Raw genomic sequence first — 136,548 nt, 5'->3', positions numbered from 1 at the left:
CTCCCCACCACCAGGCGGACTGTAGTGTAGTCATGGTACAACTAGATTACTAATGTAGTTATAAATTAACAAGTGCACTGTTATGTTATAACCAAAGCACTTTAATCCAGTTCTGATATCCCCAGAGAACTGTAATGTAGTAACATTGATATAACCAGGTTGATGTAGTGTAGTTATGTTATAACCAGCTTAATGTGATGTAGTTGTAAAACAACAAGGGTAATGTAGTGTAGTTAAGTTATAGCCAGTGTGATGAAGTGTAGTTTTAGTTATAACCAGGGTGATGTAGTGTAGTTATGATATAACCTGAGAACCATAGTGTGGTTATGGTATAACCAGAGTTTTTGGATGTAGTTATGTTATAACCAGGGTAATAAAGGGTTAAGGGACATTGAGTTGGTAACCGTAGTCACACATCTTAAGGATAATGTCTTAGTAACCAGAATCAATAACTACACATTGACAATACACTGGCTTATTCGATAAACTTGCTTTAAGGAACAGGCTCCCAGATTATCTGCATTTTTTTATTTTGGTAAAAGGGAATGTTAATGTGTCTTTAGGTCACTTCCCTTTGCTTTGAATCATAGATGGTGTTAGGGTACCACCTAGTGCTGACAACAGCACTTTCTATTGGAACTGCACACATCACACACATGCACAAACCCACACAATCACAAACATGCAACAACTTCAAATGGTTTTATTGAAATAACAGATCTACATATCATACATAGAATTCATTCAAATCTTTGTTCTATTTCACATCCAGCAATGCTTCACCAGAATCGGAGCACAGCTAAAAACATGACTGTCAAATCTACAGCATCTCTACAGAACAGGAGGTCACAGACACACAAACTATTCTCATTTAACATTCAAGGAGAAATTGGTAATTCTTAAGTAAACACTTTTAAATAGTTTTCATGTATAAAACTCTTAACATTTATATTACTTTAATAACTACATCACATTACCCTGGTTATAACATAACTACACTACATCATCCTGGTTATATCAATGTTACTACGTTACAGTTCTCGGGGATATCATAACTAAATTTCAGTGCTTTGGTTATAACATAACAGTGCACTTGTTAATTCATAACTACATTAGTAATCTAGTTGTACCATGACTACACTACAGTCCCCCTGGTGGTGGGGAAGACCTGCGACACGTCCCAGGTCATGGCAGGTCACCACGCAGCCACTCAAAGGGCCAACAGACACATGCGTGGGTCTGTGGGACTTCTCTATCGATCAGACCCTCCTCTCTCTGGCAGCCTGTGGGCCTGCCATCGACCAGGCCTCTCAGCTGAGCGGAGGTGTCGAGTGAAGGAAGGTGCTGCTTGAGGGAGTGGAAGAGAAGAGATGGGAGGGAGGGGAGACATGAGGGTGGGGGGGTGGTGGTGGTCTCCTCCCCTGCTGTCCTGTACTGTGGCCTGACGGGCTGACAGGGAGACTGCAGGGGTCTCCGGGGACGACGAATAACCTCTGAACAGGGGGTGTGTGGGGGGGGGGGGGGAGTGAGACTGTTGTGAGATGTTCCTCACTTTTATCCACTGCTGCACTCATAACCCCTCAGCCCCTCTTGTTCCTGCTCTCTGTTCAGCACCCTCTCTCTCCCTCTATCTCTCTATAACTGTCTCTCTCTCTCTTCTTCTTGCAATCCATGTCCCTCTCCTTCTTAGTATCCCTCCTCCCTCTCCCCTCTCTCTCCCTCTCTCTCCCTCTTTCTCCCTCTCTCACTCCACTCCCCCCCCCCTCCCCCTCACCCTGCTTCCCTTGTGTTGAAAGGTAACAGGACGACCCTGAGCAGTCTGGAATATGTAGTTCACCGCAGCTCCAGTGAGGAGGTGAAAGTTGTCACCGTTACAAAGCAGAGTCTGATGTGTTCCGCTTGACATCCAACCATGGAAGGTCGAGCGATCTAAGAAGCCTTGACGGAACCCACAGGGGACAACCCCTCGCTTGTTTCTTTATCCTCTCACCCTCTTCTTCTTCTTCTCTCCCACCCACCAACCCCCCTCCCTGTCCTCCTCCCCTCTGTCGCTCACCCTCCTCCCCCACCTCTCTCTCTCTCTGTCTCTCTCTCACTCTCTCTCTCAGTCTCTCTCTCAGTCTCTCTTTCTCTGTCTCTCTGTCTCTCTCTCTCTCTCTCTTTCGGATTTTGGACTGGAGCATGTGCAGGTGCTAACCTGACTCGACCCGGCACTGCCCTCGTACCTCCACCCCTCGTTTCAGGTTCTGTCACTCTGTTCTTCCCTCTCTCTCTCTCTCTCTCTCTTTCTCTCTCTCTCTGTAGTCTCTGTTTCTCTCCGTCTCAGGTGTTGCGTGGCAAGGTTTGCTGGTGTCCTCTGCTCTGTCGAGGTACTAAAAACCAAACAAAGGAGAAAGATTGATGGATAGACTCCTCTTCTTTTACACGTGTAGATAAAGTGGTGGGAACAAGGTGTGAGTTTCAATGATGAATATCAACAGAGTTGAAGGCACAGGTACTGTATGGTATGTCAAATGGGTGTCCAGAAGACATGTTAGCTTCTCTGTGTGTCTCTTGGTCTGCACCTGATTTGAACTCAAACCATCTAGCATGTTGTACTTAGTCCTTCAGTCCATCAGTCTCTCTCTCTACCTTTCTCACTTACTCTCTCTCTTACACTCACTCACTCACTCACTACCTTTCCCCCCCACTCTCTCTCTCTTCCCCCCACTCTCTCTCTTACCTCTCCCTCTTCCTTCTCTCCCTTTCGCCATTTATGGAAGTCGAGGTAAAAGCATGTAAACACATTCCACCTTATGAATTGAACGTGTGAAAGCAATGATTTGTTCCTCCGTTATTTGGTTTGCTTGTCATCCCTTTATGCAAAATCCCTTTATGCAAAACAAAATAAATATAAATGAATAAATGTAAACTGGTGTTGTGAGCCTGCTATTGACTCCTCTTTCTGGTCCATTAAATTCAATTGTTACCACTGTTACATGGCATTCATTACGATCTCTCTGGGTGTCTGCCTTTGCTTCACTGTCTTCACATAAAACTCGGACACTTGGCATCTACACAAGTTCTCTGATGACTCTGCTGTTGTGGTGTGTGCAGGGGCCTGGTGGAGGACATTGTTGGTTGTTCTGGGAAGAACTACCTGCAGCTCAACATGTCAATGGAGAAGGAAATGGTTGTGAATTTCCAGCCGACTAAGGCCTCCTCCATCCCTGTTTACATCTTGGGGACTGGGTTTGAGACAGTCTGCCTTGTGGATTACGACCTTTGACCACCCTGACTGATGTTTTACCCCCCTCCTTGTACATCACATAAACCATGAACATGGAACCACTCTATACACCTCCTTTCATGCATTTGGGTCTCACCTGTGTTCTGATGGTACCACTATTTACATTCACATTTACATGTATTCATTTAGCAGACGCTTTTATCCAAAGCGACTTCTAAGAGAGAGCTTTACAAAGTGCATAGGTCACTGATAATAACAACAAGATAGCCCCAAAGCATTGCGGGTAGCCAAAACAAGAAGCACACATTGTGAACAACCAAAAAGTAAGTGTCAAAGGGAAGAACCATAAGAGCGTGTAGTTAAGCAAGTTACAATTAAACAACATGAATCTCTAAGTGCAAGTGGACCTGTAGAAAAGCAAGCAACAGTCAAATGAAATAAAAATAAGATTAACTAAAACAGAATACAACAGTTTAAATCAGCTACCACTAACCAGCAAGAGCAACAGTCTCTAAGCAAGAGTCATTGTGCCCATTGAGCACCGTTCCCCCCGACCGATCCTGTCTTATTTGCAAAACTACGTGATTGTTATTTTGACTGCATGATTCAAATAAAGACGGTATTCTGGAATGAAATAGGGACAAGTGTTTGAATCTGTGTGTCTGTGTAAACTTGTGTATTTTATCCTTTGCTGAGAGGAGTGTGGTGAGTGAAATCAACCCATCAGCAGAGTCTTATCTTCTTGCTGCAGGATGAGTCACCATCTATCATGGTGGCTGTAGTCTTGTCATGACAACATCCTTCATTTCAGGTCATTCATTACTAACCTGTTTGGTCAATAACGACTAATGAGCTTAAAGACATGTTCTAACATTTATGAAAAACTGTGTTAACTTTAGCGAAACATTTTAGTCCACAGATGGACATTAGAAACTCATAACACTTTTCCTTCAAAGACTAAATAATCTGTATATTTAATCGGGACATTGTGAAACTCTTTTGCTGTTAATGTTGCTTGGTTGTTGCTCAATTCATGTCAAGATATAAGATACCTCGAAATGATAAACCATAGGCTTGCAGGGAACATTTTGTTGGCTGTTAGCTGTTAGCTGCTCCTAGATTTCTGTAATCCCTGCTCTCCTCTCTCTGTCCCCCCCCCCACACACACATCCCCTGTGGTATGGGGGGTTTGAGCTGTCAGGACCTGCCTGGTCGTCGGTCTACCAACGCTGGACCAGGTCGTCTACCGGAACCAAGTCTCCATGACGGCCAACAGCGAGTTTCCTTTCTAAAGACTTCCCTTTGAAGGTCATCCCATCACTGGAACTCAACCACTCAGGATGGTATTCATGCAATACAGATATAAGCTCTTTATACTATATAGTGCTGGTCTGCCCAGAGTCTACCTCTAGCCTCTACCTCTGAGATACACTGATAAACATATTATACTGGAATCAGAATATTTCAAAATTAAGACCTGGGACGAAAGATACAATGTTTCTCTTAATTTCTCCAAGAGGACAGTAGGGAGCACTGGTGTGTGAGATACACAGGCAGAGGTAACCATACTTTTGCAAGTGAATTATTAGCCAAGACTAACTTAGTCTATCAGGGGGAACCCTCTCTTGGCTCTGTGTTCCATGCAGTGAGAGATGCAGTGGGGAGCTGTGCTGTCGTTGGAACAGTCTGTGCTGGGGTCACTGTCATTCTGAGGAGCTGGAGAAGAGAGCGGGACTCACTGTAGACCCTGAGAGAGAGAGAGAGAGAGAGAGAGAGAGAGAGAGAGAGAGAGAGAGACAGGGAGAGAGAGAGAGAGAGAGAGAGAGATAGAGAGAGAGACAGGGAGAGAGAGAGAGAGAGAGAGAGAGAGAGAGAGAGAGAGAGAGAGAGAGAGAGAGAGAGAGAGAGAGAGAGAGAGAGACAGGGAGGGAGACAGGGAGGGAGGGAGGGAGGGAGGGAGGGAGGGAGGGAGGGAGGGAGGGAGGGAGGGAGGGAGGGAGGGAGGGAGGGAGGGAGGGAGGGAGGGAGGGAGGGAGGGAGGGAGGGAGGGAGGGAGGGAGGGAGGGAGGGAGAAAGGGCCCTATTATGACCCCCATCCTACTATAGGGAAGTGATATATAGGGACCACAATGACCCACAACAAAATGTGTTTACACAATGATATGGAGAAATTACAAATGGATGTCAGAAAATACGTAGTGGCAGCAGTCTACATCAGAAAACTGTAAATAATGCCAGCAGGGTATAACCGTGTTTATTCTAACACACATCCGTTTACAAAAAGTGGTTACATTCTGATTTAATATTGTTGGAAAAATGGAAGCTGTAACACATTTATCCTGTATATCTGTGTTCAGCATTCCTTGTGTATTTAAATAGAGAAGCCTACCCCCAAATCTGAACTTTGGGTAACATGAGGCATATGTAAACAAGGTGACCTGGGCTGATCACTCTCTCTTACTGGAGAGGCCATAAAAGATGTCTGGCCTTATCTGTGTTGGGTGAATCATGTGGTCAAGCTTACAGGGGTCAAAAGGCCCCCCCCCACACACACACACACACACTCAAACACGCACGCACACACGCGCACCAGGTCTATGCAAGGAGCCAATGAAGAAGAGCAATGGAAAATTTGCATGCCTTTGTCTTAACCAATGACTGTAAAGAGCGGTTCTGCTTAAATAGCTAGCTAGCGCAACATGCTAGCAGACAAACTTTGTAGCACAATGGCGTGTGATGTTTTTGTCTCCTTATGGGCCGGCCGCAAGCAACAGACTTTCTTAAACTTGTTCATCGCCTGACAATGTGCAATGCTTGATAGATTAATATTTCTGACAAATATCCAATAGAGTGACCAAAATGTGTTATTAATAATACTTTATTAATCTTTATGTCATATTAAGCACTGGTGAGCAACAAGACATCCCTAAAGAAGGCTTTCCTAGGACAGCTTGTTTTACTAAACTGGTGGATCTCCATACGTTCATAATGAGGTAAAAGGCCAAATTTGAGTTGTTGCAGAAACAAAGAAGTTAACATTCTGGTGGACCTTTCTGCAGCATTCGATACGGTTAACCACCAGATCCTGCTCTACAGAGTCTCTGAGATGGGCATCACTGGCACTGCACTCCAGTGGATCTCATCCTATCTATCCGAAAGATCCTACCAGGTCTCCTGGGGAGGCAAACTGTCAGACCCTCGCCAGCTCTCCACTGGTGTCCCACAGGGCTCCGTCCTTGGACCCCTCCTCTTCTCTCTGTACACCACCTCACTTGGACCAATCATCACCTCCCATGGCTTCTCCTACCACTGCTACACTGACGACACGCAGCTGTACCTGTCGTTCCCCCCGACCGATCCAGGGATCTCAGCTAGGATTGAGGCCTGCCTCACAGACATCTCCGCCTGGATGACCGAGCACCACCTCCAGCTGAACATCGCCAAAACAGAACTTCTCATCATCCCGGCCAAACCCTCCATCTCCCGCGACCTCTCAATATCACCCTGGGATCTGTGATGGTGACCCCCCCATCCTCTGCCAGGAGCCTTGGGGTTACCATGGATGACGAGCTCTCCCTCACGGCCCACATTGCTGCGGTCTCCCGGTCGTGTAGATTTTCACCCTCTACAACATCCGGAAGATCGGGAGATACCTGTCTGAGCACTCCACCCAGCTGCTTGTCCAAGCACTTGTCCTCTCCAAGTTGGACTACTGCAACTCGCTGCTCGCCGGTCTCCCGGCATTCGCAACCCGCCCTCTTCAGAGGATTCAGAACTAATGTAGTGTAGTTATAATATAACCTGAGAACTGTAGTGTGGTTATGGTATAACTACAGTTTTGGGATGCAGTTATGTTATAACCAGGGTAAAAAAGGGTTAAGGGATATTGAGTTGGTAACCGTACTCACACATCATAAGGATGATGTCTTAGTAACCAGAATCAAAAACTAGCTTGTGACATCTTAAAGAATAGTAATTTTCTATTACAAGCTCCACTTGAGAACTAAAAATGACAGCTTGGGTCTGTTCCATGAAGTGAGTTTACCAAATAAGTCAGGCTTATGTCAGTTACTTTCCATGACAATTGACTGGCTTATTCGATAAGCTCGCTTTAAGAAACAAGCCCCCGGATTATCTGAAATTGCTTATTTTGGTAAAAGGGAATGTTTACGTATCTTAAGGGCAATTCTCTTTGCTGTGAATCATAAATGGTGTTAGGTCTCCACCTAGTGCTGACAACAGCACTTTCAATTTGAAATGCACACATCACACACATGCATAAACCCACACAAATCACAAACATAGCTTTCTGACACAACAAGATCTTCAAATGGTTTATTTGAAATAACAGATCTACATATCAAACATAGAATTCATTAAAATCTTTGTACTATTTCACGTCCAGCAATGCTTCAACAGATGCCGAGCACAGCTAAACACATGACTGTCAAATCTACAGAACAGGAAGTCACAGACACACAAACAATTCTCATTTAGCATTACAGAAGAAATGTGTATTTCTAAAGTCAACACTTTAAAAATAGTATTTATGTATAAAACTCTTAACCTTTCTATTAATTTTTAAGACAATTGAAAATGGTCGCTGTTCAATGGATGGAGGTTTATATGTTAACTTCTTTGTTTCGGCAACAACTGTAATTTGGCCTTCTACCTCATTATGAAAGTAAGGAGAGCCACCAGTGGAGTAAAACAAGCTGTACTAGGAAAGCCTTTTCTAGTGATATCTTGTTGCTCACCAGTGCTTCATATTTGAAAGAATGTTGGTCACCCTGTTGGATATTAAATCAGAATATCACTGTTTTTTGTAACCGGATGTGCTTTAGGAAGTCATACCCTGCTGGCATTATTTACTGTGTTCTGATGTATGAAACTGCAACTAGGTATTTTCTACCATCCATTTGTAATTCCTCAATGTCATTTTGGAAATTAATTTTGTTGTGGGTCATTGTGGTCCATATATCTCACTTCCCTAAAGCAGGATGGGGGTCATAATAGGGCCCTTTCTCCCTCCCTGTCTCTCTCTCTCTCTCTCTCTCTTTTCGGGTCTACAGTGAGTTCCGGTCTCTTCTCCAGCTCCTCAGAATGACAGTGACCCCAGCACAGACTGTACCAACGAGAGCACAGCTCCCCACTGCATCTCTCACTGCATGGAACAGAGAGCCAAGAGAGGGTTTCCCCTGATAGACTAAGTTAGTCTTGGCTAAAGATTCACATGTAGAAGTATGGTTACCTCTGTCTGTGTGTCTCAGGCACCAGTACTCCCCACTGTCCCCTTGGGAGAGGTTGGAGATCGTCACAGAGGTGAAACTGAGAGAAACGTTGTATCTCCGGTCCAAGTTCCTCATGGTGATATCATCGTCAAATGTTGAGTCCAGTATGATATATTCATCAGTGTATCTGAACCACACAACAACGCTTGCATCCACTGAGTCTGGGTCACAGCTGAGACTGACCTCTGACCCCTCTGAGAAGAACACAGTGACAGAGGTAGACTCTGGACAGACCAGTAGTCTATATGATACAGCGCTTACATCTGTATTGCATGAATACCTTCCTGAGTGGTTGAACTCCAGTGATGGGATGACCAAGGAGTAGTTGGTGTTCTCTCTTCCATCCATCATGTACATCTCCCCTCTTCTCTGGGGCCTGAGGCTGGAGGTCTGAGGTGGGCTCTTGGATGGAATGTCTGCTTTAATTGTCCCGTAAGGTGTTCTCCAAGAAGTCCCAGCAGGGTCAACAGTGTAACTAACACAAGGCAGTGTGACCCCCTGTCCTTCTGAACGAATGTAGTCGTACTGCTGGTGTTTATAAATTCTCACAATACTGCCACATTTCTGCTCCTCCAGGGCCACACAGACGTAGCGGCCGTCCATTTCAGTGAAGTTGGAGATCAGAAGAGAGTTGTTCTGTGTCACCTGAACTCGGCCCTGAAGGTCTTTCATGCCTGAGTTCAAGGTTTCACTCCCATCCACAAACACTTTCCTCCACTTCTCTCTTGTTAACCTGAACCAGGTGATAGTTGGGTTGAGGCCTGTTTCTGCTGCAATATCACATGGCAGCTCAGCGGTTGACCCATCAACAAACATACTCCATGTCCAATCGCAGACTGTGAGAGTGAGGTTCTTCTGGTATGTCACTTTGCTGCCTGTCCTGCATTCAATCCTGTAACGTCCAGAGTCTGACTGACAAACTTGGATGATGTCTAAATATAAGTCTTTAGAAATGTTCCTCACTCTTAGTCTATCTGTCAGTTCTCCATGCAGAGTAGAGTTGACAGGCGAAGAGTCAGACGTGTTCCACAGGAGCAGTTCTCCATCAGCCATGGATCTGGACACCAAACAGAAGTCTGCATTCTGGGTAAGAGAAAGGACATGTATTTCATACGTGTCTCCTTCAATTTGTAATTTGTGGGTCTCTTGTTCTCCATTGATATTTAGCATGAGAAAAGTCAGCAGAAAGATGAGTTTTGGGGCTGAAGCCATTTCTGGATGGATGTTACACGACTGTTATCCAGCTTTGTCAGAAGTGAAGATGTTCCCTGCAAGCTTGTGGTTTATCATTTTGAGGTATATTATATAACGTGACAAGAATTGCGCAACAACCAAGCAACATTAGCAGCAAAGGAGTTGCATAATGTCTTGATTAAAGATACTGATTGCTTTTTTCTGTAAACAAAGTGTTATGAGTTTCAGATGTCCATCTGTGGATTAAAATGTTTTATTGTTGTTAACACAGTTATTCTTGAATGTTAGGAAATATCTTTAAGGTCATTAGTTGTTTACCAAACAGGTTAGTAATGAATGACCTGGAATGAAGGATGTTGTCAAGACTAGACTACAACCACCATGCTAGATAGAAGCTCATGCTGCACCAAGAAGATAAAATGGCTGATGGGTTGATTTCACTCACCACACTCCTCTCAGCAAAAGATAATATACACAAGTTTACACAGACACACAGATACAAACACGTGATACAAACACATGTTCCTATTTCATTCCAGTTACATCTTCATTTGAATTGTACAGTCAAAATTAAATTACATACTTTTGCAAATATTGGTACTATCAGGACTCAGGTGAGACCCAAATGCATACAAGGAGGTATACATTATGGTTTTATGTTCATGGTTTATTTGAGGTGCAAGGAGGTAAAAGATCAGTCATGGTTAGGGTTAGAGAGTGAACAGCAAAGGGCACACTACCGTCCCCTGGGGAACACCTGTGCTGATCTTCACAAGGTCAGACACACCTCTTCAACCACTCACACTGTGGTCTGCCAGACAGTTGAACACCCAGCAGACCAAGTGGGCTTCCACCTGCCTCTGCCTCATCTTCTCCCCCAGCATCCGAGGCTGAATGCTGTTGTAGACACTGGAGAAGTCAAACCACAGGACTCTCACTGTTCACCCAGCTCCATCCAGGAGGGAGTAGGCCCTTCCGAACAGGTCAATGACAGTGTTGTACACTCCAGTGACTGGCTGGTAATGACAGGGGCCCTTGAAGGCGCTGGCCAGGGGCCTGAGGTGTGAGAGCACTAGCCCTTCCAGAGTCTTCCTGACGTGGGGTGGAGACAGGTAGTAAGGGGGAGATACTATAAGGATATTGAAGATTTATCTGAATCCTCAGGACAGTATCTGTCACATCCTGAGTTCAGTATAATATGTTCATCAGTGTGTTACATCTGTCACATTTGGACGTACATTGTTTTGATTTTAGCAACGTTAGCAGAATTGTTTTGCATCACTCTTCAGAACCCTTCAGGTCCACACAGTATAAACACAAACAAAGATGGAGGTATGGAAACGTTCATCTTTACATGATGTTACAAGGATAATGTGTGTGACAGCCGCTCCTCATGCCGCACAGCAGCATTGACATTGATAACCCCAACACTACTTTAACCTTTCCCAAATGTCACTTCCTGTCATTATTTTGACCCTACGCATTGACGTACATAATGCACGTACACACAAATCAAGTTATGACATGACACAGGCTTAGATCTGTTTCTTTATTTTCTTTGTCTTGCGTGTTTGTTTGTTGGTCTGAGCATGGCACCCTTCCTGGTTTGGATCAAGGGACTAGTGGTGTGAATGGGTGGGCCTAATGAGCAGGGGGAGGGGATGGGAATGTACCAGGCCCCTAAGAAGAGCGGGGGTGGGTTATACTATTTGTTTAATTAGAGAAATGCTTGATACACTTGAAGGGTTTTGACGTTATTCTTCCCTCACGTGTCTGTTTTGGTTGAACCTGTTTCTAAATATATCCTTCCTGGTCTCAGTAGAGGGGTCGGTTCATTCAGTTTGTTTGTGCGTCCAGGCATATGCCTGTTATGGAAGTAATAAAGTGATAATTCTACCCACGTTTCCTCGTGCTTCACTGTTGGCTCCATCACAAGGTGTTTGTACCGGAAACATGTTTTTTTAAACCAGAATACTGTAATGTTGTTATGATATGAGTACTAAGGTAGTTATGTCATAATCAGAGTATTGTAGTGTAGTTGTGATATCACCAAGCACTGTAATTCACTTATGTTATAACCAGAATAATCTAGTGCGGTTATATTATAACTAGAGTACTAATAGCATAGTTATGAAATAACCAGAGAACTGTAGTATCGTTATGGTATAACCAGAGTTTTGTGATGTAGTTATGTTATTACCAGGGTAAAAGTGGTTAGGAGACATTGTGTTTGTAACTTTAGTCACACATCTTAAGGATAATGTGTTAGTAACCAGAATCAATAACCAGCTCAACTTGAGAACTAAACTTGAGAGCTGGGGCCTGTTCCATGAAGTGAGTTTACCAAATAAGCCAGGCTTATGTCAGTTACTTTCCATGACAACAGACTGGCTTATTCGGTAAACTAGATTTAAGGAACAGGCCCCAGGATAATCTGAAGTTGTTTATTTTGGTAAAAGGAAATTATAATTAATCTTTAGGTCACTTCCCTTTGCTTTGAATCATAGATGGTGTTAGGGTACCACCTAGTGCTGACAACAGCACTTTCTATTGGAACTGCACACATCACACACATGCACAAACCCACACAATCACAAACATGCAACAATTTCAAATGGTTTTATTGAAATAACAGATCTACATATCATATATAGAATTAATTCAAATCTTTGTACTATTTCACATCCAGCAATGCTTCACCAGATGCAGAGCACAGCTAAACACATGACTGTCAAATCTGTCAAACAGAACAGGAAGTCACAGACACAGAAACTATTCTCATTTAACATTCAAGGAGAAATTGGTAATTCTAAAATAAACAATTTGAAATAGTTGTTATGTATAAAACTCTTAACATTTCTATTACTTTTATAACTACATCACATTACCCTGGTTATAACATAACTACACTACATCAACCTGGTTATATCAATGTTACTACATTACAGTTCTCTGGGGATATCAGAACTGGATTAAAGTGCTTTGGTTATAACATAACAGTGCACTTGTTAATTCATAACTACATTAGTAATCTAGTTGTACCATGACTACACTACAGTCCCCCTGGTGGTGGGGAGGACCTGCGACACGTCCCAGGTCATGGCAGGTCACCACGCAGCCACTCAAAGGGCCAACAGACACATGCGTGGGTCTGTGGGACTTCTCTATCAATCAGACCCTCCTCTCTCTGGCAGCCTGTGGGCCTGCCATCGACCAGGCCTCTCAGCTGAGCGGAGGTGTCGAGTGAAGGAAGGTGCTGCTTGAGGGAGTGGAAGAGAAGAGATGGGAGGGAGGGGAGACATGAGGGTGGGGGGGTGGTGGTGGTCTCCTCCCCTGCTGTCCTGTACTGTGGCCTGACGGGCTGACAGGGAGACTGCGGGGGTCTCCGGGGACGACGAATAACCTCTGAACAGTGTGTGTGTGTGGGGGGGGGGGGGGGGGAGTGAGACTGTTGTGAGATGTTCCTCACTTTTATCCACTGCTGCACTCATAACCCCTCAGCCCCTCTTGTTCCTGCTCTCTGTTCAGCACCCTCTCTCTCCCTCTATCTCTCTACAACTGTCTCTCTCTCTTCTTTTTGCAATCCATGTCCCTCTTCTTCTCTGTTTCCCTCCTCCCTCTCCCCTCTCTCTCCCTCTTTCTCCCTCTCTCACTCCACTCCCCCCCCTCCCCCTCACCCTGCTTCCCTTGTGTTGAAAGGTAACAGGACGACCCTGAGCAGTCTGGAATATGTAGTTCACCGCAGCTCCAGTGAGGAGATGAAAGTTGTCACCGTTACAAAGAAGATGTTTCTTCTTTCCAGCAGCCAAGCCATATGACTTGTGGTTGAGTGTTGCACGGCTGGCAGTACAAAAGTTGTTTTATAAAGTGTAGTTTTAGCAATTACTGAGAGAACCAAACATGCTGGTCTGTTTAGGTGTTCATTAGAGATCTAACCTGGGGGTAAATAGATGTAAATTGTGGTCGTGGGACGGGGGTAAACTGGACACGTATCGGGACTGTGCTCGGGACGACCACGATTTACAAGGGGGGAATTGTAACGGGGGCAAATGTAATGAACATGTATTTGGGGGTGGGACAGCCTGTCTTTCTGTGGATTGTGTGTGTGCTTGAGACGTCCCCCTGCAGGTGTCCCCGATTGTGTAGCTGATTGGCAGCCTACGGGATTGGTTGCGGCTGCCCATAAAGACCTGAGGTCCGCGACAAACGGGGAGTCTTCCTAGAGCCGCGCCGGACGACGACAACCCGGAGAACGAAAGACCAGAGTTCTGCAACGAACATAGGAGTGATTTCTGGGCGACGACGAGCAGTGACGGGCGCACGAGAGAGAGACATAGACTCGTCAAGCAACGGATCGAGCAACCCACCCTGTAGATCACCGAGGAACGGCCGGGAGGACTACATCCCGTCAAAATCAACGCACGCTTCTTCCACGGCCTAAAGGGAAGTTACCACACACGCATCGAAACATTTGGGCCGCCTCGGAACGGTTTAGTGTGCTCATTCTTACTTCCTTATCTCCAGCCGGGACGGAGGGGCGAGTACACGGAGAATTACGCCGGGACCATAAGCGTGGCCGGACGGAGTGCCTCATCTACCCAACCTCTGGCGGAACTCTGATTGGCTAGGCCGTGGGTTGGTTTAGGAGAACCCTTGACATTGCTGGGCTGCAAGCAGTCCCACTGTTTTTAACTCTTGACATTATAGGTGAGCGACGACTAGACGCCCCACTGGCTGTCGCAGTGCCTCGTTAAAGTGTGCGTTGCATATCCCTGTGCCCAGAGCCCTGAACGCCGCGCTGTAACTTTGTGCGGTGGGGTTCGCCCGCTAATGGATTGGTTGCACTGTTGACACGCAGGACTGAAGTGCCGAATTGATCGCACCTTTTCTCTTTCACATACGATTGAAGTGACTGTCTAGTACTAGTTTTGGCGTTGGTTACGGAGGTTGTGCATGGCTATTTGGTGTACCCTGGCACTTTCTGCAGCTTTCACACATGGTATACCCGGTCTAGCCGTCTTAATTAAAAGTCTCTCCTTGTGTCCCATTTGACGATTATTGGGGTGTGCTTGCCTTCGGCGAGCACAAACCATTGTTATCTCACATATATATTATTTATTTATTGTTTCTTTTCGCCCCCCTAAGGATGCCTCAATATTTGGACTACATAGACAACGGCGATGTCAAAAGGTTTGTCTCGGTAGCGATTGCGTTGGTTGTATTGGGATTTACGTTCCATTGCACGGTTTAAGTAGAAATTCATGACATGAATCATGACATTAGCCTCTGTTGCTTGGGCAACACATACTACAGTGGTCATGATGCATCTGTTTTTAATCGTTGAAATAAACATTCCTCACAAATACGTTTTTGTTGTAGGATTTATTTTGACATTAATAAACGATTTGTTGGTGAAATGACCATTACCTGTGGTTTCATATCAGTGTGGCGGCTCACTGCAACGCTGTAGCCTACCCGAGACACTAATGAGTAGCTAACAAAAACATCTCCACAGCTGTTTAGGAAGTCAAACGGCGACGGAACATGTTCGGCTTTCCCCTTACTCAAAAGTTTTTCAATAGGTGAAAGTATCTGACTACTAACCTGAACTTTATAGCCGCAGCCTAAACTTTGTCAATGTCAAAACTTTGTCTGTTCATGAAAATAATTAATGTCAGCCTGCTTCAGCCTTGCTTTGCTGTAGGATATACATTTCACTAGGTCTTGCAGCGCTGCTTGATTTACTGAAATTATTATGAAATGTTATGTTTTACTAGCCATTTGCCTTCTTAAGCAAATCACAGTATTTCCCACCCCTCATAGTGTAACTGAGACGACCGTAAATAGCCTAAGTCATCTTTCAAGTAATAAGCCCCCGTTGAAGTGTTGAGCAGGAAATTAGCTGGTCTGTAGAGATCTTGGGTTGGTGGTTTTACTGATGCAGATGAGACATAACGCACATAACGTGAAGTAGGCCTAACATTGCATTTTATTTTGTTTGAGTTTTAATAACTTGTCCAGTGCATTGGGGCAAGTAGCACTAGCCTAAATTGATCTTCCAGACTTGCCGTACAAAAAAAATCCACTCTTCCCGGACAAGCCTTAGCTACATGGCTAGACTGTTGACACAGATCAGAATCCATCATATCTTGGACACTCAAAATCAGCAAATCTTGCAGCCAAATCAAGTAGCCTATTGACCTTATTCCGGAAGTCACAATGGGCGCGGCCATCCGCGTATTCTCATTTCCGGTTTAGATACTTTCCACTTTATAACGGTGCTAAAAGACAGTGCCTTAAACAGGCTCTGGTACTCATTTATGGCTAATAGAGATGCCCAGCGTCAACTGCAGTTTGTGGCTGCCATAACAGGTGGAGAAGACGGAATCAGACCCTGTATTATCATTGTTTTGACCATGGAAAGAAGAGGTCCGAGTGTTGTGGGCCGACATAATTTGCATCGACCTCCAACCAAAGTTGAGGATCTGCGTCCCTGGCTGAAGGTGCTGAATAAAAAAAAACCTGAAGTTTCCTTTTGTCTGCTCGTATTAATAAAGGGTGTAAACTAACTATATTTTTGTATGTTTTAGTGTTCTCAATTCATGATATAAGTAGATACATGATTATAACCAAATGTATGGGCATGGCTGTGAGCAAAACAATTGCTGCAGACAGTACATCTAAATTTAATATAAAGCTTTTGAAACAACGCGGCAATCAAATTATTTCATGCGTCTTTCTAATTGCCATTAGATAGGAGGGAAGATACATATCTTGTAAGTTTTAACACGTTGCATATCGTTTGTACCAAAGCCCCTCGAATAAAAGGTTGTTACTTTTTATTATTACAGCACAATTTGTCACTCATACATTTGCAGTTTATGGCTAATAGCAGAGACCTGATGTAAAAACTAGAGCCTCAAGTAGATAAACAAGAAGCTAGCTAACGTTCTACTGCTAACAGTGCTAGCTGGACGGTTTAGAGGGGAAGTCTCAAATACATGTACTGACTGTAAAATTAATCACACGACTGAATTCTAGAGGACCTAAGCTTTCGAACAAAGTATAGCAAATGCATATGCCCTGCAGTGAAATCGTTAGAATATCTTAGCCTATGTTTGTGGCTAATGTGATGCCTGCATATCGCAGCACAGCATAGTGCAGGGCAGCGATCTGACCGGCAAACAACTTATATCAACACTTAAAAGTCGTTTTCAAGCCATCCAGTGAAAGGGTGTATTGTTGACTTGTTGTAGCACACGAACATAGCACATTTTGCACAAATCCACCAAATGATTTAATATTTTAGCAGAGGGACTTCTCGGCAGTTCTCCATTGAATTGAATGATATCCCCGGTAAAGCGGAAGTGCAAATACAACGGAAGTGCGAAAAGATGAAGAAAGTGGGCGGGGCGGAATAAGGTGAATATATATAGGCCTTTATATGGCTACAAACTTCTGGTCGGTTTCTAGCTGGCTACTGGTTACCAAGTTACAACTTTGTTGCAGGGGCATTCTTTGTCTACATTGCGAGCTAACAGTGTCCGGTAATGATGTTGCTATAAATAATGATGTTAAACCGAGACCACTAAGCTCTCAAAGAAAATGTAAGGTCAAAGAAACAAAAGAAAGGTTTGAGGTTACTCTGAAAATTATTAATAAAATAGGCTTCTAATAATAAAACTGCTAAATCCTTCTCTAACTAGGCTCCTCTATCATGCATAATGAAACTTAACGTTTTTTAAGTAATCAATAAGCCTGCGCTTGCCCTCATTACTCAAATGATGCCGTTCAGGGCGTTCAAATTACATAATAGGACGATAATAGGAGGATAATAGGACATAATAGGGCAACCAACAAGTTGTTAATATCTGATTACAATTTAATAAGTTATCTAGCGCTGCATCTTCATGAGCTACATTTGGCCTCCTTCTCTTCCAACCAACCAGTATCACCTCTCCTCCATCTGAGTGATGCATGTCATTTTTACAAACTTATTATCAAGGGAACACAATGGTCAGAACTGTAGTCATACACTTAAATGCTTTTTGAAATATGTAAACACCAGGAGAGTATGGGCAGCTGGGGCAGCCGCAAGCACACCCTCACAATTTCCCCAGAACTTGTATGCTCTCTAGTTACTTTTAAAACGTTTCAATAAAAGACAACTTTTTCTACTATCACGTCTCTGTATTGTTGAGTACCCAAGGGTCGGACATTTGAAACCTGTACGGTTAAATAGATGTGCCAGAATGCGTAACAATCTCATAAATGACAGCCATAGAGAGAGGGAGAAAGAAAGGTAGAGAGAGAAAAGGAGAGAGAGAGAGAGAGAAAGGGACAGAGAGGGAGAGGAGAGAGAGAGTGTAGGGGATAACCATTTGGTTTATTCAGAGCCTGCTTGCTCTCTGCCAGTCAATCTGTCAAAGATGTTTTATTTATACCTCTGCTATCCTCTCCTCCCCATTTCTGTCTCTCTCTCTCCCTACCTCTTTTGTCCTCTCCCTCTCTCTCCCTCCCTCCCCAACTCGGCCCCTCCTTCCCTCCTCTTCACTCTCCACCGCTGTCCCTCACTCTTCCTCTCCCCACCACAACTCCTCCCCACCTCCCCACCACAACTCCCTCCCTCCCTCCCTCCCTCCCTCCCTCCCTCCCTCCCTCCCTCCCTCCCTCCCTCCCTCCCTCCCTCCCTCCCTCCCTCCCTCCCTCCCTCCCTCCCTCCCTCCCTCCCTCCCTCTACTCCAGCCAGCAGTTAGTAGTCTGTTGAGTCACCTGGAAGATAAAGCTTTGATGTTCCAACACCTGAACCAGGTCTGTGCAGTGTCAGTGTATACTTCAAAGAGTACGGCGGTGTCTGTTATTAAACCATTCCCTGTGGTTCTGTGTATGTAGGCTGTGGGTGTGGCAGAATGTGTTTCATGTGTTGTGCACTTCCATGTTGTCTGTCTGGTGGTGTGCCTCAGTGTCCATGTGAATGTGTGTCTCTGTCCCCACTCTCCCAGTGTGTTGTTTGTTTTCTGAGGACTGGAAGAGCGTTTTCGAATCTTTCCAGAGGAATGACACCGCTCCTCTCCAGCACCTCACACACACACACCTCCCCTTCTCCTCAGCGGAATTGAATATTGCTTTTGTGATCTCGCAGATGGCAGGGCCGTGGTCGTGCATTGTGTTTGGACTGCAGTTCCCTGTGCTGATGCAGGTCTGTGTGTGTGTGTGTGTGTGTGTGTGTGTGTGTGTGTGTGTGTGTATTTCTTGCAGCTCGCGGGGTAAAGCCCGGGTCAGGTGAAACTAATAACAGCCAGGTCTGACTGTGGTAGTTCATTCAAATCTGATTACCGCCTCCACTACCGAGCGAAGTGTTTCCATCTCTCTGCCAGAACCCTGGGTGTTCAGGAGGAACGGCACAGTCCAATATCTCCTCAGCCTTCAGACACCTTCACAAGCCTGCGTGTTTGAAGGTCATGAGGCGAGAGAGAGAGAGAGAGAGAGAGAGAGAGAGAGAGAGAGAGAGAGAGAGAGAGAGAGAGAGAGAGAGAGAGAGAGAGAGAGAGAGAGAGAGAGAGAGAGAGAGAGAGAGAGCTTACTCATGACACCATTGGTATTCACCTAGGAGTGAGCCTTCTTAACTCCTGCTCTAATGGGAATATTCAAGACTCTTTTCTTTAATTGTGAAGAACAACGTCAGGGTTGTGAATGACTGTGTGTGCATGTGTGCACATGTGTAGGGATGCAAATCAGCCCCCTAAGGGTCTTTTTAGTTGGTTCCGTTTGGTTGCTATTTCTGCTCGTTTCTCCGAGAGTAATGGCAATGCAGATTTATTGTGAATAATAACTGGTGGATGAGGACATATTCCTGGCTGAAAGGACCTGCCCTCTTCATCCAGGTGTCGAACACACCACAACACAAACAACAGCCTTAGCAAGCCTGCACCCAAAACATTCACTCGCAATGTTTTCTGATGATATGCTATCGATTGGATGAATTTGGCTTTGGTCTGAAATGTGTTTTTCCTGCATTCTTCACAAGCCGTGTTTGATATTCCCTGAAATAGATTGATTTTCTGCTTCTCTATCCCATAAATCTACCGTTCCATCAGCATGTAAATGTGCCCGGGTAGAAGAAAGCTTACAGACCATGTAGATCTTTCTGTTCTTGGCTCTGCCAGTACGAGCCTGCCTGGTCTTCATACTCAGACATTCACACTGATACACACACACACACACAGACACACACACACACACACAAACAAATACACAGACACACACACACCCTTGCAAAAGCTCACGCACCCACACTCCCACCCACACACACATAAAAGCACACAAATCACACACGGAAACATACACCTACAAAGACACACGCACAAAGGCACACACACACAGACACACACACACCCTTGCAAAAGCTCACGCACCAACACTCCCACCCACACACACACACATAAAAGCACACAAATCACACACGGAAACACACACCTACAAAGACACACACACATGCACAAAGGCACACAACTCCTAAAATACACACACACACACAAACACAACTACTGTTTTCCATTTCCCTTTCAACTTGTTCCTCCCCAAGAGACATTTTGATTTGGCAGCTCGTGTTTTTGGAACCACACTTGGGTGAGGTTAGGTGTGTGGGGTGTGTTTGTGTGAGTGTGTGAGAGTCTATGATGTGCGAGATACTGTATTGTCCACACCTCTACCTACATCGAGGCATCGACGACCCGGAGAAAACACGCTGTATAAAAACAAACGTTTCCTCTCTCTTTTAATTTCTTTGAGAACAAAAAGACCAGCGAGTGACAGTGTTGAAAAGACCAGCGAGTGACAGTGGTGAAAAGACCAGCGAGTGACAGCGGTGAAATGAGGGATGGACGGGAGGAGAGCAGAGAGGAAGAAGGAGGAGAAAGGACAGGTGGAGGGATACGGAGCATCCCCCGGGGGGGTGGCGCGGTCCTCCTAGACGTTGAGCAGGCTGCTGATCATGACCTGTAGGTGGCGCTCCAGCTGCCCTCGCAGCTCGGCCACCAGGTGATGCTGGGAGGAGTAGAGGTCGGCAGGCAGGCTGAATACGGCTTCCAGAAAGTCCATGAGCATTTTCTGGTAGGAGAGGACAGCACAGACCCCAATGCTGAGGCCCCACACGTACACTGATAGGAGGAGGGGAGGAGGAGGACAGAGTGGGAGAAAGAGAGCGAGAGAGAGAGCTCCTCACCTTTAGATTCTTCCGGTATGTCTGGCCCCGGGCTTCCTCGGCGTCCCGGGGGAGGACGGCTTCCAGCAGGCCATACAGCTGGGCCATGAACCCTCCTGAAACCTGGGGGGTGGAGGGGGGTGGGGGTGCGGGTGGACGGGGTGAAGGAGAGGCAGTTGGGAGGGGGGCAGGAGCAGGAGGAGAGGACCGTTGGGTCAAACAATAGCATTGACCCCAACGTCCTGACCCACACTGTCTAGAGATCACAATGTCACTGCAACACGGAGATGCCGGGGGGGGGGGGGGGGGGAGGGGGGGGGCACTCACGGTGACGGCTGGCCGGCGACGGCCCTCCTCCATCATGCCCAGCAAGACCAGCTCAAACACCACGTCTATGACGTTCAGGTGACGGATCTGAAAACATTCACCACAACAGTCGCATCGGATCTAGGAAGTCGGAGTCTTAGGACGTCATTCGAGACCCAAGGAGAGGCTTCAAGCCTGTGCTCCGTTTTGACGACAAAGTCAGTCAGACACGTTCTCCTCCCCCTCCCCTCACCTCCTCCAGTGCCAGCTCCTGGGTGATGGAGCTTTGACAAGCGTGCTCTGAGACATAGGCCAACAGTCCGTCGTAACGGAGATACAGCTGCCCCTCCTCCTGGAGAACGACAACAGCGTCACGACACCCGTCTCACAGTGACGTTAAAACAAGCTCACCCCGAGTACCGTCCCACGCGAGCTCACATACGTAGCCCAAAACACTGGAAACGGTCTCCAGTGGAATCGATCGGTCACCTTGTTGGCTGCAGTTGCCAGTCCTCCCAGCAGGAGGCGCCCTGCCTCACAAAGGGAGCTCCTGCTGTCGGGGTTGGAGAGGAGCGTCTGGGGACAAACGGGGAGGAAAACGAGAGGACATCAACATAGCTAGTTAGCCACGTCACACAGAGAACAGAGGTGCCCGGTAACACTGTGAGCTCTAACACCGAGAGGTGTCCACAGTACACTGTCAGGCTAGCTAGCTGAGTTGGTCACTAGCTCGTGGGTACTCACAGTGAAGGCCTGTCTTAGGGCAGTCAGCCTGTAAGGGAGGTCAATGAAGCCTCTGCTAGTGAAGTGGTAGCTGTGGAGAAAGAGATACCTCAGTCAAGTGAATAACCTGGACAGTTCCTGGAGCAATGAGGGAAAGCTCGCTAAAGCACATTCACTTTACACAGAATACAGGATGGTTTGGTGTCAAATGGAACAATTTCAGTTATCCTATCAAGGTCAAGACTAACTTCAGACATGGAATCTCGAGTTCCTCAGCAGTCAAATTGGCCATGCCGTCTTCATCATCGTCATTGTCGACATTGTTGTCATCACTGGCAATATCATCATAATCGCTGCCGACGTCATCCTTATCATTGCCGACATCATCATCATCATTGCTGACATCATCATTGCCAACGTTTGGGTCATCATTGGCGACATCATCATATTCACTGCCGACGCCATTATCATCATTGGCAACATCATCATCATCATTGCTGACATCATTGTTGTCAACGTCATCCTCCTCGTTATCAACGTCATCATAATTGGCAACAACCTCATTGTCATTGCAGATATCATCCTCATCATTGGAGATATCATCCTCATCATTGCAGATATCATCCTCATCATTGGCAACATCCTCATTGTCGACATTGTCCTGGTCCTGGGCCCAGTTTCGGTGGCGGTCCTCATCCCATTCCTCCTCCTCATCTTCATCCTCATCATAGTCATCATCGTCCTCATCATCGTCATCATCAGAGGAGTCGTCGTCCTGGGAGGACTCCTCCCCGCGGGTCCGGGTGTTCTTCGAGATCCAGAAGGTTCTAGCCGTGGTGCGCAGAATGCCGTCTGGACCCACCACCAGGCTGGCCTCCATGCCCGAGACATCAGTTTGCTGGTGGAGAGGAGACACACACACACGCACACACACACGTTCACACGCGCTTCCATTGAAATGAACAAGGACTGAAACACCAGGAGGTTCGCAGTCTTCATATACGCCTGAATCAGCTTCATGAAGAACGTGGAGGTCGTGATCTGTCATCAGCTCTTACCCTGCGCTCAGCGAAAAACGGGATGTCCACATCCGTCTTGGTGCACACGTGAGACTGGAACTGCCTCACCCGGCCGCCAATGAGCTGCAAGGACAGGAGGAGAGACAGGGGAAAGGATGAGCAACAGAGCGCTGAATAACTGATCTGGTCCAGCTTCAAGTGCACCCGGACAGGACTTCCCACTGGTTATCTCACAAGATTCATCTCACCTGAACTCCGCTCACTGCCATAAAGGTGGTAACCACATAAGGGAATCCCTGCAGACCAACACAGGAGAGCACTTTGTCAGACAAACCCTGTGTGTGTGTGTGTGTGTGTGTGTGTGTGTGTGTGTGTATAAGTAGGTGGGCATGTGTTAGCTTACATTTGGAGTGAGCCTGGATTTCTGCTGTGACATGGCCCACCACAGCCTGGTGTCAGTCCCCCTCACCATACAGATGCTGCGCATCTGGATCTCTGTCTTCTGGGGAGGGGGGTGGGTGTGGGGTAGGGCAACCAGGTCAGGTCATGCATACAATAATGATAAGCAATAATAGATAGAATCCACGTGCCATGTGGTTGACACTTGATAGCCTGGCAGCAAACTGTCCGGGATGACCCAGCAAGGGTTGATTAGACCCCGGATGTAGAAGGGTAAATGACGTGCAAGACTTCCCTCAGCCCCTACTCTGTGAAGTGTTTTCTCTGCGCTGGGACAGTTTGTGTAGGTGTTTGTGTGCAGGTTGTCTCAGTTACCTTAGAAGCAGATCCTCTGGTGGAGGTCCAGGAGAACTTGAAGGTGTGGTTTCTCTCAGAGCTCATCAGAGCTTCTCCACAGTAGCTTGTCTAACAACGTCAGGAAGAAAAGGGAGAGAAGGAGTGTTCTACAACCGCTTCAAGACTCGTGGAGCCAAACCCTAACTTGACTTGACTTTACCAATGTTTTATGGGTTAAACTGAGAAAAAAAATTCTGATATAATGTATAATAGCATAATTTATTTTATTCACTTGAAATAACACACTTTGCATGGCTGCCTGACATGCAACTCATAATCATAATTATGAGAGAAGGTAAATGGACTCAAGAACATGGAACACTTATCATGTTCTCAACAGAGGTAAGTAAAACCATAGATATATATCAATGAGTAAAACTACCTTAAATTGAATTAAATTAACCTCTGCACACCACTGTGTTTCCATGGAAACCAACTTATAATAGAACACACCCACTTTACCCCCAGTTTATGACATCATCAACTTATCAAGTCTGAACATTCTGGAATTTTGAGGCAAATTTGCAAAATTGAAACCACAATTCCAGCAAAAATGTCCACCAAGCCTAATAGTGTATTGGATTAAAGATAAACTGTGTGTGTATGTGTGTGTTTATATGTGTGTGAAGTTGTTGCTTTTACCCAGGTCCAAACGGCCACAGGACCACAGTAAAGGGGGCTGTATTCCCAAGGTAGCAAGGGTCCACTGAACACCTGCAACACATAACACACAGAGAACCACAATGACCATGAAGGTCTGTCAAAATGAAGGCTCTCCAAGGGGCCTAGAGAGAGTGTGGGTGGGTTACCTTAGCAGGGTCCAGGGCCTGCACAGCCACAAGCTCCAGATCTGCGTTCAGGATAAAGGAGGCCATGCCCAGCCCTACGCCCAGGCCCAGGCCCAGGCCCAGATCAGAGGCTGGAGAAGAAAGAGTCCCTCTTTCCAGAGTCAACCCTTGGCTCCTATTTCCCTGAAGGGCAGGGGCTGTAAACATGTTTAATCAACATGTGTTTGTCATGCTACCCCTCTGAGGCGACGGTACAGGAGTACCTGGACCAAAACCAACAGGTTTCTGGACAGTTTGTTCCCCCCTAGGGCATGCACCGGTTGAACTATATTGATCTCCACCTAGTCAGACTTGTCCATCCACACTATCCTCTACTACTCAAAATACTTTACATTCGTAACTCAATTGATGTGCATTATTATATTCTTATTCTCTATGTTTTGATTGCGCCTGTTTTTATATTGTTTGACTTTATATTAGAAACTTTACTAAGTTCAAACTAAACTCTTTTCTTCCTTTCTAAAAAGCCCCAAATATCTTGAGATATGTCCCAAGCGCCAACACAAAAAACAACATCCAACAGGACCACCAGAAGTCCCACTCACACACAGTCACACCAAACCTCAATTAAAGTGTATTCTCACCATGTAAGTGGCTGGACTGGCCTCATACATATTCTCCTCCCTACCTTGTAGGTGATTAGAGGGCGTTGGGTCAGACGCCTGGTACCTGTGGTACAGGTAGTACCCAGCGGTCATGGTGGCGAGGCCGACCACTCCTCCGGCCAGGCAGGTGGAGGCCTGCAGCCTGCAGACCCCCGCACGGCTCCCCCACAGAGAGCTCATCTCCCTCAGCTAAGCTAGGTCTTCTTCTTGTCTTTGTTAGATCTCTGTGGTGCTGCTTTCTTCATTCGACGTCCAGCTTCTTCTGAGCTGTACAGCTGTGTTCACCTGCTAGAACACCCTTCGGGGTCACTGTGACATCACGGGGTAACCACGGCGCCGTGATGTCACAATGCGGTGTGCTATTCTTGTGATGTTCCGGTCTTGTTTTTCACTGCGCTGTTGTAATTCCACAATATAACTCTGTGTTTTGATCTATCTAGAACCATCTTCTGGAAACAGGATGTTGCAATCATGTTGTTACTCGATAATTGAATAATATCTAGACCCACCATCAAAGCTATAATGTATTGTAGATCAACATGAAGTTCAATGAATTTTGTATGCCCCATGAACTAAGCAAATGTTGCTCAAGACCCCAGTACACACACTTGGACACAAACGCACACACACTCCCCTTCCCTTCACTCTCCCCTACGCGGTTCTCTCTTTTGCCACGCTCCCCATTTTCCAAGACCAGGAGATGAATGAATGAGCTCCACGACAGCTCTGATGAAGTCTTAATGTACAGTACGACACACATGACTCAAGGGCAGTTATGAAAAAGGGTAGAGGGAGAGAGCTGGAGAGAGGAAGAATGAAAGGAAGCTGGTGAAAAAGGCCATAAAAAGACAATACATGGTGTATGAACCTCCTCATATGAGAGAGGCATTGGAAATTGGATTTCCTGGCTCCTGATGAATTTGTAGCCAGACATTCACAGCCAGACATTCAAGTATGTTACCGCTTTTCCACCAACGCATTTTGGGTACCGGTTCGGAGCCGGTGCCTAATCGCGAACCAGTTCCTTCTCTTTCGACAGACTGGGAACCGGAAAAGTGGTTTGTACGTGTTTCGTACGTGGTTTGCAACGAGCACCACTTCGGAGCTGGTCTAGTTTACAAACCAACAAAGAACCGCTTGGGGCGGGGTTACCGTGACCAACAAAAGGCTTTGGCCGCCATTGCTCTAAGTTTTTATAATTCATATTTCAGCTAAACGGTACTTGTAAATCAGAATCTGAAGGAAAATGTATCGAGAAGTGGGCAGTGTAGTTGCTGAAAATGTGCTTATTTTATTTATGAAACTGCTCATTTGTAAATTTGCGCCGTGTTTGGATGCCGATGTAAGTTTGCAAAACCATGAGCAACAACAGCAACGAAACGTCCAACATTGTTGATGTTGTGTTTGTGTTTGGCGCTACCGCGCTAGCGTTGCTGGGAAATATGAGACGTATACAGTGACGTAATGACGTGGCTCTGTGGTGGCTCTCGCCCGTGGAAAATCAAACCGGTTCTTAGTAAGCTCCGTTCTTGAACCAGCTCCGAACTGGCTCTAGCACCAGCTCCGAACTAGCTCTCGGTTCACTTTGGTGGAAACAGACCCTCTACTGGACCCCCTGCAGTTTGCCTACAGAGCCAACAAGTCTGTGGACGATGCAGTTAACATGGCCCTCCACTTCACCCTACAGCACCTGGACTCCCCAGCATCCTACGCCAGGATCCTGAGTGTGGACTTCAGCTCTGCCTTTAATACCATCATCCCCGCTCTGCTTCAGGACAAGCTCTCCCAGCTGAACTTGCCTGATTCCACCTGTAGGTGGATCACAGACTTCCTGTCTGACAGGAAGCAGTGCGTTAAGCTGGGAACACAAGTCTCTGATTCCCGGTCCATCAGCACTGGATCTCCCCAGGGCTGCGTCCTTTCTCCTCTGCTCTTCTCCCTGTACACCAACAGCTGCACCTCCAGTCATCCGTCCGTCAAACTCCTGAAGTTTGCGGACGACACCACCCTCATTGGGCTCATCTCTGGTGGAGACGAGTCTGACTATAGGTGGGAAGCGGACAACCTGGTGACCTGGTGCAGCCAGAACAACCTAGAGCTCAATGCTCTTAACCCTTTGATACACAAGCTATGCTTACCCCCTCTAATGCACAACATGGGTCTAAAATGACCCGCATTCATTTCCTATGACATTTGTGTATGGCTGAGTGTTTCTTTGCTATATATTTTGAAATCAATTCATTTAATTATTTAATATTCTAATTATTCATTAAGTACCTTGTTTTTGAGTACCACAAATCATCATTTAAATGTTTGTATTTATTACTTTCTGAGCAAAAAAGGTTTTTGTGGTATTACATCAAATTTACAGACATGGGTCTAAAATGAACCATATGGATTCACTATGGAATTTGATAGAAACTTAGGATATTTGCAATTTGGAACATATTTACTGTGGATAACTGTTCACCTGCCACACATTTTACAGCTAAACATGGCTGCATCAGTGGAGAAGCATCGACAAACAGGAATTCATGGCCTCAAACAGTTTGACCCTCCTTGCATGGGAAGACAAGAGCCTAAATGTGGCCTTGCGGGAAAGTTTTTGGATCCAATTGCAAAATCCAATGTTTAAAGCCACAATGGGGCCAAAGAGATTAGAGGATATCCTCGGCTTCATAAAGTTTGATGATAAGAGTTCTTCTTGTGGCTGCGTGGTAGTTGCATTTTGTTTTTACCCCACATCTTTCCATAACCTCTTTAAATACTTTTGGAGCTGTGACTTGGACTTCATGCGCCTTTTATGTGGCATGACAAGGTCCTTGCCTAGCTCCTTGATGAACTGCCCCTTGGGTCACACCACCCATGTAATGAGGGTGTTGGTGTAGAAGTTAGTGTAGGCATTGAGGGTGGCAACATCCAGCACATTGTGCCAGACACCTCTGTGTTCTCCACTTACATGAGTAGTAGTAGTGCAAACTGTCTGATCCATTGTGTCCACTCCTGCTTTTCTTTTATTAGAGTACTGGATCACAACATTGTCATCCACTGCTTTGCCATCATCATGGTGCTCAGAAGGACAACAGCCTTTCCCTTCTTCAGCACATAGCTCACCATAGTCATGTTGTCAATACAAATTGAATGGCAACGTGACCATGAAAAAATTTGGAACTTGGCATGTCCCTTCATTTGGATGTCTTTGTGACTCGTATGTTTGGCTTGTTCTGGTGAAGAGTCCCCGCAATGTTCAGGTTTTTCTAAATAAGCTTTCCAGTCAGAGGGACACTGGAAGGGTAGAGCACTCAGTCTACCACATATGGGACCCTCACATGATCGCACATCCAGAATCATTCCACATGTTGCAGGCTTGCTGGGCATGTATTGCAAACACTGCTTATCTCTGGTGACAAAGTTACTGGGAATGAACCGTCTTCTGCAATTAGCCAGGAAACAGTCACACAAATACCTGAATGCTGCTGAAAATGGCCACATCTAGGCTCTTGTCCTCCCCTGCAAAGAGGGTCAAACTGATAGAGGCCATGATGCCTGTATGATGCTTCTCCACTCTTTCCCTTTTGCTGCTGCAGCTCTTCATCTCAAAGTTGTTGCATTTCAGGACCTCATCAATGATGTCACTTGTGAACATCTCCCAGCCCTAAAAGCAGTTGTGTTGAGTTGTGAAATGTGTGACAGGTGAATAGCTATCCACAGTAAATATGCTCCAAGTTGCAAAAATGAACTAATATCAAAAATCTTATAAAACTCCATAGGAAGACCATGACTGGTAACTGAAGGTAGTAACATAAAAACAATGGTTGTTCATAAAGTAAGAAAAGAAAAAAGAAAATTAAGTATTTGTGGCAATCAAAACAAGATATTTAATGAATACTTGGAATATTAAATTATGAAATAAGTTGATTTCAAAGGACATGGCAAAGAAACTCTCAGCCATACATGAAATATCATAGGAAATGAATGCGGGTCATTTTAGACCCATGTTGTGCATTAGAGGGGTAGTGTTACAAAAATGATTTTTATTCCAAACGTAAGAAAGAAAAAATTAAAATAAAGACTTGTGATGACCAAAAACAAGTTCATTGAGGAATACCTGGAATACTGAACGATTAAATTATTTTTTAGCAAAGATATTGAAAATCTAAACTCTCCTGGGTCACTTTAGACCCATGTTGTGTATCAAAGGGTTAAGACAGTGGAGATGGTTGTGGACTTCAGGAAGAACACAGCCCCTCTCACCCCCATCACCCTGTGTGACTCCCCAGTCAACAATGTGGAGTCCTTCCGCATCCTCAACCCAGGACCTCAAGTGGGAACTGAACATCAGCTCCCTCACCAAGAAAGCACAACAGAGGATGTACTTCCTGCGGCAGCTGAAGAAATTTAACCTGCCAAAGACAATGATGGTGCACTTCTACACAGCCATCATTGAGTCCATCCTCACCTCCTCCATCATCATCTGGTACGCTGCTGCCACTGCCAAGGACAAGAGCAGGCTGCAGCGTATCATCCGCACTGCGGAGAAGGTGATTGGCTGCAATCTGCCTCCCCTCGAGGACCTGCACACCTCGAGGACCCTGAGACGAGCGAAGAAGATTGTGGCGGACTCTTCCCACCCTGGACACTCCCTGTTTCAGTCACTCCCCTCCGGCAGAAGGCTGCGGACCATCAGGACCAAAACCTCACGCCACACAAACACTTTCTTCCCTTCTGCTATTGGTCTCCTCAACAAGGCCAAGAGTTCACTCTGACTTTAATGACTTCATGTCTAAAACTATTTGCATTTTGCATTACATTCAATTCCTGTAATATTTGTATTTTATATTGTAAATTGTCAACTTATATTTTATGGCAACTTATATTTTATTTTATTGTATATTTTATTTTAATTTTATTCCACTTAGTATTGTTAGTTATGTATCCTTAGTAGTAGTTAGACCACATATTTAAATTTAAGATTCCTATATGTTTATTGTATGCACCTTCATGCCAAAGCAAATTTCTTGTCTGTGCAAACTTTCATGGCAAATAAATCCCTTTCTGATTCTGATTCTTTAGGGCAATTCTCTTTGCTGTGAATCATAAATGGTGTTAGGTCGTCACCTAGTGCTGATAACAGCAATTTCAATTTGAAATGCACACATCCCACACATGCATAAACCCACACAATCACAAACATAGCTTTCTGACACACAACAACCTCTTTAAATGGTTTATGTGAAATAACAGATCTACATATCATACAAATAATTCATTCAAATCTTTGTACTATTTCACGTCCAGCAATACTTCACCAGATTCCGAGCACAGCTAAACACATGACTGTCAAATCTACAGCATCTCTACAGAACAGGAAGTCAAAGGCACACAAACAATTCTAATTTACCATTACAGAAGAAATGGGTCTTTCTACGTCAACACTTTAAAATAGTATTTATGTATAAAACTCTTAACCTTTCTATTACTTTTTAAGACACTTTTTTTTTTATGTAGACAAAACTTACAGAAACATTTCTAACCATTCCAGGAAAGTTACACTTACAAGGAAAATTACATACTTTCTCAGTCCAAAAAATGGGAAGTCAATGGAAAATGGTCGCTGTCCAATGGATGGAGGTTTATATGTTAACTTCTTTGTTTCGGCAACGACTGTAATTTGGCCTTCTACCTCATTATGAACATAAGGAGAGCCACCAGTGGAGTAAAACAAGCTGTACTAGGAAAGCCTTTTCTAGTGATCTCTTGTTGCTCACCAGTGCTTCATATTTATTATTATTTATTTACTGTGTTCTGATGTATGAAACTACAACTACATATTTTTTACCATCCATTTGTAATTCCTCAATGTCATTTTGGAAACTCATTTCGTTGTGGGTCATTGTGGTCCATATATCTCACTTCCCTATAGTAGGATGGGGGTCATAATAGGGCCCTTTCTCCCTCCCTTTCTCCCTCCCTTTCTCCCTCCCTCCCTCCCTCCCTCCCTCCCTCCCTCCCTCCCTCCCTCCCTCCCTCCCTCCCTCCCTCCCTCCCTCCCTCCCTCCCTCCCTCCCTCCCTCCCTTCCTGTCTCTCTCTCTCTCTCTCTCTCTCTCTCTCTCTCTCTCTCTCTCTCTCTCTCTCTCTCTCTCTCAGGGTCTACAGTGAGTCCCGCTCTCTTCTCCAGCTCCTCAGAATGACAGTGACCCCAGCACAGACTGTTCCAACGACAGCACAGCTCCCCACTGCATCTCTCACTGCATGGAACACAGAGCCAAGAGAGGGTTTTCCCTGATAGACTAAGTTAGTCTTGGCTAAAGATTTACATGTAAAAGTATGGTTACCTCTGTCTGTGTATCTCAGGCACCAGTACTCCCCACTGTCCCCTTGGGAGAGGTTGGAGATCGTCACAGACGTGAAACTGAGAGATGCGTTGTATCTCCTGTCTAAGTTCCTCATGGTGATATTTCTGTCAATTAATGAGTCCAGTATGACATGTTCATCAGTGTATCTGAACCACACAACAACGCTTGCATCCACTGAGTCTGGGTCACAGCTGAGACTGACCTCTGACCCCTCTGAGAAGAACACAGTGACAGAGGTAGACTCTGGGCAGACCAGTAGTCTATATGATACAGCGCTTACATCTGTATTGCATGAATACCATCCTGAGTGGTTGAGCTCCAGTGATGGGATGACCAAGGAGTAGTTGGTGTTCTCTCTTCCATCCATCATGTACATCTCCCCTCTTCTCTGGGGCCTGGGGCTGGAGGTCTGAGGTGGGCTCTTGGATGGAATGTCTGCTTTAATTGTCCTGTAAGGTGTGCTCCAATAAGTCCCAGCAGGGTCAGCAGTGAAACTGACACAAGGCAGGGTGATCCCCTGTCCTTCTGAATGAAGGTAGTAGTACTGCTGGTGTGTATAACCTCTCACAATACTGCCACATTTCTGCTCCTCCAGGGCCACACAGACGTAGCGGCCGTCCATGTCGGTGAAGTTGGAGATCAGAAGAGAGTTGTTCTGTGTCACCTGAACTCGGCCCTGAAGGTCTTTCATCCCTGAGTTCAGGGTTTCACTCCCACCCACAAACACTTTCCTCCACTTCTCTCTTGTTAACCTGAACCAGGTGATAGTTGGGTTGAGGCCTGTTTCTGCTGCAATATCACATGGCAGCTCAGTTGTCCCGGTAGCAAAGACTCTGAGATATTTCCGATCGCAGACTGTGAGAGTGAGGTTCTTCTGGTATGTCACTTTGCTGCCTGTCCTGCATTCAATCCTGTAACGTCCAGAGTCTGACTGACAAACTTGGATGATGTCTAAATATAAGTCTTTAGAAATGTTCCTCACTCTCAGCCTATCTGTCAGTTCTCCATGCAGAGTAGAGTTGACAGGCGAAGAGTCAGACGTGTTCCACAGGAGCAGTTCTCCATCAGCCATGGATCTGGACACCAAACAGAAGTCTGCATTCTGGGTAAAAGAAAGGACATGTATTTCATACGTGTCTTCTTGAATTTGTAATTTGTGGGTCTCTTGTTCTCCATAGATGTTTTGCATGAGAAAAGTCAGCAGAAAGATGAGTTTTGGGGCTGAAGCCATTTCTGGATGGATGTTACACGACTGTTATCCAGCTTTGTCAGAAGTAAAGATGTTCCCTGCAAGCTTGTGGTTTATCATTTTGAGGTATATTATATAACGTGACAAGAATTGCGCAACAACCAAGCAACATTAGCAGCAAATGAGTTGCATAATGTCTTGATTAAAGATACTGATTGCTTTTGTCTGTAAACAAAGTGTTATGAGTTTCAGATGTCCATCTGTGGATTAAAATGTTTTATTGTTGTTAACACAGTTATTCTTGAATGTTAGGAAATATCTTTAAGCTCATTAGTTGTTAACCAAACAGGTTAGTAATGAATGACCTGGAATGAAGGATGTTGTCATGACAAGACTACAACCACCATGCTAGAAAGTAGCTCATGCTGCACCAAGAAGATAAAATGGCTGATGGGTTGATTTCACTCACCACACTCCTCTCAGAAAAAGATAATATACACAAGTTTACACAGACACACAGATACAAACACGTGATACAAACACATGTCCCTATTTCATTCCAGTTACATCTTCATTTGAATTGTACAGTCAAAATTAAATTACATACTTTTGCAGATATTGGTACTATCAGGACTCAGTTGAGAACCAAATGCATACAAGGAGGTATACATTATGGTTTTATGTTCATGGTTTATTTGAGGTGCAAGGAGGTAAAAGATCAGTCATGGTTAGGGTTAGAGAGTGAACAGCAAAGGGCACACTACCGTCCCCTGGGGAACACCTGTGCTGATCTTCACAAGGTCAGACACACCTCTTCAACCACTCACACTGTGGTCTGCCAGACAGTTGAACACCCAGCAGACCAAGTGGGCTTCCACCTGCCTCTGCCTCATCTTCTCCCCCAGCATCCAAGGCTTTATGCTGTTGAAGACACTGGAGAAGTCAAACCACAGGATTCTCACTGTTCACCCAGCTCTATCCAGGAGGGAGTAGGCCCTCCTGAGCAGGTCACTGTTCACCCAGCTCCATCCAGGAGGGAGTAGGCCCAAATTGAGCAACAACCTACCAACATAAACAGCAAAGGTGTTATATAATGTCTTCATTAAAAACACTGAAAAGATGTGTTACGAGTTTCAGAGTTTCATCTGTGGATTAAATTGTTTTGTTGATGTTAACACTGTTATTCTTAAATATTAGGAAATATCTTTAAGCTCATTAGTTGTTGATGTCCTGTCAATGACCTGGAATGAAGGATGTTGTCATGTAGCTCATGCTGCACCAAGAAGATAGAATGGCTGATGGGTTGATTTCACTCACCACACTCCTCTCAGCAAAAGATAATATACACAAGTTTACACAGAGACACAGATACAAACACATGACCCTATTTCATTTCAGATGTACATCTTTATTTGAATCATCCAGTCATTGTTGGTGGGGGTAGAGGAGATGGGATAGCGAGGACCAAGTTGGGAGGCTTAGACAGCTAGTAAGGGGGATGGGGGGGGGGGCGTAAGGCAACAAATTGATAAAGATTCAAAATCATTTGGAGAAATCCAAAATGTATTGAAGGGAAAAGTGATCCATGTCATTCCAGCATATCTGATTTGAAAATAGATTTGGGAGTTTGTGACATGGTTAAAGCAACCAACCGAAGCCTACTTGCCTCAGTCATCCTTAGACAGTCTGTGATGACTCCCTGAGCTGAACAGATGAGTAGTACTCTGGTTAGTTCTTGTCAATGCTGCCGCAGGCATCGGTCACAGCCAAGGCTGGACCCCTAGTGTTTTCTGTCTCCCTGAGTGTGAGCATTTCTGTCCTCATTCCGTCTCTCTCCCCTGGTTCCTGGTTCCCAGTTCCCTGCACACCTGTGTCTCATTCCAATCACTCAGCTGTTGTTCCGCGTGTTCACCCTGCTCTGTGTCTGCTTCCTCTGTCAGTCTTTTTCTGTCAGTTGATAACTTTTTTTCTTCCCCACGCAAGGCCGTAGCCATGGAGTCAACATCGGGGGGGGGTTTAATCTGCTGGGGAGTCTGAGGGTGCCCCACTGATAACTGTTTAAGTTTAGTAATGAATACGATTACTTGAATGATCATTTCCGGCGTAGCGTAGCACATTCATATTTGTATATCAATATATTGGGGGGGACATTTTGACCAGATTTGAATATTGGGGGTGGGGATGCGTCCCCCCCCAATATGTATTATGACTACGGCCCTGCCCCCACGTGCAAGTGGTCATGATGAGTGGTGGGGTAGGACCCAAACGCAAGGGAGTACGCAGCCATGTCGAAACAAAGGGTTTATTCTTGTGAAGGCTAGGGACACAGAAAGGGTACTCACATAACAGGGGTAAGGACAAGACAAAGACTAGAAACAAAACAGGAACCTAAATGTAATGCATGCTGTCGAGCCTTCAGCTCCTCCAGTAGGTGGCTAGGCAGCAGCTGCTTCTTAGAGACAATCAATGTCAATTAATTAAGGACCCACCCCTTAAAAAGAGGGCATGTTGGCACAGCAAGAGTGGGCATTGGTACTGTGACAAAGTTGAGTGAACAGCGGAGCGATTAATCATTAATATGGACTGGTGAAGTGGCGATCCTTGTCTTATTTGTACCTTTTAAACTTTTGTATTACTTTTAATGGTAGATGTATGGTCAGTGTCTTAAGCAGTGTTGTACGTGTAGTTATCCACACTTAGACCTTTGGCTTGCTGTGTAACCTCACTGCCGTTTGGAGTGCGTGTGCCTGTGTTGTGTGCGTGTGTTAACCTATGTGTCGTGTTAACACGTTGACTGGTGTTTTGCAGTGCTTATTTGACTGTGGTGTATGTGATGATACTTAAGTTTAAGTTTGAAGTTTACACTGAAGTCCCATTCCAGATCGTTAGTTTAGAGCAAGCAATAGAACCATTACATAAATGCAATTAAACAAACAAGACACAGGTGGACACAATGAAACTAACGAGATCTGAACGAGACACAGGTGAAGACAATGAGACAGGGAACTCCTAGGGCAGAGCAAAACCAAAAACAAGGGGGCACGGCCGTGGCATCAGTAGTCCTTTATGTCTCCGGTTTTTGATTTAATAAAAACTTTTATCCTGCCTGCCTGTGTTTTCCCTGCTTTTGGCTCCACCTGCACCCCATTATGACAGATATTGCTATTCATGTTCCTTCAGCTCCACACAATAAACTGAAACACAGATGTAAGTACATTGCTTACATACACAACTGCAGCTTTACTGGCAACTAAAAACAATGCTTGCATACATTTTCAGACATGCTTGCAAAACACAAAGGGTTGCCAGAAGCATGAATGGAGGAAATGAAGCACAGACTTGTATGTTGGTGAAACATTTACTAATGATCCATCTAGAGAGAACAGACCCTCCATGGGACTCCTGACCCTACCTTTCACGTTGCATAACGTGAAAGGCTGCTTAACCCAATACTGACGATGGCACTGAATAGCAAAGCCAAAGCAATCTGAAGTTTCAACAAGACGCTACATTCATCCTGTTTATTAATTTGTTCTGTTTATTAATTTACACCGAAGTGGGAAGCTTTATTAACGTTGAAAACTCAAATTTACCTTCTCATTACATGTGTTTTCTTTGTCATGGGGGTTGTGTTTGTGCCTTCGGGGTCAAGCTGTTTTGAGAGACAAATTTGTCCATAAGCTGCTGACGGTTCTTGTGAAGTACATTGCGTGCGGTGTTTGGGTGATTTGCGTCATGGATAGACAAGCGCACTCGTGTCTGATTAGTCCATAGCCGCATAAACACACCCTTCGTTCCCCTAATCCCGCCCCTTTCCTGTCCGCATGACTGCATGGAACTCATACTGTACGGGTAAACCCAATGTTGGTTGCCGAAAGGGGGGTCGCTTTGGCATGGAAACCTTATATATTTATTTTGAGACCAGAATATTGTCTTTCTTGTTTGATTGTATTGGTTTATTGTAGCGTATATTACAACGGACCAAATAATGTACAAACTAACTTAAAAAGTTTGGACATTAAATAAGATTGTTCTCTATGCTTCCCCCCTAAAGAAACGGAATTTCACCTGTCTGTACAAAATGTCTTAATGTAAATGCCGGTTACTCGCTTAAACGTGGGAAGCCAGATGTGTTGGAGAACAATTTATTTACTGTCGATCAATTTCCCGAATTTGAATGTTGTATAAATCTACGAAGTTATCAGTATCCTAAGCTAGTACGTTGGAACTTCTGTCAGGTTCTTTATTTTTGTACCAGACCCGGAGAACGGAATGTATCCGGCACGCCGGTGTTCGCTTCTTCTTCACCGGGACATGGCAGCGTTGTGTGTCACTTCTCGGAGACTAACCAAGAAGAAAGAAACATTTCGGAGAAACTTTTCTGTCACTGGTGTTCTACAAGGTCACAGCGGCTGTGGAGAAGGCATCAGTCCAAAGCCACAGGTGAAGACCAACGTTACGTCATCATCCACATCGGCCAGCTCGAGACCAGGTAGGCCATAAAGACAATCGCAGAGTATTTTATTCGACTGTCTTAGAGTGGCTTATTCACTGATATATAAGTGTTTCCCTGTGATAGAGGCTGCTGGCCAAATGGGAACAAAGTAGCAAAGAATATCCAGTTTAGACTCGTATATAAAAAATATTTTTTTCTAACATGGCATTCAGCCACAACCTGCGTGTGTGCGTGCCTGTACCCGTCTATAGTGTTACTTTCACTGTACTCAATTGAATACCTACACTGGAGCCTGTTCATCAATCCATTCATCTGCCATATACAGCTCTATGACACCACCTTTACAATGATCTTTGTACTCTTATGACATCACCACAGGTATCAAAAACTATACAGCTGCTGCAGATACGCAGTTATATGCCCATCTCTAGTCCCACTTCCAACCATCCTACTGACTACTGAGGAGCAACCATTAAACAGATCAGAACATCTGTGTTCTCCGAAGACAAGCTAGGCTTTTCCTCTAAAGGAATGGCAACCGGTTTGGAAGTATATCCACTATGTATCTACTACAAACTCCATTAGAGCTGCATAGTATGTTCATTCTCCCTGGATGATTTAACTTATGGCGGGAGGCTGGGGTTGGTTGCTTCCTCGCCTTACGGCCATTAACCGGGACCGGTTTTAACAGGATTAGTGTTGCATAACTAGATTTAATAGAGCAGGTTCCATAAAGAGACTGTCCGCTCAAACTCACACACACTATCTCACACAAACACACACACACACTCATACACGCACACACAGTCATGTACACACACACTCACAGTCCTGGCCTTTGAACCGCATCCAACCAAAAGTGCCTTTCAGTGAACAAGGCCCAGGCCTACAGTAGTCCTATGTTCTCAGGTCATCTCATTATCCAACACTATAAGCCATCATCATCATTACTAGTTTGCCGCAAGATTCACATAATGTGCTGGATTTTTTCCACAAACAAACATGGGTGTGTCTTTCCTATGCCCCTCCCATCTTGTGCTTAATTGGTTAATTGACTAAGTGGTACCATGTGATATCTGATCTGTAAGTGGATGTAATCACAAATCCAAGGAACGGATTAGGTATTTCTGAATGACCTAGCTCAAATTAATAAAACAGCAGTTTCACTTTGTAAACCTAGTCCATTTAGAAGACTATATCCAGTACGGCCAATAACATTAACAGGGATGTTTAGCCCTAACCCTAGTGATTATAACATTTGAATGATTTATTGCAACCTACAGGTGTGCGGTAGCATTTAGCAACGCACAGCTGGATGTCTATCTGTCCAGATCGACCACGTTGTCGCTAAGTACTGTAGTACATGCCCCTCTGATTTTTTGTTCGGTCTATTTTGTTCAGAGAGGTCCATGCCCTGTATGTATATGGAAGCACACACACACACACCGGACGCACGAGTGTGTGTGGTCAATTCAGAGGCGGCTGGATATCTGCAAAGGCCCGTCTGTATGCCCAGCCATGCCTGCAAGCTGCAGCCTAAAAGAGCTTATTGAATCACATTCCCGGCTGGGGAATCTCTCCTTCTCGACAACACAGATTAACTCAGGACACACTGGCATTGCTAATTCAATTTGATCTTTATTTTTTTATTTGTGTGTGTGTGTGTGTGTGAGTTCACAAGTGCCTCATGTGGGCATAAAAGTGTGACTCTCACGGGACAGTTAGAGTGAACTATTGTGTCAGTGGTGGGTGGGGGGGGGGGGGGGGGGGGGGGGGATACACTGGCCTATTCAGGAATGCTTGCTGGCAGAATCCCCTTGCCACACACACACACTCAATCTCTCTCTCGCATGCACACGCACACACATACAAAGGCAGAGAGCTGTCCAGTCACATCAGTGAAGTCAGGAACATTCATTCACATCTCTCAACAAGCGTCGCCTCCCCTAGCCCTCAGAGCAGAACCACTGGCTGGAGAGCGGGAGAGGAGGAGAGGGAGAGTCCCCACCGAGAGAGGGAGAGAGAGCGGGAGAGACACGGAGGGAAGCAGGGAGACAAAGAGAGAGGGGAAAAACACAGAGAAGCCAAAATACTCAAGGAGAACCGGCGCTTTCCGTGGAGGCACGATGAGAGGCGGGATTCGGCGTGGAGTGTGAGATCGGCGGGGGCGGGGGGGGGTGGGGGCAGAGGACTGTGTGTGTGAGATTCCTCTCGTCAAGACGGCTCAACGTGAGTAATTGCCTGTGTGCACGACATGCCAAAGTCAAGTTGTTGGGTTCGAAAAGATTCGAGTCTGAAACGTGCGATGAAGTGCTCATAGGGAATTTCACAAGAAATTCCCGAAACATTCGTGCGTTTTGTGTGACACGATGTTACGTTTCATGCCCGTGTCGGTGGGATATTCAAATGTGCGCGACAAACAACCCATGATCATGCATGGACGAGGTTTATCCAGACGTTTGACATCTTTTTTTCAGGCTGTGTGTGGTTCAATTGGGCCTCACACAACATTGATGGCAAACCCCATGGTCTAGGTATCCTAGGATTGAAACCTTGACACCAGGGTAGCGCAGTTTCTCTGCCTTTGCCACACATCGAATACTGCTTTTTGTAGAATTTTTGGGGCACTGCTTGGCTATATGCCTTGTTAATCTATCTGTTTATCCATTTCGGTTAATCCTGTCCAGTAGTCCATAGTTATTTGTGTGTACGTTGTTGTGATGTGATTGGATAGTTGTGATGTGATTGGATAGTTGTGATGTGATTGGGTAGTTGTGGTTCTATAGCGGGGCTGTGGGCTTGTGGTTCTTCACAGCTTCATTCGTTCTCTCTGAAACTGGTATACCAACACTGCAGTACTCTGTGGGTCCAGTAGGTGGCAGCACAATCTCTCTCTCCCTCTGTCTCTCTCTGTCTCTCGTGAGAAGGTCAGCAGTTGAAAGACGTTCACTAGCAGTACCTGACACGGATTAAGATTTATTGGGGAAAAAACATGATTAGAAAACAAAATATAGGATTGAAAGGTCAAATTGGCATCAAACAATCAGGCGAAAAGTATACAGTATGCAAGGTTGGGTAGCACTCAATGTCAAAGTGTGCGTGTGCTCTACGAGAACCGTGAGGGTCCGAGAGACAAAAACACAGCATGGTAAAGTGAAGCGCAGGGCAGACATTCGTTCAAAGCCGTGTGTGTGTGTGTGTTCAACCTCCCACATCCTCCTTTGATGTTCAAGCACGTCAGTCCCACATAGAATCTCTTCTCCATTTCAAACCATCCTTCTCAGCGGCTCGGTGACATCCCGGTACCCTGGTCTCGCTTCTTGTCTCTCGTTCAGCCTCCCTATGTCATTGTCTACCCCCCCCCCCCCCCCCCCCCGTCCCTCTCCCCCCCGTCCCTCTGTCTCGCGTGGTTCTAATTCATGTCTTTGCCCAGAGACTTACATAAACAATAGCCCTTATCTCTTCACCCCATCCCTCCACCCGCCCCTCCCGCCTTCATGGCTGGTCTCAGACTGGCTTACTGTGACTCAGCTCACGAGCTGCAGTTGTCACGTGCTGGGAGACAGAGAGAGAGGGGGGGGAGGGGGGGGAGAGAGAGGGAGAGAGAAAATGACAGAGAGAGAGAGGGTGGGGGGGGGGAGAGAGAGAGGGAGAGAGAAAATGACAGAGAGAGAGAGGGTGGGGGGGGGAGAGAGAGAGGGAGAGAGAAAATGACAGAGAGAGAGAGGGGGGGGAGAGAGAGAGAGGGGGGGAGAGAGAGAGAGGGGGGGGAGAGAGGGGGGAGAGAGAGAGGGAGAGAGAAAATGACAGAGGGAGAGAGAGGGGGGAGAGAGAGAGGGGGGGGGGAGAGAGAGGGGGGGGGGGAGAGGGAGGGAGAGAGAAAATGACAGAGAGAGAGAGAGTGAGAGAGAGAATGACAGACAGAGGGGGCAGGAGGAACAGACTGAGGTGAGAAGCAAGAGGCGATATTGAAAGAGAAAAAGACAGCAAGACAAGTGTGGAGACTGAATTCAGCCGAGGATGGAGATGATGGGTAAGAGCAGATGTTCGTTTCGTGTTTTCTCTCTCTCTCTTTGACACGCGCGCACACACAGACACAAAATGGCTCCTGAAGGAGACGCGTGACTCACGGAGCATGCAGCCACAACACCCCAGCAACGTTTGTCGGAGAGAACCTCGACCAAGCTTTTACTTTAGTCTCGTGTGAGGCGACGGACATGCGATCATTTACATTTAATCATTTAGCAGACGTTCTTATCCAGAGCGACTTACAGTAAGTACAGGGACATTCCCCCCGAGGCAAGTAGGGTGAAGTGCCTTGCCTAAGGACACAACGTCATTTGGCACAGCCGGGAATCGATCTAGCAACCTTCAATTTTCGATCAGTCCGTGAATATTGTCAGTCAATGTCTGTTCCAGAGCCAGTGGAGATGGTGTGATACATGGGTGGGGGATGTGTGACATGTGAGGCATCTGCTCCACATTACGGCTGCTCGTTCAGCCGGTCAGACCTGTCTGGTCCCTCGAGCCTGACCTGAGGGGAACCTAACAGGATTAGCATTCTCATATATGGGTTTATCCGCATGCATGCGTGTGTGTGTGTGTGTGTGTGGAGGCAAGCCGTTTTTGAGTAGAGTTCCCCGTATGTATCCGATGGATTTTGGATGTGTGTACATGACGCGTGCATCTTCGCTCATGTGTGTGTGTGCGCGTGTGTGTACTTGTGTCCTCCCCAGTGTGTCCGATGGGCAGCAGCAGCAGTAGCAGCAGCAGGCTGTTCGGTACCCTGGCCCAGACCCTGAGCAGCGCCCCCCTGGCCCAGTCAGACCCGGACCAGAATCCGGACCAGGACCCGGGGACCCTGGCCGACCCGGACCAGCTGCTGAGGGAATGTGAGGAGGCCCTGCTGGGGCGGCCGGCCCGGCCACACAGGGACCTGGTGTTCCCCTGCACGCCAGCTCACCAGCACCACAGCCAGTACCAACACCCACCCATACGGGTGATGCAGTGGAACATTCTAGCACAAGGTAGGTTTGGGCTTCTATCCTTCTCGCACGAAGTAGGCTAGGTGTATTAGCTCAAGGAATGCTAGGTATTCTACCGCGAGGTAGGCCAGTTGTCGTAGAAAAGGGTAGGCGAGGTATTCTTGTGCAAGGGAGGTTAGTTATTGTAGCACAAGTTAGGCTAGGTATTCTAGTACAAGGTAGGCTCGGGATTTTAGCAAAGATTAGGCTAGGGGGTCAAAGGTGGTATTCTAGATATTCTTAATATGCTGCCAAGTAGTGAGACACTGATGGCTTCAATCCTCTCCCTGCTTCCCTGTGTGCAGCCCTGGGCGAGGGGAAGGACGGTTTCGTGCGCTGCCCGCTGGAGGCCCTCAACTGGGCCGAGAGGAAGTACCTGATCCTGGAGGAGATCCTCACCTACCGGCCCGACATCCTGTGTCTCCAGGAGGTGGACCATTACTACGACACCTTCCAGCCAATCCTGGCCAGCCTGGGTTACCACGGCAGCTTCATGCCCAAGCCGTGGTCGCCGTGCCTTGACGTGGAGAAGAACAACGGGCCCGACGGCTGCGCTCTCTTCTACCGGCGCTCCCGCTTCACCCTGCTCGCCACCTCCCACCTGCGCCTCTCCGCCATGATGCTGCCCACCAATCAGGTGGCCGTCGTGCAGACGCTGCGTTGCCGGGCGACGGGCCGGAGGCTGTGCGTGGCGGTGACCCACCTGAAGGCCAGGAGCGGCTGGGAGAGGCTGCGGAGCGCCCAGGGAGCCGACCTGCTCCAGCACCTCAGGGCCATCACGGCCCGCGGCGGCGGCGGGGCGGGGGCGGGGCCCGAGGAAGAGGGCGTGGCCCTGATCGTCTGCGGGGACTTTAACTCCGAGCCCACCGAGGACGTTTACCGCCGCTTCAGCTCCTCCCCCTTGAACCTGGACTCGGCCTATAAGCTGCTGAGCGCCGACGGCCAGGCGGAGCCCGCCTTCACCACGTGGAAGATCCGCCCCTCTGGGGAGAGCTGCAGCACGCTGGACTACATCTGGTACTCCCATCAGGCCTTGTGCGTGGAGTCACTGCTGGACATCCTCTCGGAGGAGCAGGTCGGCCCAGACCGCCTGCCCTCCTACCACTACCCCTCTGACCACCTCTCCCTCCTCTGTGACATCAGCTTCAGGGAACAGCCCCATAGGCTGCTCTAATCACACACCCCACTTAGACACTGGCCAATCAAATGTCAGATGTAAATAACAGAAGACGGGGAAGAGCAATACTTATGTTCAAGTAGACAGAATGTATAATAGTTGACTTTTATAACGGACTGATATTTTAAGGTTAAAGACATTTGGAATTAAGAGTGTTTATTTTTTTGATAAGAGAAGTTCGACTTCCCCATGATGGTTCAAATACGGATGTAGTTTTTATTCCGAGTTTAGATAATCCTTTGTGGATTTTCTTTTTACTCATGAGGACAGTTGTTTAAGTTAAAGGAGAGCTCAAGGTGGATGAGAGGATAAATATTTTAATGTATTTTTGCTATACAATCCTATTCATTGCTTTTTTTGGTGCTGTTACCAGTGAGCATGAGAAAAAAAATAAAAACATACTTTTTCGGTACATTTATGAAATGTGTTTTTTCTTGTTTCAACATACTCAATATAAAATCCTCCATATGCAGTCAAATCTCAAACAGGAACAGACTGCAAATACAATTCAGTCAGGAACATTACTTTATTTATTTTCCATGTCACACGAGTCAACCAACATAAATGTTTCAAACATTATAATAAATATTTTTTTTTCAATAATTATTTTATGTCAGCATTTATTTTTATATTCAGTTCTCATTACTAGCATTCATTTGTATTATAGGTTAGAAGTTGAAGGATTATTTCACTCAAAAAAAGACGGCAAAGTTAAATGAATTGAGTTCTCCCCTTTTACCCCAGGTAAAGCTCCTCTCTGCTTAACCATTCCATTTATCCCTCCATCACACCGGTCACAATACCACTTAGACTTTTGGGGAAAAAAACACAAAAAAAAACATTTACATTGGAAAATAAATTAACGAATCATTTGTCCCCCAAACACAGCCCTTTATCAATCGTTGCCACAGCTACTTCTCTGTGAGTGACAGCTGAAGAATCCTCTCTAGCTCCTCCTCCTCTTCCTTCCTCGTCCTGTGCAGGACATCAGGGACATCACATTTAGCTTCAAGCCACCACAGCATCTCTACACAATGCCAATAGGCCAAGGACTAAGGCCAAGGACTAAGGAACATGCAAAGAAACATTCTAAATGGTAGAACCTGACAAGAAATCCAATCTGGCTCTGTCTCCAGGCGACCACAATCCCTCCCTCTCACCTGTCTATCTCCTCCTGCTCCCGGCATGAGAGCTCCATGGCGATACGTAGCTGCTCGTCAAAGTTGGACGCCACGCCGAACGGCCCCGGCAACCGCGGCTCGGCCAGTGAGCTGTAGGAGGGAGGGGAGTTGGCCCCCGTGTCCAACGGGGAGACAGACGAGGGCTGGGCGGGGTCAGCCGCTTCCCCGCCCTCTCCACCAGCCAATGTGATGGACAGGGACTCCTGGATGGCCCTATCAGGTACACGGTGCACACATAACGGCTCTAAAGACGCGAGCATTGAGGTGTATATTTTGATGTGAAATATGCCATACGTGAGTCGTAAGTCTTCAGAGACCAGTGGTCTAGAACTGGGAGGTGAAGGGGGGGTCCACTACCCTCCCCCTCTCTCTCACTCCCTCTCTCTCTCTCTCTCTCTCTGGTCTCACCTCTCCAGCTGAGAGTCTTCCGCATAAAGTGGAGGCTGTGAGACAGGGCGACTGTTGGTCAGAGCCTCCCAGATAGTCACCTGCAGAGAGAGAGACAGAGACAGAGAGAGAGAGACAGAGACATAGAGAGAGAAAGATAGAGAGAGAGAGAGAGAGAGAGAGAGAGAGAGAGAGAGAGAGAGAGAGAGAGAGAGAGAGAGAGAGAGAGAGAGAGAGAGAGAGAGGGGGGGGGGGGGGTTAGGTCCTTAGACCCATCCGCCGGGCCGTTCCCTGGTTTCAAGCGGAGGCCTCACCTGGTCGCTCTCGGTGCCCGCGTCCAGCAGGCTCTGCTGGATGGCAAACTGCAGCAGGTTGTCGTCCTCGTCCCTCATGGGCTCGCTGCGGCCCGGCCCCAGCGTGGTGTAGTCGGGGGGCGGCTCGAAAACGGAGGGGTCCACCTCGCAGTGGAGGGGAGGGGGGGCCTGCCCTGTGAGCCGGGAGGGAGGAGTCAGTGGCTCTTCCCCGCTGAAGGAGTGATCCTGCAGCTGAGTAGTTTGCTGTGGAGATGGCGTGTGCGTGTGCGTTTACCAGCCTCAGGGGCGCCCTCTGGCGTGTGTACTGTGACAGAGCTAACAGGCTCGTCGCAACCACACAGGTTACTGAAGGTCACTCTGGCATTCAACACGTGGAACAAAGGGATCTCTGAGCGGACGGGGCAGAGGGGACAAAAAGACAGAGAGAAAGATCATCCTCAAACCAACCACAATATGGGGGCAGTATTGGAAGGGTCACGGTGAAAGGGACATTATATTCTGTGTGTGTGTGTGTGTCCAACCTCCTCACCTATCTTGACGGGGAACCCAGGAGGCAGGCGAAGGGTGATGAAGTCACGCAGCTTGGCAAAGTGGGCGTTGGAGATGGCCATGAGGTCGATGATGGGCGTGACCTGCTCGGCCAATGAGAGAGGGTGTGCCTCGCTCAACCACAGGTTGGCCTTGAACCTGGAAAGAGAGAGAGAGACATGGAGACTTAGAATCGAGGGAAAAGAGCTGAATGCTGAGGGCCTGTGAGCCTCGAGGTGCTTCATGATCCGCCCAGCAAGTCGCTGCGGTGACGAAGGCCTACTTCTGGACTTTGCTAGTGAGCTCAACGGGGCGTCCGATGTCACGGTCGTTGAGGATGAACTCGGGGTCGAAGTATTCCTCCGCCGTGATGTCTGTGGGGTTGTGGGGGCTGGCACACTGGGACACGTTACTCTGAAACACACACACACACAGTCACTCAATTATTCATCATTCTTCCATTCAGTTAATAGTTCACAGTGTGTGTGGGTGTGTGAGTGAGTGTGTGTGTGTGCGCGTGCGTGCGTGCGTGACACACCCCGTTATGAGCAGTGTGTTGCTCCGCTATCCCCAGGAAGGACTGCAGAGGTGTCTTGGACCCTGAGAGGGAAAATGTGTCAAATGACATCAGAAACATTACAGCGTGACATCACCTTGGTAGGACAGAAGAAGTGAACGTTTGGAAATCAGAGCAAAGAAAAGCTACAAAATCATTCGTTCTTAATCCTTGCTACTTGCTGTAGTATTGCTCCCTCTGAGACTCTTGAAGGATGAGATGAATATGTGTGTGTGTGTGTGTGTGCGTGTGAGCCCACCCTTGCTCCTTGACTTGTCCTGGTCTGAGAGGTGTTCTGTCCTGGAGCGCGTCACCAGCTCCACGTTGGTGGCACTGTAAACCTGAACACAGAGAGCCCAGAGCAGGCAGGGTGAGTGAGAAGACAGGCCCTGGGGGGTAGAGGACCAGACAGGACTGAGGTGGGTGTGGAGACATGCAGGGGGGTAGAGGACCAGGCAGGACTGAGGTGGGTGTGGAGACAGGCAGGGGGGTAGAGGACCAGGCAGGACTGAGGTGGGTGTGGAGACAGGCAGGGGGGTAGAGGACCAGGCAGGACTGAGGTGGGTGTGGAGACAGGCAGGGGGGTAGAGGACCAGGCAGGACTGAGGTGGGTGTGGAGACAGGCAGGGGGTAGAGGACCAGGCAGGACTGAGGTGGGTGTGGAGACAGACAGGGGGTAGAGGACCAGGCAGGACTGAGGTGGGTGTGGAGACAGGCAGGGGGGTAGAGGACCAGGCAGGACTGAGGTGGGTGTGGAGGACACAGCTCGGCGCGCTAGCTCACCTTGGCCTCGTAGCCGCTGACCAGCTCACTCTTCTCCGAGCGCCAGCCCCAGATACCAGACTTGTTCCTGGGAGACAGAGGACAGGAGTTTGGTACGAAGCGAGGAGAGCTGGACGTTTGCTGTGCGTTCCTGTGTGCGCGTGCGAGACCTCTCGAAGGCGATGTTGCCCGTGTTGAGGTGCGTGGAGACGATGGGCGAGGTCAGCCTCTGGGCCGTGTGCTCCTGGGAGGGCTGCATGGCGGCCAGGAGGGAGGGGGTGTCCCGGGGAGAGAGAGCCAGAGGCTCCGTGTACACCACCTGCTTCTCATGGTCCACCTCCATCACCAGGGCGCCACTCTCTACCCCCCCCACACACCCACACACACAGTCAACAACCACCCCCGCCTGGGCATCCTACCCCGTCGCCATAGAGACACGTTGTCACCGTGGAGAGGTAACCGTGGAGCCCGTACCTTCCCCCTTGAAGATGTAGCTGCGCCGTCCCTTCAGCCAGGTCATGTGCTCGAAGCCCAGCAGGGTGGTGTCCACGCGCAGGCACGAGCCGCTCTTCCAGACCCGGTACACATCGCTGGGGCACACCTTCGACACCAGGGGCACTGGAGGAAGAGGAGAGAGGGGGGGGCGGGGGTAGGGAGGGAGGTAGAGGGAGATGAGGAGGCGGGGTTGGGGGTGAGTGTTGGAACAAGACCGGAAGGGGTGCACACAACAAAGCCAAACTCAGGACCACAACAACCGATGAAGGACTGGTACCGCCCGTGTGCGAGAATGACTGACAACTGTAAACGGGAGCTGTCCCCTCGGCGTGGTGCTGAAATCGAGCAGGGTCGAGCCTGACAACACCCTGGCTCGAGTCATTTCTGAAAGGGTCAAGGGGGGGTCAGGTACCCAAACACTCACCCCAGCTGGTGAACTCCCACTTCATCTCCACGTAGAAGTCTCTGGCCTGGAAGGCATGATGGGGTTGTATAACAGGTGTGGTAATAACAGAGAGTAACATGAGGCCCTACAGGTATTATAGACAGTGAATGTATTTGTGTAAAGCACTGAGTAAAGTAGGTGGTGTATTATGTTTGTACGGGTAGCTGAAAAAAGAAATTACCTGTCTAAGTTTGCTAAGTAGTTCAGGGATGCCAGCCAGTCTCTCCGTGGCCCGTTTAAAGTCTCTAAACTGCAGCACTAACTGGACCAGCTCCGGGTCTCCAGTGCTCACTGCTTCCTGCAAAACTGAACACAGACAACCAAACACGCAATAGAGCATTACTCAAATCCATTAGCATCTGCGCACCATAATTATGTACAGAGGAATATCGCCCCCATTCAGTCATATACTGGGTGTTGTCCCCCCTCACCTGTCCAGCATTGCGCGTTGCAGTGCGTAGGGTCTGCGGAGTATCTCAGCAGCACACGGGTTGACTCCAGGTGCCCCAGACACACAGCAAGCTCTAACGGGGTGCGGCCTCGTGGGTCCAAGCGCTCCACATCCTCCTGCGGGGAACAGGCGCTATACACGTTACCAAAACGCAGAGGCGAGGGGGCGCAAGTGCGGCATGAGACGCACAACTGTCAAACTTAAGACTATTTCAAAATGTGGACAAACACACAATATGCATTCAGCAGTGGATTAACAACTATACCTCTTTTTTCTGTAGTTCCCGGTCAAGCTCCAAAAACTGATTGTTCCAAACCAAAAAATGTAAAGGAAACGCCTCTTGTGCCATTGTTGACCGACCGCTAGCTAGCTAGAATAGCTAGTTGGCTAAACTAAATAAAGCTAGCTATGTAGTAGTGGGGAGGCTGGCTATGGCAACACGGCGTACCGTTCGCTTTCTGATTCCTCGTCGTAGTATGTGCCCACAATAGATCAACAATATAAAATTCCACTGGTGCCAAGGTATGCTGCCTGTCCTAGGAAAAATAATTAGCAAGCCAGGATGTGCCCATTGAAATGGATAACCGCCAGCCCTCTCTTGACAACACACAAGCCAGGTTAGCAAGGTAGCTAGCTAGCCAGCTAATTGGCTAATAACAAACAGCATTGTTAGCTAACTGTATCATCATGCTAGCACTTCGTTTCCATTTCAAAGATGCGAAGATTCCAGCTAGCTAAGACTGCTGTACCTAGCTAAGCTGGTGAACACGGCATATCTAACCGTTTCCATCCTTTTAAAGCAATGGCTTGTCTGTGGTCAAGTCTTATGTGAAGACCTGCAGTCAGAGTTGGTGATTCGACAATCCCTATCACATCCTCGGGAGTTTTTTCTTCTTCTTCAGTTTGTTGACAATCTTGAGTGAGATATGGCCCAATTATGGTTTTAATTCCAGGTCGACTCGATGACCGATGTGATAAGGATTTGGGCCTTGGTGCCGGTGACGCGGAGGCGGCAGATGCTGTACCGAGAGCTGATCAGATGGACCCGAAGATGTGTCACATCCCAAACTCAGCCATGCAATCACTGAAATAGTCCGCAATAGCTTTTCAGTGTTAAGCCTTGAACACTTGGACCCTACTAGTAGCTTCAAATATGTATTTCTTCATGTTTAACGTCGCTTTATTTCCAGGTTATTGTTAGCCAACAGCTGGAATAGGGGAGGTTAATCTACACTGTTTAATTTCCAAAACAAGTTATATGAAATATCCTCCATGCATTGACAAAGCTGTAGAACGAAGACATAAGTTTATGATCGACAATACTCATGCCCAGTCCCATATCCAGGCCACAAAAAAAGTATAAATTTGACACTTTAAACACTTTATTTTCTATATATTTTTTAATTTTCTTGAAAAAAAACACAAAACAATAAACATAAGTGAAAAAAGCTCTTGAAAATAATTACAATGCTACAGGATTGGTGTCTAAAAGAGGGGAACACATTTACACTAAAGTATATATTTATATATATTTATATTCTTTTTGTAAGGTAACAGAGAGTAGAGGGTGGGTTTGTAAGGAAAATGAAATTAGAGTCCTCATTGCAGATTCAATTTCCAGAAAAATGAGAGCAAAATCCTAGGTTTCTACATTGCATTTAACAATTTAAAAAAACTTCTGTGAAAACAGACTCACATTTGTCCATGGAAAACAGAGGATGTAGCAAAGAAAGTTCAAGAGCTGACTAGAATATCAACACTTTGTTCTAAATTTATTTCTGTACAAAAAGACAAGCAGTTTGGGAGTTTGGGAGTGATAGCACCTGGATTCTAACTGTAGTTTGATCGCACCATATAGCTTGCTCTCGCACCCCACACCCCCACCCTCCACCCCTAAATCCTAACCCTGCCCCTATTTGGGTGTGGTCTCATCACCATGTCGATTGCCTTCTCGCACCGTCCCTGTACACCCTTTACCCAGCCCCTCAGTCTCACAGGGGGGGTCCTCACGGTCGACATCACAGCCCCTGCATCCATTACCTTCATCCCCATGACGACAACAACCCTCCCCCTCCTCTTCTGCTGTGTCAGCTGCTGAAACCAAACTCCTGAGTCTCTTGTTTGTACTCCCCCCCCACCCCCCCCCCCCAAAAAAAATAAAATAAACGTATACAACATAGAAAGAAACCCTGCTCCCGTCACTACACACAAAGTGTGTGAGTGCCTCCAGTGCCCCCCCCCCCCCCCCCGACACTCCGCTGGTTCCAGCCCCTCCCTTTAGAGAGGACAGGTGCTTTAAAGCCCGCCTTGCCTCTCCCACCCCCCCTTCAGTCTTTCCCTCTGTCACACAGAGACCCCTGATGTTGTGTGCCCCCCCCACCCCCCGCCCCCTCCCCCCACACACACACGCGCGCGCACACACACACACACACACTCAAAGCCCAGGCCGACCCCGGAGGAGGCGGGTTCTAGGATATCCTCTGGATGAGCTTGTCCTCCGATAGGCAGTAGAGGGCGTTGACGGACAGCTCGGAGATGAAGGCCTCACAGGCCTTGCGGGACACGCCCTTGCAGCCGCGCAGGTCCAGCAGGGCGAGGCAGGAGAGGCGGCGGAGGTAGCGCAGACACGCGTCCGTCAGCCTGCTGCAACCTGGAGAGGGAAACCACACGCAGTCTCAGGCAACGGCTCCCCGCGCTTGTTCATCATTTGTGTGCGTGTACGCTTAAAAAAAAAAGTATATACTTGCTTTTTCCTGGACTCTCTTTCTCCTCCCCCCCCCCCCCCCCTCCTCTTTCATTTTTTATTTTTTACCTACTACGTGGCTTTTGCCTCGCCCAGTCCCCTCAGAACTTTGTTACCCAGCACGACCCTGTTCTTTACCTCCCAGGTTGAGCTGGACGAGCGTGTTGCGCGTGGAGGAGCCCACGGCGGTCAGCAGGTCGATGGACTGGTCGCTCAGGCCGCCGCAGTGGGACAGGTCCAGCCGGGTCAGCTTGGGCATGTGGCGGATCACCATGCGCAGGGTGGAGTCGCTGATCTCCAGGCCCGACAGACGGAACGACTGCATGTTCCTCAGCTGGCTGCGGTTGTCGCAGCCTGGGCGGAGAGACGGGAGGGAGGGACAGGGGAGTCCGGAGGGGAAAACTCGAGACTTTAGTGACCTGAATGCCACCCCTGAAGATCAAGCTAGCTGTACGACAGAGGGTACAGTAGAGAGGGGGGCGGAGAGACGGCGGCTGGTCTCACCTGGGGGGTTGAGCAGGTCCCTGATCTGACTGTCTCGGACCCCCTCGGCCCACCGCAGGTCCAGGGTGCGCAGGAGGGGGCAGCTGGGGGAGCTGAGGGCTGCGATGGAGGACCAGGAACAGCCAGACACCACCAGATCCTTCAGCCCTGAGACACACACACACACACAATCAAGGGGCTGAATACACTCTAAAGATGCTGAAGTAGATCTGATCACAAACGTATAAGAGCTGTTCCAGGAGTGTGTGTGTGTGTGTGTGTGTGTACCTGGCAGGCGGTTGAGCAGCCAGCTGAGCTGCTTCTTGGAGATGGTGGTCCAGGACAGGTCCAGGGTGACGGGCTGCCGTACGATGATGCCGGTGAGAGCCTGAGGACTCACAGCACGCCTCTTCTTCAGGTCGATCCTCATCCACAGCCTCTTATCCAGGCTCCTGCGCACACACACACAATATGACATCATTTTCTTTTGTGTGTGTGTGTGTGTGTGTGTAGAGAGGCAGTTGGAAGGGTCCTCACCACTTGTACCAGTTCTTGCAGACGGCCATGCAGACGCAGAGCTGGGCTCGGCTCAGGTAACGGAAGACGGACACCCACACCTCGCGCTCACAGCCTGCCTCGCCCCCCGCCTCCCGCCCCTCGCCGCCCCCGTCCTGCAGCGCCAGCAGGGGGATGCGGAGGGGGGGGACGCGGGAGGACGACGGCGACGTCCCGTTGTTGATCCGCTCCGGCCGGCCGGGCCCCGCTCGCCGCGGGCCGTCCTCGCGGCGGGCGTGGCCGCTGCGGCGGTCGGCGCTGTGGTTCCTGATGGGGGCCCTGAGGAGGGAGCGGCTGTGGAGGAAGCTCTGGTTGGCGGGGGCGACGGGGCGGGGGGCGACGACGGCCGCCTCCAGTTTGGGGACGATGGCCGAGGGGTCGCGCTTGGCCCGTGGCGGCCTCTGGAGCGTGACGGTCACGTAGGTCCCCTTCAGGGGGTCGCCCGACGCCACCGCCCCCGGGGGCTCCACCGACCGCGGGCCTCCTCCTCGTCCATCCTCGTCCGCCTCCTCGGCCTCCCCTCCGTTTTGGTTGGCCCCCTCGCTCTCCTCCCCCTCTGCCCCCTCCGCTTCTTTGGCTGTCCTCCCTCCCAGTCTCTGCGGTCGGTTCTCCTTGTCCCTCCTTCCCCCTCTCAGTCCGTTCTCCCTCCTCTCTCCCTCCTCTTCCTCCTCCTCATCACTGCTGCTGCTGCTGCTGCTACTGCTGCTGCTGCTCGAGTCCTCGCTCTCCTGCGCCTCGGCACGGCGCCTGCCACCCCCCCGCCCCGCGCCGCCCCCCCGGAGCCTCACCCCTCTCCCCCTCCCCCGGCTGCGCGTCTCCCCCCTGGCCTCCAGGGGCAGGCTCGGGGCCGGCCTGGTCGGCGACACACCCCCGGGGGAAGCGGAGGGGCGGTAAGGGGACCCCCTCCAGGCCCCCCTGCCCCGGCCCCGGGACAGCCTGCGCCCCCGGGAGATCCCGGAGGGGGAGCGCAGGTGGGACAGGCCCCTGGAGGCCAGCAGCTTGGCGGAGCGGGGGTCCAGGGACGAGGCCTGCTTCTGGCAGAGAGACGACAGGGGAGGAGGTGACCACACAGCAAACAGGAACAACAACAACAAGTGGAGTGTCACCCAGCAGACACGGGTCTGAGGGAAGCTCAGATCCTTACCGCTTGCAGGATTTTGCTGCGCTCCATCTTGATCTGCACGACAGAGAGAAACGGTGATTACTTACTTAATTTAGTTAGTTACCTACGTCAACACAAGTCGGCCGTAGGTTAATAGCCCATCAGTGTCCCCCCTAATCCTCCCCCACTCCCCCAATCTCCTCCCCCTCCTCTCCTCCTCCCTCCCTCTCTCCTCACCCTCTTCTTCAGCCTCAGCTCCAGGGCTCCTGCTCTGTTGCGGCTCAGCTGCTGCTGCAGTAGCAGCCTCTGGGAGGGAGGGGGCGCCATGCGCCGCGAGCTCAGCGGGGGCCGCCCGCGCCGCCCCACCCGCAGACCCCCGCCCGCCCTGCCCTCCTGGTGGGGCCGCTTGGGGGGTCGGGAGGAGAAGGAGCCGACGGACGCTACGCTGTCGTCATCACTGGAAGACTGGGGACGGGGACGTTGAGGTGTGGTTATTTTGGTTTATTTAATATGTACTGAAAAGGGGGATGAACTGTGGTCAATCAGACTGAGAGGAAAGAGGAGAGAGGGCGAGAGAGAGAGAGGGCGAGAGAGAGAGAGGGCGAGAGAGAGAGAGGGCGAGAGAGAGGGCGAGCGAGAGAGAGGGCGAGCGAGAGAGAGGGCGAGCGAGAGAGAGGGCGAGCGAGAGAGAGAGGGCGAGCGAGAGAGAGGGCGAGAGAGAGAAGGCGAGAGAGAGAGGGCGACAGAGGGAGGGCGACAGAGGGAGGGCGACAGAGGGAGGGCGACAGAGGGAGGGCGACAGAGGGAGGGCGACAGAGGGAGGGCGACAGAGGGAGGGCGACAGAGGGAGGGCGACAGAGGGAGGGCGACAGAGGGAGGGCGACAGAGGGAGGGCGACAGAGGGAGGGCGACAGAGGGAGGGCGACAGATGGAGGGCGAGCGAGAGAGGGCGAGCGAGAGAGGGCGAGCGAGAGAGGGCGAGCGAGAGAGGGCGAGCGAGAGAGGGCGAGAGAGAAAGGGCGAGCGAGAGAGAGGGCGAGAGAGAGAGGGCGAGAGAGAGAGGGCGAGAGAGAGAGGGCGAGAGAGAGGGGGCGAGAGAGAGGGAAGAAGAAGAAAAATAAAAAAATTAAAATTAAAAAAAATCACCTGTGAAACTGAACCATTACCCTGGTAGCATTTGGGACACTCCCAGCAGCTGGGGAGGATCTTGTTGATCCTGCCTTCCCCTGGCAGCTGACACACACACACACACACACACACACACACACAGTTGTTAACAGCCTCATTTCACGGAAATACACAGCACCAAGTTCATCAACAACAAATCACGCGGTATATAAGCAGCCAGAGGCTCTAAACCCCACACGTCCGCTCTTGGAGGAGCCAGCTCGTGTGGTGTCCGTGCAGCGTCGTGGACAGCCTGGTCACCTTGATGCACTCGGGGTGGGTGATCTGAGCACAGTTGGTGCACTCCATGAGGGTCTGAGCAGACGGGCTGGCCTCCTCCGTCTCCTGGTTGCCCTCCCCGCACACCGCACACTTGGCCGTCAGGGGCAGGCAGGGCTGGTGGGGGGGGGGGGGGGGGGGCAGGAAGGGAGAGAGAGAGAGAGAGAGAGGGAGGACGTTATGACTACACACACACACACAGCAGACGCACTGTAGAAAAAGTAGGGACACAAGTAGGGACACTGTAGGATCAAACGACCCCCATGGGGGGGGTAAGGGGGGGGGGGTCTACTCACAGCCAGACACTGGCGCATGACACAGCTCTTCTTCATACGCCCGGGCCCCCCAAACTTCCTCATGTCGTGGCAGTAGGTGCAGTCGCCGCACTCGGTCCTCAGGCAGGCCGCGCAGCGCTTGCAGCGCACGCGCCGCCGCCGCAGCGCCGAGATGGACGAGGCGGGCTTGAGGGGCCGAGGGGTGGCGGGGCGGTGCAGGGAGGCGCCCAGGCGGGGCCGGTACATCACCTGGGGAGGGGGGGAGGGGGCTGGTACCACGACGGCTGGGGGGGGGGAGAAGAGTTCTTATTATTTACTTGTATCATATACAGACACACACACACACACATACATACATATCCAAGTGTGTGTGTGTCTCTGAACATGTTGGTAGAACATGTCTGGGCCTTTGGGGGCGGGGGGGATCGATCTCGGTCTGAATTGTGGGGGGGTGGGGGACGATTGTTGTCTGTGAACGTGCTAGAACGTCTGGCTGGGGACTCACCCTCCTGGGCCACTTGACGATGGGCTCTCCCGTGTAGGACATCTTGGTGTCGTCGTTGGCGTGCTCCTCCAGGAGAGCCTGACCGGGGGGAGGAGAAGGAGAGGTGAGGCGGAGGGAGGAGCAGTGAGGAAGAGGAGCAGAGATGGTACCAAACCAGCTCGTCTCCCAGCGGTGACACTGACAGACGCGCGTGTGTGTGTGGGTCAAAGCGGCGGCCCTACCCGGATGTCCTGCAGCAGGGCCTGGGCGTTATGGATGCCCGCCGGGACGCACTTCTTGTGGGCCGGCAGCTCCTCCAGCTTCCCCAGCAGGTTCCACAGGCCCTCCAGCTCCAGGGGGGTCAGGTTCACCCTCACCCCCGGCTTGGTGGGGGCCGGCAGGGGAGCGGCGGCGGCGGCGTCGGCCTCGGCCTTCACGTGGGCCCCGTCCACCTCCTCCTCCACCTCCTCCTCCTTCACGGCCCCGGGCCGGCCCTCGGGGGGGCAGCCCTCCTCCGCGTCCTTCCCGTCGTCCGGCGCGCCGTCGGTGGTGTGGCCGTTGACGGGGACGTCGGCGCGGGTCAGACCTGAGGCGGCGGAGGGACGCGCTTCCAGGTTAGATAGGCAGAGGTGTGCAGTACTGGGCTATGGTCTGAGATGGTTTTCACATGAATGTTGTGCTCAATCTGCTTTAAACTCATTCAAAATGTAGTAAAAAAAAAGGGTCTCGTGCAGCGGTATGACAGTGCAATGTTGGTCTAGTCTTTTCATTTCATTATGTCTTAAAAGGAATTTTGCTTAACTTTTTTTTCTTTTTTTTTTTACTTTGTCATTTGTGCCTAAGACTATTTGACATACACATCTAGATAGATATCTAAAAAAGAAAGGTGATTTTTAAAAGTGTGTGTGTGTGTGTGCTCACCGATGCCAAGGGAGTGCTTCTGGAACTCGGGGGTGAGGTGAGACGTGTTGGTGAGACAGTAGAGGTAGCGCTCCAGCACGTACCAGCACATCTCATAGTAGAACGGGTAGCGGAACTTGGCTGGCACCTGGAGGAGGGACCAGGAGGGGAGGGGGTGAGAGTTAAGACTGGCCCCAGGCCCAGGAGGCTGGAGGGAGGTGAGAGTTAAGACTGGCCCCAGGCCCAGGAGGGGAGGGGGGTGAGAGTTAAGACTGGCCCCAGGCCCAGGAGGGGAGGGGGGTGAGAGTTAAGACTGGCCCCAGGCCCAGGAGGGGAGGGGGGTGAGAGTTAAGACTGGCCCCAGGCCCAGGAGGCTGGGTGAGAGTTAAGACTGGCCCCAGGCCCTGGAGGGGAGGGGGGTGAGAGTTAAGACTGGCCCCAGGCCCTGGAGGGGAGGGGGGTGAGAGTTAAGACTGGCCCCAGGCCCAGGAGGGGAGGGGGGTGAGAGTTAAGACTGGCCCCAGGCCCAGGAGGGGAGGGGGGTGAGAGTTAAGACTGGCCCCAGGCCCAGGAGGGGAGGGGGGTGAGAGTTAAGACTGGCCCCAGGCCCTGGAGGGGAGGGGGGTGAGAGTTAAGACTGGCCCCAGGCCCAGGAGGGGAGGGGGGTGAGAGTTAAGACTGGCCCCAGGCCCAGGAGGCTGGGTGAGAGTTAAGACTGGCCCCAGGCCCAGGAGGGGAGGGGGGTGAGAGTTAAGACTGGCCCCAGGCCCAGGAGGCTGGAGGGGGGGTGAGAGTTAAGACTGGCCCCAGGCCCAGGAGGGGAGGGGGGTGAGAGTTAAGACTGACCCCAGGCCCAGGAGGGGAGGGGGGTGAGAGTTAAGACTGGCCCCAGGCCCAGGAGGCTGGAGGGGAGCAGGCCCTGTGCGAGGTACCCACCCGCGTGCGGTCCTCAATGCTGTAGATGTTGAGCTGCATGGGGATGTTGAAGCTGTGGAGGAAGTTCCCTCCAAACACCAGGGTGTCCTCCGGAGTGTACACAGCATGGATCCAGCCTGAGGGGACGCACACCAGGTCGGGGGGGGGGGTTAGGGAAGTCATCGAATGGGTGACAACACGTGTGTGTGTGTGTGTCAGAGAGAAATAACTACCTGTCCATCATTGGGAAGTCAGTCTAGGAATGAGTGAGAACATGCACGTGTGTCTGTGTGTGTGTGTGTGTACCTGAGGGGATCATGAAGGTGTATCCCTGCTTCAGCTCGATCCTCTGGCAGTCAGTGGTCTTGTCCCCGAGGAAGATGTCTCCCTGTTTCCCTGACAACACCCAGTTCTCATACAGCTCCAGGTTCTGGGGGGTGGGCGGGATCAGCCAGAACACCTGAGAGGGGGGGGGGGGGGCACAGGTCAGGGGTCCAAAGGTCAGAGGGAGGCTCCAGAACAACGTGTCAGGTTCATTAGGCAGACAGAGAGAGAGAGAGACAGAGAGAGAGAGAGAGAGAGAGAGGGAGAGGGAGAGAGAGGGAGAGAGAGGGAGAGAGAGGGAGAGAGAGGGAGAAAGAGGGAGAGAGAGGGGGAGAGAGGGGGAGAGGGAGGGGGAGAGGGAGGGGGAGAGGGAGAGGGAGGGGGAGAGGGAGGGGGAGAGGGAGGGGGAGAGAGGGGGAGAGAGGGAGAGAGGGGGAGAGAGGGGGAGAGAGGGAAAGGGAGAGAGGGGGAGAGAGAGAGGGAAAGGGAGAGGGAGAGGGAGGTCTGCTGACGCTCCTCACCTTGCCTCCCCTCAGGATGTGGTACCACACTGAGGTGCCCCCAAAGTCAATGTGGAAGTCTGTGAAGCAGCCCTGCACGCTCATCAGACAGTACCTGGATGGGACACACAGAGGGTCAGGAGGGGTGGAGGGAGTCGTTCGGTCGCGTTCGAATCTGAATCACGGCCCGTACGAATCCAGACCCGCCGCCCCAGAGCAACAGCAGTGTGGGTGGATGGAGGAGGAGGGGGAGAGACTCACTTCTGGACTTTGGGGTAGTGCATGTCTATGATGGCGTTGGTGGAGTCCCTCTGTCGCTCCTTCAGGTGACGGGGCCACATGTTGTCCACCCAGTCGATCAGGTCCACCTGCAGGAGCAGCACCACACACACACACACACCACCCTCACTGACTGGACGCTCCACGGTGTCCGCTAACACACTGCCTAGTGGAGGGGGGGGGGGGGAGCTAGGGTTTCTCTGTTTGCGAGTGTGGGTCTGTTTGTGTGTGTGTGTGTGTATGCGTGTTCCTCACCGACGCAGGCATCTTAACCAGGTTCTCCAGCTTGGGGCGTGTGTGTGTGTGGTCGTGTGGTCGTGTGTGTGTCTCTTACCGAGGCGGGCCTCTTGACCAGGTTCTCCAGCTTGGTGTGGCTGAACTCCAGGCTGATGACGTTGTACAGCTTCTCCCGCTCCGACGGCGGCGTCTCGTAGTAGCGCCTCCACTGGGCCATGGACATCTCGATGCCCTTCTGGGTGTTCACGTCCATCACATCCACCATCCTGCGACTGCCTGGGGGGGGGGGGGGGGGGGGGGGGGGGGAGAGGGGGAGAGACAGGGGTCACCTACACCTCCTACGGCGCGGTTTACGAGGCGGTGCTTCACAGCGGGCGACGTGTGCGTGCGCTCGTTCGGCTGGGGCCGGTGGGTTGGGCCCAGTCCCTTCCAGCCCCACGCCTTCACAAGCTGCCCTTCTTTGTGGGCCGTTGCCCGTCGGAAAAAGTGGTCGTGGACGCGGCCCTTACCTACAAACAGCTTGACGTCGCTCACGCTGAAGTCGGGGTCTGGCATCCTGGGGAGAGAGAGGAGGAGGGAGAGAGGAGGAGGGAGAGAGGAGGGGGGGGTTCAGTGAGGTTTTCTCCCTCAGTTCCCTGTACCAGCGTGCTGGAGGGAGGAGGAAGACCTACTCTATGCCGAGGCCGTCCGACTTCTCGAAGATGAGGGGGTCCCTCAATCCCTCCCGCTGGATGTACTCGAAGGTGAAGTCTGCCAAAGACGCCACAGAAAGACCCAGAGTCACTCACACAGACAGTCACTCCAATTCAATCACCGAGCTGGAATCGTAACACTGCAAGGAACGCCGGGCGTCGACGAGGTCTCTCGTGTCCTCTGACCTTTGCCGTCCATGTGTTTGACCAAATTGGAGTTGAAGCGGTCGCTCTGCAGCTTCTCGTCCAGGTCGAACGTCCTCTTGCCCTCGATCTCGTCGTCGGAGATGCCATCGTCCTGGTAACGCCGCCGCGTTCCTGTTCGCTGGTGACGTCAAGCAGAGGGGAAGAAAGTTGACTTTCGGTCCACTAAGTCATAAGGCCTGAAACTTTGATCACAACAGCCCAAAAAAACGGTTCTTTCTAGGTTTAAAGCCTGGCGTGGATGGATTAGAAGGATTAGAATTCCTAATAGATTCATTCGCTGATCATTCACTCAGTACACGACAGCTCGTCTCGGCATAACAAAAGGAAGGGTTAATCCCCCCCCCCCATTCTCTCATTCAAAGCCTGCTCTGGTTTGGCAAGACAGATGGACCCACCCCCCCCCCCACCCCCCCATGCAACCCTTAGCTGCGTGTCTTGTATTATCATACAGCTCTAAACACCATCCATGTGATTTATGCATTATGTAGCGCTGAGGTGACAAACTCAAACCTTCAGCTGACACACTTTCAAAGAATACACACATTTACTCTTGATAAATACGAGATATACATGTATACATTATATTTTATTTCATTTTTTATTACGCATTTATTCCTTTCAAAAGTGAAAAAACTTTCTAAATTACCCGTTAATATAGTGTCAAATCTAATAGAAACTTGGTAATGTAGACATCAGAAAGCAGGCTGGCTCAGGTGGTAAACTTGAACCAGCCTTGAACCCTTGGACAACAGTCAAGTTTATGGTGAAGCTAACAGCGAGGAGAGACTCTTTCTTTCCATCTTCCTTGTCTACAACCAAGACCCGCGATAGATGATCAAGCAGGACATAAGATCTCTGTAATGTTTTCCATTTAGTCTTTGTCTAACGTCTTGCCAAAAACTTAATACAATGGGAATTGCTACTTACCAGGCGTTTGCTGTAACGGGGGTGTTGGTCATCCATGACTTCTACGGCAACTATGTAAATAGGTGATCAATTCAATGTCGTAATATTTGAAATACAAATAAATATCTGAGACCAAACATCGCAATGACTGCATTAATAGTAACTTGCCCAAGTTAACATGACACTTGACAGTCCTCCTAAAGACAGACAGTCTAGCACTTTGTTTGACGACTGTGACTGCCAGATAGTGTTATTGCTAAATACGTTCTACTTTTCTATCTACCAGTATTAGCGATACTTGTCACATTATCTAACACTCGTATGCGTGGCGATATCTCCAAGAGTGTTTGACTATCTTAATATACAGATTCGTTCATATCTACTTTCCATTGTCGTTGATGAAGACTAGCTAGCTGTTGCAGCTAGCTCGCTTGGTTAGACCAGAGCTATGTCGGCATAAGAAATAAGTAGTGCTAGTAGTGCTACTACTAGATTACTAGCTGGGGAGTTAGCTAGCTACTGTACTAATTACTAGCAATGCACAGTTAATTTCCAGCTTGCCACTACTAGCCACATAGCTAACTGTCCGTTATTAGGGTTATAAAATATTTTAACTAAATAAGAAATATATTGAGGATGTTTCTGTTAGTCAGCGCTAGCTGATCTTAGCAAGCAAGCTAGGCTAGCTGTCCCCATATACAATAGGACATTAACATAAAATTACACGCTTCTATGGCTACTAAGAGCTACTGTCGATAACGCAGCGCATGGAATTGAAGTGCAAAATTCACACTTTCATTGTCACAACCTTAGTTAAACCGCTCAAATGTTAGCTACGTTCGGTAGCTATAGCGATGAAAACGACAGCATATAGCTAGCTTAATGGAAACAGAGAAATCGACGAGACCCCTTTCCACTTGCTAGCGTTATGTTAGCAGTATGCTAGTACGAATAGCTTCGCTAGCGTTGAATTGCTCCAACAACGAACGGCAGTTGTTATTTAGCTTGAGAACTTTTCATCATACCTCTCAATGACTTCCGATGGATTCAATGTCTCTAACGGGGTCCTGAAGGATAGCAATTATGGGTCCTCAGCCAAGTTTGTCTCCATTGTACGTAACTGCTGTTGTATAGTTTGTTATCCTTGTTATTGTGCTGTAAAGTTAAGACGATCCGCTTCGGGCCGCCATTTTCAGTTTAGCACAAAACACACATACACACACCACAACCCAAACCAGAATGTCCCTCCTCCTATTTACCTCAATGACCAATGGCAAACAGATAAATCATCGTTGGAATGTTATGATTGGATATAATTTATGATTTTCCACGGGAGAACGTGAGTTTGCGATAACCTGTGTCCACTCGCTTTGTATTAGTAGGTACACCGATTGCTTAGTTTCTGTTCTAGTGTGCCACACATGCATACGCCGTTTGTTTCCGAAATATGAATCAAGTGGTCCTACACCTAAGCTGCACCCACATGGTGTTGGTGAAACACAGCAGCCTATAGCTGGAGAGATCCCTAAAATGGGAGCAACAGCTATTCGTTAATGTGTTAAAATGAGGTCAAAGCTTAAACCTATCAGTTTTGTGTATATAATTATTACACTTACATGTTTAACCTAAGTTGGAAAAGAGACAAGAAAGTACTTACAATAGTAGCAACTGGTCAACTTTCCATCACTTGACAAATAATAGTAATAAATTCAGTGGTTTGGGTTGAAAATAGACACAATCCCAAACAGAAGAACAACACACCATTAATGCCACACACACGCAATATTTTATTATGTAACAAGCTTTACTTGGCTGACACAATCACACTGAATGACTGACGCTGTTACTTGAAAGACCATCAGCCCTTCCAGCATCAGCGCTTCCAGCAACACAGTACACACTGACAGCATACATATTAACATCGCGTGACAAGCACATACAACCATTGCCTCCGTGAAGAAGAAAAAAACTAACGACCATAAAGAACAGCTAGTAGTACTATAATATAATCGACCACAATTTTGGTCAAACATAACACACATTTTGTACGCATTTACTTCACTCATCAAGTATTGGTATAATATAAATTAGTTTTTGTAATTATCCACCAGGTGGTGGCATTCTCTCAAACCATGGGACAATTTTATAACAATAGTCCAAATTAGGATCCTTAGACTGGATATCCAAATCCGTGTCAATAGGATCATTGGGAGGGCTAGATTAAAATACATTAAACAACTATGACAAGTTTTGCTACACTTCATACAAAGGATGGGCAGGTGTGAAGAGGAGGGAAAGAGGAGAAATGAATGGCCCACATCTTTTTTAATGTATTATTATTCTTTTTAGATATTAACAGTTAGGAAAGAAGAGGTACAATTCAGTCATAAACCATTGGACCAATGTAAAACAATTCATCCTGGAACAAAGGAGAGAAACAAATACATAAATCAGACTTTAGTCACGTGAGGTGTAATCTGATTGTACTGAAATCGGTTTGAAACTCTTCTTTTACCTGCTTTTAATCCCCTATGAGAAAAAGCTGTACAGGTAGGAAAACCCGACGATTCCGATAATGGAACAGCACAGCATGATCATCATCTTCTTCTGCAGCGTGGAAGTGTGAGACCAGGAAGTGAGGTGTGACAACCAGAGAAAGGCGACGACAAAGAGAAGCGTGTGAGGAGTCGAGTAAATATGCAAGGACCAGAGAGATATGCATCTGGACTGATGGCCCAGATAGGAATGTAATCAGAATACCTATACCACATGTTCAGCTTTCACCTGCCTACAATTACCATTTCAAATTCAAAGACATCTGTCACAGCCATACAATCTCTAGAAAACAAATTCAAAAACGAGCACACATAAGCTTATCCATTTCCTGGAACTCCTTGAGGGACGGAAGAGTGGGGTCAAAGGAAAATCCAAGGAGAAACAGGAGAAGGGAAAATGTGTGTGTATATATTTATGTGTGTGTAAAATACTGAGGAAGGTGTGTACAGTCTTACCTGTTCTTGGCACACAGGGACTAAACTAGGTGCAGCTGTCTCTCCATCTCACACTGCTCGCTCTCTCTCTCTCTCTCTCTCTCACACACACACACACACACACACACACACCATGACCGCATGCAGATAAAACACTGACCACATAATAAAAAAACAAGAAACCTTTTAATTCCGTATTTAAACCTTTGGCACCATAACACTATGGTTCACTCTGAATGGGCTAATCACTTCCTGTTTCAATTCAAGCCTCACCATTGGACACACTGTCCATAAGACAACATTGAGGAGGGACAGGGTGTATAGGGGAGGGGGCAGAGCTGAATCTGAAAGACTCAAAACTCCAGACAGCTTTCTTAACCACTCAGGCCAAAAGGCTGTGTGTGTGCTTTACTGAGTCAAGAACACACTACAGAACCAACAGTTAATTCTCTGGCAGTTAATTAGGGATCAGGTTCCTCAACAAGATAGAATCCTGCTGGGTCTCCTCTCTAACACAAACAAAACACCAATCCCTTATGGGTTATATAATACAGTAGAGGGCGGAACACAGATTTGCCTTAGTGGGGAGGAGGGATGGGGGGGGGGGGTGATTCACACAACACAAGTTTGGAGTGTCCTTCCAGTCATTCAGTGAGCGGACAGTAGATCAAGAGGAAATTAAATAGTTTTATATATTACAGAATAATAAATTTCTTTCATAACAAATAGAATAACGATTTAACAACATGATGTACTGTACATTCGGATGTGTAAAATGCTACAAGATTTCCACTAATAAAAATTCCCTTGTTCTCCGTAGTAAGTACTTTGACCGTTGCCAGGTCTCTCCCTCTAGTCCCGCCTCTCGTCCAGCTGAGACACTGACACCCCGAGGACACCGGCCTGCTCTAACCAGTAACCCACGCTGAACCATTCCTTATTGGTCAGAGGGAGAGGTGGTGTGTCTGTGGACAAGAGGAGTGATTGGCTGTGAGTCCATGTCCCCTGATTCTGGACATGATGGCTGGAGGTCGGAGGTCGGAGAGAGGGACTGGAGTGATGACGGCGATGATGATGACGGTGATGATGAAGGTAGGTAGGTGGTGGGTGGGGGGGGGGGGGGGGGGCGGGGCTCCTCTATAATGTCGTTCCTAGGATGATGGCGAGGAGGAGGACAGCAAGCACGGCACAGACCACAGCCAAAATGATCTTCTTCTACAAGGGGAGAGAAAAGGGACCCCAGTGATTGACGGGCATCAGTGGACCAATGGGGTCAACAGACAGGCGCTGACTAAACTGGAGGTTATCGGCATGATGGGCGGGGCCATCATCTGTCAATCACAGAGGACTCTGATCCCAAGGAAGGTCTTTGTTTCTGGGTTTACAAAGTTATTGGAAGGCATTCGTTAATGACTGACGGCAGATGAGAATCCGCCCATCATAATACAGTGACTTGCGTGCATAGTTAGGCTGTTTGTTGAAAGTGCAATTAATACAGAACCCAGTTGTGCAATATTTACAAGGCCAAAGCCAGCAGTCACTAGAAAACAAAGTGCCCTTCTTTCCCCTCATCATCACGCTAAAAGCCCACAGGGACATGACAGCAGCGAGCGCACACACACACTCACACACTCACACACCTTTCACACATGCGCATGAGCACCAAGTGAGCAAACACAACAGAACCCTGACACCAACCCTACCAGCCGAGAGCAGCGGTTAACTCCAAAGTCACCGCAGTTGAAACACCCCGCAGAGAGACAGAAAACAAACACAGGCAAACACTTTAAGTCCACACAAACACACCCCGTGAGAGCCACGGGGGAGGGGCGGGGAAGGAGTGCACGCGGAGAGACACGCGGACGTGCGCGCCAACCACACCGGCGCGCCGCGGGCGCAGAGAAGCACAAAGCCCCGGTGGGCGGAGCCGAAGCTGGAGGTCGTCTCCCCCTTGCCAAGCCCAGCGCCAGGATGGCGTCACACCACGGATACTCACCCTCACAGCACCCTGCCGTTACTCACAGCCAGCTGGGCTCACTTCAAGCCCACGGACAAGCCTATGATCAGGGCCAGCACGGCCAGCAGAACCACCACGATTACCGCTATGATCATCTGTTTCTGTTGGGGGGGGGACAACAACGACATCTCGGCTGTGACGTCGTTCACTGAGAGGGGCGAGGGATTACAAAGAGAGCCGTCTTGACCCCGTTTGAGGTTGTTCGTTTGCCGAAACAACACATCGTCAAACCCTCTTGTGAACAAAAGGACCAATTTCCATAGCGACCACGTGTAGAGAAGTAGTTGTGTCCACTTCCTAAAAGATTGTTCCACCGCACGGTGACGCTCCACATACACACGCAATATATACATTTACTTTGTTTGTTTTTTTACAGTTGTCAAATATGCTCAAGAAAACCAAGTAACGAACCAAGTTATGGCAGAATGTGCAATACCAACCGCAGACATTAGAAAAATACAGTGCCATTATAAATACAGTAGCAAGAAAGATGCTAAAATAGACAATTAAACGTAAAGGAGAGAGAGAGAGAGAAATGCTCAAGTGCTTTGTATGGCCTGTATGTTAAGTGGCGGACATGTGTGTGTGTTGGGTTGGTTAGGAAAGTTGGGTGGGCGGAGACAGGTCAAAGGAGCAGGGACAGGAGAGGACGTTGGGGTGGGGTTGGGGGTTGGGGGTTGAGGTTGGGGCGGTCCTCCAGGTCTTGGCTGCCCTCCCTCCTCTCCCCGTCACTCACACGACGAGCCTCCTGCTGGAACTTGGCCGCCTTCTTAGTGTCAGCCACCGCCCGCTCCACGAAGCCCACCGATTGGTCCATGTTGCTCTCAATCCTGTCAATCATTCCGCCCTGATGGGGGAGGGGGGGGGGGGGGCGGGGAGGGCGTCGGAGGGAGGAGCGCGGAGGAAGAGGTGGAAAAAAGAAGAAAGCCGGGCAGAAGAGAAAAGAGAAGCAGAACGCACACAGGCACAGTGTGTGTTACAGCGGCGTGTGTGTGCGTGTGCCTGGTCAGCAGTGTGGACTGTCTGCAACAGTCCGTTTTGTGAAAGAGAGCGTGTGAAACGTTACAGTAGCGTCGCTACGTGGGACATGTCCCATACGGAGGCTTGGCTCACCGCTGTGGAGGGACAGCAGTCAAGGACAGAAGTCATGCTGGAGTAGGGTTAGCGACAGAGGCTAGGACGCTAGGAGGCCCAGGAGGGATCACAGTACCTTGCGTGCCTTGCTTTGGTACTTGATGGCTTTTTTGGTCTCAGACTTGGCCACTGCTATGTGGTCCACGGATTTAGATACCTGGATCTCTATGTTGTTTACTATTTCACCCTGAAAAACACACACACACAAACACACAAAGATCATGTAAAGGCATAGCAAAGAGCTCTTTCCAACAAATGCGCCTCCAACGACAGGACATGCACGGAATGAATCCGGAGAGCGAAAGTGCTTACCTCGCACAGGACACTCCCTCAGAAAGCATAGGACAACCAACAAGGTGCATGAGGTTACCGACAACAGCTGGCGTCACATTGTGTACATTGTGTGTTTTGTTCCATTCGGAAGCATTTAACAAACATTGACCCGCGGATCGGAAGGACTAGACCGTGCGACCGCAGGGGCGGACGGCGCTAGTCGTGAATGAGGGACGATGAGGAGGTTTAGATGGACAGACAGACTCATGAAGAGAGAGGAGAACAAAGAGAAGCGGACGACAGAACGAGGGTGAGGGTGAGAGGGAACTGGACGGGAGAAGGGTGGAAGAAGAGGGAGGGAGGGAGGGAGGGAGGGAGGGAGGTAGGGAGGGAGGGAGGGAGGGAGGGAGGGAGGGAGGGAGGGAGGGAGGGAGGGAGGGAGGGAGGGAGGGAGGGAGGGAGGGAGGGAGGGAGGGAGGGAGGGAGGGAGGGAGGGAGGGACCGGAAGAAAGTTACACACAGTCGGGTTCAAGCGGCGGTTCGTTGAAATTAAGGATGGGCTGACGGATGGACGCAGGGAGGGATGGAGGTAGGAGACGGGTGTACCTGGCTCTCCACCAGCATGGCGATGTCTATGAACATGTCGTGGAGTTCCTTAATGCTGCTCTCCAGCCGCACAATGTCTTTGTGCCGCGCCTCGATCTCATTGAGAGCCTGCTTTGAGATCCCCGAGTCCACAATCTACAGAGAGCGCAGAGGTCAGAGGGGGGGCGCACACACACACACACACCCACACACAACCACACACCCACACACACACACACACCCACACTTACCCCTGCAGTGAAGACGGCAGCATTCCCGCTCTCCAGCATCTCTTCAAGCTCGTCATCTGTTGTCGCTTTACCGGCTAGACAGGAGAGAGGAGGGTTACTTCACTTCCTGTGCGCGTGCGTACGAGTGTGCGCGCGTGTGGTCGCTTGACTCACTGATCTCCAGCTGTCTCTGGATGCGTCCTTTACTCCTCTCCCTGAAGTCCACCTGGGCCTCGTTGTACTTGGTCATCACCTCCACAAACTTCCTGGACAGCACGGCATGCTGGGAGAACGGGATAGGGAAGTGTCAGTGTGGAGCTGAGGTGAGGGGGGGGAGGGGAGGGGGGCTCTCTACGATCCTGACCTGCGATTTGCGTATGCGCGTGTCCGCCGAAACTCGCTCCTCCTCCTCGGACTCCAGATTCCTCTCGATGGCTGAGGACCAATAAACGTCCGAGCGTTAACAGAGCAATGCCACCGCTGACCAATCAGCATTCACCCGGGCCCTGAGGAGCCAGCTGTGTGGGAGGGACTCACTCTTGAGCTTATTGCGGGCGTTGTTGGCCATCTTCTTGATGTCGTTGGTGATGGCCTCCAAGTCGTCCTGTGTTTCTGAGGGTAGGGGGGAGGTGAACGAGATAAAACGCGTGATCAAAAAAAAAAACACACACTGTTATATCATATCGAATCTTATCAAAGTGGGTGGAGAGAAAAAGAACAGAGATGAGAGGGAGGGGGGGGGTAGGCAGAGAGGGAGAAGTAGAGAGATATAGAGAGAGACAGTAAAAGAGGAGCAAGAGAGATGTTTACTCTGCTCTGACGTGGGAGCTGAGAGGATGACAGAGTAGAGCTTCTTGACTTCAGCCACATTGTCGTCAATCTTGTCGATGCTGGATCGGATGTCTTCGATCTGGAGAGGGGAAGAAGGGGGAAAGGAGAGAGAGAGAAAGACGGACAGCGAGAAACAGAGAGAGGAGAGAGAGAGAGACAAAGAGAGACAGTCACCAACTCCCCCGGCCTCTCCTTCTCAGCCTCGGGAGCACACCACAAACCCACACCAGACACCCTCCCTCACCTGGGAGAAGAACTCATCCATGAAGGCTGCATTGTCCACGGCGATTTCCACATCCTCATCGTCGTTGTCGCAAGTCTAAGTACAAACAGCGGTGTTAGACAATGCACACACACACACACACACACACACACTTGCCACACGCACTCCCATATACACACATTGACATGGTTTGGGAGAAACGACAGCGTGTGCTAGCCTTGTGTTCCTCTCTCTGCACTCCGCTGACTGAGAGGTCGTTGAAGTTCCAGAACCCAGACTGAATTCACACCCTTGGTGGAGCAGGACGTTCCTGACCCTTCCAGGGTGTTCAAGTCCAGTCCAATTAACACCACGTAGTCTCATCGGCTAGACATAAGATAATCCGTCAACATTTTATTTGGTTTCAACCTAGCAACGGTCTTCTCATGATGTATGATTCCGATTTGGTTTTACCTCGTGCTATTCATTGTCGCGCACAACGAGGAGGGATTGATAAGTTGACGCATGCCAGTGACGGTCCTCCTGGTTTCGATATTGTTTTCCCGAACACTGCCGTCCTCAAAACTGGTTTTGTTATTCACCTCCAAAAGGAAAGGCTCGGAGTAGTCTCTCTAAATGAGGCCTGAGGTTTCTGCAGCTCTTCCTTTGTGTACTGTTAGTCTACACCACACAGATGAGTTGGATCCAGCCCAAAATAAAGTGGGAGTTCTTCCACTTGATCTAGTTTTGTTTATGTGTATATACTGAATAAAATACACCTCTCTCTCTTTCTCCATCTCTCTCCCTGCCTGCCTGCCCCCCCCCCCCCCTTTCCCCCTCTGTCCACAGAGTTATCACGCGACTGGCTGTGGTTGTCAGCTTTAGCACATCCTCCCAGCTCTGCTGTTGCATGGCATGGCGCCCTTCATGTCATATAGCCACCGTGTGACCAAGACACCAAAGTCTCAATGCTTTATTCTCCTACTCTAACCCTACACATTCCCCTAGTTTAACCCTACACATTCCCCTAGTCTAACCCTATACATTCTCCTAGTCTAACCCTACACATTCTCCTAGTCCAACACTACACATTCTCCTAGTCTAACCCTACACATTCTCCTAGTCTAACCCTACACATTCTCCTAGTTCAACACTACACATTCTCCTAGTCTAACCCTACACATTCTCCTAGTCTAACCCAACACATTCTCCTAGTCTAACCCTACACATTCTCCTAGTCTAACCCTACACATTCTCCTAGTCTAACCCAACACATTCTCCTAGTCTAACCCTACACATTCTCCTAGTCTAACCCTACACATTCTCCTAGTCTAACCCAACACATTCTCCTAGTCTAACCCTACACATTCTCCTAGTCTAACCCAACACATTCTCCTAGTCTAACCCTACACATTCTCCTAGTCTAACCCTACACATTCTCCTAGTCTAACCCTACACATTCTCCTAGTCTAACCCTACACATTCTCCAAGTTAAACCAGCAGACAACTCCAAACATGGAAACATCAATACTTCTGTACCTCTCGTTCCATTCTATTCCCATGACCTCAATGCATAGTTGCTCAATTAACACAAACACACGTTCTCAATGCCCACCAAGTCACCTGCAGGTCAGCTGATTGTCCTGCGAGCTAACAAAGTATAGCATGCAGACAGCGTCCTGCAATGAAGTACTTTTACTCTGTGCCTAACAAACTGAATGAACCCATTTGTGGTTGATACCCTACCAGGCCAGATAGCATACCGACCACCATGTCCAGAACTGGGTGTTTTAGACTTCCTTCAACCCGTCCCAGACTGTGCTCCAGTTAAACAGCTTTGTCAACCCTTGTGTAAATTGAATAGCTATGTATGCAATGTGTTTCCTGTTCAAATACATGGAGACACAAAACAGCATGACTCCAAATTCCTGATACAATGCTGATACATGACCCCCCCCCCCCCCAACACCACCTTCCACCCCCGACAAACACACACACGCGCACGCTGCAGTCAGAAGATAAGTGGTTTCCTTCCTGTGTTCATAGACGCTCTCATTCAGCGCAAGCGAGAGAAACGGGACTAAACGTGTTACAGGCCAGCAGCAGAAGAAGGGGGGACTCATGCCATCTTGAATTGGGTGTGTGCGTGCAGACGTGTGCTTGTCAGTTTGACACCAGACCACGTGGACGCGAGAGGAGCATTCTGAGTCACCATTCTATCCGTCGTATGGGAAACTTCCCAGCCCATTTCTGCTTCATTCTGTGACCTCAACGACGTACCACATGGTTTCATAATTAAGACTTAACGATCAAACACCTCCTGTTTACATGCCGGGTTGCATTTTACTCATTAGAGCACTCATTGAACACAGGCATGTTTATTAAACATGTATCCTTTATCACAACATGCTTAACTGTGAGGCAATCCAGGCTATAGGAGTTTAATAATAAAGATGATTTATGGACTCCCCCCATACCACCCCCCCCCCCCATCCCACCCACCCTCACACACACAATGCCTTCCTGTATTTAACCCCTAGGTCATGCCTTCCTGTGTTTTCATATACTTGGTGTCCTATCTTTGCTGAGATTATCGACGATGGATGGACAGACAGGCAGACAGACAGACAGGCAGACAGGCAGACAGGCAGACAGGCAGACAGACAGGCAGACAGACAGACAGACAGACAGACAGACAGACAGGCAGACAGACAGGAGACACACGGCCCAGTCAGTATGGGTGTTCCACAGAAACAGACAGAGAGACAGGAGCGCTGGAACACAGGGTTAAACACAGAGGGGGGGGAGGGGGACACAGCACACATGAAGGAAACTAGTTTTGAGATTAATAATGGAGGGAGGATTATCTTCAATAAACGTGTTCATGTCACACTTTTGCATTTATTAAAGTGTATAGGGTGGCTGGACAGTAATGGTGGGAGGCCTTGACTGGACAGGGGAGAAACTGTGGAGGTCAAAATGATGGAGGCTGAAACTCTCAATGGGTTTCTGGAACGGAAAACTGACTGGGAAACAAGATTTTAAGTGTAGGCACAAAGTCCCAATAAACGCTACTCGATGTACTTCCTTCTCGAGTCCATCCAGTGTCAGGTGACCTGATCACACACAGTAGCTAGCAACCATACAGCCGCACCACAAAGTTAAACATAAATGGAAAACACGAGGTATTTGGTAGGCCTATACTGCCTCAAGAAATGTTTCTGACAAAGGGTCAACTAAACTACATTTTGAGGCTAGTCAACTGAATTTTTGAACGCACTTACTTCACTGAGGAAAGTCGACTGTCGTTGTATAGGTAGTTTGAACACAACAGCCCATGGCAAATATTTGACCAACAGTTAGAGGTGGCTATGGCAACATATCCAAATCCCGACAAGGGTTCAGTCTGCCTCACCCAAAATGACATGGTATTCTTTACTTAATACTTCCTGGATCATTTAATCAATTGATAATTACTATACGACCAAATGTCTGTTTTGGATGAAAACTAATTGGAACACAATGGCACTCTGGCTTTCTACAGGCAACCATATGCAGGGCCAAGCGTAACATTCATCAGTGTCTTGAGTGACAACTGAGATCCTCAACTTGATCGTTCAAACCCAAGAGGCCATCAATGTTTCCAAACCATAACAATGTGCCAAGAGAATCATAAAACGTGGTAATGAAACGGTGGCAACCTATAGCTTTCTTAACAGTAATATTATAGGCCTATCTCCAATTGTTGTTTTGCATGAGGTCAGTGGGTTATGAGTCATCATATCAAATAGCCTCCCATCAATGCAACATTGTTTCAATCACCGTTCATGTGGTCAGTCGTAATGAATGGAAAAGCGTTTCCGTTACAGCCTATGTTACCGTGGACCCTGGCGTATAGCCTATAGGTAGGCTACATCTGTCTGGTTCATGATTATTAGAAATGTATTTTGCAGTTAGAAAACATTTCGTGACCCTACTTACCGCTTTGAGTTGCTCCAATCGGTCCTTCATTTTCCCGACAATTTACCGCGTATAACAATTACTATTTATAAGAAAATATATAATTCTAAGGGATACAAGCGTAGGCTACAGTCTTAAAATTCAGGATTCCTCAGCCAGCTGGACTGCAAGCTGCTGGATTGAATACAACCGCCAGTGAGTTGACAAGCAACTCTTCCAAAAGTTTTGGCAAGGGTTTTCCTTTAAAAGATGACTTTTTGAAGTAAAAAATGATTATTTTCCGTCGTTTTTCTTTACAATATGGCTGCTGAGGTTAAAGCCCGTTGGTTTTTCGCCAAATCTCCTCGCTCTGGGGATTAAAACAACAGTTGTGTACAGCCCTCATAATCTCTCTCTCTCCGGTCCAGTTATCATACTAAAACGCACTTTCTTTCTCACGCATGCGTATGAGAACCACTGTGACCACTTGCTTCATTTGACCACGCCTTGTCCCGTAAACACCGTGGGCTACCTGCGTGAATGTTCCCTGATATCCACCTGTGGAACTTGTGTTGACCTACATATTCAAGATACAGGGAGACGCATTCTCATGCATCGGTGACACATTTCGTGTCATTGGTTAGTTGTTATTGCAAGGCGTACCTTGAGAAAACGGTCGCATCCTTGGTTATTAAAAAATGCTGCCCCACCCACATTAAAAACAAACTTAAGCCCTTGAATTATTGTATTGGCTCTTCTTTCTATTGAAAGACAATGCCTAACCTGTCCGTGTAGCTATAGGCTATACGCAATTTTTGGGGGCAAATAAACAATATATGATTTATCTTTATGGCCTATCCTACACAACCTTTAGTTAGCAACCTGACATTCATTAACACCCCCCTTCCCAGATCCCCTTCCCTCTCACACTCAATCACGCCAGCAGATCAGCTGTCATCTCTCGCTCTCCCTTAAGCCGATAAGGAAACGGTTTATTACAGTCCTGCTCGTGACTGTTGTTGAATGTCACTGCAGCCAGAGTACGGAAACTAACTGCTTCATATGCTGAACAAAACTATGTCGCCGTGAATTGAGCCATTGGCATTTTGATATCAAGTACATTCTTAATGATGTGTTCCTCATTGATTAATTTTAGCGAAACTGGTCATTGACAATAAGAGCTGGGGATCCCATCTGCTCACAGTGTAGCTCAACTATACTGACACCTCGTGGCGACAACTGGAGATGAGAAGGGACCAAATGGGCGTGTCTGTAAATGTCATACACTACGCTCCATTTTTATTCTCCACAAGATGGACGGGCAATAAGGTAGCTTTGGGGGAGAATACAAAAGGTTGGTCCACAAATTGTTTTAATGACGAACATGTCGCACTCCCATCTAGCAGATCTGTCATTTTCAGTCTTTGCCACCGTCAGGACACATTGATTTACTGTAATTTCAGGCATTTAAATACTTAATTTACACAGCTAACCAGCTTATCATGAAACTACATGGTTTACCTTTAAAAAAAAGAAAAGAGCCATGTCAGACTGCGAGAGCATTTGTCTTATTTTAATGCTCAACAGTCAATGAAAGCTGAGACAGTAACATATATTCAGAATGTTTTTATTCAAAGTTTATTCCCCGTAGTGCTTCTGGTTGGCCTTACATCAGCATGTGTGAGCTGGGTAAGAGCAGTGAATGGTGCTCAATGATGGGTAGCACATTGCCATGCCAACACTAGGGTGGGTGTGTCATACAGTGAAATTAGAGAAACACACAACTTCACCAAGTTTGTCTTTTCATTTTTTTTTAAAACACAAACGAAACGAGAAAAAAAAATGTTCAAAAATAAAAATAAATCTGCAACGGGATTTTACAGTAAGGGGGCCAAACTCCAACAACTTCTGGTCACTGCGGGGGAGGGAGGGGGGGTTATAGTTAACAGGTTAAAGGTCATCGTCTTCATCTGGGAGAGCTGTTTCTGATGCCACCTGGGGGAGAAGAGGAGGAACGGTTAGTTTGTCACCACCCATAATTACGAGTGACTCCACTAAAATTCCCAAAGTACATGAAGGGGTTTCATTCTGAAATCAAAAGCAGCAGGTCGCTACTTGCAGAAGAACTCTTCCTCATGACTACCCCCTGGACAAAAGCACCTGCTCCGTTTGAACCAATTGTAGCCATCGCGTTTTGTTTCCGTCACCCATTGCAAATATATGACTTGGGCCACAAGGGGCTGGAAGTCTGGAAGCAGGGCAGCGGTGCGGCCATACTCACTTTGAGGTCGAGCTCGTACTGCGCGGCGAGGGAGGGGTCCATCTGGATCTCTGGGGGAGCGAGGGCTGGCATCTCCACAAACTCCAGGTTGGGGTCGCCAATCAGCTTCCTCGCTAGCCAGAGGAAGGGCTTCTCAAAGTTGTAATTACTTTTGGCGGAGATGTCGTAGTACTGGAGGGCGAGAGGCAAGAGAGACGCGGGGTCAAAACGCTGCGACGTCGTTCATCGTGGCTACGGCTGAGAACACGCGAGGGAGAACGTGTCATACCTGAAGGTTCTTCTTGCGGTGAAACACGATGCTCTTGGCTTTGACTTTCCTGTCTTTGATGTCTACCTTGTTGCCACAGAGGACTATGGGAATGTTCTCACACACGCGCACCAGATCGCGATGCCAGTTGGGGACGTTCTTGTAGGTGACTCGAGACGTGACGTCGAACATAATGATTGCACACTGGGCTGGAGAAGACAGGAGAGAGGATAACGTACGTGTGAAGGGGGGTGGGAGGGGAATGACAACAAGCTGTCCTGAGATGAGTCAGTCCTTGAAAAGCCTGGAAGCTGGCTCGAGAGGGCTTTGTTAGGACTTCATTTAAACAGCTTCAGGGCAAGAAGAAACCTGCTGCTCAAAAGATAAGAAACTCGGCCCCTTAAGTGGGCACAGGAATACGGTCTGGCTAAACTGACATTAAAAGACAAACACTAGACAGATTATATTTAAATGACCCCCGTGGGAGCTTGGCTCAACACCGAAGTCGAGGATTCTGCTAGCGGCCTACCTTGGATGTAGTAGCCATCGCGGAGACCACCAAACTTCTCCTGACCAGCTGTGTCCCACACGTTGTACTTGATGGGCCCTCTGTTGGTGTGGAAGACCAGCGGGTGAACTTCTACTCCCAGAGTGGCTGGACAGGGGGGGGAGACGACAAGTTTAAACACACAAAGCAACTCGATGCAGCGTTCTGCAGTTCCAGAATGCTGGCTGTGTTCCATTGAAGGAAAATTCTGGGCCATTTTGGGTCCCGGCCATGACTCACATTCCTTACAGATACCTGGGGGTGGGTGCACTAGGGTGGATGCACCTGCATAGCACTTCTTCAATCTGACATGACTAAGCATTTTACAACTTGATACTGGCCTCTGGGTAGTTGCTGTAGTCACATATATATTCTGCTATCAACTGCTGAAATTACTCATATGAAACAAAATTCAGTCAATTTACATTGTTAGAGACTCACCAACATATTTCTTCTCGAACTCGCCCGTTAAGTGTCTCTTCACGAAAGTTGTCTTTCCCGTTCCTCCATCTCCCACCAATACAAGCTGTGAGAGGGATATTTAAAGGTCGATATAGGTTCATCTGCTACTCACCGACATGCAATCTAATTTAGCAATGTTTGGGAACCTACCTTAAATTGGACCGATGGTTCGACGACTTCTGCCATTGTTGTTCTGTCGTGGTCTCGTGTTCTCCTGGAACACATGAAATAATTATTAGTGTCACTTCACTAACGTTACGCTTCGATTACCTGGTAGTACATTACGTTCTACCAGACAAATTAGGAGCAAAACTAGCTGTTGGGAAAAATAGCAAGTCTGCAAAACAAACGCACGTTCGGCAGTGTCGAGCTGCACGCTCTCGTGAGGGCTAGCAACATTGCTAACACTGCTGCTAGCCAAATTGTTTTTTTTGGGCGGTATAAGCACATTACGCCATCTCTATTGTACAAAGCATCCATATTTTAGTGCTTGAATTTCTCTCATACCGGAATAGACGCAGATTATACTAATAGTTAGTTTTCATAATCTTAGTATTTTATAACAATTAGAAGGGTTGGGTTTACGTAACCAGTCGCTAGCTAACGTGGCTGGCTGGCATTGATAAATGCAGCTAGCTTAGCTCTAGTTAGCTAGTTTGGTAGTGCGCCATACAGCGCGCTGCCGCACTTTTCTAGTTTCGACTGGAACAATGCACAACACGCAAAACTCTGTTCCATGGTTAGCCAGTTGAAATATATTGATTAGTTCATGAATTATGTAAGCAGAGAGTTCTACGTTTAATAGATGACAACCAGAAACTAACAGTGATGATTAACTACTGTAATTTGATTCGCTGTAAATAAATACAAACTCAGAACAACAATATTAAAATACCTGGATCATAGCCTTCCTTGCTAATTCGCTAGCTTGCTAACCTGTTAGCCATAGCACGGCATGGAAGCCATTCTTATCACAAAGCTAGCTAAATGGCTAAAATACCATGTTAGCATGAGATAACAGACAAAAACTGAGCCAATAACGCCATTTGGCAGCACAATCATCATTCTTAAATATGTAAAAATACACACACCGCGTACCTAAATGTATGTAGTGTGGTAAAAAGATGATTATAATGACTGTAAATTGAATTCAGATTTGCACGACATCAGGGAAAATGCAGAGACTCACCCGGCGCTGAAGCGAAGAGGGAAAGAGTAAATGGCTGCGTTCGCGGGAGATTCAGCGTGGGATATGAGTCAGTTTCCGCCCATGTCATGTGATCACCTCAAGCGGTAAAACGCATGTGTGCAACAATTTAACGGCAAAAAGGAGATTTATTATATTTTTTAAGCATAAACTCCTCGGTTGTTGTATGATACTAAATGTAAATAATTGAGTGCCCTGTGCCTGCCTTAATTCTCAATCAGCCTACTGATTCTTATTTTATAATGACAATTTCAGGAAACTTCAAATGAGACATTAGACACTAGATAACTGTTCTTCATATTTCAAGAGACTTGACATGTATTCAGATTAGGCCTACTCTTTATTATTTCTTACTTCAGGAGTTACCAAAATACATCACTTGGACACAGCATTCATTCCCTCAGATTCAATCCACACCTTTTCAACATCAATTAATACTGCATATGTGTGTGCTTGTAGGCTACATTTGTGCGTGTTTGTATAGGCCCTACATGCCCGTGCATACTGGCTCTATTGGTCTGCTGTTGGGTTAATATTATAATTCTCTTAACAGTAGCTATTTCTGAGATACTAAAGAGCCAAATCATTTTCCAGTATGACACATATATGGGTATGTTCCTGTGTCTATCTGTAAAGGTAGTCTGACTGGATGTTGGCAGCAATCTCTGCCTCCCATCGGTCTCCATTGTTGAGAAGCTTCTCCTTGTTGTACAGCAGCTCCTCATGGGTCTCAGTGGAGAACTCAAAGTTTGGTCCCTAAGGAAGAAGAAAGGAAGAATGTGACAAATGTTCAGGAACATTGCAAGAACTTTATTATTTAAAAAAACGTTGTTCACGTAGCACCATGGTCCTGCAGGAATGTTGTCGCGTTTCATTGTGTACAACCGTATATGATTGAAATGACACTAAAAACCATATGACTTGCCTTGAAAACACAGTTCTTCCCTCACCCAGACCAATGCTTTTCACATGACACCATCTGGCACTAAATCAACCCCCAGACCTACAAGTATAGGAAGTCTCTTTATTGGAACTGTATGTGCCACAAACTTCCACACCTCCACAATGGCATCGACAGGACAGGCCTCCTGGCAGAAGCCGCAGTAGATGCACTTGGTCATGTCGATGTCGTAGCGGGTGGTCCTGCGACTACCATCAGCACGCGTCTCTGCCTCGATGGTGATAGCCTGGCGCAAACACAGGGGGCAGCAGAGAGCACAGTAGCAACACTGCATATCACCTATGTATGTTGGAAATGTGGTGCAAGGTGTGTGTGTGTTTTGTGTACCTGTGCAGGGCAGATGGCCTCACACAACTTGCAGGCAATGCAGCGTTCCTCTCCGCTAGGGTAACGGCGCAAGGCGTGCTCGCCACGGAAACGTGGAGACAGGGGACCCTTCTCAAACGGATAGTTGATGGTGGCAGGCTCACGGAACAGGTAGCTCATAGTCATTCCCAAACCTGGAGGAGTGTGAGAAATCTGGTGTGTGCGTGTACCCTTATTTGTGTGTGTGTGTGTGTGTGTGTGTGTGTGTGTGTGTATTTTACCTCTGAAGAGCTCAGTCCACAGGAGTGTCTGTGCAGCTCTGTCTGTGATGGACTTCATATCTGTGGGCTGTTCTTGATTGTTGACATACTCTAGTTAGACAAAAGGAGATTGTCTCATGCATTTTCCTTAAACATGGCACACATGCCAGTTGACCTGCTTGTCACATGCAGTCATTTGAAAATAAGAGAATGACCGGTTGGGAATAGAAACACTCTTCATTTGTATTTCACTCACTGTAAGCTTCTCTCTGCACACTGAGGCTGAAGTGACGGACTAACCCAGGACTGACTCCAAATGTGCCTGGCCAGGACACAGAGCAAAGATGTTGAAGCCAATTCCCCCATTTTGGCTGCTCCATGAGCATGGGAGACTAGGTTAGACTACTCACTCCACAACCACACCACAGAAGGTCTCAGTGGGCCCGAGATCTGTAAGTGGCAGGAAAAAGTTGGCCTTATGACAACTTACCTGGCCTAGGTGAGAAATACAGCACACGCAAGGAAGAAGACATCACAGCAAAACAAGCTAGTAAGAGAGAGAGAGAGAAAGAAAGGGAGAGAGAGAGAGAGAGAGAGGCAGAGGGAGAGACGATTTTAGGAGTAGAATGAATGGCTTGGCTTACAAATAATTAATTACTACCCAACTAAAGAAACTTTAATTCAACAGAAAACAGCTCTCATTTTCTTCACTCTCCTGACATCTTAACTTGGCAGTTCCCAAACAACAGACAGCCTGTCAGAATGCTGCCAGCTTGTGAGGTACTCCACATACTGCCAGCTGATTGCCCTGCATCTAGGCTACAGTACCAGCTTGCTTTTAATCTTGACGGCCCAAATCCGCAGAGACACGTCATCTGACCCTACAAATAAAGCCGTCAGGAAAATACGTTCCGCTCGGGACATTCCCAAAAAGCAGTAGTAAAAATAGCTCACATAAAATGGCATTCATTAACCTGATTGAATAATGAAATGCGCATTCTATATCCTCATGCTAGGATAATCTAAGTTTAATGACCCTTGAGAACTATCTCAGGAACTAAACACATGAAACTGCAAAACGAAATAAAACTGTCTGTGATGGTGGACATGTGAGCCCAGATCAGAAATATATAAACTTCCATATCCGTGAAGCGCATTTATCGATGCGGTTCAGCGGGTATGTTTCTGATAAACAAACACAGTTACCTTCCAATCAAGTAATCTACTTAGTTTGGACTACACTAATAATCCATATGCGTTATGTGTAAATGTCGTCAAACAGATTGAGTTTATCACAAAGTATTAGCCTACCAGAATCAGCTGAAGGTGTAAGCCTTACCTTGTGTAGCCAGCTGAGTATCACCTTGTGCGTAGCTTCAGTTGAAAGCCACTAGGGGCAGTATTGGGCTTAAATCAGTGATGGCTGGTGAACTTCTAGAGAACCGCTCACAGTGGAAGTAAGGACGGCTGGACAGAGACAAGTGACTAAATGTGAATGTGAAAAATGTGGCATAAAGTACTTTTATCTACATAGTTTTACTTCACAATTCCCAGTTTTGGTGAGACTGCTCATTGTTCTTGATAATAGAATACCATATTATATATTCCAGCATTCACAAAAGCTATTTGTTGTGGTTATTACCATAGTATCACATATAGCAAATACACCATATAAACTACAGCTATACATCTTTTTCTATCTCTTGCTGTGCGCGCGCACACGCACACACACACACACACACACACACACACACACACACACACACACACACACACACACACACACACAAGAGGAAGTCATAGAGAAATTCTCTTCCTCTACAGTCTTCTGAGGAGAAAACACTTCTCTCCAGCAGCAACATCACCAACTGAAACATCAGTGGAGTTGGACATTTAAAGGTATTTGTCCGATCGGTTGATCAGTTTTAACATTACCGGCTCGTGGTGTGGCTTAGTTCACAGGGTTAGAGACAGGAAGTTGACAAGGTTTGTACTTCTGCCCAAACTCTACGGATGAATCTGGTGTTGGTAGTATTTGCTTGGACATACACTCTCACTTGTTCCTCTTATGGTTATTCTAGGCAAGTAATATTACATTTGAAGCAACATAGTAGTAAATAGTATTGTACAGTACAAACAATGTTAGCGGGAAATGTTCCCATTCGCTGTGACATCTAATACAATCCCATTTGGGTAGGGTAGCAAAACAATGATTTTGATAACTCATCCCTCCTACAGCGACTGTCAGTTAGTGTTGACTGAGTGTGTCATCATCTCCTTTCCCTTCAGGAACATGCAGAGTCCGTCCACTCCAACCCCAAAAGACCCGGGTGTCGAGGAAGGTACTGGACCTGACACAGGGTCACGGGTCACAGAGGGCATGGAGACAGACCGATTTGGTTTCCTTCTGAGGAACGGATTCACTGCCGGGTCAGTACCCTCATTGAGAGATCTCTTGCTCTCCTTCTCCCTCCGGGACACCCAAACACCCTTCTCTCTCTCTCCTTTCTTTCTCTCTCTCTCTCTCCCTGTGAGTGAAGAAACACAGAGGTTCAGAGGGATGCTAGTAGAGAGAATACGTCATTTCTGTTAGACAGACCAAAGATGCACGGGTGTCACAGTGCATTCGAAGCCCGCATCGCTTCTTTCGAGCCCCAGCACGCAGACGAGAGGGTCCGTCGGCAGCAGTCACCCAGCAACTGCACGCGAACATCCTGACACCACCACCGTGTGGTTTTCCTGTTTCCTGTGTTACTTTGCCTCGTCGTCTCTCTCTCTGTGACAGAACCTAAAAGGTGCCTATGTCACCTTTAGCAAATAGAGTGGCTATTGACGAGGCGTTTGCCCTAAAACAAAAAAACAAACCCCATGAACAGACATAGGAACGGGGTGGCACCGAGACGTTACATGAATGTGAGGGTGTTGCTGCTCGCGTTGTTTGCAGGAGCGAGGGACCACTCCCTGAGTTGGTGAGACAGAGGGAGGCCAAGTGGATCAATCTCATCAGCCAATGGGATCGCGTCTTGCAGAAGAAGACCGGCAAGGTGCGTGGCAGCCACTAGGCTGGGCATGAACGAGACGTGTCACACACGACACATAGGCCTTCGTGGACCACGGAGACCCTCTTATCGTCTGACGCCAGAACAAGCTGCCCCCTCTCAAACACGAGATTTTCAAAATGATTCTCAGTCTGTTCACATGGATTGGCTCAATAGCACAAGACACGTGATCCATGCTCTGTATCCATCCCCTGTGTTTGTCCCCCAGGTCAAAGAGCAGTGTCAGAAGGGTATCCCAGCATCCCTCAGGGCTAAGTGCTGGCCACTGCTCTGTGGAGCCACAGACAAAATGAACAGGAACGATGACCTCTACAAGGTAGGAGACAGAGGAGACACCAAGGGAATAGTCTCTTTGTAGTAGTACTGTAACGTCGTAGGTAGAGAAGATGATTTGCAATACTGTGGTTTGTTCATGATCCTAGTGTGTAGCTGTCATGGTCTCTCCCTCTGCCTCAGTCACTGGACTCCAAGCAGGCGCTGCAGACCTGGGTGGACGTGATCGAGAGAGACCTGGACCGCCAGTTCCCCTTCCACGAGATGTTTGTCTCCAAGGACGGCCATGGGTAAAAAAACAATAACAGGAACAAAATACACATGGGGCCATTGGTCTCCCCCTCTGTCCACTGAAATTCATATTTTACCACTTCGTCAAGCAACAGATCCTACATTTGAATACCCGTTACCCCAAAGTGAATCATTCTCCATTAGCCCAGGGACGGATCTAGAGATTTTCATTCGGGGTGGCAATGGGGTGGCAGAAGGAAGTTGTTGGGTGGCCTCCTGGAGGCGAATAAAACCCAGAGTAGGGGGGTACAGAACTCCCTATGGTAAATGATAAGGCTAGAATATTATAGTTTAAATTAAACAGTAACATTAATATTATTTATTGAAATGTTCTGTAATGTACAAATGTTTTTTCACAATGTATGCTTCATGTTTTGGATACCCGCAATGTTTGGGGATATCTCGTTGTTATGATTAGTGACCTATGCACTTTTGTAAAGCTCTCTCTTGGAAGTCGCTTTGGATAAAAGCGTCTGCTAAATGCATAAAATTAAATTAAAAAACTTGGGGTGGCAGTTTTTTTATTTGGGTGGCAGCTGCCACCCCTTAGATCCACCACTGATTAGCCTAACCAGTGCAGTGCCTGATGGTGGCATTTGAGATGCATAGCACCATCGCTCAACGCAGCTCAACATGGAAGCAAACACGTTTTTATATTTGTATATTTAGTAGTGGCAAACCCGTCATCCAAACAACATTGCACGCAACACTGCACATCCTTGGGCCCGGAGCAATACATCTAGCGAACTTCAACTTCATACAGTACCCGGTTCTGAAGATACTTAAACCACAGACACACACAGCGAGCCTCCTTTTATCGTTAGATGTTGATGACACTGTTTCCTGTGATTTTGTGTGTAGCCAGCGCGGTCTGTTCCGGGTTCTGAAGGCCTTCACCCAGTACCAGCCTGAGGAGGGATACTGCCAGGCCCAGGGGCCCGTCGCTGCTGTGCTGCTCATGAACATGCCTGCTGAGGTACGCTAGTACCACACACGCATTCACACACACATATTCACACACACAAAGATTAGTTTTGCACCCACAGTACCCAGGTTCAAGCAGGTGATGCTTCATAGAGAAGGAATCTCTGGATGACTATTCTGAGCCAGTGTTAAAGGTGCCTCGAATGCATTTTTTTTTCGTTGCTCGAAATGTGCTATAACCTCTGCCAACCGAAAGGGGTTTCTAGAATATACAATCAACTGGAACGGTCTCCTTGTCCTCCTCTGTGTGTCCTGCAGGAAGCCTTTTGGTGCCTGGTGCAGATCAGTGAACAGTACCTGCCTGGCTACTACAACCCCCTGCTGGTGAGGAGTACTCTCTACACGTACACACAAACACGATGAGCAATTGTGACGAGGAGAAATGTGTTATTTTATCCTTTACAAACGAGGAACACAATGTGAACTCACATGCCAACCATGCCTCAAGAGGGGGTGGTCGAACACTGTTCAAACGGTTCAAGCATCCTTTGCGTTGTTCGTTGACAGGAGGGGGTTCTGTTCGACGCCGCCATCCTCACCTGGGTTCTAAAGAGGGCGTGTCCCGCGGCCCACAGGCACCTGCAGAAACACGGGGTGGAGCCCCTCATGTTCGCCACCGATTGGCTGATGTGCCTGTACACACGTCACCTCCCCTTCAACACACTGCTACGAGTCTGGGACCTCTTCTTCTGTTACGGTAGGACTCAATCCATGCCGAACAAACAGCGAGTCATCATCTGATGCCTCCATCCCATTTGTCTGTCTATCCATCCGTCCTCACACCCCACCCGGTCCCTGCCCCACTCCCAAGCCTCAGAGAGCGCGTCACTCTCTCAACCGGTGTGTTGCCGTGACAGGTACCTCCCAGGTGTGAAGGCGTTTATTCAACTTGTACTTCCTTTCCCTGTCATGTGTGGGTCACCTCTCCCTCACCCTCTCCCTCTCCCTCTCCCTCTCCCAGGGGTGCGGGTGCTGTTCCAGGTGGCGGTGGTGCTGGTGCGTCGGGTCCTGGGCCGGGCCGAGCAGCGGAAGGAGTGCCAGGGCCAGATGGAGACTCTGGAGAAGCTGAGGTCCATCAGGGAGGAGATCCAGCAGGAGGACAACGCCTTCATCTCAGAGGTCAGACAGGGGAGGGGCTGCCCACTGCTGTTGATCACACGTATCAGCATCAGGAAATGGGAGGAGCAATAGAGTGGAACGTGTGGAGGAGGGACAGCTCATCTCTGACCAATGAGAACAAAGACTTGTTGGCCTTACACTTTGAAAAATGCACCTTTCTCCACAGTCAGTTCCACTGATAGGAAAAGCTTATGGATATGACAGACAGTACCTCACATATGATACCTATGCTGTGTTTTACGTTAAATGTACAGTACCTTTACCTGTATACAAAGGACAGTCCATACCCAAGGTACAAGTCTGATCTGACTCCCTCCCTCCCTCCCTCCCTCAGGTGTGTTCTGTGCCACTGTCGGGGAGAGACCTGGAGAGGCAGACGGAGCGAGAGCTGGAGAAATGGAAGAACGACCGCCCCTCCTCCACCTTCGACCCCCGGGGCCGCTGCTACGGCTACCGCATGGCGTGGGAGAAGGAGAGGCAGAAGGAGGCCGAGCGCGACCGGAAGGAGAGGCAGAAGGGCAATCTCTCTCTCCCTCTCCTCCGCTCGCCTTCCAGCCTCTCCCTCTCGCCGTCGCTCCTCCGCAAGCGCTGGACCACGGGGAGGAAGGCTTCGGAGACGTCGAGGGAGGAGCGGGGCGAGGGAGAGGAGAGGCTGAGGAGGGAGAGCTGGATGGATAGCAGCCCAGCGATGATGCAAGGCGTTCTAGAAGAGGAGGAGAAGGCCATGTGGGAGCCCAGTGTTCCGCTTGGGGACAGGGAACCCCAAGGGGGCCCACCGCCGCCCAGGAAACCATCAGAGGAGGAGAGGAGAACCGATACGGGCCAACTCTGTCAAGCCCCAGAAGACCAGAGAGAGGTCAAAGAACCCATCCACGAACACGGTGCTACCTCGGATGATCTCCACCAATCACAGGTTCCAGTACTGCAGAGTAGCAGGAACGATCAGGGTCAGGTAGCAGACCTCAGGTCTGTCGCCATGGACATGCAGGAAGAGAGGGATGAACGGTTGAGGGAGAAGGAACACGTGAGAGGGACATACACAGTGATCAATACCACGACGGAAGCTGAGGCAGGGACGGAGGCAGGGACCGACACAAAGGTCAGGACAGAGGTAGGGCCAGAGGTAGGGCCAGAGGCAGGGACAGAGGCAGTAACAGGAACAGAGGCAGGGACAGGAACAGAAGCAGGAACAGAGGTAAGGACAGAGGCAGGGACAGGATCAGAGGAAGAGACAGGGATAGAGGCAGGGACAGGGACAGGAACAGGAACAAGAACAGGGACAGAGACAGGGACAGAGGCAAGGACAGGGGCAGAGGTAGGGACAGGAACAGAGGCAGAGACATGGACAGAGGCAGGGACAGTAACAGAGGCAGAGACAGGAACAGAGGCAGAGACAGGGACAGAGGCAGGGACAGTGGCAGGGACAGTAACAGAGGCAGAGATAGGAACAGAGGCAGAGACAGGGACAGAGGCAGGGACAGGAACAGAGGCAGAGACAGAGGCAGAGACAGGAACAGAGGCAGAGACAGTAACAGAGGCAGAGACAGGAACAGAGGCAGAGACAGGGACAGAGGCAGGGACAGTGGCAGGGACAGTAACAGAGGCAGAGATAGGAACAGAGACAGGGACAGAGGCAGGGACAGGAACAGAGGCAGAGACAGGGACAGAGGCAGGGACAGTAACAGAGGCAGAGACAGGAACAGAGGCAGAGACAGGGACGGAGGCAGGGACAGGAACAGAGGCAGAGACAGGGGCAAGGACAGACTCAGGCTCAGAGAAAGTGACAAAGGGAGGGACAGAGTTAGAGACAGGGCAAGAGGTACATGCAGGGCCCAGAAAGGAGACTGAGATAGAAGCAGAACAGTTAGATGCAGGGCCAGACGCAGAGAGAGGGGCAGGAATACAGCAAGAGATAGAGCTAGAGAAAGAGGCAGGGACAGATATAGAGCCAGAGAGAGAGGCAGGTACACAGCTAGACACAGAGGCAGGGACAGATATTGAGACCGAGAAGCACACAGAGGAGAAGGGAAATAAACAGACCAAATCACACATGGTTCACAAAGAAATAAGTGTGAACACAGAGACAGACACAGGACCACAAACAGGCCTGGAGTCAGACAGAATGGAGGAAGAAACGAGGACAGAGCCCCCGAGAGGCTCAGACGCAGAGAACTCCACCCACCCAGAGGACAGGGAGGACAAAGACCCCGGACTACAGACGGACACCCGGGCTGACGCAGGAAAGGGCAGCGACGCGCCCACAGACACGCCGACAGAAAAAGCCAAGACACCCACGGTTGGAGAGAACCGACGCGGGGAGCAGAGGCAGAGCGACGTGGAGGGGGACTCGCACGGACACACAGCGATGAGGACAGATGCTGCTGGTGGTGAGCCACTGGAGACAGAGACACAAGAGGCAGGGGAAAGTGCAGCGGCCCTGACTGGAGGAGAACCAGAGACGGGCCCACTCTGTGACCACGAGGTGCCTCGCCCAGAGGCAGCACGGGCAGAGGCAGACGATGCAGTGAGACAGGCAGAGGAGGAGGCGGCCGCGGAGACGGACACGCCCGGCAATTCGGAGACGCCAGCGACGACGGAAACAAAGATGGAGGCGCCGCAAAAGCCGGAGACGGACGCGCACTCGGATTCAGTCGTGTGCAAAGGTACAGAGAGGGAATCGGACATGGAGTTAGATGCGTGTGCACAGGCAAAGAGAAAACGTGAGGCAGAGTTCATTGAACACAAGGAGACAACAGATCATACACAGATAGACACACGTACTCAAATTGAAACAGGAAAAGGTGACATTGAGTCACAGGCAGACATTCAGCCACCCACAGATACCTCGAGAACTATTATACCGGAAGACAGCATTGTTTCTCTGGAGTCCCAGGACCATGCCTCTGCTACAGAGCCTGATGGGAAATGTAGTTCAGTACATCCATCACCTCTGGAAAAGGCCGGATCTGAAAAAGGAAACATCACTAGAGTTCCAGAGGAGAAACAGGAGAACCAAAAAAAGAGAGAACCTGAAGGAGAAACAGAAGATGACGTATTTGAATTGCCCACCCAGAATGCTCCATCAGACATCACTCTATCAGTGCAGATTGAAACTGTGGCAGAGAACATCTCCCCCAAACCTGGCAACGCAAATCCTCAAAACCAGGGGGATATTTCCCCTATCGCAGACACCAGGACAGAATCTGGCAACCCAGAGATGACACACGCTGTTGACCCGCCCAACAGTCTGTCCAAAAGGGATCCGTTGCTTCATGACCCACCCCGCCCAAGTCCTTCTGGAGACTTCCGCCTCCGCAAATCCTCCAGTTCCCGTGGGTCACGACCCCCCCGCAGGCTCTCGGAGGACCTCTTCACCACCCCCCAGCTATCCCCTCCTGACCAAACACACACAACCCCGACAGCCTCGAAGCAATCACAACCCACCAACCCACCTGTCCCTGTACATTCGAATCAAGTCCACCCTAACCTTGACCCGAGTATCTCTAAAACCCCTCACCCCGACCGTGAGCCAACTCACCCAGACCCTGCAAGCACCCAGCCGTCAGCCTCCCCTCCAAGTGGGTCTAACCCAGCCCCGCCTGGCCAGAGCTGTACCTCCCAGGACCCAGCCAGCCCTCCACCGGGCTCAGCCAGCACCACCCCCCGACGCTTCGGCCTCTTCCGCAGGCTCAGAGGGGAGCCGTCCCGGGGCAAGGTCCCTGTCCCTACCATCCTCATCCAGGACTTCAGCGACGGGCCAGGGGAGCAGAGGAGCGTGGAGGAGGGGGAGGAGAAGCTGAGCTCCAGGGAGAGGCGGAGGAGACGCAGGGAGCAGGAGCGGAGGGAGAAAGAGGATGAGAAGCTGCGAAAGAAGAGGGAGAAGGAGAAGAAGGAGGCGGAGAAGGGGAGGAGGAAGCCACAGACAAGGGGGAAGAGTTTCCAGGTGCAGGGCGATAAGAGCAGCAGGCATGTGCCTGGAAACCCCTCACAGACACTTGGTCCCCAAAAACATTCCCATGCTGAAGCCTACTTCTAAAACACACACACACAGAGAAACAAAACATGCACCTTTGAAGTCTAAATAAATGTATTATGAGATAAATCCACATGAGATTATCCGGGGAAGAAATAAAAACAATATTTTCGAGTGAAGAATTTTGTTTGTTTTATTCTTGGGCTTGTGTACACACATTGATCTCCACACATGCCAAAATAAACAGGAAGTGCTTATTGTTCATTTCCTCATAATTCTGATATCCTCGTTATGACGGTCCAATCAAAAATAAAATAAAAAGCTGTTTGTTTTTGTTTCCTGACTCCCAGGAAAACATGTCAGTGTGGTTCCCGTAGCAACGCTGCAAATACCATATTAAGAAGAGAAAGCAGTATCCCATATGTTCAGATCCTAGAAATGTATTTTAAGACAGAGACAATATCCATACTGTGCAGTCCAGTGTCAGTGCAGTCCTAGTAATGTTCATGTTCAATGGAATCCACCTCTGTCTTTGGCAGACTTCCATCAGATATGACGCACACACACACACACACACACACACACACACACACACAACATCGCGTCTGCTTCCCGTGTCCGTCACGGCGATGCCTCTTGAGCATCATCCTCGCTGTCACTGGCTAGCACTTCCTGGCTCTTGATCGTCTTATTGGTCAACTGGGAGGAAGTGGGGAACACGGATCCGAAAAATAGGGAACGGAACTAAGAGACAAGGAGATATGGGGGAGCACAAAGTGGACAGAGGTATTATTTGAATGACAATTAGTATTACAGTTTAGACAAGGCGATTTACAACAAATCATGGAGTAAAAAGAGTATGTTCTAATAAAATGACACTTAAATGGAACGTACCTTTTTATTGGGTGGTCTCTCTATCTGGTCAGCATCTTCCTCCTGCTCTTCCTCCTCACTGTCTAGTCTGGCTCTGTTATTGGCTGGTATCGGGGTTTGTACAGGGCAGGCAGGGGAGGGGCAACGCGTGGCAGAAGGACCCGCTACCTCACTGGTCTCCATGGCGATGAGGTAAGAGTCTATGTCGTCGTTCATGAAGTCGTCAGGAGGGGGCGGCAAGGGAGCTCTGGGGAGAGAGGAGAGGATTCTGGGTAAAGACCAGCTTTATATGCATACAAACCAGCTAACAAGCTGCTCTGGACTTCTGGTTTAGAGTTCCTGGAATGTATTCGAGTGAGAAAATGGTACAAATGGACCTGTACACACTCTACACACTTTTCATTTAGACTCCTGTACTTTCCCCTTGTTTTTATTTAAGGGTCTGGTGGCAGTTACCTTTTAGTGTTGTTGTTGTTATGGTTACTGGGTTGAGAGTCGTCCGTCAGTGTGGCGAGCACAAAGTTAACTTCCAGGACGCTGTCTGTTACAGACAGTACCACGGGCCTGAACACACACACACACACACACACACACACACACACACACACACTACATCAATTGCCGAAATTGATCAATAGACATTAATGCTAAAGCATAACCAAACCGTGTGTGTGTGTTCTTACTTTCCTGGTTCATCAAAGTGCACTGAGACAGGGAGACTAGCCGACTCTGCGAACATCAGCAAGCCCTGGAAGACAAATCGCTTTTGTAAGATGACTGATCCATTTGAACAGACAGTGGACAGAAAATCAGGAAGTAACAATGGTGTCCTGTCTCTAAGCACGTGATCCCACCCTCTCTCTCCCTCGCCCTCCCTCACCCTCAGCTCTTTAAGGCAGAAGGTGACACAGGTCTGACATCCGACAGCAAAGTGGTCAAACTCCTCCGAACACAAACACAGCTCCGTCAGCATGGCCTTGCACTGCTCTGAGGGAGGGAGAAGCGGAAGGAGACACAAAGAGAGTTCCTTTGGTTTTCATACACGGGGACACGGCCGCAGAAGAGCACGCCTCGACGGGGCCGGAAGACGTACCCGCCTCGTCGTCCACGTGGTTCCTGAACCACACCCGCTCGGCACTCACCGTCACGCTCACCTCTTCCAGAGAGGGAGGGAAGTGCAGGACAGTGTCCACCAGCAGCCTGAGAGGAGGGGACGGTAAAAGAGGGGTGGCTCAGCAAGGAAAACCAGAGGCGGAGAGAGTGATGGGGGGGGAGAGGAGGATAGATAAAGAGGTTGTACGGACCTGGGTTGGGCGCGGAGCACGTTGACGGCGCTTCCTTTGTCAAACACGGCCTGCAGACTCTCGCTGTCCTGAAAAGACAGGTTGTGCGTCTTCAGCAGACCTGAGACACAGACACACACATATGAAACACATCATTTGGCTTAATACATTCTGTCAGAAAATCTCCTACGTTCTCCAAGAGGAGTTCCGGTAAAGACCGAGAGGCTGGGCTGGGGTACCGTACCGTGCTTGCAGTGGAGGGCGAAGGTGAGGCGGCTCTTCTCTCCGTCCAGCTCCATGTGACACTTCTCCACCGTCTTCTCCAGAGAGGACAGGGACCTGAACACGGCCTGGACGCACTGACGGAGCGTGACACAGGACAGACACGTCACTTATTTCAGTTCTTAAAGTCTCCAACATGGAGGACGGGTTTACTCTGGCTTCATTCTCAGTACCTTAATGGCCATCTTGCAACGGAAAGCATGGCCACGTGGGATGGTGTACCTGTACAAGAATGGCAGATGTTATTATATATTTATCTTTCTTGCTCACTATAATACAAACACACACACACACACACACACCTGCTAAAGAAGAGTGGGGCAAAGAGGAAGCAGGCATACGCAGATCGCGAGGAGTTTACAGACCGTAAGGCCAGCTGTGAGACAAGAGACAGACATGGGTATTATTAGCACGTTTTAAAGTGTTTAGGGGAGTATGTGTCGGCATGTGTGTGTGTGTGTGTGGTAGTAACTCACGCCATCTTCCTGAGGCTCCAGGTAAAGTTCATCACCTATCCTGGACAGAGAATGGATGGCCTTGGCCAGAACTGTGTAAACACACACCATTTTCAACAATGACATGATATGCAGCCATTACATGCAATCAGATCTGTTCATATGTGACTACTGTACGGCTTGCTACCTTTCACGTTGCCCCCAGTCACAACGCAGTCCATCTCCAGTGGTGTCAAACCCGACACTGACTACGACAAAATGAATCGTCGTGGAATGTAGGAGAACTGTATCAGAAAGATACGACTGACATAACGGACAACTACACCAACGTAACCAAACTATCTATCACAGTAGCTGGAATACACAACCAGGGACACCAGTGGCGAGCTAGCGGATCACAAAGCACTTAGTAGGACACCAAGCTAGGTGGCTTGATCCACAAAGTTTCTAAAAGCAACTACACTAGTATATCGCAATTCGGCTAAGATTGCAACAGTTTATATTAAAGTAGTACCCAACACGTACTTTAGTCTTTATACCTATCTGGAGTGGTAGGCGCTCTCTGTGTTTACTTCAAGGCGCCATAACGCGCCTCTTTCCTGCCAACCAATCAGACAAACCAGTATGGCGGGCGTAAAGGGACAATTTAAAGATTACCAGGAGAAGGAGCAGTTCAAGTGTGAAAATAAGTTAAGTGTGCTTTTTTAAAGATAAATTATATTTATAATATTGCAGACACTTTTTGTTTATTGAAGGGATGAAAAGATTTGAACCTTAAGCCTCAGCTTAGATGGTTAACCACGGACACAGGACAAACATTTAGAAAATGCATGCTTAAGGTGAAGTGTGAATTGCATGTGAACATTGCATTATACAAAACAAAATAAAGCCAATTCGAAACATATTGCCATTTATTACTCAAAATCACCCCTCAGTCAGCTATTGCAAAATACTCTAATACAGTTGTAACAATACGGAAATGTAAAGACAATTGGAAATGGCTTGATGAGATGGAAAAACCAATGCCAGGTGCTGGACCAGGTTCTGCACCAGGGCTGAATGGTCTAGCAGGCTGTGGTTATGAGAAAGAGATGTTGAAGCAGTGCTGGATCTGGCCTCGGCAGAAAGGACAAGATGGCAGCCTGCGGCAGCACTCCTCACACACCAGGTGTCCACAGGGGATGAAGACCACGTGGACCCACCTGTGCAGACACACCTTACAGGTCCGCCCCCACTTCAGACACTGCAGCTCCTCTTGGTCTTCATTGGTTAGTCCCCCTGCAGGGGAACAGACACATTGAAATGTTGAGTTGATGATTGTGTGATACTGTTACCGTAACACTTTTAAAGTCTTATTGGATGGAAGTAAAATGCCTGATGTCCAAATTGAAATGCTAAAGGATTTGTTCAGCATAGTGTTTTGTCATATATAAACATGTTATGTAATGAGGCTCTCTGAGAGTTGTTTAGCAACATACACAGCTTTGTGCAAGTTAAGTGGCAATTTATAATTTTTTGAGTCTGCTACTACGTCAACCAAACTTGAACTGGAGGTATGGGCGGAAGTTCAAACAAGAATTTAGGATGCAGTTTGTCATTTGAATGTATTTGAGACAGTTACCAATTGCAGCATGGAATGGTTTAACAGAGCTGCTCCCACTGTGAAAAAAGAAAAAGAAGTAAGAATGGTGAGAATGTTACATGTGTGTACTTTATGGGAAGGGATGGACTGATAATATGTAAAAAGTCGCTATTGATATGTGACCATGTGACCCAATAAATGTACAAACCTGTGTAAAAAAAATTGTTGCGTAGTTAATTTGTAGTTAATAGTGTTAGAATGTATAACTGTGTAACAATGCAACACTGCAAAACAATGAAAATATAACACTTTAGGTCAAGGTTCTTGTATTTAACGCTAGTTACTAGGTAATAAGGCCCTTCTGTAATGCTTGTTCAAATGAATAAGGCTAAAAGTGTTAGAAATATGAATAAGGGGTAAAACTAGGGTTAGGTTTATAGTAAGATGAGATGAGCATTAGTTAATATGTAATAAGGCCTTTATAAGATGCTTATTAACATTAAAATGTGTTTATTGCAAGCTTACTAAGGCCATATGTTCAATTAACTAATGCTTACTACAAGCACCTTGATCTTAAGTGGTACCCATATAAACAATATACAACTGCAAAATTCGGGGTAGAGTACTTACTGTAAATTAGGACATATTACGTTTGAGCAGTCGTCTGGCCTTTCAGAGTTGACTGACAAGTCGGTGGATTGAACTGTTGTCTGCACATACAAATTGAGAAGTATTTTTACATATCTAAATATAGCAGGAACTGATCATCGAACAGAAACAGTTTGAGCTATAGGTAAATTGTTAGCATCATTAGCCATGTGCATCTCATTCTAGCTTGTTTCACTATAGTCCTGACTCTACTGTGGTAATATACATAGATCAACTAGCCTAGTTATATCAAAGTTAACATTTTGAGTTTAATAATTGATAAACAAGTATTTACAAACAAAACTAACAAACCTTTGAATTTTGCATTGTCATTGACTGGAAAACAGATGCAACGCTTATGGAAAAACATGTAAATGGACGTGAAAAGCACGTGAAAATCACGTCAACGTCATTACGTCACGTCATCACGTCACGTCACGTCTTAAATATTGTTCTCTAATAAGTCTGTTTTGAGAATTTTTACAATAATTTAGATTTCTTTTTTTTAAACATCCAGAGACTGTCATGAATGAGAAAAAAAACATAATTAAAATAAAAGTTTACCCTTATTCATCCTGGGCTGTCATGTAAACCCTCCAGATCCACCACGCCAACGTTATCCCACGGAAATGTTCGCTCGTACTTTCAGATCAAGATCAGATCATTTTTCATCTATATCATTATGTAAAAAGAGTCATTCAAATTATGATAATGCATAAAGTAGGCTCCATCTAGGTTTCTCCAAGATCTCCTTCTGTAAATCACCTTTGAGGATTTCATATGTCCCCTCACAACTTAAATCCTTGAGATTCAGAGCTAAACACTTCAACTAACACACTGAAATATTCTAGATGCCTAAGAGTACATAACTATGCCAACTACCCAACCAAACACATGATTAGGGATGTAAATGAAATCCAGTCTAGCAGGATATTTTGAAATTCTTAGAGCTGGTTACTGTCAAATGAGGGCAGCACCTATGAAGCTTAAAGCTACAAAGGTTTATTTGTGAATCAATGCATCTGTTTGATGATAGCAAGGACATTGTGGAAACAGAACCAGTGGTGCGATAATTGCAAAACATGTTGTTCATGATATTATGGTGGCCTTCCTTTTGTTGTGATTTAATGGTGGTCTGTGTATACAGAGGCCTTATTTTTGTCATTTGGATGAGTTTAGCTTGGAGCTTTCATGTTGTGTTGGGTGGTGACATCAGACAGTATCACATAACATTGCACATCAACACAGATTTTTTATTTAAAATATAGTTTTTGGGTGCATGTCTGCCATGCTACTTTCATAGTGACAGCATAGAGCAGGGGTCCCCAAACTACGGGACGTCGGCCGAATATGGCCCGTCCACACATTTGGACCTGCTCTCTGAACAATGCCAGAGACATTTTTTGAAAATTAAATAACATCTAAATTTTAAATAGGCAGTATGTTTTAACCATATCTGTAAGTAAGAAAATGTTTTGATTTCGATAGCAATGAATATGAAAAAAGGTTGTTACGATAGGAATAATGCTCTTTTAATTGGCTATATATCCCTTGATATGTACGGATGTACAGTGCATAACAAAATAATAAACTAATCTAGCATAATAAATACATTTAAAATCATAATAAACTCTCCACAATAATACTGGTAGTCACTCCATTGCACTTGCATGACAAACAGGATAATCTTCTCAACTAAAAGTAGCCTAGTAGTGTGCTCAAAATTCTTCATAGACAACTTCTCAAATTTGCTCACAAAGTGCCCCAGATTGATGGATTTAACTTTAAAACAACAATCTTCATCCAGGGGAGCACCCCACCACCCCCGGGCCGAGGTTCACCACACCATATAATCCTGAGGGAAACACTGAAAGGGCCTAAACCAGATTCAAACACACCATGAGCCACGAGGGCGCGCCACAGGATGCTTTATGGTCCACCTGTACAAGTTGGTGAGAACAGGAATGCGCATCTTATGTCCTCTCCTGAACAGAATGAGGGATAGAGAGAGGGGCTGTATTAGGCAGGTGTACGAATGAGGTATTACAACATGTGATACTGCAAGGTATTGTTGTGAGGAATAACGTGGTCCCGGTTCCTGGAGACAACCGGATAGAAAATCAGGAAACGCCGTATCTGAATGAAGAGAGTTCGTGTAACTTCGGCTCTTTAGCGTTACACTCTTATTTTCAGCCCTTTTATGTTCCATTTCCATTTAACGCAGTGATGTGGGCAAGCATGATGGGATTGGGGACCTTGCATCAGATCTCATGACCAATACCACTTATCCATGTGATCTAATGCAACAATCACCAGGATAGAAACAGTTAGCAGAGCTCACATTGAGTCAATGGGGAACCAAGTCCTCAAAACTGACTTCTCGTCTTCGATCTGTAAGTGCTTTCCCAACTGTACGAGCTTAATGCTGTGATCCATCCAGTTGGGAAAGCACTAATAGATCTAGTCAGTTTTGAGCATGTTGTTCCCCCATAGATCCAATGTTAGAGCTAGAGCAGCTAACTGTTTCTATCCTGGTGATTGATGCCCAAAAGAAAACAGAAAGTGTTTTGTTTATCTAAAAAAAAGTACGCTGAATTTTTATATTATTGTCTGAAAGCTGTGTTTCCGTTTCTCATATGATTCCATTCTGACACAGGAACGTAGAATGAGTCCTACTTACTAGTTACAGACATATTATTTCTAAAGTCTAGGTCAAACCAAAAGGCCCCATAGCCACAATGTGTGAGAGAGAGAGGGATAGTCAGTGTTACTCGTGAAGCAGGACAGGGTTACAAGTTATCTAGCCTCACTGGTCTTTCTCGTTGATCTGGGTGTGTCAGTTTGTGGAACGCCATTCACTGCCTACTGACACCCAGAGATGACATAACATGAAGGATCATACCAGGAAAGGAATGACAGAATTCCAGAAAGAGACATACGTAGCCTTCCTGAAGAGAGATAGTGAGATACAAGGGGGAGAAAGATATAGAGCGTGTATAGTGGGATAGTGGGAGAAAAAGAGAGAGGGAGAAAGAGAGAGAGACAGAGAGTTTCGGCAGTAGCAATAGGTGAGACGGGCAGTTGTGCTGTTTTGGTCACAGGCAGCACACAGAGGAACAGTCATCACAGAGAAGAGTGCAGTCGGGAGAGTGCAGACGCTGAAACCTTTTCAAAACCTGTGAGTGAAAGAAGGAGAAAAAAGGAATTGAATTGAAACGGACAGAAGGGATTTGGAGTTGAAGAGAGTGAAACGCATACATTGTCAAGCAGAAGTGCTTCGGAAGCCTGAACATGGAAAAAGACTGGAATATGAAAGAAGAGATTCACCGGAACTTGCTTCCCAAGTGAGACAGAGGACACAGACAAACACAAGTATGTATGCAGGCCCACACACACACTTGCAAACACACATACTCCTCCAAAGAACAGTACTTGCATTTGAGGAAAATCAACTTGAAATCCCCTCGGGATCTTCCGGATGCACTCATTGTCTGTCTGTCTGTCTGTCTGTCTGTCTGTATGCTCTCTCTCTCTCTCTCTCTCTCTCTCTCTCTCTCTCTCTCTCTCTCTCTCTCTCTCTCTCTCTCTCTCTCTGTCTCTCTCTCTCTCTCTCTCTCTCTCTCTCTCTCTCTCTCTCTCTCTCTCTCTCTCTCTCTCTCTCTCTCTCTCTCTCTCTCTCTCTCTCTGTCTCTCTCTCTCTCTCTCTCTCTCTCTCTCTCTCTCTCTCGCTCTCTCGCTCTCTCTCAGGGATTGCCAACCTCACTAGGATCTGATGTGAGAGAGGGGACCACTCCCAGGAATGTCTCAACCCCGCTCGCCCCAGGACACCCAGGTCCTGCTCCAGTCCATGCTCCAGAGGCTGAAGCTCCAGCCGGGCACCAACACCCAGCGACGGCAGAGCCCCCTCAGCCCCACCTCAGACACCCAGGACCCGGGCCAGGATGGAGAGAGGTCCCCCTCTCTCTGGACAAGACGAGCAGGAAACATCGGCAGCAACGGGGACGTGGGGCTGTCTCCCGTTGATGATGTCAGCCGGGCTAAGGGTGCAGGGAGGGGGGGTGGTGCCAGCAGGCACTCGTTAGGGAAATGGGACTCCAGGGATGAGTTTGCGATTCCGGACTTTGACTCTAAGGTGACTGGCTTTAAGGACTCTCCGCGACAGCGGCAGGCCCACGCTAGGCCTAGCAGGGACGTTGACCTGGTATCCCAGCCTCTTCCTGTGTCTCAGGGTGTCTCCCCCCCAAGTCATGTGATGGGGAGCCGAGGGTCGGAGCAGCCTCTGTCGCCTGTCGTTGCCCCTCCAAGTAAGGAATGTTTGGCGGGTGGCACAAATGGACACCCGACTTTCACTGGGGGAGACGTCACTCCCTGTAGGAAGCAGGAAGAGGAAGTTCCTCAGCTGAAGAGCAGGAAGCTGAAGTTTCCTTTCAGGGGGCGTGGCTCTGACAAGCGACAGTCACGGGCAGGGGTACGAGGTGGGTCAGGGAGGGAAGCGAGAGGGGGAGAGGACAAGGGAAAGGGGGAGAGTGAGGTAGGGGCAGGGGCTGAGGAAAGGAGTGAGTCGTCTGTTGGAGACCAGACCAGGGTTCAAGAGGGGTTGTCAAAGAATGCTGGAGTTCTGAATGATGGCCCCGATGCTGGGGAAGTGCCATGTGCACTTCCAGTAGCTGCACATTTGACCTCACCGCCTTTCAGGAAGGACAGTAGCGATGTGGTTGCTGAAGGCACTGAGAGCTCTAGAACTTCCTCCCTAAACCAGTCAGAGTCTGGCTTCACTCCAAAGGTCTACATGTGGTCTTTGGGAAGCGCCAACCCTGGTCTGGACACAGGGAGTCCGGTAAAGAGTGGAGCTTTCGGGAACGGGGGGTTGAATAACGTCATGGGTGTATTTTCGGCCAATCAGGTCACAGCAGAAAGCTCCTTGGTAGCGGCAAAGAAGAAAAAAAGGTTGTCAGAGAGATCGACGAAGAGATGGACTCTAAACATCATGGATCGATGGAGAGAGAGCCGAGGGAGTTTGGGAAAGAGGGAAAAAAAGGACAATGGAATAACAGAAGGAAAAATAAATGTAAGTAAAAGACTGAGAAGAGTTATAAACTCTATATCTCCTTCTATATGCTTCACTTGTGTAAGTTGACAATGTAAGCTGACAATGTATTGCTTTGATGAAACAGTTTTCAACTCAAAACCAGCGATTGGTTGCAGAGGCTGACATCACAGAATTGTCCAATGATAAGGGAGCTCAGACATCCCAGGGGCCTATCAGAGAGGTCCAAGGTGAAGCTCCACCTACTGGTTCAGAGAGAGGGATCACAGAGGGTCACGTAAGGTAAACAGTAAACACACATCCACTCAAAGCCAAATGTATGCCTGTGCGTAGAAGGTGACTGATTTGTGTTTGTTGCCATGCCTGTCTCACAACTGTCAATGGAACTCCTGTCCTTTGAATGAGTGCACACATGTTCAAATGTACAATATAATTCATCATAGCTGAGGTCTAGAATGTTTTCTTGCTTAGTTGAGGAAATGTCTGGTAAAACGTATGAGCAAGTTATAAATGCTTTGCGTGTGTGTGCCCGTGTATGTGAGTGTGTGTGTGTGTGTGTATGTGTGTGTGTGTATGTGTGTGTGGATGAAAAGGTTGCAATAGCACAGACGTTAATCAGGGTGAAACTGAGCTCAACATTTTTCTCATGAGCCAGACACACACTCACCTGTCATTGACATTCTTGTTCATGTGCTCTCTGCCGGTCTCAGTCTTAACACATACAGTACACACTCACACACTCACACATGAACACACCTCATTTGTTCTTATAGACCTCCTCCTCATTTCTTTCAACAGACACTCCAGTGATTTCGACTTTGGCCTGGGCTCATTCAGCCTGCTGGATGAGATCCTCACAGGACAGGAGTGGGCCCAGTTCCTCAGTCCCACCCAGACAGATGTCCCAACCTATCAAAGACTCAGTAAATTGGAATCTCACCGACTAGGGACCAACCAGACCCTTCAAAGCCAGGAAACTGACCAATCAAGTTTGAACCTAAGCAGAGAGAGCAGACCAGGAAGTGCAAACACCCAGTGGAACTTGGGGCCAATGGACCAGGTTCCCAACAGAGACACAGCACACATGTCGACTGATGTCAGTATGGACATTTCAGAACCAAGCCGAATCTTTGAACAGCACGGTGAAGTTGAAGTCATCCAATCAGAACCAATGGAACACAGTGATGTCCAATCGCACCTCAGCTGTGACGAGATGAGAACCAATCCAGTCCTTCAGATGGACAAGGTAAAGACATAATCCCTTAAACCATTTCGACAAGTAACAAACCGCATCCTGCCCATCGACTGAGTTTCGTAAACAGTGTTTTGTATGCAGTAGAGCTGTTTAAAAGATGTAACTGATGCATTGTCCATGTGCCACAGCCAGAGGGCAGTCTACACAACTCTGCACAGAGGAACCAAATCCCCCCGAACAGGAAGAGAGTGTACCATTCGCAGGTTAGGGTAGCCGAGAGGGAAGGAAAGAAGGAGGAACAGCGAGACAGAGGGAGCGAGGACAGGAACGGAGAGAGCCTGAAGGAGGGCACGACAAGCCGAGCTCAGCAGGAAGAAGGATCGCAGGACGACCAAAGTGTCATGATGGCTCTTTATCCCCTGCGCTCGCCTCCTTCCTCTCTCTCTCCTTCCTCCTCCTCCCCTTCTCCTGCTCCGCGGTACCGCGGCATACTGAAACACTCGGTGTCTCGCGACTCCATGGAAACAGTGACCAAAAAGGTGAGGGCGGAGGTCGCTTCTTGTACTTGTCTCCTCCCCTTCCATCTCACCGGACACACATTGTCCTCTCGCTGTTTTTGCTTCTGAACTCGTTTTCAGTCACACCACCGTCACTGGTGTGCTCTATCTTGGAGTGTTCTCTTTAAAAGCATGGGATTAGGGTTAGGTTTCAGTCCTCCACTCACTCCCTCTCTTTCCCCTCTTCTCTTCTCTTCTGTCTCTCTCTCTCTGTGTCTTATAGACAGAGTGACTAAAACTATATCTCTGTTTGTGAACACTTACAGTACTTGGCGATTAAACACAATTCTCATTCTCATTCTTTCAGAGACGCTTAGACGATAGAGTTTGCGTGAGGTTCGCAGAGGAGGTGGTCGCCATAGAACCCAGAGAACTCGTTCCCTATGACAACGACACGGATGAGGAAGAAGAGAACGCCTGGACAGAGGATGAGGAGTCAGAGGATGAAGAAGAGGAGGATTCTGGGATGCAAGAGGAACAGGAAGTTGTGCCTGTGCCTGTGCCCGTGTCCCGACCCTCTCTGCCAGCCTGGGTGTCAGCTCTGAAAATAAAAAAGTCTGGAAGAAAACCTAAACAATGACTTGCACCACATTCACACACACACACACACACACGCACAGACAAACACGTTTGTCTTTTACAACTTTTCTATACAAAATCCGCAGCTTGTCCCTTTGTACCCGTTAACTGCACTGAGAAAATGATGTCCAGACAACTATGATAATAAAGTATAAAACCTCATTGGCCTTATCAATCATATGCTGAAAATGAGGGCTAGATCTTGATATGTGTTTGTGTGTGTATGTCTGTGGGCATGTTGCTTGCATACAGAAGTGAATGGGTGTGAACATGTGACAGTAGGATGTGGCACATTCTTAAAACATTTATCATATTCAACTGAAGGCCTGAGCTCAGGGTTTGCCTTCAATACATTTGCCATCAATCTCACCTGCTGGTGCTCTGCAGGTGTCATACTAAGAACTGAAATGTAGAAATCCGCAGGCACAGTAAACAGTGTTATTATTTATGGCACACAACCCCCTCATCCCGTTATTCAGGTTTATCTCTTGAAGTCAGTGCTTCTAGAATCTACACCTTGTACCATGTGCTCCATTTAAAAGAGGACGTCAGTCGCAATTTCTGATTTACGGTTATGTGTAAATGACAATCCAATTACAGCCATTTGCAATTGCACAGTCATTTGTCAAGCACTGGGGCACACCCTGACGATGGTCCTGTACTCCTGAAATGCGATGAGCAGTTTTTGAGGAACAGGAGAAAGAAAGGGTGGATAGCAACTAAAAACCTTCCTGGTGGAAATCTTATCTGGTCAAAAATATGGCTTTTGTATTCTATTTTCTATCTGGACAAGTTGGCATTTTATTGTTATGCTTCTTTAAGATTGTTGAAATGTTTGTGTTTGAACAACACAAGGAGATCAAATCATTGAGAAACATGAACATACTGATATTGCTTTGCCTAAATAAATAAAAAGAGAATTGACATCATGTTGTTAAGTAAACCTCATGTTTATAATGTGACCAGTGCGTATGATGTAGAATGGTCTTAAGACATTGGGTGCATTTATGAATAATGGCCCATTTAAAACCACAAGTCATGCTCATTAAACTCTCTCCCTCTCTCTTCCTCTCCCCCCCTTCTCCCTCTTCCTCTCTCTCTGTTTCACCCCCATTAGGAAGCTCTTAGTGTCATTAGTCGAGGGCTGTAATTGTAAAAACAGAGACAATGGGACCACATAAATGGATCATATTCAGAACATACTGTACAGCAACAACATACTTGGCAACAATACACGGGGCATTCATACAATCTATTATTCAAGTGAGTATTCAAGTGAGTTATGAGCCATGTCCCAGTTGTAGCTGTTCCCCATAGGTCCGGGAGTGTGTGTTCAGAGATAAGGCTAGAAGGACTGTGTGTGTGTGTGTCCCGGCAGATGATGTCACACCATCTGGTCGATGGACAGAGCACCCGAGTCCTCAGATCTGTCCTCGCGTTTGATTGACAGCTGGCTGCTGACGTTCTGAGACATGGGGACAGTGGCCGGTGAGTCAGAGACCTGGGAAGTGAAGAGAAGGAGGAGGAGGAGGAGGAGGAGGAGGGAGGAGGGAGAGAAGGAGGGAGGAGGAGGAGGAGGAGGAGGAGGAAGAGAAGGAGGAGGAGGGAGGAGGAGGAGGAAGAGAAGGAGGAGGAGGAGGGAGGAGGAGGAGGAGGGAGGAGGAGGAGGAGGGAGGAGGAGGAGGAAGAGAAGAAAGAGGAGGAGGAGGAGGAGGAGGAGGAGGGAGGAGGAGGAGGAAGAGAAGGAGGAGGAGGAGGAGGAGGAGGAGGGAGGAGGAGGAGGAAGAGAAGGAGGAGGAGGACAAGACAAGTAGAAATGTGGACTATGAAAATGACTACAAATCTCATTTGAGGTATTTTCCTTCTCCTGTTCTGTCAACGACGACTCACTTCCTCAAACTTCTTGGCCTTGTACCGGTCCGCCCCCTTCAGAAAGTTCAGAAGGATGATGTCACACAGCACCGTACCCTGCAACCAATCACCACCAAGTTAGCATAGCCAAATCAGGTCATCCTTCATTAACACTGTACAGTCCATTGTAATACAACAATAATCCATTTACAGCTGTGACTTCACAAAGACGACTCACCAGTCCGACTGAGGTGAAGGCTGCCACAATGTTAATCAGAGTAGGAACCGTGTTGAACTTCCCAGCCTTGAAAAACCCATTCAGAAAACTGAGTTAGCGCTGAGACACTAAGTACTGGTCTCTCACACAAGAACAAAACACAAACCACAAGCAAAACACACACCACGAAAGACGAATATTAGTATAAGCAAAACACGTTGGCACACACACCAAACAACGAGCACACTTACATTCCCAGTTACCATGATGTCAAAGCGGATGGCGAAGGCCTTGTGAAGGGTCCGGAACTCGCTGCCGTTCTCTGTCTGGTAATATTTGGCGTATCTGAAGTTGTAGCCTTTGGAAAGGGTGTTGGTCTCAAACACCTTGTCCAGTCGTGTGAAGGAGTACGAAGGCTTACATTTCTCTATAGACTGATCCAAATTACACGTCCAGCCTATGTTAATCCCTATCTCTCCACCCTGACAGAAAGAGAGAAACACTTACAGATAGCAACACGGAAACTTCTAGATCCAAAGATGTCGAGAAGACGGGGGGGGGGGGGGGGAGAAAGAGAGGGAGATGCAAGGAGGATAGATAGAAAGAGGAGGAGGAGATGAGGAGGATGATGTCACTGTACTTCAGAGAGGGTGGAGGTATTCTGGCCGGTGTAGCTCAGCACATCTCCCACTCTGAAAATGGGGCACAAGGGGTGGTCCTGGGGGTGGTAGGTGCAGCTTCTGATGTAGCTCTTATTCATGGAACGGGGGAAGTTCCCTCTGTGAGAGACAGCGAGAGAGAGACAGAGAGACAGAGCGAGAGGGACAGACAAAGAGAAAGCAATGCAGGGGTGAAGGGAGAGAGAAAGAGATTATCGGGACGATTTGTATATCGGTGATTAAACGTTGCCGGTTGCAAGGCTCAATGTGTGCTACTTTAAGGGTGTGTGTTTGTGCGCGAGGAGGGAGGGAGGGGCACCTGGTGACATTGAAGAGAGGGAAGCGGACACTGTTCTTGATGAAGATCGTGAAGTTCTCGACTGCTAGTGTCGGCCGACTGAAAGAGAGTTGGGGGGGAGGGGATAAGTGTGTTTACTGCTGCCTGATGAAGTCCTGAGTGTGCTGCGCACACGCCGGTGTGCTGGCAGGGTTGTGGGTTCATGCGTGGATGTGTATCACCTTTTGGCTTGTGTGTCATTCTCTGCTGGACACCAGCCCTCGATCTCACACTTGCCACTTGACTCATTCTGACCTCTCAGACAGTTCCCTGTGATCAGGCCTGGGAAGGGGAGAGGGAGGGAGAGAGAGTGTAGGAGGGGCAGAGAGGTGTAAGTGGAGAGCACATCCCATCCAATAGTGAATGACGTGAGGAGCACAGGACTCACCATTTCCCAGATATGAACCTATGAATTGTTCACAGTCTGCACTTGTGTTGCAGGAATATTTCTTGGAATTCTAGTACACACACGTACGTACACACACAAACACACATAAATAAGCATTGACTAAAATTCTGTAAATGACAGAAACCTGGCCAATGGATATGCCATGACTACACCCTTACCAACAAATATTGTAATGATTTGATACATTTATTCAAGTATCCATGATCCCTTTATACATTACAGATATTCATCTTACTGTAATATCCTCACAAACCATTTGCTTATGAACAATATATATTTCATTCAAAGTATAGCATCCTTTCAAGTGTGAGTTGGTTTGTTTTAACAATGAACATCTGATGTTATCTGTCTTCGTTTGGTGCTGCTAGCGCATCTACTCGTGCTGCTGCAAGTGCTCACGCAGGCCTTGAAGAAGCACATCCGATGAAATATATTTTATAATCATGTCAAAGGAGCTTAGCGAAGGTATCCAAGGCATAAGTTGTTCTCAGGGGGCAGAAAATCTTTCCCGACTAACTACATCTAACTTATGTGTTTCCATGGAGGCACTACAGACAACACAGAAGACATTTCCTGAATGATTTGAACGAATCAGACAGCCACAAACATCTCTGAACACTCTCTGGGGTGCCTTAAAGGAGTGCTGGGATCATAGAAGCATAGCCAGAGTTTAATCTCCGCAGTCTGTACTCTAAAGTGTTATCACTTTGTGAAAGGTGTGCATTTTTATAAGTAAAAGGAATCATCTCCCCCCCCCCCAAAATCAACCAGATTGTGTCTGTGCCCAATTCTATTTGGACTGACCTCTTTGCAGAAGCCCTGTTCCTGTTTTTCTGTGTCGATCTGCTTGGTGATGATACAGAAGATGGCCTCACCCTGGTAACCAGACAGGTCAGTTAGCTACAGGCAAGATGCAGTAGACACACCTAACACACAGGTCTGTCTGTTAAAGAAGCAGTAGACACACTTCACATACAGGTCTGTTTGTTAAAGAAGCAGTAGACACACAGGTCTGTCTATTAAAGAAGCAGTAGACACACTTAACACACAGGTCTGTCTGTTAAAGAAGCAGTAGACACACTTAACACCCAGGTCTGTTTGTTAAAGAAGCAGTAGACACACTTAACACACAGGTCTGTCTATTAAAGAAGCAGTAGACACACTTAACACACAGGTCTGTCTATTAAAGAAGCAGTAGACACACCTAACACCCAGGTCTGTCTGTCAGCTAAAACACAAAGTCAAAGACACACTCGTCCTCAACCCACTGACGTTCATAGGAAGCGACACAGACTAACTCCACCTGCTTCGACAAACGCAACTGCCTTAATCATTGTGAAGGTTGTATTCACTTTCATCGTCAACACTAGGAACTAGGGTCAAGGGTCAGGGCAGGACCTATACCTGTGTCGGCACCACAAAGTCTGCCACGTCCACCGTACGTCCATTGAGTTTACCGAAGCCCTTCACCTTGGTCATGACCGAGGACTCGATGCCTGTGTCTGTCACCTGGTAGGCCTTCTCATGCAGGAAGACCCAGCTAAAACCAGGAAGAACACAAGGACAGACAGACAGACAGAGAGACAGAGAGATTGAAAAAATACAAAACGAAGGGTGAATGACAAGTCTGAAACCGAATGAAAAATTAACAGCTAAACGACAACCTCAGAAACTCATGTCAGCTTCGATTTTTCTCATTCGATTTCAGAAGACGAAAGCCAAGCTCATTCACAATAAACCACATGCAAACGGTCCATAGAAGAATCTACACAAACATACAACACGCGCGCACACACACACACACACACAGTGCACCAACCAGACAAAGTAGATGATGATGAGCAGTTGAACGACGCGGTTGATGATCCCAACACACCAGCTCTTCACCACCACCGACTTGGTGGTTTCGTAGGTGAAGAAGTCTGTCACACAGCTCCTCATCATCGTGGCCATCCTGCACATGACGGTGCGCGTGGAGATTTGTAGGTGCGCTCGACAAGTCTGTGAATGGTGGCGACTCCCAAGCCTGAGAGAGTTCCTGTCAGTTCCAGAAACGAGATCCTAAACGTGACTGAAAACAGTGAACCCTGCGCGTGTGTCTCAACACTTTCCTCTGTTTCTCTGAGGTCTGCCTCTCAAGCCGTCCCTTGGTCACTCTGTCCCTCTCTTTGTATCTCTCTCGCTCTCTTTCTATCCCCGTCTCTCTCCCCCTCTCCTCTCCTCTACTGGATGGTGATGTCGGACCACCCCCCTCTCTCTCCCAAACGAACAAAGACACGGCTCCCTCTCCCTTCTCCCTCACGCCTGGACTCACGCACAGTCGACACACATCAGCCCTTCACACGCATTATCCCAACGGCATGACATGAGTCATGTTCACTTACACAAGACAACAAATGGCAGGCATGTGGGTGATCAATCCAAATGCGTGGCACTCATAACAGCATAATGACGTAACTCAATACGCTACGGCTACTTTGCAACACGCCGGTCTTTGTCACACAGAAGCAAAAGTGTGTAACAATGCTATGAGTGTTTGTGTGTGCGTTTGATGCCCAGAGACAGTATCGCAAGATCCCTTAATTTTTAAGTGGGTCCATTATGTCTGTGAACAATTAGGGTAACACAATACACATAAAACACAATCATAGGAGCTTCACAGCAGACACACACTTATGTAAAGTAGCGATGGGATACGCTGAAAATGTAGTGTGTGAAAATATTGACACTGTAGCATAAATTCAGAGGAGATGGAGAAAGTTCTAGAAATGGATGCCCTTGGACCTGCTATGGTGCTTATTGGAACATCACCTGAAGCCTTTGTTATACCTCGTAAAAAAACTACAACCACCCTTCAGCACATTGATTACTCGTTAAAGTACATGCAGTGTTTGTGTTTTGCCTGTGTAGGAGGCGAGTGGGAATGATGGAACAATGATAGTTTCCCTAATGAGATTACATCTTTTGTGGGAGGAGAAACCACAGCACAAATGATGCAGGAAACACTCAAACAGCCTCTGCATTAGCAAGAACACACAGCCCCCCCCCCCCCCCACTCTGGATGGCAGTCTCAGAGGGGAGAAGGTAGGATGTCAAAAGGGAACATTGGGAAGAAGAGAATGGGATTTCTGGACAGTGACACGAGTTTGAGAGAGAGCGAGACTACAACCTAAGCAGATGAATCCCTCTGGGCTGGAACCACACTGCCATACTGAATATCTGGCTTTTAAAAACCGACCTTTATTTTTCTAATACAACTCCATTTACTAACCACTTCAGCCTCCTCTCAATCCTCATATCTCAAACTCGTTATCCCTGGCCCACCCCATCACTCTCCAATTTGGAGGCCTGCACCCTAACCCAGAACCCACTGTATCAACCGCTGGCTGGTTAAATGGAGTCTATGACCACTAAAGGCAAACTGAATCAAAGTGCTAAAAGCTTCTTTGGTTCAAATCTATATCTAGCAGTGCTCCGAGCCGCGGGGGAACGGATGTGCTGGCAAGTTGAACTTCCTGCGAGTCAGGAAGTTTCCAGTCAGAAGCGCCGTGGAGATCAGAAGCCCCTCTTCACCTGCTGTCCTCTCCCCACAGGACCACAGACGCGGGACCACAGACGCGGGACCACAAACACGGGACCACACAGGACCGCAGACACGGGACCACACAGGACCGCAGACACGGGACCACAGACGCGGGACCACAGACGCGGGACCACAGCAGGCTTCTTGACGTCTACTGTGCTCTTTATGGACATTGACAATGTGGGGAATAACCCACCCCCAGGTCGTGAACCACCATCTCCTCAATATGGATTTTTCTTCCCCATCCATCACCATCCACTTAGCATTCATCACTCCATTTTTGTGTCCGCCTGCTCTGCTACTCTGACACCACAGCAGCTCGTGTGTCTCATCCCCAGGGACGGTCACAGAGAGGGTGAGACTAAAGAGTCAATTAGGGCAATCAAGAAGAACATGGTGATACATTTGACTACAAAAGGTTTATATTTATTTAGCCTCAAAACATGAACAAAATGCACTAAACTGCAGTTGTGACATTTCAACAAAGGAAAACGGTTTTATTAGACTTGGCCGTCTCCCTCGGGTTATTGGACTACGGTTTTCCCTCCACAAAGACAATGGGAAATGTAGTACATCGTATGTTGGAAAATGTTTCTGGTTTCTACAGGGCGAATATAAGTGTTTGATGTGTAAGTCTCTGCTTCCATCTTGTGCACTCCAACGAAAGGGCAAAAGATACCAAAGGAAAAATAAAACAAAGTATTAAAAAAGAAAAAAAATCTTCCGTTTGTCACTCTAGCCAGGAGTATTGTCTGTCTGCGAGTGTTGGTGTGGGACATGAGGAGAGGAAGTGAAACTGGTAGGTTGGTCCGTTTGACTGAGAGTGAGAGAGCGAGAGAGAGAGAGAGAGAGAGTGAGTGTGTGTGTGTGTAATGCCCAGATCAGCAGGTAGAATCTCCCCGTCCTCAGTCCGAGTCCTGGTCTGAGCTGGGGGGCGTGGACAACACCTCCTCTTCCTCTTCCTCAGACTCCTGACACACACAAGAACAGTAGAAAAAGCGTTAATAATATGAAGGCTGGAAAGAAGGGGATCTGGAAAGAGTCATATTGAGTAAATGGTCACAGACAAAGAGAGGGAGAGAGACCTGGAGAGGAGGGAGAGAGACCTGGAGAGGAGGGAGAGAGACCTGGAGAGGAGGGAGAGAGACCTGGAGAGGAGAGAGAGAGACCTGGAGAGGAGGGAGAGAGACCTGGAGAGGAGGGAGAGAGACCTGGAGAGGAGGGAGAGAGACCTGGAGAGGAGGGAGACCTGGAGAGGAGGGAGAGAGACCTGGAGAGGAGAGAGAGAGACCTGGAGAGGAGGGAGAGAGACCTGGAGAGGAGGGAGACCTGGAGAGGAGGGAGAGAGACCTGGAGAGGAGAGAGAGAGACCTGGAGAGGAGAGAGAGAGACCTGGAGAGGAGGGAGAGAGACCTGGAGAGGAGGGAGACCTGGAGAGGAGGGAGAGAGACCTGGAGAGGAGAGAGAGAGACCTGGAGAGGAGAGAGAGAGACCTGGAGAGGAGGGAGAGAGACCTGGAGAGGAGAGAGAGAGACCTGGAGAGGAGGGAGAGAGACCTGGAGAGGAGGGAGAGAGACCTGGAGAGGAGGGAGAGAGACCTGGAGAGGAGGGAGAGAGACCTGGAGAGGAGGGAGACCTGGAGAGGAGGGAGAGAGACCTGGAGAGGAGGGAGAGAGACCTGGAGAGGAGGGAGAGAGACCTGGAGAGGAGGGAGACCTGGAGAGGAGGGAGAGAGACCTGGAGAGGAGAGAGAGAGACCTGGAGAGGAGAGAGAGAGACCTGGAGAGGAGGGAGAGAGACCTGGAGAGGAGAGAGAGAGACCTGGAGAGGAGAGAGAGAGACCTGGAGAGGAGGGAGAGAGACCTGGAGAGGAGAGAGAGAGACCTGGAGAGGAGGGAGAGAGACCTGGAGAGGAGAGAGAGAGACCTGGAGAGGAGAGAGAGAGACCTGGAGAGGAGAGAGAGAGACCTGGAGAGGAGAGAGAGAGACCTGGAGAGGAGGGAGAGCGAGGGACAGACTACCTTGCTCTTGCTCTTGGCCTTGCTCTTGCTCTTGGCCTTGGCCTTCTTGCGGCCAGAGTCGGACTCGGAGGAGCTCTCCTCGCTGGAGATGAACTCGCGGCTCTTGAAGCTGTCGTTGCCGCCTCCTCGCTCCTTCTCCTTGTCCCCGCCGGCCGGCTTCCTCTTCTTGTCCTCCTTCTTGGCTCCCTTCTTCTTGCTGTCCCTGAAGGACACGGCAGGGGAGGGGGAAAGGGCTGTGAGTCTGGCCCCGTTTGTGGTGGCTGTAATGGGAATGCCTGAAGAGGGCTGGGCTGTCGTGTGTGTACAGGATGTAAAGTGTGTGTGTGTGCTTACTTCTTGGCAGGAGCCGAGGACGCCCCACCGCTCTCTCTGTACTCCTTCATGGCTTTCTCATACTGCTTCTTAGCCTCCTCTGCCTTGCCATCCCACTCCTGAGACAAGCAGTTGTCCATTACAAAAGAGCATCACAATAATAACAACAACACAAATAATAATAATAATAATAACAACAACAACATGATCGTGCCTGCAAAATATATATTTTTTTTAAACTAAAATAAAAAAACTGAGCATTTTCCAGATCTTTCTGAGGGAAGCTGGTCGTGGTCCCAGCAGAGAAGGGAGCCCTCACCTCCTTCTTGTCCTTGGTGATCTGCTTCCACATCTCTCCGGCCTTCTTGGAGATCTCTGTGATGGAGATGCCGGGGTGGTCCGCCTTGATGCGCTCGCGGCTCGAGTTCAGCCACAGCATGTAGGCGCTCATCGGCCTCTTGGGGGCGCCGGCGTCTTTCTGCTTCTTCTGCAGGGAGGAGGGGGGAACAGATACACAAGCATGCAGGTTTAACCGGAGGCCGACCTGAACGTTTATTTTCCCCCCCGGACGACAAAATTGGAGAGGGAAATAGCTTTTCAGTGCTCAGTGTCCCCCGACTGCCCTTTCCTCCTCCTCACCTCCTTGCGAGGTTTCCTCGCCTTCTTCTCCTTCACCACCTTGGGCTTCTTGGCCTCCTTCTTCCTCCCCTCGTCGTCGCTGTCCCCTCCGCTGCTCTCGCTCTCGGACGCGTTGCTGTCGTACCTGTCGGAGGGGGGGGGGGGGAGGAAGAGAGAAGGACGTAAGACAAGAGACCCAGCGAGGACAGACATGTTTTTTTAAGAGAGACGGAGAGAAAGAGACATGATAAGTCGAAAACGACTCACTCCTCAGCGACATCACTCTCCTCTCCAGGGTTGAACGACTCGTCTGCAGACAAAAGAGAGAGAGAGAGAGAGAGAGAGAGAATGACAAATTGATCGGTTGGAAAAATCCCACGCCTGTCCTGTCGGATGTGTCCCACAGTACGGCCCCCTTTCAAAAGCGCCACGGCTGTCTGATTGGCCCCGCCACTCACCGGTCTCGCCGTCCGATTCGTCGCTGTCGTCGCCCTCCTCCCTGATCTTCCCCTCGGCCTTCATCCTCTCCAGGTAGGCGTCGTGCTGGTCGTCGTCCGAGTCGCTGTACTCGTTGCTCTTGCCCTTGATGCCCTGCGAACCGGGAACGGCGCACGTCAAAACTACAGTTCCCAGAGTGCACCGGCAGAGAGTGAGAAAGAGAGTCCATCTGACAACCAAGACACCCAAGCCTGCACCACAGAGAGCTGACAGAGCCTGTGAGACCATGCATTCTGGCTGAGGGGGAAGCCCACGACCCCCCCCCCCACTCTCACCAGCACTGGTCCAACACTCGTCCACGGCTCCTCCCCCGGCCTCGCCTCCCTTCAGACCAAGTCACCGTGTGCGTCACCGAATCGTAATCACGTGAACACTGCGACGCCCCTGATTGGGAAACCATGGAAGGACGGCGAGAAGGAGGGAGCCATAGAGGAGTGTTGGAGCGCAGCCCCTCCCCACCCCCCAAACCAGGAGCAAACGGAGGGCAGCATCATTTGTCCTCGCTAGCCGGCTCCGGTGACCTGCGGTTACCGCGGCGGCGACAGCAGAAAGGTGGCGTTGACAGGACTGGGGGAGGGGGGGAGGTTTGTTTGTATTGCCGGATGGCGTTGTGGGAGAAAACCTGGGGTTGGGTGTGTGTTGGGCCTTGGACACGACTTTCAGTGTTAACCACCGCAGAGCCTCGGGCAGTACATTAGTCAAGACAATGCAAACAAATGCACGTGTACACACACACACGCGCACACAGGTCATTCGTTGGTCATTTAAATCAATCATGGCAATCAACAGCAATACCCTTGGATTATAGCACTCACCACCCAACCAAGACCCCCCCCCCCCCCCACCCCCACCCCCACCCCACACCATGCAAGCGTTAATCACACCAAACCAACAGTCATGTGGGTGATCAGTCCGGAGCGACAGTAACCATACCGACCTTTTTCTTCAGGGGTAAACCGACAGACACACAGAGACAGGGTGAGACAACCGTGAGTATTACATCCAGCGCTGTCCGGCCCTCATGAACTTGAGCTCCCTTCACACACACACACACACACACACACACACACACACACACACACACACAGCTGTCTGAACCCCCTCACCTCTTTGAAGCCTCGGTTCTTGATATTGAGCTTCTTGGCGTTGACAAAGTCAAAGAGCTTGCCATACTCTTCTCTGAGAGAGAGAGGGGGAGAGAAAGACAAGTTACGGGCTAAAGAGATGTGTGCAAGTGTGCACTCGCAAATTTGCATGCATGCATGCATACTCGCGTGCGTGTGCGCGTAAAGGAGTGTGTGTGCAAGTATGTGTGTGTAAGTATGTCTGTATGTCTATATGGGGACACATTTTGGAATGATTGTATGCCTGTACATGTGTGTGAAAGTATCTCTCAATGTGTGCGTGTGTGTGTGTGTGTGTGTGTGTGTGTGTGTAAGCATGCCTGTACATGCGTGTGTACAGGAGCGTGTGCCCTCCCCCCCGGCCCCACCTCTCGATGCTGCTGAAGGTGTACTGGTTGCCCTGCTTGGTCTCGATCTCAAAGTCGAAGGAGCGCGTGGTGGTGGTGCCGCGGGCGAAGTTCACACAGGAGATCTCCTCGAAGCGCAGGTGCACGGGGGGCTTGTGCACGTAGATGAAGCCCCTCTCCAGGGGGTAGAGCAGGCCCGACGACGCCTTGTAGGAGCAGGTGATGCACTGAGCCCCCGAGTGGCTGGAGAGAGAGAGAGACAGAGAGAGACAGAGACAGAGAGAGAGAGAGAGAGAGACAGAGACAGAGAGAGAGACAGAGAGAGACAGAGACAGAGAGAGAGACAGAGACAGAGAGAGAGAGAGAGAGACAGAGACAGAGAGAGAGACAGAGAGACAGAGAGAGAGAGATGAGATTTTCACCGATCTTGTGTGGGGGTGAGCTCTTACACACACACACACAAGAAAGTATATTGCCTGTGTGTGTGTGTGTGTGCGCGCGCGCGTGTCCTCACCCCTGGAAGTTTCCGGGCACGGTGATCTTCCTGTTGACCAGGGCCTTCATGACCCTGCTGACCATCTCATAGAGGGAGCCAGACATGTTCTTACTGAGCTTGCCCTCATACTTCCTCTCCACATCCTCCCTGAGAGACCGGGGGGGGGGGAGAGGGAGGAGGTAGGGCGGGGGGAAGCAATGAGAGAGGTGTCATATGGAGGGGGGGGGGGGAGGAAGAGAGAGTAAAGACAGGAGAACAGGAAAGAGGCTCGTGAGGACACTTCCCCGTGAGGAACACACGTCAACATGTTCACGTCCTAGACAAAGGTGGAGCTGCTCTCGTTTAGCGCTCCACTCACTCGCTCATGTTGAGGGTGAGGCTGATGTCTTCCTCCTTGGAGAAGAGGAGGATGAGGAAATGGTATCGGGTCTGGCCCTGCTTGATGGGGGGATCCAGACTGATCTGGAGAGAGAAAAAGAGAGACAGAGACAGAGAGAGCGAGTTTGTACAGTGTTACCGAGTCACAACTTGTTCAAACGCTCTCATCCAGTAAGTACAGGGACATTCCCCCCGAGGCAAGTAGGGTGAAGTGCCTTGCCCAAGGACACAACGTCATTTGGCACAGCCGAGAATTGAACCGGCAACCTTCTGATTACGAGACCGACTCCCCAACCGCTCAGCCATCTGACCCCCCCCCCACACTCACCACGAAGAACATCTGCCTCTGGTCCTTGTGAGGCAGCAGGAAGAGGCGGAGCACGGTGGTGTAGGGGATCTTGTAGTCAAACGTCTTGCCGTGGAGGTGGAGGAACGTGGGATAGATTCGGATATCATACCTGGAGAGAGGGGAGAGAGAGAGAGAGAGAGAGACCATGAGTGCATGGAGGAGGATAACAGAACAGTCTCTACTGAACTCCTGTGAGGAGAGCTTGCAGGTTGAAAGACCTCCCTCCCGGGGTCGTCGCGACTTGACCTCTTAGCTGTGAGTGCGTGAAGAGTACAGGATCGACCACGTACCTTCCTCTGGGCGTGAGACACTGCAGCTCTTTGAAGACGCACACGGCGTCGCCCGTGGCCTGGATAACGTCAGCCTTGGAGCGCACGTTGTCTGCAAACGCCTGGGCAGACACGCAAACACACGTGTTCACATTTCTCTCTAGTACAAACACACACACACTTCAAATCCTATTGGTCAACATGGGGTGATGTTGGATCCGTAACGACTGATTACGGAGTCAGGCCCCCGACAGTAAAAGGTCGTCCAATCAGAACGTGCGCGTCTTTGACAGTGATACATACAGCAGTTGCTCCATCTAGCGCTCGTTAACATCCATCCAACAACACCCTTACTTGTCCATCAATAAAGGCTCTTATCATCCCGCGGGTTCAACGGCTCCACAGTCCTTATCTGTCCCTCTGTACCCAACTAAAAGTAGGCTTTTCGGCTGAGGCTACTGTGGTGGCTCCTGCTCTCACCTCCACAGGGTCCTGGCCCTCGTCGCCGGTGCCCGGCGGCACGTAGAAGCGGACCTCCATGAGCGAGACCTCGGCGTCGTCGTTCTGGTGGAACTCCAGGGTCACCTCGTTCTTGCTGGTGGCACACTGGGACACGCTGGAGAGGGGGATCTCAAACACCGAGCTGTCGTTCACGTCGAACGACAACAATGGTCCTGGAGAGAGAGAGGGGGGGGGAGACTTAGCCAACAAAGGGAGAAGGGGGGAGTGACCAAAGTGTGTGTGTGTGGTTGGGTTACCTGTGAACTTGGCAGTGCCCCAGTTCCAGCCCTTGACGCACATGTCCTTCTCTGACAACTCCACCTTGTAGTTGGTCTTGAAGAACTCAGAGATCTTCTCAAAGTCCTGCAGGGCCAGGGGGATGAGAGAGAGGTACAGACATAGAGACAGAGAGAGAGACAGAGAGAGAGAGAGAGAGAGAGAGAGAGAGAGAGAGAGAGAGAGAGAGAGAGAGAGAGAGAGAGAGAGAGAGGTACAGACAGAGAGACACACAGAGAGAGACAACAGAGAGAGACGCAGAGAGAGATCGACAGTGAGGGAGGACAACACAGATGGAAAGGACAAAAGAAACCAAAAGAAAGATGTACCTTGGTAAGAGAAAATCATAAGCCCACCACAACTAAAAACACCCGTCACCCTCCTCCCTCTCCTGCCTCTCCCTCCCTCTGTCTCGATGAAGGTCAAACTCATCAGCGCTCAATTATGCCCCCGCCCAGCGCTCGGCCCCCTGGGATACTGGAGGTGAATGTAATCCGTCCGCTTGCTCTCCCTGTGCCGCTTACAATCAGCCTGTTTATTTATCCTGCAGGCCCGATTAGAGCTGGAGAGCACACACACACGCTCTCACAAACACACACGCTCTGTCACACACACAATCACTTCCACATGTGTGTAAAGGGGATTGTGTGTGTGTGAGAAGAGTGTGGAAAAGAGGTTATGCACCTGGAAATCTGCCTGTCTGTTAGGTCATGAGATTTAGAGCCTCTCTCTGTGTGTGTGTGTGTGTGTGTGTGTGTGTGTGTGTGTGTGTGTGTGTGTGTGTGTGAGAGAAAGAGGCATGTGACGATGTGAACACAGGCCAACATGTTCAATAAGGACACATCTGGGCCTGTTTTGTATGGAAGGAAGAAGGCCTCACGGTGTGCGAGCTGCTGTTTCTCACCGGGTTCAGATCCTTCAGAATGGACGGCAGTAAAACGGCCCAGTGTGTGTGGATGCTTCCTGCCATCCTCACTGGGAGCATCTCCTCACCTCATTACTGTTCTGCCTGAACCATACAGCTTACCTCACACACACCTGCTACAGACCCCCCTTCTCTCTCACACACACACACCTTCCCCCAAATGATGCTCGCTATCCAACAGCCCCTCCCTTCCCTCAGTCCTTCCGCCAGCTCGCTTACAGCCAGAACCCCCAGCCCCTTCAAATCTCCCACCGGGAACCCCGACACACCCGCCGTTGGTGCTGCAAACCACGAGCTATTTTGACTCGACTCGCTCACCCGCGGCGGGTCTCCGATGACTCCTTAAACCAGTGCCCTACATTGAGGCCAGCAGCGTGCCTGTGCCCTGCACCGTGGCCTCAGTGTGTGCACATAGCTGGCAGTCCTGCACCATGACACGAGTGGAAGAGGTGACCACATAGGCCAACATGCATGAGCGGCGCTGGCAGAGACCATGAGTGTTTCATGTCGTAACACGGCTGGCGTAACGGGGGGGGGGGGGGGGGGCGACGACTATAGAGAGTGAGCACATCAAAGACCCCCCCCCCTCTTAGTGAAGTGGGGGTAAATTCCTCACCAGAGACAGTGTGTAGACAGTGGACTATAAACAATGACATCAGCAGCGCCACTCTCTCCTCTCTCCCCCTCGCCCAGATCCATCTCCCAAAAATACACTGATTGGCCTCTGGGGAGCGATGACGGAGCTGGCACTGAACACACACGCGGGTCGCTGGCGTGTGTGTGTGTGTGTGTGTTCCGCGCACACAATCCGACACTCGAGCGTTTTTAGACAGGAAACGATGAGTTTCACCATACCCAATCACAGCAGCGTGCATTCCCTGAACAGGCTTCCAAGGTCAACAAACATCCCCTCTCTATCTGTCAACAAACATCCCCCTCTCTATCTCCCCCCCCCCCACACACACACACACACACACACACACGCACACACACGCACACACACGCACACACTCACCGTGTCCCTGAAGCCGTCGTATTTGTAGATGTGTCCGGTGCTGGTGACCAGCTTGATGCCGTGCCCCAGACACACGCGCCTCCACTGGGCCTGACTGAGCTCCAGGGCAGGGATGTTGTCCACCTTCCCTGTCTTGCTGCTCTTGTACACCACGTTCTGCTTACTGAAGCGCAGACGGCCATCGTTCTGCAGGACACACACTGGAGTTAATACAGTCTAGTACTGGACATTCTTTCGGAGAGAAGATAAATGAATCTAGGTTTGAGCAGGTCAGCTATGGAATGAAGTGTGCATTCCTAAGTCGAATCAGCTGTCCCTTAGTTACAGGGTGAATCTAAAATATGGTAACAAAGGTCGGAAGTGGAGTTTAGTATATGTTTAAAACATCCTTGTTGACCGACCCAGGATCCCTTCATCTCCTGGTAGATGTCGTTGAACTCCAGCGTGTCTCCCATTATTGCCCCGCACGAAATGATGCTCTACTGTGAAAATAAATGTGTAAATCACGATCAGTAACAAATAACAAAGCAGACAGCTAAACAAGCCAATTTAACATAAACATGTCAACATTATCTGTAACTCTCTAATACTATAAGTTACTGTACGTAACATCAGTAAATTACTTTAAGTTTAATGGCTGAACCCGGCTAGCTTTCCAACAACCCAATTAAGTCAACTATGCTAAGGCTTGCTGACGGACTACCAAGTAAGTGAAAACTGAACACAGTGCAGTTGTGCATGTTGTTGCAGCTGGTTAGCACACTAACATGTAGGCTACACACACTTAAATGCCCATTACATATTCACTTTTGATTTGTTTAGCCTCCTGATTTTAGTGCTTGATGGCTTGCAACCTACTACCTGCTCTGGTTTGTCTATTGTGTTGTGAAGTCCCAGGTCAGTGTGTGAACGACTGACTTAGCAAGCTTGCTAGCAACACACATTCACTTCCATGACTAGCAAGATCAAGTATACAAATCAGTAATATGACATTTCTCTGCTCTCGCACATTACTTTTCTTTTTTGACTTGTGTGGTTATGTTTTTGCAATTTCATAGCTGTAATATAATTCGTAATTATATCAAAATTCGGGAAAATCTTACTGTCAATGTGGTCAGATCTCTTCGTCTGTTTCCCGCGTGTAGCATCGGGGCTAAAGGGAATGGCTCCGGAAGCAATTTCTGATGGTTTTAAATTGCTTCCGTTCAGATGTTGAGAAGCTACATCATGGAACTTGATGCTTCACACGGCTTGCCAGGTGTTATATATTTCGTTCGTGTTTGTGGCAGTGTTATGTCTCTGTTTTGACTTATTTTCAAGTAGTAATGTAGAACATACGTAAATGAAAAATACGTCTTCAGGGCTGCCAACTCTCACGCATTGGCCGTGAGACAGGCATTTCAACCAGTTCACACGCTCTCACGCCACACCTTGTATTTCTCACGCTGAGACGGCAACTTCAACCGAGTAAAATTTTGGTTGGCCCCACCAAATCTCACTCCAAGGTTTTTTGAAAAGTTGGCAGCCCTGCGTCTTCTGCTAATAAACTCCACAATATTACAGAATGTAATGTAATTTCTCCCTATCACCACTAAGAGGCGCACGTCGCATCCTGTCAAAACGACATCATTATCATAGTCAAGACAAATTATTCTAGCATAGGATCCAGAGGGGAATTGCCTCTCCGTGCCCATAACTTTTTATTTACATTTCTTCATTAAACTTTGTGTTCAAGGTTAAGTATTCCTACATGAATTACTAAGTATTTACTGGTCACAGAGGTAAATTAAACTATCAAAATCTATCAGTATAACAACAAATACATGTTTGGATTCATTACTATTCTCCTTTTTCATTTACATCGTCTACCCCCCCCCCCCCCCCATACACACACACACTCTATCCCCCAAACACACATGCTCTCATACACATCTAACACTATAATGGCACACAGTGAGTGACAGGTGGAGGTGAGAGAACTATATCTCTCTAATCTTACAGTCAATAAAACTAATACCAAAGGAATGAACAGAACATGAAAGAAAAAGCGAGGAGTGGAGCAAGTAAACATTTGCTGCATAGCCACGGCTAACCCTCCCTCTGGCCAACTCACAGACGCACACAAACACACACGCACCTGAAAACAGTGGCCACACACATGGCACACAAAGCATTACCGATTTTACAGCTCATATTCAAACAAGTTTATATTCATGGACCCACACCTCAAACGCTGTTTGTTTTGATTTGTGATTAGATAAGTCAATGTAGGCCTATACATAAATGTGCCCTCAAAATTCCAGACAAAGCATCAAACGAAACTAATTGATAGGCCCTATCTGAGATTACCTACTGCGGACAGAAGAATTAACAAAGAGATGGAAATAAGTTGTGACAAGTCTCGTGGTTCACCGGCTCTGTCAAGTTTAGCCGATGCGTCAACTCGGTGAATCACCAGGAGGATAACGGAACGGAAGAAAGGAGGAGAGGGATGGGAGGGGGGAAGGAGGGGTGAAAGAAACTTTCTCCCTCCGTACAAAAGCCTCCGCCGTCAGTCAGTCTGTCACACAGAGACCACACGCCCGTCAAGTTATCGGAACGTCAACGTCATACCAGACGGGTTTTTTGTGAGGTCCTCTTAACAAGGAGACACCAGCTGAACTCGCAGTCAAATTTGTGTTTTTTTTGTGAACTGTCAGATGAGAAAATGTGTTCAAAATAACTATTTCAGTGGACATAGGAGACAGATTCTCTGTCAACGGTAGTTTTTAGTAAATCTCCTCCAGAAGAAAGTTTGAGCAAAAAGTTCAGTGAAACTTCTTGCCTACATAAACTGGACGAATAGCCTTCACATCTTTGCATTATTTGGTCAGTTGTTTCTGGATAAAGTTTTTACCATTTTCGCTGAACGGATTGCGACGAAATTAAGCATGTTTTGTGAAGGTAAGATCATTCGACAACCGTAAAGTAAAATCTTTTTTTCAAAGGTATTATCAATATTAGTTTTGTTTAATAATTATGCAAATTATTGTGGTTGTTTTATTATTACTTTGTATGTGGTTAGGTTAACAAGTGTTTTATTTGCTTTTCATTTCGATGCTACACGCTATAGGCTATACATTTACGAAATGATGTAGGCTGACCAACAATATTTATGGTATTGTTTCCTTTCTCAAAAAAACTACTTCATAAGGTGTTATCTTTAGCAAATGTATTATCTGGATATACAATAAAAAATTAGTATTCATAATGACTTGGGTAGATACATATTCACATGAATTATTTGCAACCAGCACTGACCAGACATTTTTATTTGACAAGGATTCGAATAGAAACCACCAATACCTAGAAACTGTTGTTAGATATTGAACATGGATTGTCTCTAAATTCAATCAATTAGATAATAGTTAATTTGATGATTTAACGATACAATAAAATAACTGCATACAAATGCATAAATTCCACACAATAAACGATCAAATTTAAGTAGCCTATAGGCATAGTTCAGACGTCATTAACTGGAAGGTCAAGAAAGTGTACTTGTCTGTTGCTATTCGTCACAAACTTAGAATAAATATATTTTGTACATAAAAGTGCACTGAAATACTTGTACTGTACATATATACAGTATATATATATATATATATATATATATATATATATATATATGTGTGGTGTGTATGTGTGTGTGTGTGTGTGTGTGTGTACAGGTTTTCATTCATTGTAAAAAATGGCTGAGGTTGATGGGGTCAGAGGCAGCTAAAGCCCTTGTCTAGTTAGCTGTCACTGATATGAGAAAGTACATGATTCACTTTAGTCAGGGTGTGAGAACACACACACACACACGCCTCCTGGGACTACTGGTGCGGCTGCTTGTTCTTGTCTGTGAATAGGGGAAAGGAGGGTTGAGCATTGTACAACGAAGGGATGTGTTAAGCATAAAAACAAAAGAAGCAAACCAAGAGGTTTTCTCTCCCTATCTCTTTCACAACATCCATTCTGATTATCTACCCCTTTTTGTCAGTCAACCTTCCCTTCCATCCTTAATCTGGGTCTTAATTCTCTTTCTCCCTCAGGTGATTCTACATTTGGGTGTCCCTCACACCCACTTTCAAGCATATGAATTCATAATTCAAAGCTACTTATGTATCTTCAAAAGGTGGAAAAAGAAATACTTAGAAAAAGAAAACGTTGCACATTTGAAACCCCAAACTTAAATACACAGAACATTCAAGGTATAATCAAAGCACCTCTCTCTCTCTCTCTCTCTCTCTCTCTCTCTCTCTCTCTCTCTCTCTCTCTCTCTCTCTCTCTCTCACACACACACACACAGAAACACACACACACACAGACAGACAGACACACATAAATACACACACCATGTCATGGCTGTGGGGGATGAATTAGTGTCGGTGTGTTTTAGATAACAGTGTTTGTGCTTGTGTGGAAGGCCTGTCCTGTCAAACATTAGACCCCATCCCTCCCAGTCTGAGGGTTCTGACCCTACAGACCGGTCCTGCTTTCTGGAGTTTGAAAGATGAAAAGGAGAAATTACAAATGAAAAAAGAAGTAAAGATAGATGCACAAATGAGAAAGATGAAGTTGACCCTACAGACCCCAGGTTTGCTCAGCTTCCATTTAGAGAGAGAGAGAGAGAGAGAGAGAGAGAGAGAGAGAGAGAGAGAAAGATAGTGAGAGAAAGATAGTGAGAGAAAGGGAAAGAGAGCGGTACGGAAGGTAGTGGCAACTAAAACAAGATAGAGATTCAGTAGGATGGACATAAAAAGAGAGGAATTGAGTAAGAAACGAGAGAAAGTGGTGGTTCAGGGTTAATGCAGTGCAGATTCCCGATCGACAGGAGTTAGCAGCACCCAGAGGGAAAGAGAGAGAGCGAAAGAACGGGGGAGAGGGGGAATGATATAAAATGAGTTGGTCACGCTTTGAACAGTTACACATGCTGTTTACATTTTTCCCAAATTAACATGGCCCCTCGCTTCACCAAACTCTCCCTCACCGTCTCTCTCTCTCCCCAACTCTCCCCTTCTCCCTCCCTCTCTTTAAACCAACTCCCTTTGCTCCCTCTCCCTCCTTCCTTCCTCCCCCCATCCCCCTTTAGTGTCTCCCCTCCTCGACTCTCCCTTCTCCTCTCCCTCTCTTCTCTCATTTTCTAAAGCAGAGACAGACCGAAGGATTTGAATGAAAGTCTCATGTATGTTTTTTCGGGATATTTATTTTTTAAGAGTAAGCCCAGGCTGGAGGGTGGGTGAAAGGGTGTGTGTGTGTGTGTGTGTAGGGGGGGGGGGGGGGGGGGTTAAATTGGAAACCGAAGTCAAAGAAAGAAAGTCAAAGGGAAGGAGGCGGATGGAGAGAAAGAGGACTGCTAATTGGGAAAAGGAAGGTAATTAGGAGACGAGGAAAATTAGGAGTCAGAATTTCAAAAGTTTAAAGAGTGAGAGTGAGAGTGAGAGTGAGAGTGAGAGAGAGAGAGAGAGAGAGAGAGAGAGAGAGAGAGTAACCTTGGTTGGGAACCATGAAACAGAGATGGTGGTACAAAAAAGGTAATCAACAGAAAAAAAGGGGAAATCTAAATTTGACATTTATAAAGCGCTGTTTATATACTGGATATTATATGTCAGTTTTCTTCTTTTTTTTCTTCTCTTTTTTTCTCAGATTGTTTCTGGCAAAGTGTTAAATGGTGTCCATCTCATGCCCAGTAGATCCATCTGAATTTCAGAAAGAAGCATTAATCTCCAGGGAGAATAGGTGGAGGGAGTGCGCGCGCATGCATGCTGGTGTGCTCTGTTCCTTGCTGTGTGCATGTGTGTAGTGTGCGTGTCGTGTGTGTCTGCATGTGTTGGTGGACGCATGTTTGTGCGCGTGCACGTGCGTGCTCCATGCTCCTTGATCCATGCGTGTGCACGCCAGTGTGTGTGTGTGTTGTGTGTTTGTCCGTGTGTGTGTTGAGTTAGGGAAGGAATGCACGTTTGATTGAGTACAGACTGCACATAAATCTCCACTCTAACTGTACACAGGCTCACAACATCGACCCTGACCCCAGCCCCCCGCCCCCCTCCCCCCTGCGGCCTCAACGCATGTTACTGTCCACACTGTTAGTGTACCAGCATGTGTGTGCGTGCGCGTGACGGCGTATTCATGTGCATGGATCTGGGCGCACATGTATGCAAAGCATTTGACAATGCTAAACAGAAGAGAACATAAATCCCAGTGGTATCAGAATGGATTCGAGCAGAGCCACGTTTGGCTCCGACAGAACCTTGAGCACATTCGGCTGGAGATGGCTCAGAAGGTTCCGGTCAGGCTCCGCGGTGGACCCGAGTTTTGGGCTCGCTCCTCTACTGCCATGTCTGTTATGCGTTAGCCAGATGACAACAAACACATTTAGTCAGTCAGACAGACAGAGGGACAGCCTTCCATCCTGGAATCGGACTAGATCAGTGAGGGGAAGTCTGGGAGCATTTTTGACCCAAACTCTCATTGCCCCGACGCTAAACATTAAACGGCGACGCTCCAACTTCAGTTCTGACCTCAGAGTGTTAACCGTCCCCTCCCAGTCCGATCTTCAGACCTATCCCTGCCGCACAGCTACCAGCCAGAAGACTGGTAACCGTTACATCTGCACCAGCAATCCACCGATAGATCAGTCAAACCTGATTTAGCAAACGGACTACAAAGACGTGTGCGTGTTTACGCACGCACAGGGACACACACACACACACAAAAAGGCCCTCCCGCACACACGCAGGTCATGGTCGAACGTTGTTGGAAGCCCTGTTTTGCAGTAACTCAAGCCTCCCCGAGCAGTGTTTCAGGCTGGTCTGGAGAGTGTGTTCCTGCTGAGGTACTCAGGTCCACTTCGCCCACAGAGAGTTTAGCCCTGGAAGACCACCTGGTTCCATACTGTATCGGCGCTGAATCAGAAAAGGCCAGTCGAGAACCAAAACAGGTTTAGCGTCCTTTTTTGTAGATAGGTACTTCCAGCTGAGGTGTGTCAGAGGTCTTGGTGGGACCATGTGGGGGGCAGGGTGAGTAACGGAACCCCCAAAGTTTGAATTCTGCTCTCTCATGGGAGGTCCTCAAACTATTTGGAGGGATCTAGTACCCCCCCCCCCCCATTCACCCCCACACCCACCCCCACACACACAGACAGACACACAATTCGCAGACTGCACATGTTTATAAATGACCGTTTTTAGCCCAAAACAAACATCCCCCTTTCGTCCTAAACCTTAGATGTTAAGCTTCGCGTTGTGTTTGATCTCCTTCACGGACGCTTCGATGCTCCCCTCCCACGTGTCTGCTAACAGCCTGGGTCACGTCCAGTAAAAGCCCAGGACGGGAGAGGACCCATTAGCTGGCAGTGTGGGCTGAGCTGGTGTTCAGCCCTGCCTGCTGCTGCTGCTGCTGCTGCTGCTGCTGCTGCTGGAGGAGATGTTGACTTTTGGACATCCTGGCATGTTGGGTGAGCACCGCTGAGGACGGTGTCTGCAGAAACCACTCTGAGGTGTTTAAGAGCTTCCACTTAAGTCTATTCTTCCCCTGGGCTTTGATGGAGGGCCAGAGGAGAGAGAGAAAGAGGGAGAGAGAGGGGGGGGAGAGACAGAGAGAGAGAGGTAGAGAGGTAGAGAGGGAGAGAGGGAGAGAGAGAGAGAGAGAGAGAGAGAGAGAGAGAGAGAGAGAGAGAGAGAGAGAGAAATTAAGAGAGTGGGTACAAGATAAAAGAAAGAGGGGGAAAAGGCATGAAAGAGTAAGAGAAAGGGCAAAAGAGAGAAAAGGGGAGGGGGCAAACTAAAGAGAAAGAGAGCCGGTGAGAGACACAGAAAGCAAAAGGTAGGGCGAGAGAAAGAGAGTGCTAATCGGGGTTAATACGCTTCTGTTATTTCAGCCTGGGGCGAAAAAGAGATCAAACTGTTCAGGTGGAGAAAGGGGAGAGGAGGAGTCAGGGGGAAGAGGGGAGGGGGAGGAAGGGGAGGAAGGGGAGGAAGGGGAATCGAACAACCTGTGTGCTTCATACAGGGACTGAAAGGGAGAGAATGGAGGGAGACACAGCGAAAATTTGAGTGAAAGAGACAGGGTCTGAAGAGTTACTTGAGTGGTGGAAGAGACAGAGAAAAATGAATTGGATGAAAGAGAGAGGAGCATGTGAGCGGAGGGGAGGATGAGTGTGTGTGTGTGCGCGTGCGAATGTGTGTGTGTTAACTCTCAGGGTCACATAATGTACAGAACACATTTTACACCTGTTGAACAGCAGTATGTTTTGGACACATAATTACACTGAAGAATCATAGCCGTCTGTCTGCCTGTCAGGATGACAGAGAGCATTTTAAAAGGAAGGCTGGAACATGAAGGAGAAGGAAAAGGAGAGTGAGATGGAGGTGAGAATGGAAGGTACTAATGGAGCGCAGAAGTAAGAGTGAAGAAGTGTGTGTCCGTGTGTGTGTGCGTGTATGTTTGTGTGTGTGTGTGTGAGGCACTGTGGGACAGAGAAGTGGACAGATGCTGGGCTCTCTCTTCCATTTACTCGGTGTGAGGCCAGACAAGAGGGGCTTAAAAGGGTGAACATGTTAGCCCCCTGCTCACCTACACACACACATTAAGAGACTTACACACACACTCAGCCATTCACACCCTCAACCACACACTCGACACACACAGAGAGACCAAACCCAAATTCCAAATACACCGATACTGCACACTAATGTATACATTTGCAATCCTTTTACAAACCCAATTGTACACACGTGGAGACAAACACACACTCACACTCAAGTATAAACACTTAGACAAACACTCACATGGACCCAAACACGAGCAACTTGTTAGAAGTAAGCAGTGGTCAATTCAATGGCATGCGCACGCCACCACATGCACAAACATACAACACATGGATGTTTATGATTATAAGGCAAACCATGTCTCTATTACTATGGATTGTGTCTCTGAGTGTGTGTATGAACCACTTGTGTGGGTCTCTGTGTGTGTGCGTGTGTGTGCGTGTGCGCGTGTGTGCGTGTGCGTGTGTGTGTGTGTGTGAGAGACAGAGAGAGAGAGAGAGAGAGAGAGAGAGAGAGAGAGAGAGAGAGAGAGAGAGAGAGAGAGAGAGAGAGAGAGAGAGAGAGAGAGAGAGAGAGAGAGAGAGAGAGAGAGAGAGGATGCTAGACAATGAGATCGTTTGTCCAATGTGTGAAGTTTTATTTGAGCCCAGAGAACACACAGCCAGAACCTCTACATTTAGACTTGAAAGGGAAAAAGCTTTATTGGCAGCCTTAGATTTCTCTGATTGGCCCATTTATAAACAGACAAGGCCATCGCCATAGAGACAAAGAAATAAACCAGAATGTAGGGAACATTTTTGTTGAACATTGCGACGTTGCTCTTTTTGACACTTTGGACGCTATGGTAACTATATGTGTTAGATACAATTATTTTTGTTTAACTCTTTGGGGAAATGTTCGATTTAGCCCACTCCACATACACACACACACACACACACTCTCAACCTAACCTTCCACAGATAGCTTAGATAACATCACAAGGAGAGGAGTTTTTGCTATCGGGACTGCGTAATCTCATAGTTGTCAACACTGGGTAGCAGTTGGATGAGGGTTCCTTCGAAATATACAACACCCCAATTCCCTCCCAGGATTTCTCAGTTAAACTGCAAGTAAAATTTCCTGGAAAAAATTTAGCAGTAAACATCCCATCCAAACAATGAATGTTTCCAGGTACACCACACAGCAAATGGATACCACAGTTATGCTGTAATCGCCACAGAAAAACAACCTAGAAATCCATTGATAGAGTCACTCTTATTTCCCTGTCTGCTTCACAGTCCAGCTCACGCTGCTACTGGCTGTCACCATGGTGTCCCCCCATGTCCTGGACCCCTCCCTGGGCTTGACCAATGAGAGGACTTCCATTGAGAGGACGTACGAGCTGACCAAGTACCTGGAGCACCAGCTGAAAGAGATCAAGGACACTTATGTAAGTTCTGCTTCACTGGAAAGCTGACATTGGCATTACCAACCCGTGTTATCACCGTCGACCTCAGTCGCAATATGATCATGCTCGTCAGTCGGCGAAAGCAGAAATAATACAAGTCTTCTTCCAGAAACAGGGTCGGTCAGGGTCAGACTCCCTCTTTAGGTGGATACAGGGCACCAGTGTTTAACAGCTTCCTTCTCTGTGGTCGTATCTGAGAGCTTTAGCACATGGGTTTGAATGGACACGCTTGAACCCGTTTTTAACCTGTTATTCTGCTCTCCATAGATGTGACCCTGTATGGCTCTGTGTGTGTTGAAGAGTGACAGTGCTTTGGGAGCTTTGAGACATTTCCAACTGGGAGTTTCAGTTTTCTGGCTGACAAGTGCTTGATTCGAACTTTAGGTTTTGAACAAGCCTTTTATGGGTCTACTCGGTTTTGCACCGCATTAGGCTGAAACCCAATCAAACTGTCGTACGGGCTAGGATTTCCGGGTAAACAAACCACATTTGATTGTGTATGTTTGATTAAACTTTTACCCCCTTTTTCCCCCTCTCTCATCTCTTTCCCTTCACCCTTTCCCTCACTACCCTTCTCTCTCTTCTTTCTCCTTTCTGATTTCTGTCATCCCCTCTGCCTTACCCCATATCCCCTCTTCTCTTTTTCCTCTTCTCCTCTTTTCTTTTTTCTTCTCTTTTCTTCTCTTGTCTCTCCTTTTCTTCTCTTCTCTTCTCCTCCTCTCCTTCTCTCCTCTCCTCTCCTCTACTCTCTCCTGTCCTCCTTCTCCTCTCTCCTCTCCTCTCCTCCTCTCTCCTCCTCTCTCTCCTCTCTCCTCTCTCCCCTCTCCTCTCCTCTCCTCCCTCAGCTCTCCTACCTGGGCCCCCCCTTCAGCGACCCAGACTTCTCCCCTCCAAGGCCCAACAGCACGGCCCTGTCCCTGCCCAGCGCTGCCACCCGTCTGGAGCTATGGCGGGGTCTGGAGAACCGGGCGCGCCTGGCCCAGAACCAGAGGGCCTACTCTGTCCTGCTGGGGGCCGTGAGGGAGCTGGCCCGCTCCACCCTGTGCCCCTACCTCCAGACCTCCCTTCTGCACTTCTCCACCGGCCTGGACGGCCTGCTGGGCTCCATCTCAGGCCTGATGAGTACCCTCGGCTATGCCCTGCCCCCTCCCTCCTCCTCGTCCCCCTCCTCCTCCTCCTCCTCCACCACATCCTCCTCGTCCGTCGCCGGGGCGGGGGCCGGGGCGCAGTACCCCCGCAGGGACGCAGGGGGCGACCGAGAGCACAGGCCCGCTCCCCTCATGACGCAGAGTCTGTATAAGACGCGGGGCGGGACGGGAGGCGGGGAGGGGGGGACGAGTCTGGGGAGTCGTCACCAAGGCGACCCGAGGGGCGTTGGGGCGAGGGTGGTCCGGGGGGAGAGGGAGGAGAGCGGAAGGAGGGATTCGACAGAGAGAAAGAAAGAGAGGGAGAGGGACCGAGAGAGAGGCCGGGAAGGGAGGAGGGCGGAGGTGTCTGGTGGTAGAAGCGCTGGATCGGCGCAGGAGGAGAGAGGGGAGAGAGGGAGGAGAGGGAGGAAGAGAGAGTCAGAGAGTTGGGAAGGGGTGAGTGAGGAGGAAGAGGAGTCGGAGAGAGAGAGAGGAACGGAGAGATGGGGGAGGAGGAGAAAGCTGCTGAGCGTGTCAGAGGACGGGGAAATGACTGAGAAATCGCTTCTACTAGAGTCTGAACCCAGATTCGCAGTCACCTTTCCGGAAGCTTCCAGCTTCACTCAGCAGCCTCCGATAGACAACAACCAAAACGACAACAACAACAATAACAAGAACCTCTACAGCTACAACCTCAACTTCAACCCCCAGTACCCCACGGCGGCTAAAGAGAGGGATGCAGAGAGACCAGCGGAAGACAGGAGCCCCTCCCCTCTGTCCTCCTCCTCCTCCTTCCCATCCCTCCATCCCCAGCGCCGGTCCGCCCGCTCCCTCTTCTCCCCCACACTCCACCCTCCCCTCTCCCTCTTCTACCCGTTTGGGAGCGGCGGGGAGGGCCACACCCTGCTCTCGGAGCCTGTGCCCCTGTCCCTCCGGCGGGGGGGGGGCCCGGCACTGCTGCCCCCCCCGCCCATGACCCCTCTCCTGGCCTCGCTCTCCTCGTCCTCGCCCCTGCTGTCGGTGAGGCCGGCGCTCAACGACTTCTCCAGGAAGGTGGAGGGCTTCTGGGTGCTGCGGGAGCTGCAGAGCTGGCTGTGGCGCTCGGCCAAGGATTTCAACCGCCTCAAGAAGAGGCTCCGGGTTTGATCTGCCCAGAAACTGGACACACGCACACACAGAGCTCATTGCATCACACACACACCGGCGGGACATGGACATCAGGACATGCCCTGGGAGACTTCCACTCGTATATTCCCTCTGTGGCCTGACAAAGGAGACACTGTGGTGCACCCTGGGATTGAGACAGCCAGGCCAGGCGGGCTGCCACCGGCATGACGCAGCGGCTGCATGACCAGGCACGGAAGCCGTTCAACTGGACTTTGAGGCGGGACGACTGTGACAGGCCACTGTGTTCCAACAGTGAGCTGAGTCAGAAGAATGGAGGGAACAGTGAATCAGCAAAACACTCATCTTCCTCGTGGGGGGGGGTGGGGGTGGGGGGAGGGGGTGGGGGGGAGTGCTGGGGGCAGGTTATGAATGAAGATGAGACAAAAGAGGAGAGGAAGAGGGGGAAATGGCAGGAAGGACAGAAGACTGAGAGAGAGAGTAGGAGAATGGCGAGGGTGACGAGCAGGGTGTGAGTCAGGAGTGAGCGCACACTTACAGGAAGGCCACCAACATGCCATCGTCTGGGGATACACACACACACACACATACACACACACACACACACAACAAAGATCAGCTCTGACAATAATATGAACCCTTTTTACTTTATAAAAGCACAAACTTTGCCAAATACAGCATAGTCATTAATCTGCTCATTTTATAGCAGATCTGGGAGCTGTGACTTTGGGTCCTGGATTTTAGACAGGAAAATGGAACTATATAAAAATATATATAAATCTGTAATATTTATTGAACAAGATTTGTTTTAGGATGTCTATTTATTTTAACCATGTGAATATACTGTATACTGATTGAGGTCGAAAACAGAAAAGAATAAAAGACGTTTTTGTACTGAGCCCATGTTACAGGTCATCTGGGATTTGGGTTGGAGTGGGGAGGGGGGGTTATAAAAGAAGGGGGGGGGGGGCTGTGAATGTTGTTTGTGAATGTTGGGTTTGATCACGATGGTTTGGGTAAGGGCACAAGCAAAGGCGAGGGAGGGGGGAGGAGAAAGAGGAGGGAAGAGGGGGGGATACGAGGGAGGAGGGAAGGATGCATTTTGCAAAAACAAAGGGAGACTCACATTCATGAAACAAAAAACAACAAGAAGGGGAATGAAAGAGTTTTATTTCTCTGTCCTGACAAAATTTACGATCTTTTTCTTTCATCTTTCTTTCTCCCACCCCCATCACTCCTCCTCTTCCTTCTTTCCTATCCCATTATCTCACGCATCTCCTTTTTCCAGAGACATCTTTCTAATCTGTTCTGTGACAGCTAGGCTTTACAAGAACAAACACACAGGTAGAAACCAACGCCACATGACTCCTCCCACGCTTGCGCCCCCCTCCCCCCCTCTCCTCGTTCTTTCTTCACTCCTTCTTTCACGTCATCAATTCATTTATTATTTCATTCCATATTCTCTCACTGATTTGTTTTCACTGTCTTCCAGAAAATGTTGATCATATCCACTCTCTGTGCCTGCATTTTTGTGTATCCTTCTATCTCTCTTTCTCTCTCTTTCTCTATCTTTCTCTCTCTTTCTGTCTCTCTCTCTCTCTCTCACACACACTCTCTCTCTCTTTCTCACACTCTCTCTCTCTCTCTCTCACACTCTCTCTCTCTCTCTCTCTCTCTCTCTCACTCTCTCTCTCTCTTTCCTGTCTGTCTCTCTTTATCCCTCATTCTCCCCCTCTCCCCCTCTCCCCCTCAGGCTGGATATTAAGGGATCAATGAGGACCCTCCCTCTCCTCACCTTCAAGCCACTCACCTGCACAACCACACCCACCCCCAACACACACACACACACACACACATACCGCCACAAACACACACCACCACCACCCCTAGCAGAGAGAAGAGCACTGGTGAGGCAGGAAGTGACTTCTACAGGGTCGGTGGTGTCAATGCTGACACACGGTCACACACGCTGCCTCCAGGGGCTGAGAGAGAGAGAGACAAAGGGTTAACCCCCGAGACAAAACACACACACGATTGCACACGGCGGTGTGTGTTTTTCACATTCAGTGAGCAACACTGAAGGGACGACCGCTGTTCCACAAAGACAGCTTTGTGTACGAGTGTGTGTGTGTGTGTGTGTGAGGTTTTTGGTGTATTTGACCCTGAGTGGGCTGCAAGCAGCGCACGTGTGTGAGTCATTATCTGTGTGTGTCTGTCTGTCTGTGTGTGTGTGTGAGATATGGGCATGAATACAAACTCCAAGGATCAACTATGAAAGAGCAGGTTCTTGCTCATTCCTGAGAGAAGGGGAGAGAGAGATAAAGAGACAGAGAGATGTCCCCCCCCTCTCCTCCACCCCGTCCCTTCGCTCTCCGCAGAGCCAGAGCTGGGAGCAGGAACACAGTGGGCGCTGACGGGGGAGATGACGGCCGAGTGTTGTGGCGATGACCTGTTCCTGTCTGCAGTCCCGTCCACGCGGCCAAACGGCCTGTGATCTCACGGAAGAGTTATGGACAACGGAGGACTCGACGTACGAGTCCTCTCGTTAAGGCGCTTTTTATGTGCTCTCTCCGAGAGCCAGCTCAGCTGTCTCTCTCTCTCTCTCTCTCTCTCTGTCTCTCTCTCTCTCTCCCTCTCTCTCTCTCTCTCTCTGTCTCTCTCTCTCTCTCCCTCTCTCTCTCTCTCTCTGTCTCTCTCTCTCGCTCTCCCTCTTTCCCTCTCCCTCTCGCCTTTTTCACCCGCCAAACCCCCCTGCCCTCGTCCACCCCCCCACCCCCTCCACCTCCGTTTGGAGATGCACAGATGCTCTATTCCCTCTGTGTGCGTGTTCCTCCCTCGTTCTCTGTCCCGTCTCCCTCCCCCCCCGCTCCCTTTCTCTCTGTCCGACTGTCTTTCAATCTCTTTCCCATATGGCCCCTCTTCCTTACTGTGTTTGGTCCACTCCAATGATGTCTAGCCTGCCCGCCTGCCCGCCTGTCCGCCTGTCTGTTTGTCTCTAGCCAGATGGATCATGACGTTTTCACCGATCTCACTCTGAGAATCTGCTACATGTCGGACCCTTCTGTTTGTTTCCTACACTTCCCTCTCTGACACCCACGCACTTTCTCCCTCTTTTCTCTGTCAACATTTCCCCTTCTCTCTACCTCTCTCTCTCCCTCTCTCTCTATCCCTCTCTCTCTCTCTCTATCCCTCTCTCTCCCTCTCTATCCCTCTCTCTCTCTGTCTCTTCTTCCTCTTCTACTTCTCCCTTTCCCTGTGTTCTGCTCACCTGCAGCACATAAAAATTCCTCTTTTCTTTCTCCAGAGAATTGTTGAGTCGCTTGGGGATTTACTGCATTCCTCCTCTCTCTCTCCCTCTCTTTCTCTCTCTCTTTCTCTCTCTCTCCCCCCCTCTCCCTCTCTTTCTCTCTCTCTTTCTCTCTCTCTCCCCCCCTCTCCCTCTCTTTCTCTCTCTCTTTCTCTCTCTCTCCCCCTTCTCCCTCTCTTTCTCTCTCTCTCCCCCCTCTCCCTCTCTTTCTCTCTCTCTCTCCCCCTCTCTCTCTCTCTCTCTCTCTCCCCCCTCTCTCTCTCTTTCTCTCTCTCTCCCCCCCTCCCTCTCTTTCTGTCTCTCTCTATTTTGGCACAACAACACAGCTTTGATTTGGCTTATCCTCACTTCTGTCTTTGTAACACTTTTATCTCCCTTTGGACTCGCTCTCCTCGTCCTCTAATCCTGTTCTTTATGACATGCCCTCTTTTAGTCCTTTCAACTTAACCACCCAGTCACTCACTCCCTCACACACCGCACACACACCTCTCTTTCACCTCCACCTCCTCTTCAGCGGCCTCTCCCTTCTTTTTACCTCAGAGCGCCCACTAACCGCACCCACTAACCCCCTCCCCCTCCAATCCTCCCAACCCCCCACCCCCATCACTAGGTTATTACCATGCGATGGAACATTCCGCCTCCACTAACTTTGCTGGAGGGTGCAGGGTTGGGCCGCTCCCAACCGCTACTCAGGGGGGTGCAGCCCTGAGGGCTTGAGACAGGTTTGATTTATACGAATTAATCAATTCGTCCTCCGTGTGAGCAGGCAACCACCGAGGTGTGTGCTCCCTTTCATCTGGCTGTCTGCACTTGTTGACTTAGCTCCTCTACGAAAACACACCTTGCTGTCGATTGCTGTGTTCTTCTGCCTCTCGACATGTTTTCAAAGAAAGATTAGGGCAAAGTTTTGGATTTGATTCAGAAAAGGTGTGTGTGTGTGTGTTTGTGGAAAGGCAATGATGGGGGAAAGAGAAAGGCTGAGAGAGAGAGAGAGAGAGAGAGAGAGAGAGAGAGAGAGAGAGAGAGAGAGAGAGAGAGCGAGAGAGAGAGAGAGAGAGAGATCGGGTGAGATGGATGGAGGGAGAGCAGAAACAGATGACAGAAGATATGTTTGATGGCATCTAATGATCGGACAGTGGACATGTACACTGGCAGGATCTCCAACGAACAAATACAAAACAGATCAAGCAGGGGGGAGAAGGGAGGGGGGAGAGGGGAGGGGAAGCATGAAAAAGGGAGGGTTGGAGAATCAGAGACATGGAGGAAAGATGTTGGCTCTGTTGTGTCATTATATATTCCGTGCCATATCCTCAGGTGAATCCAAGATCACTAAGTTCTTCTTTTTATTTGCTTCTGTACCCCACTGTTACCATGAAACGTTCGCAAAGGGAGTGTGAGAGAGAGAAAGAGAGAGAGAGGGGGATCAGATGGCAGAGCGGTTAGGGAATCGGGCTACTAATCAGAAGGTTGCTGGTTCGATTCCCGTTCAAAAATTAAGTTGTGTCATTGGGCAAGGCACTTAACCCTACTTGCCTCGGGGGAATGTCCCTGAACTTACTGTAAGTCCCTCTAGATAAGAGTGACTGCTAAATGACTAAATGTAAAAGACTAAATGTAAAAGACTAAATGTAAAAGACTAAATGTAAAAGACTAAATGTAAAAGACTAAATGTAAAAGACTAAATGTAAAAGACTAAATGTAAAAGACTAAATGTAAAAGACTAAATGTAAAGAGAAAGAGCTTTCGGCAGGTCTTTCCAAGCCAACGGAAAGTCAATGAGGCGTTTTACGTGTTGACGCTTTGTTACACGTTGGCTTTGTATGGCTGGGTAGAGGCAGCTGTCCAGACACCCCTGAGGACCAGAGCGAGGCCCTGGAGGCAGGGCTGACTGGAGGCAGGGCTGACTGGAGGCAGGGCTGACTGGAGGCAGGGCTGACTGGAGGCTGGGCTGACTGGAGGCAGGGCTGACTGGAGGCAGGGCTGACTGGAGGCTGGGCTGACTGGAGGCAGGGCTGACTGGAGGCTGGGTTGACTGGAGGCTGGGCTGACTGGAGGCAGGGCTGACTGGAGGCAGGGCTGACTGGAGGCTGGGCTGACTGGAGGCAGGGCTGACTGGAGGCTGGGCTGACTGGAGGCAGGGAGCTCTCCTTCTCCTGAGAGGCGACCGCAGTGTGAAAAGTAAATAGAAAGCTTTTAGTGTCTGAGGAACACATGAAGAGACCAGATTACACGAGAAGCACAGACTCATCACCTCCCACTCTCTCTCCCTTTCTCTCTCCCTTTCTCTCTCTCTCTCTCTCTCTCTCTCACACACACACACACGCACACAAGTGCCAGACACACGCAGTCTCAGGCACACAGTCACACTCAAGTACACCTACACAGACACTTCCAAACATGTCTTCACACCCAGTCAATGAGACAAAAGCATACTGAACTGACAGCAGCATTGGAGTAATCCATTTGCACTCTCTCTCTTTCTCTCTCTTATACACACACACACACACACACACACGCTCCCCAAACCTGTGTGTTCTCCCCCAGATTTAAACACACAAACAACATTCTCATGCCATTCAAAATACTAAGGCATGCTCATAAAGGTCGATTTCTTTTCTCCCACATAAAACTGTTTCAAGGGCCTAAGAAAAAGTTTTCGGTCCAGCATTGGAACAAGGAGGACCTACATTGGACATATCTTTTTACAGTTTTCATAAAACCCCTTGGCTGTTTCTTCATTCCGTTACGCTGTCTGACTTTCTTTTCTTTATTCCCTGTTGGTTTTCTGCAACTCAAACGCATTTCGACATGACTGGACCAAAACTAATTCGAACCCACGTGCTGTTGTTGTTAGAGAGAGAGAGATGGAAAGGACCACTGGAGAGGCACACATAACCAACTTTACCTCAGCCATTTTTATACACACAAGATCAAAATCATTCGTATTGGAATGATCTCTATGACACTTCCGTAGATAATGTAGAGTAGAAGTGACATCATTTTGCTGAAACCAAATCCCATCAAATCCACTGATAATGAATGTTTCCTATGACCGAGTTGGACCAACTTCCAACCAAAATTTGCTTCAGATGAAGAAAAGTCTGTTATTAGAAAACATCCCGCTTGGTTTGGTTGACGAGATGAGATGTCGGGGTCACATGACTGATCTTCGAGGCATGTTGTGCTGACGCTGTGACAGAAGAGTCCTCAACAAAGGGTTTTTTCCGCAGAGGCTGAAGTAATAAGTGACTAGAATTTGATTTTGCGCAACATCAAACATGATTGGCATATTCTACAATCAAATCAAAGTGGTGACAGCTGGGACTGATTTGTTGTTCCACTGTTGTGGTTGGAGAGAAGAGCACGGGATGATGGGGGGGGAGAAGAGGAATTAAGAAGACAGCGCACTAACGTCACCAACGTGTCTACGTTGGGACTCAACTGGTTTATTTGTTTTCTTCAAACCAGTTGCTGTTCAGGGAGAGATAAATGGCTCAACACTGAGGGCCAAACAATGATTTTGCCATAA

General features: G+C 48.6%; 13 protein-coding genes and 3 long non-coding RNA genes across 26 annotated transcripts; 5 read left to right on the top strand and 11 right to left on the bottom strand.

The window, feature by feature from the left end:
- Window positions 1-20,576: 20,576 nt before the first annotated feature.
- LOC146302721 (uncharacterized) lies at window positions 20,577-25,450 on the bottom strand. The gene is made up of 14 exons (XM_084699160.1): window positions 25,237-25,450; window positions 24,570-24,745; window positions 24,403-24,474; window positions 23,740-23,829; window positions 23,369-23,467; window positions 23,214-23,261; window positions 23,005-23,088; window positions 22,195-22,844; window positions 21,968-22,037; window positions 21,713-21,799; window positions 21,477-21,575; window positions 21,245-21,331; window positions 20,939-21,040; window positions 20,577-20,823 (listed from the first exon to the last, which is right to left on the bottom strand). Exons 1-14 carry the CDS (start codon window positions 25,391-25,393, stop codon window positions 20,683-20,685), a joined length of 1,962 nt encoding a protein of 653 aa, XP_084555286.1. The 5' UTR covers window positions 25,394-25,450; the 3' UTR covers window positions 20,577-20,682.
- Window positions 25,451-33,435: 7,985 nt separating this feature from the next.
- LOC146302720 (uncharacterized) lies at window positions 33,436-36,502 on the bottom strand. The gene is made up of 2 exons (XR_014758012.1): window positions 36,353-36,502; window positions 33,436-33,821 (listed from the first exon to the last, which is right to left on the bottom strand). It is a non-coding gene; the product is annotated as an uncharacterized LOC146302720 (long non-coding RNA).
- Window positions 36,503-36,850: 348 nt separating this feature from the next.
- Window positions 36,851-43,828, top strand: LOC146302719 (nocturnin-like). The gene is made up of 3 exons (XM_084696554.1): window positions 36,851-37,251; window positions 41,952-42,242; window positions 42,545-43,828. Exons 1-3 carry the CDS (start codon window positions 37,032-37,034, stop codon window positions 43,411-43,413), a joined length of 1,380 nt encoding a protein of 459 aa, XP_084552680.1. The 5' UTR covers window positions 36,851-37,031; the 3' UTR covers window positions 43,414-43,828.
- Window positions 43,829-43,923: 95 nt separating this feature from the next.
- ankrd13d (ankyrin repeat domain 13 family, member D) lies at window positions 43,924-49,587 on the bottom strand. The gene is made up of 16 exons (XM_084696540.1): window positions 48,801-49,587; window positions 48,516-48,651; window positions 48,266-48,390; window positions 48,064-48,109; window positions 47,619-47,762; window positions 47,315-47,504; window positions 47,166-47,232; window positions 46,642-46,723; window positions 46,365-46,426; window positions 46,110-46,240; window positions 45,828-45,985; window positions 45,573-45,686; window positions 45,299-45,471; window positions 45,006-45,085; window positions 44,577-44,810; window positions 43,924-44,391 (listed from the first exon to the last, which is right to left on the bottom strand). Exons 1-16 carry the CDS (start codon window positions 48,882-48,884, stop codon window positions 44,328-44,330), a joined length of 1,890 nt encoding a protein of 629 aa, XP_084552666.1. The 5' UTR covers window positions 48,885-49,587; the 3' UTR covers window positions 43,924-44,327.
- On the top strand, window positions 49,014-50,187 carry LOC146302717 (uncharacterized). Its single transcript, XR_014753311.1, has 2 exons — window positions 49,014-49,152; window positions 49,489-50,187. It is a non-coding gene; the product is annotated as an uncharacterized LOC146302717 (long non-coding RNA).
- Window positions 50,188-50,927: 740 nt separating this feature from the next.
- kdm2ab (lysine (K)-specific demethylase 2Ab) lies at window positions 50,928-61,958 on the bottom strand. Its single transcript, XM_084696480.1, is given in 24 exon segments — window positions 50,928-51,185; window positions 51,417-51,632; window positions 51,783-51,929; window positions 52,050-52,213; window positions 52,299-53,350; window positions 53,461-53,493; window positions 53,656-53,883; window positions 54,565-54,651; window positions 54,847-54,981; window positions 55,161-55,402; window positions 55,405-55,423; window positions 55,645-55,722; window positions 55,866-56,209; window positions 56,545-56,671; window positions 57,460-57,575; window positions 57,745-57,898; window positions 58,284-58,377; window positions 58,524-58,630; window positions 58,876-59,054; window positions 59,288-59,334; window positions 59,450-59,528; window positions 59,657-59,795; window positions 60,605-60,654; window positions 61,609-61,958. Coding segments are annotated over 23 exon segments (4,005 nt in total). The 5' UTR covers window positions 60,641-60,654; window positions 61,609-61,958; the 3' UTR covers window positions 50,928-51,003.
- Window positions 61,959-62,350: 392 nt separating this feature from the next.
- On the bottom strand, window positions 62,351-73,212 carry stx3b (syntaxin 3b). Of its 5 annotated transcripts, none has more exons than XM_084696521.1 (11): window positions 72,827-73,212; window positions 68,888-68,962; window positions 68,623-68,722; window positions 68,350-68,424; window positions 68,177-68,247; window positions 67,987-68,095; window positions 67,834-67,907; window positions 67,604-67,738; window positions 66,801-66,911; window positions 63,099-63,190; window positions 62,351-63,002 (listed from the first exon to the last, which is right to left on the bottom strand). In XM_084696521.1, exons 1-10 carry the CDS (start codon window positions 72,854-72,856, stop codon window positions 63,113-63,115), a joined length of 858 nt encoding a protein of 285 aa, XP_084552647.1. In that variant the 5' UTR covers window positions 72,857-73,212; the 3' UTR covers window positions 62,351-63,002; window positions 63,099-63,112. The 5 variants fall into 5 exon arrangements, with proteins under 5 accessions (XP_084552647.1, XP_084552620.1, XP_084552656.1 ...); XM_084696494.1 differs by lacking the exons at window positions 62,351-63,002; window positions 63,099-63,190 and adding exons at window positions 63,741-64,538; window positions 65,570-65,691; XM_084696501.1 differs by lacking the exons at window positions 62,351-63,002; window positions 63,099-63,190 and adding exons at window positions 64,705-64,788; window positions 65,570-65,691.
- A 1,183-nt stretch (window positions 73,213-74,395) lies between these two features.
- On the bottom strand, window positions 74,396-77,599 carry ran (RAN, member RAS oncogene family). The gene is made up of 7 exons (XM_084696466.1): window positions 77,511-77,599; window positions 76,472-76,535; window positions 76,301-76,385; window positions 75,842-75,967; window positions 75,334-75,521; window positions 75,066-75,236; window positions 74,396-74,779 (listed from the first exon to the last, which is right to left on the bottom strand). The coding sequence occupies exons 2-7, from the start codon at window positions 76,505-76,507 to the stop codon at window positions 74,735-74,737; spliced, it is 651 nt and encodes a 216-aa protein (XP_084552592.1). The 5' UTR covers window positions 76,508-76,535; window positions 77,511-77,599; the 3' UTR covers window positions 74,396-74,734.
- Window positions 77,600-77,865: 266 nt separating this feature from the next.
- ndufs8b (NADH:ubiquinone oxidoreductase core subunit S8b) lies at window positions 77,866-79,597 on the bottom strand. Of its 2 annotated transcripts, XM_084696452.1 has the most exons (6): window positions 79,546-79,597; window positions 79,312-79,377; window positions 79,077-79,166; window positions 78,817-78,989; window positions 78,587-78,715; window positions 77,866-78,284 (listed from the first exon to the last, which is right to left on the bottom strand). In XM_084696452.1, exons 1-6 carry the CDS (start codon window positions 79,586-79,588, stop codon window positions 78,153-78,155), a joined length of 633 nt encoding a protein of 210 aa, XP_084552578.1. In that variant the 5' UTR covers window positions 79,589-79,597; the 3' UTR covers window positions 77,866-78,152. The 2 variants fall into 2 exon arrangements, with proteins under 2 accessions (XP_084552578.1, XP_084552570.1); XM_084696444.1 differs by having other exon boundaries at window positions 78,817-79,166.
- Window positions 79,598-81,348: 1,751 nt separating this feature from the next.
- tbc1d10c (TBC1 domain family, member 10C) lies at window positions 81,349-88,930 on the top strand. The gene is made up of 10 exons (XM_084696382.1): window positions 81,349-81,485; window positions 82,000-82,099; window positions 82,323-82,430; window positions 82,571-82,677; window positions 83,540-83,654; window positions 83,921-83,986; window positions 84,170-84,359; window positions 84,624-84,781; window positions 85,116-85,976; window positions 86,403-88,930. Exons 1-10 carry the CDS (start codon window positions 81,349-81,351, stop codon window positions 88,815-88,817), a joined length of 4,257 nt encoding a protein of 1,418 aa, XP_084552508.1. The 3' UTR covers window positions 88,818-88,930.
- rad9a (RAD9 checkpoint clamp component A) lies at window positions 88,922-92,261 on the bottom strand. 5 transcript variants are annotated; one of them, XM_084696396.1, is made up of 13 exons: window positions 92,173-92,261; window positions 91,835-91,931; window positions 91,669-91,739; window positions 91,495-91,568; window positions 91,366-91,414; window positions 91,155-91,269; window positions 90,932-91,031; window positions 90,721-90,827; window positions 90,508-90,614; window positions 90,311-90,375; window positions 90,084-90,191; window positions 89,649-89,874; window positions 88,922-89,498 (listed from the first exon to the last, which is right to left on the bottom strand). In XM_084696396.1, the coding sequence occupies exons 2-13, from the start codon at window positions 91,866-91,868 to the stop codon at window positions 89,376-89,378; spliced, it is 1,179 nt and encodes a 392-aa protein (XP_084552522.1). In that variant the 5' UTR covers window positions 91,869-91,931; window positions 92,173-92,261; the 3' UTR covers window positions 88,922-89,375. The 5 variants fall into 5 exon arrangements, with proteins under 5 accessions (XP_084552522.1, XP_084552541.1, XP_084552549.1 ...); XM_084696415.1 differs by having other exon boundaries at window positions 92,187-92,252; XM_084696423.1 differs by having other exon boundaries at window positions 91,835-91,895; window positions 92,173-92,249.
- Window positions 92,262-92,580: 319 nt separating this feature from the next.
- LOC146302710 (uncharacterized) lies at window positions 92,581-94,653 on the bottom strand. Its single transcript, XR_014742181.1, has 4 exons — window positions 94,442-94,653; window positions 93,860-93,939; window positions 93,269-93,306; window positions 92,581-92,925 (listed from the first exon to the last, which is right to left on the bottom strand). It is a non-coding gene; the product is annotated as an uncharacterized LOC146302710 (long non-coding RNA).
- Window positions 94,654-96,996: 2,343 nt separating this feature from the next.
- Window positions 96,997-101,410, top strand: LOC146302709 (uncharacterized). The gene is made up of 6 exons (XM_084698329.1): window positions 96,997-97,249; window positions 97,625-98,945; window positions 99,070-99,206; window positions 99,723-100,170; window positions 100,308-100,658; window positions 100,984-101,410. The coding sequence occupies exons 2-6, from the start codon at window positions 97,677-97,679 to the stop codon at window positions 101,254-101,256; spliced, it is 2,478 nt and encodes an 825-aa protein (XP_084554455.1). The 5' UTR covers window positions 96,997-97,249; window positions 97,625-97,676; the 3' UTR covers window positions 101,257-101,410.
- An 803-nt stretch (window positions 101,411-102,213) lies between these two features.
- Window positions 102,214-106,917, bottom strand: p2rx3a (purinergic receptor P2X, ligand-gated ion channel, 3a). Its single transcript, XM_084699158.1, has 11 exons — window positions 106,548-106,917; window positions 106,133-106,268; window positions 105,533-105,604; window positions 104,708-104,777; window positions 104,502-104,601; window positions 104,302-104,379; window positions 103,964-104,102; window positions 103,575-103,805; window positions 103,345-103,410; window positions 103,146-103,223; window positions 102,214-102,756 (listed from the first exon to the last, which is right to left on the bottom strand). Exons 1-11 carry the CDS (start codon window positions 106,688-106,690, stop codon window positions 102,640-102,642), a joined length of 1,230 nt encoding a protein of 409 aa, XP_084555284.1. The 5' UTR covers window positions 106,691-106,917; the 3' UTR covers window positions 102,214-102,639.
- A 1,798-nt stretch (window positions 106,918-108,715) lies between these two features.
- On the bottom strand, window positions 108,716-118,699 carry ssrp1a (structure specific recognition protein 1a). The gene is made up of 18 exons (XM_084696371.1): window positions 118,544-118,699; window positions 117,842-117,922; window positions 117,441-117,626; window positions 115,482-115,587; window positions 115,204-115,397; window positions 114,745-114,845; window positions 114,434-114,563; window positions 114,086-114,189; window positions 113,746-113,874; window positions 113,253-113,474; window positions 112,867-112,939; window positions 111,721-111,853; window positions 111,530-111,572; window positions 111,284-111,407; window positions 110,964-111,131; window positions 110,666-110,763; window positions 110,333-110,534; window positions 108,716-109,282 (listed from the first exon to the last, which is right to left on the bottom strand). The coding sequence occupies exons 2-18, from the start codon at window positions 117,893-117,895 to the stop codon at window positions 109,217-109,219; spliced, it is 2,133 nt and encodes a 710-aa protein (XP_084552497.1). The 5' UTR covers window positions 117,896-117,922; window positions 118,544-118,699; the 3' UTR covers window positions 108,716-109,216.
- A 1,324-nt stretch (window positions 118,700-120,023) lies between these two features.
- Window positions 120,024-130,058, top strand: clcf1 (cardiotrophin-like cytokine factor 1). Of its 2 annotated transcripts, none has more exons than XM_084699156.1 (3): window positions 120,024-120,383; window positions 127,291-127,442; window positions 128,306-130,058. In XM_084699156.1, the coding sequence occupies exons 1-3, from the start codon at window positions 120,371-120,373 to the stop codon at window positions 129,731-129,733; spliced, it is 1,593 nt and encodes a 530-aa protein (XP_084555282.1). In that variant the 5' UTR covers window positions 120,024-120,370; the 3' UTR covers window positions 129,734-130,058. The 2 variants fall into 2 exon arrangements, with proteins under 2 accessions (XP_084555282.1, XP_084555283.1); XM_084699157.1 differs by lacking the exon at window positions 120,024-120,383 and adding an exon at window positions 126,887-127,183.
- The last annotated feature ends 6,490 nt before the right edge of the window (window positions 130,059-136,548 follow it).

Source organism: Hypomesus nipponensis, chromosome 1 (genome assembly GCF_054491055.1).
Source record: "Hypomesus nipponensis isolate SF chromosome 1, ASM5449105v1, whole genome shotgun sequence".
NCBI classification, from domain to species: domain Eukaryota; kingdom Metazoa; phylum Chordata; class Actinopteri; order Osmeriformes; family Osmeridae; genus Hypomesus; species Hypomesus nipponensis.
Note: the sequence above shows the minus strand (reverse complement) of the source record. Positions and strands in the feature narration are given on the sequence as shown.

What these genes read in the sequence shown, in the direction of transcription:
- ssrp1a (XM_084696371.1), bottom strand. Translation starts at nt 117,895, where the DNA reads ATGGGAGACACGCTGGAGTTCAACGACATCTACCAGGAGATGAAGGGA. An exon ending in GGGCACTGCCAAGTTCACAG is followed by an intron (nt 115,398 to 115,481) that starts GTAACCCAACCA and finishes CTCTCTCTCCAG; the next exon opens with GACCATTGTTGTCGTTCGAC. An exon ending in AGAGGCAGATGTTCTTCGTG is followed by an intron (nt 114,190 to 114,433) that starts GTGAGTGTGGGG and finishes TTCTCTCTCCAG; the next exon opens with ATCAGTCTGGATCCCCCCAT.
- ndufs8b (XM_084696444.1), bottom strand. Translation starts at nt 79,588, where the DNA reads ATGTCTTCTTCCTTGCGTGTGCTGTATTTCTCACCTAGGCCAG. An exon ending in TGTGCAGAGAGAAGCTTACA is followed by an intron (nt 79,167 to 79,311) that starts GTGAGTGAAATA and finishes TTGTCTAACTAG; the next exon opens with AGTATGTCAACAATCAAGAA. An exon ending in AGGCCATCTGCCCTGCACAG is followed by an intron (nt 78,716 to 78,816) that starts GTACACAAAACA and finishes TGTTTGCGCCAG; the next exon opens with GCTATCACCATCGAGGCAGA.
- LOC146302721 (XM_084699160.1), bottom strand. Translation starts at nt 25,393, where the DNA reads ATGAGCTCTCTGTGGGGGAGCCGTGCGGGGGTCTGCAGGCTGCAGGCC. An exon ending in AATCCAGGCTCACTCCAAAT is followed by an intron (nt 23,262 to 23,368) that starts GTAAGCTAACAC and finishes GTTGGTCTGCAG; the next exon opens with GGATTCCCTTATGTGGTTAC. An exon ending in AGGAGCTGGCACTGGAGGAG is followed by an intron (nt 21,332 to 21,476) that starts GTGAGGGGAGGG and finishes GAATGTTTTCAG; the next exon opens with ATCCGTCACCTGAACGTCAT.
- ran (XM_084696466.1), bottom strand. Translation starts at nt 76,507, where the DNA reads ATGGCAGAAGTCGTCGAACCATCGGTCCAATTTAAG. An exon ending in ACCGCAAGAAGAACCTTCAG is followed by an intron (nt 75,237 to 75,333) that starts GTATGACACGTT and finishes CTCGCCCTCCAG; the next exon opens with TACTACGACATCTCCGCCAA. An exon ending in AGTACGAGCTCGACCTCAAA is followed by an intron (nt 74,780 to 75,065) that starts GTGAGTATGGCC and finishes CTTCTCCCCCAG; the next exon opens with GTGGCATCAGAAACAGCTCT.
- LOC146302709 (XM_084698329.1), top strand. Translation starts at nt 97,677, where the DNA reads ATGTCTCAACCCCGCTCGCCCCAGGACACCCAGGTCCTGCTCCAGTCC. An exon ending in TAACAGAAGGAAAAATAAAT is followed by an intron (nt 98,946 to 99,069) that starts GTAAGTAAAAGA and finishes ACTCAAAACCAG; the next exon opens with CGATTGGTTGCAGAGGCTGA. An exon ending in TGGAAACAGTGACCAAAAAG is followed by an intron (nt 100,659 to 100,983) that starts GTGAGGGCGGAG and finishes TCATTCTTTCAG; the next exon opens with AGACGCTTAGACGATAGAGT.
- tbc1d10c (XM_084696382.1), top strand. Translation starts at nt 81,349, where the DNA reads ATGCAGAGTCCGTCCACTCCAACCCCAAAAGACCCGGGTGTCGAGGAA. An exon ending in TGCAGAAGAAGACCGGCAAG is followed by an intron (nt 82,100 to 82,322) that starts GTGCGTGGCAGC and finishes TTTGTCCCCCAG; the next exon opens with GTCAAAGAGCAGTGTCAGAA. An exon ending in ACAACGCCTTCATCTCAGAG is followed by an intron (nt 84,782 to 85,115) that starts GTCAGACAGGGG and finishes TCCCTCCCTCAG; the next exon opens with GTGTGTTCTGTGCCACTGTC.
- LOC146302719 (XM_084696554.1), top strand. Translation starts at nt 37,032, where the DNA reads ATGTATCCGGCACGCCGGTGTTCGCTTCTTCTTCACCGGGACATGGCA. An exon ending in ATCGGCCAGCTCGAGACCAG is followed by an intron (nt 37,252 to 41,951) that starts GTAGGCCATAAA and finishes TGTCCTCCCCAG; the next exon opens with TGTGTCCGATGGGCAGCAGC. An exon ending in GTGGAACATTCTAGCACAAG is followed by an intron (nt 42,243 to 42,544) that starts GTAGGTTTGGGC and finishes CCCTGTGTGCAG; the next exon opens with CCCTGGGCGAGGGGAAGGAC.
- ankrd13d (XM_084696540.1), bottom strand. Translation starts at nt 48,884, where the DNA reads ATGGCACAAGAGGCGTTTCCTTTACATTTTTTGGTTTGGAACAATCAG. An exon ending in CTACATCTTCAAGGGGGAAG is followed by an intron (nt 47,505 to 47,618) that starts GTACGGGCTCCA and finishes TGGGGGGGGTAG; the next exon opens with AGAGTGGCGCCCTGGTGATG. An exon ending in CGGGCACCGAGAGCGACCAG is followed by an intron (nt 45,086 to 45,298) that starts GTGAGGCCTCCG and finishes CTCTCTCTGCAG; the next exon opens with GTGACTATCTGGGAGGCTCT.
- p2rx3a (XM_084699158.1), bottom strand. Translation starts at nt 106,690, where the DNA reads ATGTGCAGGATGGCCACGATGATGAGGAGCTGTGTGACAGACTTCTTC. An exon ending in ACATCATGGTAACTGGGAAT is followed by an intron (nt 103,411 to 103,574) that starts GTAAGTGTGCTC and finishes GGGTTTTTCAAG; the next exon opens with GCTGGGAAGTTCAACACGGT. An exon ending in AGGCCAAGAAGTTTGAGGAA is followed by an intron (nt 102,757 to 103,145) that starts GTGAGTCGTCGT and finishes TTCACTTCCCAG; the next exon opens with GTCTCTGACTCACCGGCCAC.
- rad9a (XM_084696396.1), bottom strand. Translation starts at nt 91,868, where the DNA reads ATGGACTGCGTTGTGACTGGGGGCAACGTGAAAG. An exon ending in CGCCCTCCACTGCAAGCACG is followed by an intron (nt 91,032 to 91,154) that starts GTACGGTACCCC and finishes TCTGTGTCTCAG; the next exon opens with GTCTGCTGAAGACGCACAAC. An exon ending in AGAGACCACCCAATAAAAAG is followed by an intron (nt 89,499 to 89,648) that starts GTACGTTCCATT and finishes CTTGTCTCTTAG; the next exon opens with TTCCGTTCCCTATTTTTCGG.
- stx3b (XM_084696494.1), bottom strand. Translation starts at nt 72,856, where the DNA reads ATGAAGGACCGATTGGAGCAACTCAAAGCG. An exon ending in GATTGGAGCAACTCAAAGCG is followed by an intron (nt 68,963 to 72,826) that starts GTAAGTAGGGTC and finishes GTTTGTACTTAG; the next exon opens with ACTTGCGACAACGACGATGA. An exon ending in CGCGCATACGCAAATCGCAG is followed by an intron (nt 68,096 to 68,176) that starts GTCAGGATCGTA and finishes CCGTTCTCCCAG; the next exon opens with CATGCCGTGCTGTCCAGGAA.
- clcf1 (XM_084699156.1), top strand. An exon ending in AAGAGATCAAGGACACTTAT is followed by an intron (nt 127,443 to 128,305) that starts GTAAGTTCTGCT and finishes CTCCTCCCTCAG; the next exon opens with CTCTCCTACCTGGGCCCCCC.